Raw genomic sequence first — 137,545 nt, 5'->3', positions numbered from 1 at the left:
TAAAGGATGTTGCTCAGCAAACAGCAATACAAAAGCAGCCTATGAAATTCATCAAATTGCCTGTTGGATAAAGGCATACATTTACAATGCACTTGGAGCCCTTGTGAATTATCTGAATTCAGTCAGTTATTTCTTTTCCTTTAAAGTTCCTGTTTTTACAAGGAACCAAATAAAAAGGTTTGAAAATTGCTGTTAAAGAAGGGGTCTGGCATTCCCTTCCTCGGAGATGGCAGTGGTTTTCCGCTGTTGATTCTTGGCAGGGTTGTGCTTTAATGTAAGTCTCCATCACTTCATCTCACAGAGCCTCCCATCCCGGTTCCTGCTATTCTGATGACTGTTGGATGTCGTGGTGGCATTTCATGGGGCCATCTAATGTAGGTGATGGCAAAGGGAGAAACCAGCAGGTTAAACTGTGTGTGCCCAGGGAGCTGAGTGGTCTCTGTGTCCAGCCCCATGCCCAGCACCTTCATGGAGCCACCCCCTGCGATCTGCATCTCTGCCCTCCTCACTTAGAGCATCCTTTCATCCTTTCCTTCTCAGTAGCCAAAGGGAAGCTTCCTGGATTGAATGGAGAGTACTTGTTATTCTTTCCTGAGTATTTTTCTCTTCCCAAAACCTTTTCCACTCCTCCCTGAGCTTTCTGGCAAGAGTGAAGGCTTGGCTGTAGGACCACGGAGTCAGGCAGTAATGTTTCCCAGCCCTGCTGCCGGGTGGAAATAGGACTCGTGCAATTGAAATTCTGGAGGGAATAACAGGGCCACAGCAGAGAAGTAGCTAAAACACCCCTCTAATTGCTAATCAATAACCTAAAGAAATGTTGCCCTGGCTGAAACCTGCTCCTAGGGAAAAAGAAATCAAAATCCACGTGATTTGTTCCGTGATTGGAATGAGATTTTGGTTGTCTGGCTCCTGGTTTGGCTTTCCCCCTTCGCTGTTCTTCTGGGCCCTCCACCCCCATTGCTCTCAGCTCTATGAAGTTATCACCAGCTCCTCGGTTCAAAACCCCACTGAGAAACTTTTGGCTTCGCAGACAGACCAACACTAATCTTCTGTGTAATTGAATCATCATCGTGGATATTATTTGGCTGCTTCGAAACAGTTCTGTTTCTCAAGTAACATTTTATTAGCTTTCGGTACGGTTGCAGAGCGGTGTGTTTGTTGGTTTTTTTTTTCCAGTAGTAATATTATTTCCTTGCTTCCAAACGCTGTTTACAGCGTGGCTCTTTATTGATGTGCTACAAGGATTTGGGTCTGCCTTAGATAACTCTCTGCAGGCACGTGGAGCTGTGAACCCCGTGCTCTGGAACAGAACCTGTGTCTCTCCAAGGGCAAGCAATTAAGGGACATGACCAAGGAGGGTTTGCCTGCACACGGCTGCCTCTGATCTCCTCAGTCACCAGTTTGCAGCTTGATTCGGGCATGTTTGCAGCTCTGTGGGGTCATCACCATTCCCTGAGTGTTGGATGGATTTCCCGCATCCTTTGGGGATGGGGAGGCAGATGAATGGGGCTCCCCTAACCCCAAGGGCTCTCTGCAGCTCCCATCCAAAGGGAGGGATAATCAGACACCAGCCCTGACGCTCCTGCCACCAGGGATTGCTCCTGGGGAAGGAACACCCCTGGACCAATGCAGTATGGTTTGATGTGAGATGGTTCATGGGAGCTTGGAGAGAAGGACTGGGGCCAGGCAATGAGCTGGGGCTGGTGGGGACTTGTTCATCCTGCGGTTGCCTGGATTCATTTCAGTTACTGGCAGCACTTCTCTACACAACTAAATAAAGTGAAATAAATAAGGAAAGCAGAAGGCAGTATAAAGCAGTTAAAGAGGATCAGTGGTGAATTGAATAATTCATTCAGCAGAGAAAAGGAGCTGTTTGCAATGTCAGTCTTATCTTGATTGTATTTATAGACAGGAACTTTTGACAAGGAAATTACCTGTAAACTCTTCTTCTTAGCTTTTTTTTTTTCCTGCTTCATCCCAGAAAATAACAGCAGGAAGGTTTCCTGCAGGTTTGGTTTTTTTTTGGTTTTTCTGAGGCTGTTTGATGGATTTCTGGTGAAAAACATGAAATCCTGTGACCTCCCTGTGAGCCCAAGGGAAGCTGCTGCTTTGACGGAAACTGAGATAGCGGCTGCTGGGAACGCAGGAGGGAAAGGAGACAAAAATGATCCTTGCTGCCTCCAGAAAGGGATGGAGGCCACTGTGTGCTGGGTCACTGCTCTGAGTGTCCATCTCTTGGAGGTTTTGGGATAGGGTTTTGCAGGAGGGAGGCTCCCAGGGGAGAGCCCATGGTGTGGGAATGCCAGGGTGCGAGTAGAGGACTCCAGTTGTGGCCCTGGGGATGCTGGTGGGGAAGAGGGTGAAGGGCAGTGGAGCTGGTGCAGACTCCTCTATAAGCTCATCTTCTCCTCCTGCAAGGCTGCAGCCTGCCAGAAGTGTTGTTTCATTTCAGGAGACATGGTTTGGAATGAAGGACAACTTGGGGAAAATTAATCCTACCGAGTTCCTGTGGCAGAGAGCGACCCAGGGGCTTTAAACATTTATCTACAGCTCTTGTACTTTGTGTTCGCTCTTCCCTTTATGGAGAGGTGAGGGACTCTTGGGACCAAACTCTACTTTTTCACCCTAAAAAGTGGCCTTGGAGTGAGGTCCCTGAAATCCATCCCAGGACAGGCTCTGCCGATGCAGCAGCTTCAGCTCTGCCTCCGAGCAGGCGTGGTTGTAACCGGTTTTCGGAGCGGCGCTGGGGACACGCGCGTTGTTCTCCCAGCCTCCCATTTGCATTGAAGGGAGGTTACAGTCTGAGCGGAGCGTGAAATACTCGCGTCGAACTTCTTGTCTGTGCGAGCGCGCTGGAGCTCAGCCTTGTGTGTAATTGAGTTGTTGTAATGAAGTCTGGGTTTGGTTCTTCAAGAAGGCATTTGTTGCGCAAAGAGGCTCTCGACTTCATTTAGATCTCATGCCGTTTCCTAGCGCTTGCTGCCGGGGTTGTAGGTCTCACGGACCAGTTTCTCCCCCGGGGATACCCCACAGGGGTCAGGTGGTGCTGGGATGTGGCTGTCGGAGGACCTTAGGGATGTAATAACCAGCAAGTGGTCCCTTGGCAGTAATCGCAGCGCTGCCGAGGGTCTGAGCGCAGGCAGCACCATCCACCAACAGCGGTGTGCTGAGGTCTGACCCTGCAAAGCACTGCGAGGTTGACAGTGCCCATCAAAAGCAGTGTCCTGGGCTGCACCCCCAGAGCATGAGCACATCAGGGAGGGGATTCTCCCCCTCTGTTGTGCTCATGGGAGACCCCCCCCCCCCACTGCAGTCCTGATCCTGGTGCAACAGCACAAGAAGGACGTGGAGCTGTTGGAGTGAGGCCAGAGGAGGGCACGGAGATGCTGCAAGGGCTGGAGCAGCTCTGCTCTGGAGCCAGGCTGAGAGAGCTGGGCTGGGGCAGCCTGGAGAAGAGAAGGCTCCTGAAGGGGAGACCTGAGAGCAGCTCCAGTGCCTGGAGAGGGGCTTGGGATAAGGGATGTAGGGACAGGCCAAGGAGGGGTATGGCCTCCTTATGGCCTCCTTACCATCTCCATCGTACCAGGCTTTTTTGCTCTGCTGCTCTTCTGGGGAAGTTCCCGTCCTGCAGAGCTGGTGGTGATCGCTTTGCAGGCTCCATAACTCATTAGCATCCCTAAGCAAAGGCAAAAGCATCAAGCAAACAAGCTCTCTTTCCTTCATTTGTGCGTTTTGGTTTTAAATATTACGTTTCCAGGGATGAATGTTGGCAGCACTTGAAATAAGATGTATTAATTAATGAACGAAGCACTTAATTTAGGTTTAATAGGATAATCCTTTGCCGCATGTTACATAAATAGTAATTGAATATTAAGAATGCATTGAATGAGAATTAACTACTAGGAGAGAGATGCGTTTTACTGCGTTCTTATTAAACACATAGCCCCAGCCTGGGTCTCCAGTGTGGGAAAGCTGGATTCAAAGACTCTGAAAGTCAGTGCAGAAACTGGTCTAAAATACGTTGTGGAGCAAAGTGAGAAATTCAGGATTAGGCTTTGTTCTTTACCAATTGCTTCCTAACCCACCAACTCCAGCAACCATGGAAGTGCAGCCTTGCATCCCTGCTTGCTCTCAGAAGGAAATCTGCCACCTTCGTTTTATTCCGGGATTTATTTATTGCCATTTGCTCAATTACAGTATTGCAAAGCATGAGTGATAAGCCCCTTAAATTAGTTATAGCTTGCCCTTGTTCAAGGGAATAATCAGCGTGCTTCTGAACAGGGAGCAATGCTTCACAATGGAAAACTTAGCCTGTGAGGATGTAACCTGCGCTACTTCATTTAGCACTGATTACCTGAGGGTTTCATTCTTCTAGCCCTAAAACTTCCCCTCCTTCCCATGCCAGTTTACCTTGGCACTGCAGCGAGGGCCTTGTTTCAGTGACCCATAGCAGAGAACCACTCGCCTGGTCCCCTGAATCCCTGCAGTGGAGCAGCAAACCCTGAGATGCTGATCCTGGCCAGTGCCCATCCACAGCTCTCTGGAGCTCCACCAAAGCCCCAGATGCATCTTCCCTTGGCTGAACCCCAGCCTGGTGCTGGGGCTCAAATCAATCAGTTTCTCTAGCTCCTATTTTAATGGTTTTTATCCCTGGCCAGAAAAACTGCCTCAAACCTGAGCCGTTTGCTCGTGTCACTGCAGCCTGTCTGGGTGATTTATGCAGCCGAGGACAGGGAGGTTATTTTGCTGTTGTTTCAAAACCAGGGCCAGGGGAGCAGTGGGATGGAGACATATTTCATTTGTGATTTGGCTCCTGCCACCTGGGAGAGGGTGGGTGGCAGGTAGGGAGAGCCGGTGTAATTCCATCTCCTGGGTTGGGAGGAGCTGAAGCCTGAAAGCACATCTCATGGCAGGAGTTTGGAGCATCTCTGTTGTAGCTGGGGATGATGCTCAGCTCAAACAAAGGGGTTTGGGGTAGGTGGAGAGGTGAGACAGCCCCACAGTGGGGGGACCAAGCCTTGGTAACCTCTTCCCCAAGGTTCCTATGCTGAGACTGGGAGCAGGGAGCTCAACAAGCAGCTTTCTGCAGTGTGCAGAGCACAGCAATTCCCAGTGCAACCCAGTTCTCCTGCTACGTTAATGAAATGGGACAGGAACATGGACCTGGCTTCTCTGCGTAAGAAATCAACTGGAAGGTGGCTCTTTTCCAGAGCCCTGCTGCTTCAGCAACAGGACTGGGGGAGCGGTGGGAGGCGAATATCTCTGGATTAAATATAATGAAAATAAATCTATCAGGTCTATGGCAGCAGACGGGGCCCTGCTTAGGGAGCAGCAAGTCCAGCTCGATCTTCAGGAGCTGTAACTTCCCTGCTGGCTCGGAGCCCGCTGGTGGCTTTGCACAAAGTGTTTTGGGAGGTGCAGGAATGATGGGAGGTAGGTGAGACAGCCTGGGAAACAGTGATAGATGAAGCAACGCTTCATGAAGCTGGCATATGCTTGACGAGGAGCCTATTATGCTGGATGCTAAATACCAAATGGTGATTAAACAGTGCTGGGGGTGGAGAGTTTGAGCTGTCGGACAGGTCCTGGGGGCTTCCTCTTGAGCTGCACAGAGGGGTGAGGGCTTCGTGGATGTGGTGCTTGGCTTTGTTACACGTGTGTTTTCAACCAGCCTAAGCAAAGTGGGCATTTCTATAAGCAGTAAAAGTAAGGATGTTGTTCTCCTGTGGTGCTCTCCCATGGGTTTCTTTAGTGTCCCACAACAGGCAGAGGTTCCTGTTCATGGTAAGGGGACCTGCCTTTTCTTCCCCATCACTGTTCCTATACACACAAGGTGGAAGAGATGTCCAGGGCAGAAGCCAACTTGCCCAACCCCAGGCTGTGTGATCAAGCCCTGCCCCAGTGGCTCAGCGGTGAGGAGCTGAGGCCTCCCTGGGGCAGCCCCTTCCATGGGTCATTCATTAGAGGTTTGCTCCTGTCCTGTTATGATCTGCTGTTCTTTGCTTCGCTGCACCCCGCCAATGCTCCGGGGTGTTTACATGCAGGGATTCGATTTCAGGTCCATCTCTAAGCCTTGCAGTGTCTTGCAGTGACATTTCCCTTGCTAAATATCAGAATAAGGATGTTTGAAAGCCAGAGCGAGGAAGGACAGAGCGAGAGATGCAGGATGAAGGATGGGAAAGGGCTGGAGGAGAAGATTAGGGGAACAGTAACAAGAAGTGAAAGGAAAGCAAAGTCCAAATCAGGCCCCTTGCAGGAATAAATACCAGGATGGTTGTGTGGCCAGGCGAGGCTCCCTCAGACGCTGCAGGATCATACAAAAAGCAATTAAATGCTTTCCTGGGGGAATGGGTTTACGGGAAAGAATGAGCCACTTTGGGCCTCTTCCAGTCCCTGCTATGTTTAATAATTCCTAGCAACCTGAGCCAGCTGGTTGTTGAAGACAACAGCCAGGACTTCCTAGAGGAGCCGGGCAAAGTGGTACATTGTGGGGTTGCAGGAGGATTGTTCAGCATCACACAGCTCTGCAAGGATGGGGTGTTGCAGGGAAATGAATCTCTGCCTCGGTCCCTAAGTGTCCCAGGGATCCAGTGTCCTGGTGAAGGACAAAGCGATGGCTCTGCTCGAAGCCATGGTGAGTGGATGGAAGGGGTGCCACTGGGGCTGGAGACCCTCTGGTGCCTGTGCAGTGCTTGCTGCAGGATGCACATTAGGTGTTTGAAGCACTTGGTTACTCTTCCCATGGCTTCACTGACCTGCTTAGCACTGAGCCCTTTGAGTCTAGGGGCTCTTCCAGTGGTCGATTGTGTGCTTGGTGGCTCTGCCATACAGCAGAGTTAAACCCAGGGTCCTGGCCCTGAGGTGTTGCTGGGCACAGAGCAGCAACTTGCTATGAGATGCGAGTGTCTCTGCTTTCCCTGGCACCTCTCCTGGTCACCTTTTGGCATTTTCCACTTCTATAGGTATGAATCATCTCCAAAGATCTCGGGAAATGCAAAAGCAATAATTCCTCATGTCAAACAAGCAGGTCTGGGAGAGCCAATCTCCACATCTTGTAAAATGATGCTGGAGCAGATCCACAGCACAGAGCTGGGGGATGCTCTATTGGTGGGGCTGGACCTGCGCTGTGCTACCCGGTGCCACCGGTGACCACCCGGCCCCTGTGCCGAGGCACCGGGGGTCCCGGGGCTGTGGCTGCGGTGGCTGTGGAGCAGCCAGGAAGACGTGCAGGAGCTTGAAGTGCAATTTGCATTTTAATACAGAAAGTTGTATTTTTCTCAGTAATTTGCATTTAGATCAACCGTGTTTCATAACTGAGCATCCCTCTTAAAGGGCCACTCAGAGCTTTTCCCTACCCCAGGGGGAGAAGGTTAGAGCGGACTTGTGCTTATTCTGGTCAAACTGGGGGGTAATAATGTCACTGGGTAGGTGCAGACATGGCCAAACCTTGGTGAAACCAGGGAGAACGGCACTTTGGGGAAACGGTAGCAGAGGGAATCATTTGCAGCGCAGACAATGTAAGGAAATTATAAATTTTTAAACCTGTTTTGGATGAATAGAAGTATTCAGGTTTTAACAAATTGGAAGCGTTTCTCCTTTCAGCTCCTTTTTGTCCTAAAAGCACTCAAGCTCCAGCACAGAACCCAGGATCTTGAAAAGAGATGGCACTTGTGAAGGCAAACAAGAAGGACGCGTTGTGCTCCGAGTGTGCTGGAAAGCTTCTCCCGCTCCCAACGTAATGAATTTTTACTGCTGCTGAGGTTCCTATAAAAAGCCATTTTCCAATGCAGAAGCCATCGCATCAGAGCCCTGTTTCACCGGCTCTGGGTGATGCAGCTGAAGCGGCTTGGTGCTGCCTGTTCTGCCTCCTGTGCCCACCCTCAGCACTGTCCCCTTGGGGTGCCCCGAGCCCCCTGCACTGCGTGGAGCACCCGCATGGTGCTGTTTGCTTGTGGTCGCTTTGGTTTGCAGACAGGGAGTGTTCCATCAAATCTGCTGCTGCCTTTCATCCCCTCAGAGCTGCCTGTGGGCACAGCCTTTAAGCACCCCTGGTTTAGGGGATCTGGAGCCCTTCACAGTCCTTTTGTTTTGGGAATGGGCAGGTCTGCTTCTAGGGTGTGGATTTGAGTGCTTGGAGGGGGAGAGACTGATGGGGTGTGGGCTTGGATGCTCCAGCCCTTGGTACCATGAAGATGGGCTACAGCACATTCATGCTCTTTGTGCTGGAGCAAAACCTGCCTGCAGTGAGCTGCTGCTATTCATTCATTGAAGGGTAAAAAGCTCAAACGTCAATTTTAATGTTTAATGTATTTCAATGAGGTGAAAGCGCAGGGAGGAAGGGATTTGCTTCCTCTGTCAGATGCCAGGGTATTTTAGGTGGGAGGATCAAGGGCTAAATCCCACCCCAATTAACATCGCCGTGCTCCCCAAGGAGATGGGCTCAGAAGAGGGTTCTCAGCTCTGCTAGGCACAGACATCTCTTACAGCACAACCTGGATGAGGGAATACATCTCTATTGCTGGCCAAGGAGCTGCACAGTCTCTAAGAGGTGATGGCCACGAGGATGTGACCTGGCTGCTCCCTATGTCCTGCTGAGCTGAGGGATGCTGACATTCCACAGTGACGCTGTGTCCCTCTAAAGGATGGGAGAGGGGCGAAGGGGAGGTTGGGTAACAGTGGATTATAATTCAGGTTGATTTCCTCCCAGACTCTTCATTTGCTGAACATGTCAGCAGCTGTGTAGTATATGGGGTGTTTCGTATCAATTTTCTGCGATGCCAGGCCATAAATAAAGGAAATAAATGTTGTGACTGTTAATCAGCTCCTGCTCACCCAAATGAGCTCCCTATACATTTTCCTGTTCTATAATTACTTGTCACCTCGTGGTAGTTTGTAACTTTGCGGTCTGTGGTTCCGTTAGGGGCTGGCTTTCCCCCCTTCTTTCGACATGATTGATCTGTTAGCTGAGGTGTTGCGGAGCTGATGGATAACAACTTCCAATCAGAGCTGTGTTTTTAATGTCCAGAGCAAATACTCAGTGATACCTGGTGCTGGCACTGTGCGGTTCCTGCAAACAGACTTTTTACAAGCCTATATTGATTTAAGCCCAGCATCATTGCTGGAAGGTGGCTGCAGTGATTCTGGGAAAGCAAGAGCCGGTGCTGAGCGCTATCCCCTTTTCCTGCATGTTTTGTATCCTACAGCTTTCCAGTGCTCTGGAGATGCAGCACTCAGCTCCCTGGCTTGGTCTGCATTCACCCCACGCTGCCTCTCCTCTGGGATTTGGGTTGCTCGCCCCATTTTGCAGGTGGGAAGTGGAGGCAAGGAGCCTCCCAGCCAGGAATCCTGAATCCCCATACGGAAGCTGGGGCAGGAGGCAGAGGAAATTCCCTGGGAGTGGTGGCTTTTGATGAGGACTGCTTTAAAATAGGTGAGTCTAATGGGTGAGAAACAGTGGTGAAAGCACAGTGTAGTGTCTCAGCCAGGCCTTCCAAGCTGGAAACCAGAGGGAACTTCATCTCCCTTCCCCTTACAAAGAGAACAATTGTAATTCACACACCAAAGAGCCAGATAGGCTGGAACATCTTGCAGCAGGAAAGTATTAACTGCAGCTTGGAGTCACATGGAGCCGCTCAGGGATGGGTATATTAGAGGGGAGGCTGCCAGGATGGAGTTTTGGGGAGGAAGGCAGGGAAAACAAGTGTGGGTTGGTGGTGAAGGCATCCCTCGTGCCTCCCCTGGCTGCCTGGTGGAGCTGTGTGCCGCACGCGGATGCCTTGTGCCGTACATGCACTGAAACCTTCCCGTGCAGGCGTTTGAAGGCAGAATAAAAGATTAAATTTGTAATGCAGTAAAGGATAAAACACAATGGGGAAGTCGGGCTGCTCTACAGGAGGAATAATAGGTCTATTAGGTGAATACGTTTTCTGTGCACCCAGCCAAAACGTTTCATTAAAACAACGGGGCTCCTCCCTCCCCTGCTGGTAAATGAACCTCTGTGGAGGGGATGGAGCTGCTGAAAGCATTCATTTTCCAAAGCCTCTGGCAGGAAAAGCTGCCAGGTCCTCCCCTTTGGGCAGCATTGGGTCCTTGCCGGAGCCCCCAGTGCAGGGAGGTGGGCTCTGACCTCTGCTAATTCAGGTAGGGGCCTCATTTCACCTCTTTCCCACCAGCTCGTGTTCCAAGTTCCGTTTCAGGCGGTCGAGAACCAATTGTCTTTGCCCTGGGTCTATCCAGGAGGAGCCTGAGGGACTGCAGATCCCACCGGAGCCTCCAGCCTGTCCTTTGGCTTTCGAGTGGCAAGCCAGGACAGCATCCTCCTGCCAGCGACCTCTGACTTGCAGGGTCTGAGGGTGACAGATGTGAATGTGGGGCTTCTACAGTGGGATGTGGAAGGGCAGAGTCCAAACATCCATCTGGCTGTAAGCTCACCCAACCCTCGAATGCCTCCAGGCCCTGGCACCTCCAAAACCAGCATTTCTGTGCATGGCTCCTGAGATGGAAAAGTGTTGTTTGTGTTCACAGCAGCTGGAGGATCAGATGCTCTGAGCCATAAACCAGCCTCATGGCTCAGGGCATCACTGGCAGAGGGATTGCACAAGCATCTCTGAAAGGGTTTGGGTACCTTTCTCTGCAGGAGCAGCCGCTGCTGCAGGGGTTTGGTAGCTGTGCTTGATGGGATGCACAGCCCAGCCTTGGGGCCACCAACAGATCAACGAACCCCAAACCAACCAAACATCCCTAGTGTCAACATTGCTGAGGTCCCCATGTGCCAAGGGACAGCAACCAACCACCCACCCTTATGGGGACACCAGGGACCTAGTGGCTGTCAGTAAGGACCATGCTCTGCAGTGAGCAGGCTCAGTGCAGTCACTGGAAAGCTCTCACTGCAAGTCTAGTGCAGCCTTATGCTTCTCCACAAACTATTTATCAGGATAAATAATTCGATATTGGGACCATAGTGGATGCAAACGGTTTAATTAATAATACACGCTTCAAAAGGAATTTGCAATTTAAAGCACTATATAAAAGCCTGGTATTAGCAATACTTATTTTTATTAATTAATTACTGGCTCTCAAAATCTCCATGGTGAATAATTTCCCATCTTTTTCATTTTTAATTCATTTCTGTGGCTCTGGGGAGAGGAAAGGTGACCTTGCAGTGATCCATGTGGAAGGTGCCGGACCGGAAGACCCCTGGCTGGGCTGTGGCTTCGGTGTATAACCCCTGAGACTCAGGGATTAGGGTCTGTGATCTTATGGATAGGTTTTGTTCGCTGGGTTTGGTTTGTACCCCTCACCTGGGACTGCCTTCCTGCTCCTTTGAGCTGTGTGCTTGGCGGCTGTTGAGGGAAACTGCTTCCAAGCTAAGGGGTGATGTGCTTGTGCCAGTTCCCTGGGGGGGATTGATGACCCTTGAAAAGCCTCACGCTCTGCCTCGCAGCAAGCGTGGTGCCCCAAAAGCCTCTGCTTCCCCCTTCAGCTAACACCTAACACCTCCATGGAGACCAGGACTCCAAACTCTTGCTTTTCTGGTCAGGGAAATGCAGCCCTCCTGGTATTCCATCTTTTTCCCATAGAAAGGTGTCGAGCTTCAAGAGGGCCTTGACAAGGGGCAGGAACAGGCACCTTTCCCCTTCACAAGGCATCCTGGAAGCCGGTCCTGCTCCTGGCATCCCCCTTGGCTGCAGCATCCCACGGGATGGACCGCGGGCAGGATGCTGGAGGCGCGGGGCGCGGTGCCCTCGCTCTGCTATGGAAATGCTTCGTGTGCCATGTGAGTGCTGACACTTCGCTGCCTGCTTCTCCGAGCCGGCAGGACGTGGGTGCTCGGATCCACAGCATATGGTGCGAGTCACTCAGAGCGCGCCCAGCAGGAGCAGTCGCTGCAGAATGGGTCGGGAGCGGAGGAGGAGGGAAGCGGAGCCGGTGCTGCCGGCGCCATCCCGCGGGCACCCGGCTCTGGGAAGCGATGCCAGGCAGGAAGCGTGATGGGAGCTGCTCTGTGGGGTCCTCAGTGGGTCTGTCCAGTGCTGCTGCTGGGGTCTTATCTAGTCCATGGGGTGGGAACCCGCCTGGGCCACTGCAGTGACCGGAGGTGCCGGCAAGTGCTGGTGCTCTGGGATAAAGTGCTTTAGTGCAAGGAAACAATGGCACGTCCTTGTGTTTCCAAAGCTCCAGCGTGGATGCAGTTCTACCACGTGTGTCTTGTCAGGAGGCAAAACCCATCCTGTGCAGCTAAAGATTCTCACACTAGCACTGCTGTGGGTGTCCCAGAACAGGCTCTGACACATACTCAGTGCCTCAAGGAAACGCTGCGCGCAGCAACATCCCTGCTTGCTAGTGAGGATGTGGATTAGAGGTGGACCCGGGAGGCGAGCGCTGCTCCTGTCCCTGAAGTTACTGTGGAAGCTCAGTGAGGTTTCTGTGGGGATTTGTCTTCTGCAGCCTGTCTTCTAGGAGCTGCTACCTCTTGCAGTTCGTCATCACGAGTTATCATTTACCCCCCAAAGCCACATCTTGCTTTTAATCAGTCTTTACCATTCAGGCACGCTGCAAACTACTCCCTAGATGGCAAAGTGTTATCCTTCTTAATGAGTGGGACTTGGGGGACACGGGAGAGCGGAGCAGCCCATTCCTCTTCATCACCATCAGTAGATCAGAGCAAATCAGTTTTGCAACAGCTTTAATAAATTGATTCAATTTGGTGAGCCAAAAAAAAAAGGAGAGATTAAAAAGTGAAGGAGGAAATAACATGGGATGCTTCTAGCAATTGTGGTGGATGGTAAATCTCTTCTTTATTACTCCTTTATTATTTCTTGAAACTGGAGTTTAAATAATTAAACAGAATAAATGGTGGATGAATATTATTTTCAAGTTTTATTTATTGATTCTCAAAGGACAGATGTGCTGGGAGACCCAGGCACAGAGGAAACTAATTCCTCCAGTGGTGTAAATCAGGGCAGGATCATTAACATGAATGCCATTTAAAGGAGATTTACACCAGCGAGGCACCCAGCCTCCTAATTTAGGGAGGAAAATATGGAAGACTATGTAGATTTTAATAATTTTTCATTCTGTCTTCTGTGTGATTAATTTATTTTCCAATTTCAGAGAACATCAGGTTTGGGTTTGGCTTGTTGGGTTCTTCTTTGTAATTTAAATACATTTGTTGACAGTGTTGCTCACTCAAAAGGTCTTGTCAGGAGATTGAGACTGGAAAGGCTCCATGTGCCTGCAGGCTTTGCTCACAGCATCTGCCAGGCCGGGCTGGTACCTGGTACCCTGGCAGAGGAGATGCTGCATGGCAAACCTTGCTCTTGATGATCTCCACCTCAGCAGTGTGTTTATTCCTTTACAAGTACAGGTGAGACCCCAGCCTCTGGAGCACATCCCGGTGCGGTCCTGAGCCTGGTGCAGTGCCAGGCTCCAGAGGGACCAGGTTGTGTTTGGGGTAAACATCTTGTCTTGCCTTCGCTGTTCTCAATTACGGCTTCGATCTCAGGTCGCTGCTGACCCATCGCACGCATCATGGGGGGATCTCACCTTCCGCAGGATGTCTCTGGCACTGGGATGTATTTGGCACGCAAATGAGAAGGAGTTGGCAGCTCGGAGAAGCAGAAGAGTGTGAGCTGGTATTAACAGTGGGGCCAATTAAGGAGAGCAGGAATTAAGTCAATCTGACTCCTGTAAGTAAATTAACCCAAAGAAAACATGATGTTACATGAAATTTCTGCTACACGGGGAGTGTCATATGGATAGAGCAGCCCTGGGAGCAGCTAAAGAGATGGTTCCCTCTGTTATCCAACCTTGCCTGTGTGTTAAAACCAATTAGGGCATGTCACCAGTGCAGTTGTAGCTGATGATGGGCACTGGAGCTGGAAGCGCTGTTGGTTTCCAGGAGTCCCCAGCTTGGCTCAATCCAGGTGAGTCTCAGCATCATAGGAAGCAGTTTCTTGTGCTTGAGTCACTCCTGAAATACAAGCGCTGGGAACAGGAGGCTGGATGTGCGGGTCTGACTTTTATGGCTTCATTCTCCACTGATGAGCCTGGATGGGGTTGTGGGAAGTTATTATGTTCCAGCAAGATAGGGAGAGTCTCGGGCATCGGAAGCTTGGCTTGGGTCCCTTCTCATCTATTACCAGCCTGGAAATGACAAATCTGGCTGTGACTTGTAGCTGTTGCAGTGGAGCAGAAAAGCAGTTGGCACCTCTGATCCATTGCTGTTCATTTCTCTCCTGTGCTCCCTGATAAGACGGGCAATCGGTATTTGGGGAGCGGGAGAGCGGTGCTGTTTGTGGCTCTCCCAGCTTCCACCAGCAACACCTGCATTGCAGCGTGCTGTGAGGCTGGTTTAGGCAGAGATAAATCAGGGAGTTTATAAGACGTTCCGGAAAATTCCCACCTGGAATTTGGGAATTGCCATCGCAGGGCACATTTGCTACCAAATGAAGGAGGATTCACTGCTGTCCTCGGAGACGTGCGAGTCTCGTTATCTCCCTGCCTGGAGAGCAGGGTGGAAAGCAGGAGGCTGGGCTGTGTCCCTGCCTTTGCCAAAGCGTGTCACATTAATCCATCTTTGTGAGCACGGGTGCCCAGCTCTAAGAGGGGGACAGTCATCACCTGCCTTTTGGAGAGGAGGTTCGTGCCTTAGGAGGAGCTGTGCGTGGGATTGAGTTTTGCTCCCACGCTTGCAGCAGGGGTGAGATCTGCCCCTTCAAAATGTCTCTTGATAAACAACAAGTGATGATGAGCACTTATTGTTATTCCCCCTTTTTCCCTCTGTGGGAGCAGATGATATTGCTAAGTGACCGAATACCCATTTGACCCTTGAAAATGCAAGAGTCATGTTTAATTCATGGCTTTTATTTATAGATTTAGGCTCCTCTCATTTCTCTCCTGCAGCATGAGGCTGCAGAGGGGAGGGTGCTCAGCCAGAGCCACTCGAGGAGCAGCCTTTGGGCCTGTGCTGCAGCAGGGATGCTAGCGGGTGCTGTGTCAGCTCCCTGCATGCTGCCAGGGGCTTGTGAGGCAACAAACATGGGGTGTTTTGCAGCCAAACAGCACAGATGGTTTTTGGTGGAGCACTCGCATCTTGGTGCCCATCAAATCCAGGGGTTTCCAGTGGGATTGGCATCAAGCAGGTTCCTCCAAGAGACCAGCCCAGCAAGATGGGGAGGAAGGAGTCACATCTCCCTGTCCCTCATCCCGCTTGCCCCATGGTTGAGCCTAAGGGTTGAAGCAAACTGGGCTTGGGAAAAGCTCTGCCGCGTGCCCATGGTCCAGCAAAGCCATGCAAGGAGCCCAGTGCAGCACAGGGATGTGTGAAACCAGGAAGCAAGGACATCATCTAAAAGCCACATATCAGTGGCAAAAATGATTGTGAGGTGCTGGACAGAAGCAACGCGGGCAGAGCTGGCTCTGCCGTGGCCTCTGGGATGCACAGTTGTTAGCAGGGAAAGGCCATCCCGGGATGTGTGGCCAGGGGCACCTGAGCTGGAAGGCAGGGACATGATCCTTTCTCCAAGCACAGTGCTGGTTAAACCTGGTAATGCAGATAGCTGTGGGCAGAGCATCACAGAAAGGAAATGGAGAAGCAGCAAAGGGAGGGAATTGCAGCCTGGAGGAAGATAAAGGGTTTAGAGAGGATGGCTGCGAAGAAAGCGATTAGAGGGAATTAAACATGGACAGACTGGAGATGGAGGCAGGGGAAGGGGAATGTGGTCGTGCTGGTGCGAGGGCATGTTGCAGAGCAGGGGAATTGCTCTCGCTGCTGAACCGTGCAGGAGCTGGGAAGAAGGAATGGCATTAAATGGAGCAGGAGGCTTAGGCACGGCAAGGGCCAGGCAGGCACTCCAGTACTGGGACTAGTTCTGGGCTGAAACCAAGCAGCACAAGAGCAAAGGGGTCAGAGGAGGCAGGGAGATGTTTATTCCTGCTGGGTGAAGCCTCAATGTAGTATACACTTCATGAACCCAAAGGAGCTCTTAGTAGAGCTCTTCTGCCCCTGTTTTTTCAGCCTAACAATTCAACATCAGCATGGACATGCCTCTTACCTTGGAAAAACCTCTTGCAAGGGACAGGCAACCTGAGGCATCATCAGTTGCCTTGAACTTGGCAGCTTCTTCAGCCAGGGAGATGGAGAGTGCTTCCATGCACCGGCTTGAAGCTTACCTTGCCCTGGGATCTCTGAAGATGCTGGGTGACCGATCCCTGTAGTGCAAACGTTGAGGGCAGTACTGAAGTCTGTGGACAGATGAGGGTGCTCTCGCATGTCCCAGCAGTGCTGTCAAATGATGGGGGAGAGGATGAGAGGGGCCCTGACAGAGGCAGTGTTACAGCAGTGCTGTTGTGTTGATCAGAGGTAGCTGTGCCAGGTCTCAAGGAGGATGAAGAGTGAGCAGATGAGTTGCGAAGCTCAGCACAAGCCTTGTCTGAAAAGGATGCTGCTGGAGGAGACGGTGCCGGACCATGGTTTGACCCCTGCTGTTCCTCTCCCACTGCCCCTTCTTAAAGAACAGGGAAGAATTTAATCCCATAGGTGGCTTATAAAAGCCAACTGGAAATGTCCTTTATTAAATTACCACCCTATTGATCTAGCAGTCATCCAAAAGGGGATTGATTGAGGATTTAAACAGACTCACAGCCAGGTCAGACGTTCAATTAATGTGCATAAATGGGCAGTGGAGAAGCAATTTACAGAGTAAGCCAAGCAAAAGATCAATCCTGGTTTGCCTTCCATGCCATGACTGCTTCTGTATTTATTTTTACGTCATTTCATCTCTTTTTTTCCCCCGTCCCTCTTATGATAAGCATGTTATTGAGAGGCAGCACTCGAAGCACAGCTCCCTCCACTCACGGAGCCATCGCTGCCTTTGGACCTCGGCAAGGAAATGCTTGCAGAAGGGTCAGGGAAAGCCTCGTTGTCTTGAAGGACTCACACCTGAGGGTGGTTTTAGCAATGTAAATCCCGGGTTTCTGCTATAGAAGAGGCATTATGCAGCAGCAGGCTTCTTGTCTGCTTTGAGTATTCATGTGTCTGGTGAACCCTGAGTCTGGGGAAGATTTCTGGGGAAAACCCAAACGTTTTCTCTATTGATTGTTTCCTCCCACTCCCAGCTCCAGCTGGCTGCCAGCGGCAAGGCAACTGTGATGGATAAACAAATCCTGAGCTTCGCTCTGGCCCTTCTGAGGAATGCTCCAAAAAGCATTCATCCCACGGACACGGCTGGAGCGGGAGCTGGAGGAAGGCGTTTGAAGGCAAATCACTGCTGTGTGTGTGAGTAAACCACAGGAAATACTCACTAGCTTTTCTCTCTAGACTTAGCAAGAATCCTGATAAGAAACGTTGCTCCCCAAGGGCCAGCAGCCCAGCTCCACTGGCTCCAGGGCTTTGCTCCTGATCTCCCATAAGCCAGAGGTAGGTGGCACGGCCCCACGCATGTAAAGGGGGTCACCCGGGGTTTGAAGTGGTCTAAGGAGGGTCCTGAGCCCCAGTCCCTGGGGATGGCTGAGCTATGGTGTTCCATGGCTCCAGGCAGAGCTGAACCACAGACCTGGAGGTGCTGAGGCTTCCCTGTGCCTGATGCACCATCCATGCAGACCAGCCGGGTCCTTCCCTGGGGAGCCAGCCGGACCTCACAGCAGTGGCAGTGGGACCTTGACTCTGGGGCAGAACTGGAGCCCAGTCCCCTGTGCTGGTTTCTGCTCATTCAGCTTTTGTGAAGCAGTGGCTGAAACTCCTGCATCTTTGTCAAGCAGCAGAATGGACTCATTCTACTGCACTGGAGGGCTCAAAAACATCCATGCGAGCTCTTCTACCTTCCCTTCACTGTTGTCTTTGTCCTCTGCTGCTCCTGGTTGGGTGGATGTGGGGTCCCTGATAGCTCAAGTTTGGGCACACGAAGAAGGATGCTTTCCTCTCACTGACCCGAAGCTGAGCAGTCTCCTCCTGTCCTACCAGGCTCAGCCATTCCCTGTGCTGCTGCTCCGTGTGACAAGGCGACTTTGAGCATCTCCTCCGTGTCGACCTGGCATCACCGGTGAGTCACTGTGGCCTCTCCTTTCCTTTACCCTGGCACTCACAGCTCCTTCCCTAGTGCTGGCAGGGGGGAACATGCTCATGCTCGGAGCTAAAGCCATCATTAGGAGGATGTCATTGTAAAGGCTGGGAGAGCAGCCCCTCTCCCGGGTCTCAGGTTGTGGCAAAGAGAGGTGGAGCAGTGTGAGGGGGCTCAGGGGTCTCAGATCATTGCTCCTCACTGCCAGCAGTGCCTGCAATGAGCTGCTGGCTCCTCTCCCCGCTCCCATCCATGTGATACAGTCACTTTTGAGGGAGATAAATTATTGAATGGGTGAAATGTTCTGTGAAGAGTTAATAAAAATGTATCTCCAATGAGAACGTGCTGGGGCTTTTTACAGCACCTGAATGGAGCTGCCCCTGTGACAGACAAAGAGCTCTCATCTCCTTTTCCTTTTCTTTTCCTCCTTTCTTTCTCCCCAGGATCGCTGTTTCTTTCCTGCTCCAGAATAGCTGTGCAGGAATAGATCCGCACCCCAGCAGCAGGCGGGAGCTGAGCCAGCGGGGGAACAGGGAACCTGCTGTAAATCAAGGATGGGGCAGCAATGAAAAGGGTTTTTTTTAATTGTAATAGCTCTGCTCCTTGGGATTTGGGGAGCCAGGATGTTATTTTAGTGTGTTACTTTGTCCCTGGTAGCGTAGGCTGTGATTTAATGGGATTCTGTGTTAATAAAATAACATTCCTTCTTTCTCTCTCACTTGTCCTTCCTTTGGTAATAATCAAGTAAGTGGAGCATGTCATTAATGGGCTGTGAGCTCCTGGGTGCAATGGGGCCCGCATGGCACGCTTTTCCCAGTGCTTCCATTCCCTTTTCCTGTGTCTTTACAGCCGTTGTTGGGTGCTTTTAATCCCCCAGAGGTGATCCCTGCAGCATTCCTACCAATCCAGGGCAGAGACGCTGAACCCTTGCCTTTGCCGTCTGCCTCCTCAGGATGTGGTCTGGCTCCTTGGATTTATCCAGGACCTTCCAACCACCTTGGGCAGCCCGAGGTGTGGGACAGTGAGTGTTGGGGTGTGCATTGAGATGCTGCCCATCGCCTAGAGCCTGGCAAAGGTCCACAGCGCTGAGCAAAGTCACTGATAGGGGCAAATGCCTCTGCCTTGGGCTGCTGGGACCATCCCTGCTGCTCCTGTGATGGAAAACACCCAAACCTCTTCTCTCCGTAAGGGCAAACTCACCGAAGCGCACCCAGAGCAGCATCACAGCCCCTTAAGGACTACAAATTTTGGGGGGCAGGAGGAAAGAAGTGATTTTAACATTAAAGTTGGGATTTTATTTGCATTTTAAATCACACTCTCTGCTAAACTAATGGACCCCCTATTTATAGATGACTCCAACATAAAGTGACTGCTAATTACTACAATTAATATAGCGTTAAAGGCTTGCCAGCCAACTCCACTGCACTTGCATCGCCTACTCATTTTCAATTAAGGCACATTGACAAGTAAAATACGCAGTTATTAAGAGCAGAGCCCTGTTGTGTAATTACATTTTGCTAAGGTCATTCGTCTCCTGCAGTACCCAGTTTGCCCCACTCCGGCCATCGGGCGCAGGTTGGGTGGGACAGGGGTGGAATTTGGGGAAAACACCAAAAAGTGGGATGCTTTGTGTGTTCTCATTGTGCCCTCAGGGTATGGGTGCCCATCCTTGGGCCATCGTGGACCATGGGTGCTCTGGGTGCCTGCAAGATCTTTCTGCATCAAGGTAAGGCAGAAACGCCCCGTGTTTGTGGAGCTCTCAGGTGGGATCTATCCTACTTTAGTCAAGTTTCCATGGTTCGTCCCAACATTTATCAGTATTCCCTGAGCTCCTTGGAGACACCCAGGCTGAGCTGCCTATTGAATGAGGCTTCTTCCTCCTCTGTGACCAGGGAGCAGGAGGGGAAGGGCTCCAGGCTGTGCCCTGTGCACTTTTGGGGGCCAGAAGGAGAGCAGATCATAGAGGATGGAGATCCCCCTGTGCTCTCCTGCTGGGGAGCAGAGCAGCCTTTTCCTGCCCCACCAGCTCTTGCACACAGTGCTGGGAATGGGATTAGGGTGAATGCCAACAGCAAGGCTGAATCCTGAAGTTAAGTTTAACTCAGGACGGCAGGAGCACGGCGCTGAGCCTCTCCCTTGCTTGGTGCTGTCTGCGCTTTTGGGCTGTCAATAAAGGTGCTACCAGCAGTGGAGGGGGCAACTGCTCTGTAAAGCAGAAAGGGAAGGATAAATATAGAGAAGTTAGCATGAAAAAAGGCTTAACAACAAACAGGCAAAGCCCCAGAGCAGCGAAGGAGCATCAGCTCCCTACGGCCCCCAGCAGCAGCCGGTGAAACCATGTGCAAAGCATCGCAGCAGTAGGGCACAGGCGGTGACAAGGTGTAGTGCTGTGACTGTAATAAAGACAGACACGGGCCTTTAACACTTCCAGGCTGATGCTTTGATTGCCTGCCCAGGACTCGGTGCTGGTAAAGTGGCTGGAGTCTGCTGCAGGAGCAGGGAAGGAGGCTGGGAAGGGGTCAGCATCCCCATGGGCATCTATGTGCTGGGTGCCTGCTGGATGAGCTGCCCAGCACCATGAGAGGCTCAGGGTCTAACCCAGCATCCCATGGGTGTCCAACAGTGCTTCTCAGCCCCCTGCAATGAAGTCCTTGCTTTGCAGATCTGCTTTAAAAACAAGCCCTGTTTTACTGGTTGTTTGGGGGTTTCTTGGAGCTGAAGCTGTTTCTCTGAGCTCTGTCTCCTCCTTTTGGTCCATGGTTTGGGCTTTGTCTCTGGATGCTTGGAGGTTCTGCCTCTCCTTCAACTCCCTGGGCACTTCCTGAGCCAGGGCTATTCGTCACGGCTGCTGCTCATCTGTGTCTAGCCAGGTATTACAGCACTCCACTGATTCCCATAACTCCAGGGCTTAAGCACCCAGCATGGTCCATGGCGCTGAACAGCAGTAAATCTCCAGGTCCTTGTTTGCCTCTGGCTTTATTGACAGCACAGAGGGATGGCCGGGGCCACGTGTGAGGAATGAAGATGCCTGAGGAGCTCTGTCCCAAGGGGATGGCCAGCAGCACTCGCTGCTTGTCTGGGCTTTGGGACACCTCTCCGCAAGGGGATGGCTTCTGCTTGGGCTGCAAACATAGGAGCAGGACCTTATCCAAGCCCTGCTCATCCGATGGGGTTTATGATGTTGAGACCCTTGGAAAACGTGAACTTTTGCCTGCTAAATGACCAGCATCTCCCTCTGCTCTCCCTAGGGCTCAGCTCCTTGGCGTCACTGACACAAACACATCCCAGCACTGGAGACAGAGACACAAATGAGCAGTTTGCTAGGAAATTGCCCTTTGGGGGATTCCTCCTCTCTCCACTCTGTTTAATTGGCTGAGCTCAGGGTGGCTTCCATTGCTGTGTTCAATGTGCAGTTAACCCCCTTCCTCTGTCTTTGTAACCCCATCTCTCTCTTTCACCTCCCTCCTTCCTGGCACCATTTATTTTCTTCCTCCTCCAGCATCTCCCCTTCTTGTTCCCCCCCCCCCAGTATCCATTGGGAATGGTGACAGGCTGAAAGCTGGAATGCTCTTTGAGTCCCTTGTGGCTGACAGGTTGTTCTTTAAGTTGCTGGTGCTTCTCTGAGGACGATGAACTGGATGGGAGATTCCTTGGGTCCACCTGAGGGACTTGTGCTGGCAGTGAGTGGCAAAGCTGCTGTTGCTGGTTTGTGCTGGTTGGTGATGTCCGGTGGGACACGGCTGTGCTCTCCGAGTTGCTCTTAAAGGGGTTGGAGACCACGTGGGGTTCAGGGTGTCACGTTTGCATATGGCAATTCTGGTGCACAAACTGCACCCACTCAATTTGCCTCAGCTTTCGCTTGGTCTCAGCCTGCAATCACCTTCAGGGATATTATGGGTCTGATTCTCAGTGATGTGAATAGGGAGCATCCTGGAGTGCTCCCATAGTGGCACCGGGTGCTTGAGGATGGTACAGCAGAGCGCTTGCCTGAATGGCTCTGGGGAGAGCTGCAAGGACAGGGGAGATGGAGACATTCCCAGTCCATCTCCCCCTCTTTTCTGTGTGGTCTGGAGCCCTTCTACCTGTTACCAGCATCTCCCTCCTCTCCCATCCACCTTCACCATCAGACCAGCTCCTCCAGCCTGGCCTGGTTGTGGCTCTGCTCATTGCTGAGGAGTTTGATCTGTATCTTGTGTAGTGTTTGGAAGCAAGAAGGAATAAGGGAACCCCCTCCCTGGCCAGCACCTCCAGAGCCATGGCTCACTCGTGGTCCCCAGGGATGTAGCACAAGCATTCAAGCAGCACTGTGATGAATGAGGGATAATTTAAACTGGCAGCTGAAGTACAAAGTCTGTTTGTAATAAATACATAAACTAGTTAAAAATAAATTGATTAGCCAAGGATATCCTCTTAACACTCTTTAAACCCTAACATCTGTTTGCAATAAATAATTCAGGCGGTAGATACTAATGAGGAGGCTGGGCTCCGAGGGAATGGAGCTGCTCAGAGGCTCTGCAGAGACTCAGGGCTGCCAAGAAGTGCAGTGGTGGCTGCAGATGTGTCTGTGCTTGCTGGGCTCCCCGTGTGTGGGGCAGCAACAGGCGTGTCCAGCCGTGTCCTCATTGACATGTGTGACTGCATCACTGCAGGAGCCGTGTCACAACCTGATCCTTGCGCTGCATCCCTGCGGATTTGTCCACATTTGCGGTACGTTATGGAGCTTGTTGGATGCTGTATGCGCACAATGAGGACACAATCGGTATGGAAGTCATACACGTGTGTTCTCTGGCACATCCGTGTCCTGCTGTGGGATCACAGGGAGGAAGCAGGTACCAGCGCCCCCGTGGCGGGTCCCGTGCCTCACCTCCAGCAGCAGGAGGGGCTGTCACAGCCTGGTAACTGTGGGGTTTCTCCTTTTTCAATCAGTGCTAACAGCTGCTGAGCCCAATGCACGAGGGGCAGTGAGCTGTCAGGCCATGACCATCTCCCTGGTCCACTGGAGGACCCAGCTGGAGTCAGACCAAGGCTGAGAGTGAGTAACATTCCAGGAGGAGCAGGGGGTACCAGCACCCCAGATAGGGACAGGGATGGCCCCGCTGGTACCCAACCAGGCTGCCTGTGCTCCTCCAGCGCTGAGCCAGTGCTGATGGCATCACTCTGCCTCTAGGAAGTACAAATCCTTCTGTGTGGATACCCCAGGTGAGGCTGCCCAGTTCTGTACTGGTCTCTCAGGCAGAGACAGGGCTGGATGGGGCCGAAGGCAGGCAGGTGCTGGAGCCCTGAGCAGGGGGAAGGCGATGGGCACCCTGCAGCCTGTCCTGCTGCAGAGGCCAGGGCTGTGCTCCAATTCCAGCTCTGTAGATGGGTCCTGATGGGTAGGGATGTGCTGCAGGTTGCTGGTTGGAGCTGGCTGTAGGTGCCAGGGTGCGAATCGCTGCAGTGATTCACTGCTCAGTCTGATGCTTTTGCTGCTGTGCCTGGGCTGTGCTGCAGTGGCAAAGCCACATCCCAACAAGCTTCTCCTGGATCCCTCCTCCAGGGTCAAACCCAGTCTTGGTCTAAGTCCCTATTGCTCCCTACAGTCCCTGCTCCCATGGTCTCCAGCTACTGTTGGCATTCAGCTGAATTAGCAGGAACCAAGTTTGTTGCTCTAACAACTTGGTTCCAAACATTGTTCTTTCCCTCTCTAGGCTGGATGTGGTCCTATGCAGAGAGAACATCCAAGAGCTGAGTGCTCTGCCATGGGTTGTGGGGACAGGACTTCCCCAAAATACCCCTTGGGGATGCAGAGGTGTTGCACAGAGGTTTCCTTGTTGCTCACTTGGACCTACTCGTGCAAACCCAGCCATGGCTACAGTGTGAGGCCACCCAACAGCGCTGGTTTATTACTGCTGTGAAATAGTGGCTGATGATTGCAGTACTCATCAGGCTCTTTATGGCCCTCCCTACAGCTACCCACAGGAAACATGTTACCTCCCATATCTTCTGCTGCTCTTTCAGCTGCTCCCCTTCAGCCATAGGGCTGGCCAGCAATGGGAACAGGCCCTTCCCACAGTGTTGGGTGGCTTGGCCCCTGGCTGGCATCTCCCCTGAGAGCAGGAGAAAGCATGCACCAGCCCCAGGCATGTGATGGACTGAGAGGGAGAGGAGAAATGATTGAGGAGCCTTATCCTGCCTATGACCGAGACCTGGGAGATGGTCAGAGGGACAGTGTGAGCAGGAGGGAGATGGATTTTGTGCGTGGTTGTCATCAAATGTCCCCCATGTGTGAGGCTGGTCTCTAACTCAGTTCCCAGCCTGCTGCCTACAAGCATCGGTCCCTGCTGCTCCATCCTCTGGTCCCTGCTGCCCCATCCTCTGGTCCCTGCTGCTCCATCCTCTGCCAGAATTGCTCCCTGAGCTCCGGAGCCTGCGGTGAGGTGCTCCTCCCATTAATCACCCCCTCTCATCGGTGTCTGCCCAGGAATTAAACTCATTTGTCACTGCTGTCCTGTTCCCACCCACCCCTCTCCTGCCGTGCTCATCTCACGGGGCTGGCTGCTTGTGACAGCCGGGCAGCCTTCATCCCCCGATGTTCCCGGGTACCACAGGCCTTATTCTGCCTCTATCTGCTTAGAAATGCCCCAGGGCATGCTCAGAGCCGTTTCTTCTGGCCCCCACCTCTATAGGCCCATCACAAATTGGGACACCCTGGAAGTGGCTGCATTCAGAGGCAGCCCCTGAGCCCTACACTGATGCTGCTGCACCGGCACCAGCACTGAGATGGCACATTCGCTTCACCAAACCCCACTGGCAGACACAAGCCTCTCGTGTCCTCCCTTTCCCTTCCCTGCCCCAAGACCATCACTCACAGAGTAACAGGCTCATTCCTGGCCTGCTCCATGCCCAGTGCTCTGCTACCTCCGCACACTGCTTCATCCTGCTCTGCTGAGTGGCTCTGCACTTCCAGCACAGCCCCTGGGAACCGTCCCACAGCGAGCAAGAGCTGCTGGTTAATGAGCTCCCGTTGCTCCCGAGCATCCCTGCAATAACACACAGCTCCTGCCTTTTAACTACCTCCAAGTAATCACTCAGGCTCCAATAAAAAGCAAACGAACAAGCCCCTGGTTGTGTTGGTAGCAATCATTTTCCTGGCTGTTAACCTGCTCCCATACTTTAATTTTTCTCAGCAGAGCCCCAGATGTGGTGGGGAAGGACGGGAGCCAAGCGCCGCTCCGGCTTGCTGCCAGCTGCCTATAGCCCCACGATGAGCAGCCCCTATTCCTCCCTGCTCATCCCACAGGCTGGCTTTAAGGGCATGGAGGTGCATCCACGAGGGTCTCCGCAAGCAGCTTCCCATCGCCAGGCATTTAGCTCGGTTACAGCTTCCTATGAGAAAGGATGGAAAATGTGAATGACTGCGATTGGGATTTTTTGCATTAGTCCTAGAAAGCCCGTATTGGCCTCTGAAAGGCAGTTCCTGCCCTCAACCATCTTACAGCACAAAGCCAATACAGTCCTGTCTCTGGTGACAGCCTTGCTGGGCTATTCCCAAGGAACTGGCTGTTTTCTTCTCTTGCCTGTAAATCCCTGACACGCTTAAAGCCTCTCTCCTGATCGGGAGCCTAATGCCTGAGCCCTGAATAAACCTGCTCAAACTCCCCGGCTTAGCATGTTGAATGTAATGTTCTTAGCCAGCCTCGTCGTGGCAAATCTCCATATTTCTCAGGGATGAATACTCACCTCTCCTCCTTCTTTCTTCTGCTTTAGGATTGATTTTCCACCGCGAGGCTGTAATAGCTGGAGGGATGCTGAGGCCACTAAAAAGGTCTCTGTTTCGCTGTACCCTCTCTTGCAGGGAGGCTGCACACCCGGTGTGGTTTGCAAACTGCTTTAATGGGAGAGGGGTTTGCATAGTATGGATCTGGGGGAAATACCCCTGAGCACCTTCCAGCTGAGCTGGTCCAGCCCCATCTCAGTGCAGTGCATGGGTGGACAATGGGGAAAAGAGATGGTGGAAGGGGAGAGAGTGGGGAGCTGATGGGAAGAGGATAGAGACAGGCAGGGACTGTTCCTAAAGCACTGGGGAGGGAATGAGGACGTAGATCACCAGAATTGGCAAGGGACAGGCTATAATGCAAAAATAAAAAGGTATTATAATTTATGATGCACAGTAAAAATATCCCGGGAACTGGATTATGAAGAAGAATTCATTCTCTTGCCAACTCTGCGTATCTTTAAAGATGATAAATGACATTATGATCCTTCCTCATATAAGAGCTGGAAAATTCACTCCACCTTGGGGCTCTGTTCACATCCCCCCCGTGGTCCTCCTGCTCCCCAAAAAGGGCTGCAGAGCCCCAGCCTGGCACCATCACCCTGCAGGTCCCCAGTCCCGGGCTGGGGATGCCCATCTCGAGCGGCATTGTGCCCATCCTTTGCATTGTGCAGATGAATCCGAGTGTCTCTGGACGCCACGGCAGAGCTGGGTAGAAGAACCCCAGGATCACCATCACATGCAAGGTGCGTGTTTGGGGTGAGTGGGGGAAATTCCTTTGGTCTTTGAACCGAGACCCTGCTCCTAGGAGAGGAGGGCAAGGACCACTGCCAGGGGCACAGACCCCTTATGCTGGCCCTGGCTGCAGCAGGAGCTGGCCTCTGCCCCGCTGAGCGCTGCGGAGCGCTGCGTACAGGTGCATTAGCTGCTCGCAAGGTGGATTTAAAGAGTTAGGAGGGGAGAACGAAGCCAAAACTTTCTTTCAACCGGCACAGGCAGCTCTGGCATCTCTTCCCTCCCCCTGCACAAAGCCAGCCCCGCTGGATTTCTTCTTTGATAAGAGCCCTTGATGCCTCCGTGCCTCCAGGCACCGAATAAAAGGCTTTAATTACCCACTGCCAGGAGCCCGCGGCGCTGCTGACAGCGGGGAGGTGCCTCCTGCCCACACCTTGGGATGGAAAAGCTGCCTCCAAAAGGAGCCCTTCGCATGCTGTGCGCCCGCTGCTCTGCAGCTGGTGGGCAAATCCCTGCCCGCACCCCTAACACCCGTTTTCCAGGGAAGGGGTTTCCCTCTGCTCACTCCTTCACCTCTTGAGCACTTCCTTGTCCTCCCTAAAGGATGCGACTGCAGCACAGCGGCTTGTGCGAGCTCCTGGCATGGGCTCTGCAGGATTCTCTGCTGCCGGCGGCTCTTTATGGTGGGATTTGAAGGCACCATCCTTTGTAGGACCAAGTCCACCAGCGCTGATGCTCTCTGCACCGTGGTGGTCACTGGACCTTTCCCACTGGTGCTGTCTGCCCAGCACAGCGCTGCTGCACGGCACTCACAGGCTGGACGTGCTGCAAAGCCTCCTGCTAACCAGCGGGCATCCCCATGGGTGGGTTAGTGGCAGGATGAATGGGATGCGATGGAACCTGTGACTGCATCACCCCAAACTCTCATGGCCCCAGTGCAGGTAACGGCAGGTCGCATTGAACTGGGATGGGGGACTCCCATCTTTCACCAGGAATTCCTATTAGGAATGTGCTGTGTGATGAGGCAAAGGCAAATCCTCATAAGGACGGAGAGGCTGCGGTGCTGCTGCGCCTGGGGGTGCTCCTGGATCCCCTCCTCTGCTCATGCAAAACCTATTAAGCATAGAAGAGCCTCGAGTATTCCGCAAATGAGCCATTAACCAGGTCCTGGTAGCAGGAGTTCCTTTAAACAGGCCTTGGAAGCCTTTGGAAGCAAGGGGAGTGGGGGTACTTGGCTCTAATCACACACCAGGAGCAGAATCATGTCCACAGCGGGATGGACACGCTGCTTCACCCCATAAAGCACACGGTGCCATTGAGAGCAGCGGGCTCCATCCCGGTGTGCAGGACAGCGCTCTGCCTTCCCCGTGTGTCACTGCCTAATCCAGTCCTGGAATGTTTTATTACTCCCGGCTCTCGCCTGTTTTTGTTCCGTGTGGTGCTCCCATTAAATTACAAACTGCAGCCCATTGCTTTCAGCCGGGGCTGCTCCACCTTCTGCTCTAATGCTCTTCTCGTAGGCATTGAAAACATGAGGGTCCCGGTGCTATGCCTCCACCTCCTGCATCCCAAGCCCTGTTCCAATTGGCATCTTCACCCCCACTGCCTGCCTGTGCACTGGGGTGAGTTCAGCTCCACCAAGGGAGTTGCATGGGCTGTCTGGAAGCAGAATTAGTGTTTTCTAGGTTGTGCTAAAGAATCTGCTCCTTTCTCTGCAGTTCTCCCCTTAAAAAGGCTTTATTTCCACGCAAGTGATGGATATGACAGCAGGAATGGCCCTGCCGCCCCTCCTGCTGCCTGGCACTGCCTTCCCTGCCCCAAGCTTTTCATGTGCCTTCGTCCATCTGCCACAGTGAGGATGCTGTTGGGGACAGCAGTGATGCTGCTGTGGTGGCAAACCCAGCTGCTGAGCAAACCTGCACCATCTCCACAGCGGGACAGAGGAAGGGAGGGAAGAGCAGCATCACAAGGGAGGGGTGGAGGGGGGGACACCAGTCCCATGCAAGAGAGAGCAGGTGATAAACAGCGGCTGTGGGCATCTGGCAAGATAAATGGTGCACAGAAAATATGCTTCTTGCAAACTTTGTGGGGATAAAAATGATCTAAAGGGACGCCGTCAAGATAAAAATCATATCTATTCAAGAGCTCCTTCTTACAAGTGTTATTAATAGGGCCTGAGATTGTTATGCTGGGAAGGACTTTAAAATATTGAGTTTGCTTTCTGCTGCTGGTTTGATCTCTGCAGCGGGCTTGGCCGAGGAACACAGCGATGCCTGGAGGGAAGGCGAGAGGCAGGACCACACAAGCCCTGGCTCCCCTGAATTCAGCTCCTTGTCATCCCTGGGGACCTGGTTTTGGGGTGCAAATGCATTGATCACCCTGTGCTCCGGCCATGAGCATCTCCTGCATCCCGAGCTGGGTGTGAGGGCTGGGTAGGAGCAGCGTGTTCTTTGCTGCGTTAATCCTGATGCCACCAGACCCTTGCTCAGAGGCTCTCAGTGGAAGCCTCCAAGCACTGGCGCCTTCCTCGCATCCCTGGGGAAGCTGCGCTTTGACTGCTGGATGAAAGGCTTCTCTGGCTTCACAGACCTCCTCCCTGGGTGTTTAATTACAGACTGTGATCCACTCATCTCCTCATCTTCCCTTCAACATCAAGCGCTGCTCACGCGGGTACCGGCCCTGCTCACCAGCGCTAGCAACATCAGTGCTCCATCGCTGCAGTCCTTCCGACAGTGGCAGGGAAGGGGCAGAGCAGGGCAGGGGATAGGAGCTGCTCCCAGCACCCTTTGGAGATGTGGGTCTCTGCCCCAGGGTCAGCACAGACAGCAGCAGGCAGACACATGGATGCTGATGTGCCACTGGGCTCTGAGGACGGGCAGAGTTCCATGGAAACTTGGCAGTAGCAAAACCCAGGTCATCCCCATCTTCTTCTGCTTTCCCCCAGCCCAGGGCACAGGGATGGCCATCTCCATCCTCTAGTTTGCAACTCCAGGCTTGGATCAGCCCCTTCTTGGGGCTGGGAGAGAGCACGGGTGTTGGAGGGATGTGGTGAGGTTGAGCTTTGCTCCACGCTCGCTTCTCCTGCCTCTTCCCAAAGACCCCAACCTGCCTCCCTCTCTGCTGCTTAACTCCCCACGGAGCCCTCTCATCATTCCTGTTGCTCTCTCTGGACCCATTCCCAGCGCTTGACATCTTTCAGCTGCATGAAGATGCATTCTCGCTGCCCATGCGCCGGGGAGAGGGGGATCGCTGCTGTATTTTAAGCTGACTGGTGTGAAAGCTGTGAAAGCAGAGCTGAGGATGTAATGGCACGTTAAATATACGGCTGGTTGTTAGGTCCAATTCGGATTGCAACCCACATATGATATGGGCTCGGGAATTAAGGCTGACGATGACTTTCACTAAAAGGTAAATAAAAATTAACTGATGGGGATGTAAATGGAGCCGTGCATGGAAAGCAGGATGTGTTTGTGGAAACGCGCTCCATTAGGGAAGAGGGATTCTGGGGTTATTTTTAATAAAGGCTTCATAAACATGGCAAAATTTCGAGGCCTTACAAACAATAAAGATCCCCCCAGCTCCCATTTCGAACTCGGGATGTTTATGGCTCTTCAGTGCTCCTCGTATAAAAGAGAAGCACCATCACAAATTAAGCCGGTTGCTTTGCCTCCCTCTTGTCTGAAGGAGGCTCCTGGGAAGCAGGAGGTGGCCAGGGGACCCTCAGATGTCCCTGGGGTCGATGCTGCGGGGTGGAGAAGGGGCCCAAGCTGGGCAATGGGGTGGAAAGGGGTAATCGCAGGAATGAATTAGGCAGGGGCTTCCTGCAGCTCCCTTCAGTCCAGAGCAAAGCCCCTACAATGAGGCAGGAGGGAAAGAGCAAGAGAGCAAGGAAGCAGAGCTCCTGCTTCAGGGAATGGTGGCCTCTGGTTGTTACCAAACTTCCTGCAAACACGAAAACAACAAAGAAGTGAAAGGCGGAGATAATTAAGGACATAATTGTACACACACAACTGCTTAATTAAGCTTTTCCTCTTTAAACCTGACAGAATCTGCTTACAAGGTGCGAGCGCGAGGGGAGGCTGCCCATATGCTGGGCCATCTGCACTGCAGGCGGGGGAGGCGAGAGCCCCAGTGCTGCAGCCCGTGGGGATGAGGAGGAGGAGGATGAGGAGGATGCGGCTGCCCAGTGACAGGAAAGAACATCACGGTCCCAAATGTGCTGGAGGCTGCCCACTGCTGCCATGCTGGGTGGGACTGGCAGGTCACCCGCTCCTCTTTGCTGCTGAAACCCATGGAGCCATCCCAGCTTCGAGCTCCTCGCCCTATTTGAGCATCCTCCTTCATGGGATGTGGGGGATGAGGCCAGACAGACAGCGAAGATTAATAAATGAAAGAAGAAGGGAGGGGGACACCTGATGCAAGCTCCTTCTTCCTGAGATTCAAATTAAAGTCATAATGCTGTTAGGAACACGATTCAGAGTTTATGAACATGTTATTTATATTGATTTATCCCTGCAGCCCTCAAGACTTCTTGAAAATAATTAGGGTTGACATTGCCAACGCTAGAGCTAAATGTTGATATCATGTAATGAAAATTGCATGCCTGGGTTCTGCCTGGCAAACGCAGTGCGTCAAAGCAAACACCAACATCTGCACGCTGTGCCCTGCACGGCTCCTAAAGCAGGCTCTGCAGCTGATGGTGGCTCCCAGCAGGACACGTGGCCACGGGACAGGGTCCCTGGAGACCCCAACCTGTAGCTCCTGCTGCCCCCAGCCCCACTTAACCAGGGGCCAGGATACACAGCTCCAGACGGAGAGACTTGGCTTGAGCTGCTGTGGAAGCGGCTCCCTGGGGACAGCCCATCTCCTCCCGTGATGGAGAGGGGCCGAGCTGCATCAGCTCTTTCCCCTCACATGGAGGATGCTCCATTGAGCTGCTTGGTTAATTCTAGCTAAAACCCATCAGTTTTCCAGCTCAGGGATATCAGTTTCTTTCACCATTACTCTTAGCAATGGGTACTGTGCTGTAACTCAGCCCTTACTGAGAGGATGCCAGCACATGCTTTGTCCCTGTGTTTGGGGTGTCACATCTCAAAGTCCACCTTATCCTGGGCTGATGCTGGAGGTGAGAAGCCAGCACTGGGACCGCCAGAATGCCCATGCATGCAGGCAGCCTCCCAGAGAGCAGCACATGGGGAATGGAGATTCCAGCCTGGGCTTTGCAAGGCAAAGCCAGTGGGATCAGGGGAGCAATTCAATCAGGCACCTGATGAGGCAAGGAGGAATGAGACAGATCATGGGAGAGGCAGGAGCGATGGGAAAGGGCAAGGGCTGGATCCTGGGAATACACATCTTTAGCAGCAGCAAGCGGTAGCAGAGATAACAAGGCTGGCAGCCCTCCTTGCTTCCATGAACCCAAGGGATAACTGGTGTGAAGCTGCAGGAGGGCAGGGAGCGAGGACAATGGGGTGAGGAGGGGCTGCCAGCCCCAGCTGGGGTGAGTTGGGATCAGCATCAGTCAGAGCACACCCAGGCTGCCCCCATAAAGGTCTGGCTGCCTCAGGGGATGCTTTGCATGGAGAAGAGCTGTGCAGAGACCATGGTGCTCCTTTGGGCTTTGAGTAAAACCTATGTAGGACCTCAAAGGAGCATCTTGCTCATTCTACAGGCCGGGGTGGAGTGTTTCTGTGCGAGCTGTTCTGGGCTCCAGGGCTGGTTTTAATGCTGTGCCATGCTCGGTGCCATCCCCGCAGGAGGAGCAGGGCTGTCGGCAGAGCCATCGCTCATCTCACCCAGGTTGCTGCATCCCACTCGCGCCCGCTCTCAGCTGGCTGTTTATTGCTCTAAATTATTGAAGGCAGAAGGGCTGACTCAGCACCGGAGCCTGCAGGAAATTTCTACCCATCCATCAAAGTGACATGTCCCACTCCTGTCTGGGCTTGTGCCTGGGTCACCTTGCGGTGGGCTCGCCTCCGGGCTGACACCACTGGTGCTGAGGGGCTTGTGCCTCTCTGGGGATGCCCAAAGCAGGGCAGAAATGGGTGCACGGATCCAGCTCCGAAGCAGGCTCATGCTGTGCCTTGTTGGATGTGGGGTGGGATGGGTGCAGAGCAGCTCTGCCAGCCTGCTGAGCGTGGATGGGTGAGCTGGGAGTGGGTAACTCGGGTGCCCCAAGAGGTCAGGCCTCAGTGTGTCAGAAATCAATCGTGATGATTTGGAGCTGTCGGCTCCAAACCAGCATCCCCCATTGTCCTGGGGAAATGCAGCTTGTCCCCAGCACCACGGTGCTGCCCTGTGCTGGGCCAGTCCTGGCACCCCCCCAGACCTCCTCAGGGATGTGATGCCGGACTCTCCCGGGGAGTCCCAGGGAGGGCAAGGTTTTGTTTGTGTGTTTGGTCCACTTTAATTCATGGAAGCGGTGCGGGTGCCCGCTAATGAAGTGTTGAAGATGGATTGTGGCTGGGTTATGTTACACGGGGCTCATAGGACAGTTAATTACCCTGGGAAGCTTGAAGGCAATGAATACTTCATGAAGTAAAAGCCAACAGTGAATTATTCATTATCCATTTATCAGGGGCAGCTGTGAGAAACCCTCTGGGACAGGGACTGAGCGTGGGCTCCTCTTGCCAGCCTTTGGCAATAATGGACTTGCCCATCTTCCCCTCATGGCAGGGACCCCATGGAGTTCCTCTTGGGGGAACTTGTCCCCTAAAGCATTGCTCAGCCAAGCTCTGACACCTGAAGAATCCAATGAAGAGCTGGGAAGGGGATTTGGAGACAGTGAGTGAGCGGCATCGGTCATCCCCCTGCAAGGGGCAGAGCAGGACAAGCTGTCTGCAGTGAGATGCTGCATGTGCCCTGGAAGCACTGGCAATGTCCCCAACAACTTGACTCCAAGGCAGCAGCTTGGCTGCTGCTGTGGGGGTATCCTGCTCCAGGGATGAGGGGAAAGGAAGAGAGGCAGGCAAGGAGCCAAGCCCCAGGCACAGAAGCATTTAAATACACCTGGCTCGCTGATTTGTTTGACACCAGGGAGGAATTAAGCTCCATCCTGGGCTCTGAATCATGCTTAAGGATTGAAACCAGGGGAAAAGGAGCTGCGGTGGAAAACTCAGACCGTGGATACAGCGAAGGGCTGGATGCTCTGTGAGTACCGGCTCGGTGCGGTGGCCTGTGTGGCTGATGGTGCCGGAGCAGGGACCGGGATGTCGCATCCTGGCTCCGCAAGAAATAGGCTTTGCTGCCATCTACCTCTGCACCCTGCAGTGGCCCCGGTGTGTGTGTGTGTGGGGGGGTTTATAGGTGCCATGGGCTGCTGGAGGGGCTAGGGGCTGCCCTCGCGTCCCCAAACATCCCAATCTGAAGCTCAAATGGCACTGGGGGACTTGCAGAGGGGGTGCTTTGATCTCCTCTTTCCATCCCTCTGCTTCAGTCAGTGGTGGCTCTTGCTCTGTGGTCTTCCCCCAGCACCAGCCCCTGCAGAGCAGGGTGCAAGTGCCCCCTGACACCTTGGGGGGGTTTCATGCAGAGAAAGAGCAAGAGAGTGAGAACCCCCCCGTCCCTTGGCATCCTGGTCCTTTCCCTCCTATGGCAGCAGCACTGAGCTGATGGCAGCGCCCAGCTCGGGCTGACCCTGCTGCTTGGGCTCAGTTTGGTGGTGGTGGGGAGGATAATACGGAACGACATCTGTGCTCCTGCTGGTGTTCTCTAGACCTTAAAGAACATTTAACCACCTGGTAAATTATTGATCCCTCTGAGGTCTGGTGTGCTCGGGGCAGCTCGCAGCCCTCCTGGAGAATTAACTGGAGCCATAAATCAAAGGGACACTTGAGAAATTTCCCACTGCTTGTGCTGACGGCAGCCTGGCCCCTGAAATGCCACTCGCAGCTTGGGAGCCAGGAGCTGCCACTTGCTGCTATTACTTGTTTAGGACCTTGTTAAGTTCAGAAGTTCAATAGACCCCAGGAAATGGCTGACACCCCAAGTGCTGGCTGCGGGGGAAATGGGGTGGCTGCCAGCCCTTAATGCTCCTCTTTAAGTGGGTTTTCCAGGCTGCCATCAATCCTAGCTACAGGGGATGGAGAGAGCAGGGCTGGCTGCTGCCAGGGCTGCTGGTGGGTGGCAGAGGGGCCGGGGGCACTTCAGCAGCTCCACTTGCATAAAGCACAGGGGATGTGCCCCGTGCGCATGGGGATAGCGTGATCTCCGAGGGGCTGTTGGTGAGGATGGAGTGTAAAAAGCTGATGGCTTTTACCTGTTCTCTTACAGAGTGGGGATGGAGCAAGGTCTCTGCCATCACAGTGATGCTCAAGCCATTCGGGAAGGCTTTTGGTGTTTCCAATGGGTCCAGTGGCCTGTGTACAGAGGCACTTCCTTCACTGGACAAGTGAGCTTTGTCCTGGGTATCCCTAACAGCTGCAGGAAAGGGCTGGGACCAAACGGAGGGACAAGGAGGAGAAACACAGCAAGGGTCAGGCTGCAGCCTCCTGGCTTGTTTTCACCTAGGGGATTGGAACTGGATGATCCTGCCCATTCCATGCACCAGAGCTGAGCTGAGGATGGGAATTGAGGGGGTCTCAGTGGGTGTTGTGTTTGTCTTATTTGCATGGGACATCTTTGACACGTGCTGCAGCAGCAGCCCTGCTCAGGCGTGCATGCAAGTGCTATTCAGCAAGGCAGGGGACAAATCCCTGCCCTCAGGTGATGCTCTGCAGCATCAAATGGAGTGAAATGTGTATAGGAGTCACCTCTGGGCAGGGCCTCTGAGTAAACAAGCTGCCCTGCGGCATGGTCATGTCCTGGGCAGGGAGCTGTGGGCAGCAGAGCTGCAATGGAGCCCCCAGAGCTGTGCTGATGCCAAGTGACACCCATGGGGTTCCCATTGCAAGGATGCTCCCATCTTGCTGACAGTCACACAGACTGCCCTGCGCCCCGAGGTCTGCAGCTCGCTTCATGGGGCTTCCATGGTTTGAGGGCTTCTTTGTGCGCCTGCACCATCAGGTTTGATTTTAGCATCCTTTGTCCTTATTCCCTTCCTGCATTAAACCTCAGGCCCACCCCAAGGTGCACAGTGGTGCATGGGACAAACCCGGCTACACCTGGGCTTTGGGAATACTCTTCCCACTGGGGACCAGGGCAGGGTGTCCAAGGAGCACACAAGGTGCTGCAGAGCAGTCAGACAAGCCCCAACCCTAATAAATGAGTACGTTTGGCTCCCCATACCATGATGTAAAGCTGCAGGCAGGCCCCTGGGAGGGGGTTCCTCCCCTCTGCCCCTGCCTGGCTCAGTCCTGCCGTTTATTCCCTATAGAAATGAGAGGTTTGGTTCATCACGTCTGCCTGGAGGCAGCAAAACCACCGGGCGAGCAGGAGAGAGCAGTAGGTAATAGAGGTATTTATTAAAGGAGGGAGGAAATTTATATGCTATTCCTGCTTCTTCAGCTCTCAGTCATTGCCAAAGGGAGAGGAGGAGTGGGCAGCTCGCACAGGAAATAGCCAGGAGTCTGTTTTCTGCCCATTTTGTCAGTCTGATGAGCAAGACAAATACAGGCGGCCTTGATGAAGGAGGAGGCTGGTGCGTGCCTCTGACACCGCTCACAGCCCCCCAGGGCTGGGGGGATCCCGGGCTCCTGTGTTGGTAGTGGTGAGCTGAGAATGGGAGAGCAGGGAGGGGATGGATGGGGTGAGAGGGGAGGAGAAAAGGGGCTCTGGAGGGGGCAGACTGGAGGAGAGCCCTCAGTGGGATGGGGATGGTGCCCCCCACGTGTGAGAGGTCCAGATCCATCACCAGGATCCAAGCATTCTCCCCTTAGCAAACCCCTCCCTATCTGTTAATTTATTTAAAGTGCTTGGCATCTACCAGAGAAGAGCACTAGGGAGTAAAAAACACCAAGTATTAAGTGCTAATAATTCCCTACTTTTATTTGCAGTTATCCACCTACATGAAAGAGGCTGGGTTTTTGCTGACACTTTCTTGCTGGGAATTGAATGCTGCCTGAATCATCCATCCAGGGCCATTTGTTCATAAAAGTAAGGAATTGCTGTTTGAATCCTTTTATTGCTGCTAACGTGACACAGGCGGCAGTGATGGATTTGGAACCTCTGCGCAGGCTGGGGATGTCCATGCTGGGAGGTGGCACAAATGTGGGTGATCTGCATCCTCCTGGGGGGGGGGTGCAAGCACTTGCCTGGGTCCCCCTGGGTTCAACCTGGGTGAAGGAGAAGCTGCTGGGGCTGTGCAATGTGCCCCTGGGAGCACATTGGCCTTTCCCAAGCTGTGATCCATGTGGGACAACTTCTCCCCATGGTGCCAGGCTCTGCGCACCCTGGAGAGGGGCTGGGCTGGGATTTGGATGTGTGATGGCACAGGGGGAGTTTTTTAATCTTCTTGTTTCCAGAGCTGCTGGCACGGCTGGACTTGGAGGTGCTTTTCCTTTGGCAGAGACAAATAGACAGAGCCAGACCCTCCAGCATCCTGGCTGCGCTTCCACGCTCAGAGATGATGAATGTCCCATTGCAGACAGTAGCATCCCAGCCTGAAGGGGATGAGCCCAGGGGCAGGAGGAGTGCTGAACATCACAGCATCATCCCAGGAGCCGTCTCACACCCTGAGCCCCTACCCTGCACCCATCCCTGTGTTCCAGGGGAGGACCAAGGACCGGCCCTTTGCTGAGATCTCCCTCCTCACCCCTGCGGATGTCTCCAAATCAGGATGTTATTAACTACAAGCTGCTTCTCCCCTGACTGCTGCTTGCACAAACGATAACTGATTTAAAATGAATTGAGCCAATTACTGCAGTTTCCCTAAAACAGATGATGGCAATACTTGGGTAAAGGAGCAGCAATCCCAGCTGCAGCAGGAGGAAGAGTTAGACACTGAAATGCCCTTTGGGCCTGAATTTCCATCCAGCTGTCTCCTTATCCTGGCTAAGTCTGGCTGCTTTCCTCAATTGCATGTGAATTCAGGTGGCAGCAGCCAGGGGCTGCTGAGAGAAGGTGATGGTACCTGCTATGAAGGTGCAGTTACCCGTTATGAATGAGCGACTCTGGAATGATCCTTGCTGATTGCAAGCAGGCAGTGCCTGAAATACCAATGCATTTATGGAAAAGAGGATAGAAATGACTCCTGGATTGTTTCTTTTCCAGGGTTGGGACCTCAGGGGGGATTTGGGGATCTCAGTTCCTTAGGGCTAGCGCACACAGGGGTTGTGCAAGGGCTCCTGAAGGCAGTTCTTGCCCCAGGCTGTTTAACCAAGTGGCTCTTTCATAGCTGTTCCAAGCTGCTCTGCTGTGCCCGTATCCAACCTGTATCTCAAGTTCATCAAATATAAAGAACAAATAATTGTCACTGGATGTCTTGTAATAAAAATAGCTTTAGTGAAAAGGAAACGGGATGAAGATGGATTAAACCTTAACTGTGGGGAAACGAGGTAAGGAATCTCGCAATCAGGTTCCCATTTGTTTGCCTTTCCAAACCATGGTTTACCTGTGCCAGCAGCCATGGTCCCAGGTGAGGAGGGACACACGTGCCACCGGTCACATCCTGCACTGCTCCTCACTGCCTCACTCTGCACAAGGTCCAGGCCCTTGGCTGCTTTGCCTGTGAACACTGTGGCTGGGCATGACCCTCACACCAGGCTGGCGAGGGGATGGTACCCACATTCTGCAGCCCCCAGCCTCATGTTCCCCGCTGCCAGGAGATGCCCCGGGCAGGACAGTCCCTTTCAATGCAGCCCACACAAAAGCCTTTAGAACTGAGGTTAGATGAGCTGTTGTGAAATCAATTAGTGATAAAAACCCTGTAGGCGAAGAGCACAAATGTGTCATTTTATTGTGTTGCCATCTGAGCAGTAAAAATACATAGATATGAACCAATCTGAAACACGGGGTCAGAAATGGAAGGTCCTGCTGCTTCCCTCTTAATCTCTTATTAAGCCATATTGCTTTTGCTTTTGTCAGCTTTCTAAATTTAATAACTGAACTAACCATCTTCTCCTGTTGCTTGCTTATAAATAAGTGTTACATCAATAAAGAGCATCTTTAAAAGCCCCTGGATTTGAAGAACAAGAGGAGCTTGGCCTGGTGGGCAGCTGCAAGGAAACTGTGGCTTCACACCTCCAAAACCAGCCTTTAAAACAAGGAAGGGAGGGCAACAAAAAGAAAAAGCCTTCAATGAGATGCTTTCTGCCCTGGCAAGGTTGAATCAATGCGGGCTAGATGAGGTTTAGCTGTGATTACAGACTGCCTGGCTGCTGCACTCCCTCTTGGTCTTGGAGAAACCGCTGCTGCAACTTGGATGCTGGAATTCTTTGCAGGGATTTGGTCCAGGAGAGATGAGCAGCAGCAGCAGCAGCTGCTAGAGAGGGGCTGAGGGCAGAACATGGGTTTATCTTTATTTATTTTATATATTTTCTTAATATTTATGTATATATATTTATATATATAATTTATTTATCTTTTTATTCCCACCTGCAGCCTCCACCCCAAATAAAGCAGCTCCTCCTCTGCATCACGGATGACTTCAAGCTGCACCTCTGTGAGCATCGCCAGCCTGCTGCCCTGGGGACATCACACAGAGCCAGCATCCAGCTTGAGAAGGCTCCTTGCAGAGGAGGTAAAGCTTCTGGTCCGCTGCGGTGCTGTGGGTAGTGACACATCTGGCAAGGCAGCTGGATGCTGAGTGCAGATGGGGGTGGCCAGAAGGCACCACTGCAGCATTGCTGCCAGCATCTGCCAATGCCCCTGAGCTGCAGTTCCATGGGACCCTGCTCTATTGCTCTCCCATCCATAGGAAATTCAGCTGCAAAGCCTCAGCTCACCCTATGGTGGTCCCTGGCTCTCCACAGCTCCCTGTTAGGAGTCCTGGGATGCTGTTATCCCCCTCTGGGATCTGCTACATCACTGTGAATTCCTCCAGCATCGCAGCAAAAGGCGAGCAGCCTTCAGCTATAACTGCAGCATTTAAAACAAGAAGAAGAAAGGGGTTTGGGATGCAGAGCTCAGGATGTGTGGTTCGGGAGGGCTGTGTTCCCATGATGTCCCATTGTGCTCAGAAGTCGAGGGGTGAGACAGGCGATGCTGAGGTTGCTGCCTTCCCTTGCACACAGTGCGTTCAACTGCTCACTGTAAAGAGCCGCGGTGCCTCCGCTCCTCTGCTGCTCCCTCGTTTCAAGCAGCAAAGGGAAACGGGTTTGTTGCTTTGTAGGTGAAGGAAAGGAGGCTCCCGAGACCCGGGAGAGCAGGCCATGAATTATTCAGTGTAGCTGCTGGTGCAGGAGTGGTGCCAGACCCACAGCATCAATCCAAGAGCCCCCAGCTCAGGTGGATGGGGCAATGCAGAGGCAGGGGGAGCCCAGGGAGCTGGGGTTGGGAGCAGCATCTTTCCCCCCCTCCCCGCTCCACAGGGCTGCGCTGGTGGCTTGCTGCAAATGGTGGTTTCTATTCCTGCATTCCCATCCCAGGCATGCACCTTGGGCTTCCCATGGGTTTTGGTTGCTTTGGCCCAAAAGGAAGGAAGGGGAAAAGGAAGGGAAATGCCTGCCAGAGGGCCCGTGTGCTGAGCAGGGAGGCCAGAGCCCCAGCAGCCCCTGTGCTCGGGATCATTCTGCAGTGGCTCCATAACGAATTCACTGGCACAGGGAACAGTTTTTCCCTGACTCTGCCAATTCCTGAACACCACTGCCTCGAAGGGCCCCGTGGGGAGGGGAGCTTGAACTCTGCAAAAGCTCTGCTTTATTTAAGGCTACGTGGGGGATGCTTAAATGTTAAAGGACAGAAAAATAATGGCTGGTGATAGCTTGGGTTGTGAGGGCCATGGTACAGGCGGCAGCACTTCCTGCTCTGTGCCCTGTCTGTGTCTTTTTGTGCCTCTAAACCCCTCTGGTGCTCACGGGGATGTCACCTTGCTGGGGACAGTCACTGCTCTCCCCTCTGTGATCAGGGCTGGTCTAACTCACAGATCCCCCTTCCCGTGGGTATCGAGACAGCTCTGGGCTCACATCTCCAAAAGCAGCATTACATTCGCATCAGCATCTCGTCGGTGCAGCCCCACAGAAAGGAGCAGGACGGAGCATCTCGATTCGTGTCTCTGCTGCTTCTGTTTATTTCTTACTTTTTAATCCCTATTCCTTGACTGTAGAAGTCCTTGTGCTGACATCTTATTTATAAAATATGTACAGGAACGTGCTCAGGGGCCGGTCCCACCCTCCAAGGTTGGCTGTGGGTGTCCGGCCAGCAGGAGTGGAGCTGAAAGACCCTTTCTGTGCCTTGGAGTCGGGAGAAGGAAGAGAAAGGAAAGGGCTGAGAGAGAGAGACTTCAAAGTACGTGAGCAAATATTTACAGGTTCCAAGATGAAAACCCCTGTATCTACAGAGTTGTCTTGGGGCTACAGGGAGTCAGGCTTGAAGCAAAGCCCGCTCACGGCTCCATTTGTCCTATTGATTTATGAAGACTGCGGGTATCGATTCCCATCAGCCGCGCCGGCAGAGGAGGCAGCTCCGAGAGCCCCAGGCTTGGGCAAAGGGCAGCTCCAGCCGCAGGGCTGTGCTCAGGGGTGTGCGGTGTGCTCTGTCTGTAGGCTTAGCTTTCGCACTAAGTGAGGGCTCAATGCTTCTGCAACACTCCCTTGAGCACCGGGGAAGGGGATGCTGCAGGGACATCGTTCGGGGCAGGGAGGGAAATACCAGGGTTTGGGGTGTCCCACTGGCTGCTGCTATGGTGTGAATTAAGCCAGAGGGCAGGCAGAGACAGTTCCCAGAAGCTGACCAGCTCCTGGGAGCTGGGGAAGGGACCTGGGCTGCCCTGCAAGGGGCTGTGTCAGTGGGAAGAGCTCTGTGTGTTCGCACCAGGGGTGTCCGGTGCCTGGGGGATGCTACTGCAGTAGGTGCACAGCTAAAGGTTGGGTGTTGGCGCACAAGGGAGGGACTGCATGAAGGGAGACTGTGGGAGAGGGATGTCTGTATTGGTCCCTGAGCTCGGGGGGTCACCCCAGTTCAAACTGTCCATGGTCTATGCAGGTGATACTTGGCTGGAGGAGATGGAGGAGACCTCGGTCTTGCTCTGGGATACAGCGGAAGAGGTGTCTTCATCCCCAAAGGGGTTCTTGCCGCAGCAGATTGTGGTGATCATGCAATTACGGAACTGAAGAGGGGAGAGAAATGGAGAACGATAGCACTGGGGGACAGTGGGGATGTGCTACAAGGACCAAGAGCCCCCAACAGCCCCTGAGATTCAGGGCTGAGATTCAGCCCCTTCTGGGAAAGAGTGAGGTGCCTGCAATGACCCCAGATGTGTTGGTAAGCCCAGGGCAGAGGCTCACCCTGCATGCCATGGGGGTCTCACCTGCTTGTTCATGAGGACGTAGATGATGGGGTTGTAGAGGGAGGAGCTCTTGGAGAAGAAGGCAGGCACTGACATGAGAGTGGCAGTGAAGTCCGCTCCCTTGTTGGTGAAGATCCAGAACGCCACCACGGCATAGGGCGTCCAAGCCAGCATGAATCCCAGCACCATGAGGATCACCATCCGCGTCACCTCCCTCTCGGCCTTCTGGGTTGTGGCTGATTCCTGCTGCTGGGCAGCTGCCTGCAAGCAGGAGGGTGTTGAGGAGCACCCAGCAGCTTCCCACCCCACACCACCTCCTGCTGCCCACCCTGGCCCCATCCATCCCCTCCCAGTGTTACCTCTCGGACTTTGCAAATGAGGCGCCCGTAGGAGAAGAAAATGACCACGACTGGGATGATGAAGTGGATGATGAACATGTAGAGGACGTAGGACTCATTGTGATAGTCAGGGTTGTGGGTATAGTAGTCGGGACCACAGGAACACTGCATCCCCTCCGGCATGTATCTGCCAGAGAGAAAGGTTAGGATCTTCACCAGGACCCTCCCTGGGGGCCACAGGAGAAGCTCAACCTAGGGATTGAATTGCCTGCTGGCCTGGCTGTCCAAACGCTCTTTCCAGTCTGCAGAGAAGAATGGGCTCTTCACAGCACGAGACAAGCTGTGCCTGTTAAAGCTCCTCTTTCTCTGCAGAGCACGAAGGGCTATTGCAGCAGGAGATGCTGAGCCTGTGCCTGCCTTTGGTTAGGGGACACCAAGCTGTCGTGAGACTGACAGCTCAGGTCTCATTTACATTCTGACTTGCCCTATTGCCTCTATTGCAGGAGCCCAGAGGGTTTCACGTCCTGTCCCAGTGGGGTGTCTGCACAGCAGCAGGGGCTGCCGCATGCTTGGACTCACCTGGACCAGCCAAAGAGGGGTGGAGCAGCACAGGAGAAGGCCATAACCCAGGTAAAAGCGATGCCCATCATGGCGTGGCTCGAGGAGAAGCGGAAGTTCCCCATGGGTTTGCAGACGACGATGTAGCGCTCGATGGCCAGGACCACCAGGGACCACAGGGCGACTTGGCCTGCGGGAGGGAGAGAAACAGCACATGGGGGTGGTAAGAGCAACTCTGGGCTTGATCTTCCCTTCACGGCCTTGTGGCTGCAGCAAAGAGCAGAGGGAACTGAGGAGTCGGGGATCAGCAAGGGAAAACCAGCATCCTACTAAATAACTGAGGATCTCCCGACGGCAGCATGCTGAGGGGAACGGCTGTGCCGCGGTGAGGTGCTGGTGATGGAGGATGCTGGTGATCATCATGGGTTTGTAGGACTTTAAAAATGAAGCTGGGCACAGAGAAGCACATTCCTGGCAAAGATACCAGAGGTGTCCAAACCTGTTGATGCCTTTAAATGTGCATTTCATGAGCCTTCCACCAGTGCTGGTGTGGGGAGGCTGTGTGTGTGTGGGCATGCCTGCACATGTGTTTATAAGGGATAATTAAACTTCAGGGGATTGGAAGAGTTTAGTCGGTGCCATAAGCCTGCTAATGCCCCCAGCTGTGATAATCTGCTGATAACTACACCCTGTGCTTGCATTCGCTGGAGACCTGCTGCTAGCACTGCGACTGCTTCCCATCAAACATTCCTCCCTCTGAACAGAAGCCTCCTTGCTCTTTACTAGCCACAAACGGCAGAAGAGCAAATAATGCTGCCTGAAGCTCGCTTGGTCAGAAATGACGCAGACCCATACGATGTTCTGACCCCAAGATCAAGCCCTTCCTGAGTCCTTGGCTTGGCTCAGGACATTTAACTTTGCTTTAGCCTGGCAGAATAGCCTTCCCCCCAATCAGCATCATTGCAGGAAATTGCCCCATTTAGGGGAAAACAAGTGAAGCCCTTGCAGTGGTTATAGATGTCTACAGCGAGGATTAGTGGTTGTCAGATCCATCACGAGGTGTCATGTGGGCCCAGTGGCTGCGTGGGCATTGGGTGCAAAGTGAATTTTCCCTGTTTTGCAGGGGGGGTTCTGTAGGGCGAAGCGTTAACAGCTCTCATGTCCCTGAGAAATGAAATAAGGAAGCTCCCGAGGGCACTCAAATTGGGAGCAATTGGGACAGAGCTGAGCAATTGCTGCAGAGACAGGGCCTGGCTTCACTAGCTCTGAATCCTCCTTCCCCTCACACTGCTGCTCTTCTCCTCTGGTTAAGAGCTGCTTCATCTTTCTTTTTTCCCTAAAGAAGCTGTGACCCCCTTTTTTTTTGTCTTGAACTCCTTTCCATGCCCACACCTCTTCTGTGGGGCCCGTCTCCCAAGGGATCTCTCTTCCCCCTCTGAACCCTCCCCAGTGCTCCATCTTTTCACAGAAAGGGAAGCCTTTTGCCAGAGATGCTTGACATTGACTTAAGGACATGATGTGGTCCCTGTCTTTAAGCCGCAGGGAAGCAGTGCCTTGCACGGCAAGCTCTGCCCCTTGCAACAAGCCGTGACACTGCAGCAGCATGCGAGATGGCTTTCTGCATGGGAGGGATGCTGCGTGCATCACGGCTGCCCTGATGGCATGATGAAGGAGAGGAACTGGGCTCCCAAAGCCCTGAAGAAGGAAGACCCAAGCTCCCCCAGCCCTTACCTCCCAGCGTAGCGAAGAAGCCTTCCACAGCACAGCCAATGGGGCCAAAGACGAAGTAGCCATTCCAGGCCGTGTAGAAGGTGACTGTGAAGCCAAAGCAGGCCATGAAGAGATCAGCCACCGCCAAGTTGACCAAGATGTAGTTGAGCGGCTGCCGGAGCTTCTTGTGTTTGAAGGTCACCAAGAGGGTGAGCAGGTTGATGGGCAAACCGGTGGAGATGAGGAAGAAGATGTAGCAGCACACGACACGGTATTTCCAGGGCTCAGCTAGGTAGTACTGGGGGTACTCAAAGGGGCTTCGCACCACCCCTGTCTTGTTGGACATAGGCACGTAAAAATTGACGCCTTCCGTCCCGTTCATCCTCCCAACGTGAGGGCAGCTGCTTTGCTTCTAAGGGCTTTCTAAAAATCAGATATTCTGAGTCTGTATTCAATTCTGCTTCAACCCCAATTTAAAACAAAAAAAGGAAGCACCACCCCCTAATGCAGCAAAATATCCGAGTTTTGGATACTGGGATCCCCCCCCAATCCGAAGAAGAACTTAATAAGCACAACAGTAGATCCGAGGGGACGGGAGGTGGTGCCTGCCCCTGCTCTGCGGGGAGGGCTGGGCTGGCGGTGCCCATGTGCCAGGAGGTTTTATACCCTCTGGCCTCCTTGGGAGTGCGGGGGGAGCTTGGATTAGGGTCTCGGCTGACTTTGTATGACAAGGGCAACGGGATTGAGAGGGGTTGATGGTTTAAGCACCCTCTAAGCAGCCGGTTGGCCCCAAAACCTGCATTAAAGCGTATTAATTGCCATTAAGTGTTTAATATTGTTTAAGGAGTTTGGGGGAAGGAAGGGATATGGTGGGGAGCCCTTTGGAAGAGGGGCACAGGTAGGAGGAGCAGTGGCGAGTTGGGAAGCGGCTGCTTTGGGCAACTGATGGGGAAATGGGTCCATGCTCAGGCCCACAGAGGGTCAGTGCCTTTGTCAGTCCCTGCATGGCTGAGGGACCTCCTCCTTGAGGAGGTTGCTGAGGGAAGACTGGATCCAGCTCTGTGGGTCTGAGCCATTGGCTTGGCTCTGGCTGTTTGGTTGCTCTTTGCTCCAAGTGCTGCCTGACACGGACACGTGTCCCCATCACAGAGCAAAACCAGGCTTTATGAACGTGACTCAGGGCTACCTCTGTGCATGGGGCAAAGGCACGAGGGGGAAACAGCTTCACATACCAAAGGCTGCAATCTCGGTAAACCCAGCATTCTCGGGAAGGTCTTTTGGTTCTATTAGACCCTGAATCATGGACCCTGCTTGTGCTGGAGGGCAAAGCACTGAATTTCCTCCTCTGTCTTGCCTCCTTGTGAGGATACACGTTATTCAGCTGATCCTCCAAGGATCTCTGGCAAGACAGAGGGAGTGCACCATCTGGCAGGGATGGAGGTGGCACCATCCCTGTCTCCCAGGGAGCTACTGGTGAGGGTTTCCCACCTGAGCCTCCTCCTCATCCCAGCAAGCGGGACACTGATCTGGGCTTCAGCTTTGCATGGATTGGCAGGGTTTAGAGGTAGCTCTAAAACCAGCCTGACAAAGTCACTGGAGAAGCAGCGCCTGAGTACACTGGGGGAGGGAAGGTAAAGCCTTGGCGATGCTGAGGGACCAGAACCAGCCTCTACCACACTGGGAGAGCAAGCAGGAGGGAAAGAAGTGTCTCCCAGTCTATTAGCACTCAGTATGGGGTGTGGGTTCCCCATTCCTGCACACATGAGGCTGTGAAACCTCCTCCGCAGGGTTGGTGCCAGCTTGGAGCACCAGTGCTTCACCTCATCCAAGGTTTTTCCCCATTTCTTCCTTCTGGGTCATTGATGCTGCTCCTCCAGGAGACCTGCTTAAGGAGCCTTAGTGAAGCTCTTCATTAATCTCTGACATCTGGTGGCGTTAATGGCCCTGATCTGTTAATGCGGTAAGCTGCAGCCTCCCCACCGCTGCCCTCCGCCAAGACAAGGTCCAAGAGCAGGACCAATGCTGCAGGAACGAGGTGTTCTGCAGGACTGGGATGCCTGGGAGCTGGAGGACAGGAGCAGAAGGCTAAAGGGAAGGCTGGGATGAATGATGTCCTAATCGCTGACCCACTAATCCATTAGCAGAGATCCAAGAGGAACAGAACACGGATGTGGTGAGAGGAAGTGGGTCACATCAGCCTCAGCTGCCCTGGGATAAGGATTCCCTGTGGGATATCTGTGCCTCTCTTGTTGTATGTCCTGTGAAACCACCAGTTGTGAAACTCCCAGTCAAGGCCTTCTTTGAGGAGGAGGGTTTCTTGTGGAGAAGTCCCATAGCCTTACTTCTCATAAAGCTTTCCCTGGACATATTTCATGCCTCTCCATGACATAGTCTCTCCATATGGTCATGCGTTTCCATACAGCCATAGTCAGGCTTCTGGACATGCAAAAGTCGGGCACATTTCCCCAGAATTAGTTGAATATTCAAGCAGAAGCCAGAAATGCTAATACACAGAGATGTGCATCTCCATTCCATGCCCCTCCTAACCTCCATGGTAGAGAGCAGCTCTTTCCAGCTAAGAGATAACACAGTGATGGTCCACCTTTAAAGGACTTGGACCTTGCTGCCAGTGCCAGCAGCATCTGAAAGCTCTGGTGCTTCTCCCAGGTTTTGTACATGAACACAGTTATGGGAGAGTCAATTTCCATCTCCCATCTGAGGCTTTCTACCACATCTTTGTGCTGTCCCATCTTTGAGTGGAGCTGTGCAAATGAAGCCCAGCTACGTGGAGAAGAGGTGAAATGAGTCTGCTTTGGGTGGTGGGGGAAAGGATCCGATGCTGTCATTGATCTGTGGACCCTCTCCACTTGCTCTTCCAGCTAAGGTGGGGTGCAGATTTGGTTTCATGTGTGAAACCTTTCATACAGATGACTATGGACCATGAGGTCTTTCTGGATCACGAGGACTTTCACCTGACCTTCAACAAGATCTGGACCAGGACCTTTCCCCTCTTTGGGAGCTGAATATGGAGCAGGTAAGCCTGAGCCCCCCTCTGTAGTGCTGACAGGGGCTGTCCTACCCTGTCCTCACAGACTTGGCTTCCTCTCCTGTGAGCTGGGGCTGGTGTTTTGGTGGATTTAGAGCTCTCTGCAGGTCAGGAGCAATCAGAGCAATGCCGGAGGCCTCAAATAAGCTCAGCGTAGGGAAACGACCCTGGAGACGAGAGCTGGTTCCTCCAGGACATGTCCTGAATACAACCTTGGTTCCCTCTGTGTCTCTGTCACAGAAATGGAAAGCGATGGCTTTAATTTGGTGTCTCTTAGCAGGGAAACTTTATGGGCTGTCTCCCAGAGAGCTCTCAATTGTTTTCTATGCTGACTCCATGGCAAAGAAGGCAAGAGCAAAATTCAGGCCCTGTTTAATGTGAGAGAAGAGGCTGCTTCCTTTGTGGTTTTCCTTAAGAAAAGGAAGGGTTTTCTTCCCCTTTGCAAGGTTGGGGTTTTTTTCCTGCTTTGCTAAGCTCTATGAGATGAGATTGCCTCGTTGTCATTGTTTGTCCGCACATTGCGTGACACAGCCCTGAGCTGCTCTGGGCTTTTACGTCCTGTGTAAAGCATGAAATGATAATTATAATCAAATAACTAACGTGCACTGAGCTGATACGGTTGGTTCACTGGGCACAGTCAACAGGCAGAGCAAAGCATGGGCTCTGCTGCGGGAGGTGAGTGTCTGGAACAGCGGAACCGGGAGCTCTTTGCTGTGTCTCTCCCGGTCCAAGCACAGGGCTCTTCATTGCTGCTTGCCCAGGGACACGCCAGGAATGACCTGCAGAGCAAGACATAGTGAAACACAAAAGAAACGAGTCATGAAGCAAACATCTGTGCTTACATTCTGGTGATGGGCAGGACCTTGAACCTCGGCCATGAGCACCGATGCTGAATGAAAACTGGTGCTGAGCGTGCTTTTGTGCTTCTGGTTAGCCCTGAATTTCCAGAGGGGCCCGTTCCTCCCTGGTGGCAGAAGAGGGAGGAAGGTGCAAACCTCCTGGTACCCCAGCTGCCCTCGTTTTCCCATATCAGATAGCAGCCACGCGTGGCCACTGCGCTGAGCCGCTTACGCTGGGCTTGTGAGCTCCCTCACCAGGAAAGGGGTTAAAGAAAGATAAAGCCGGAGCGTTACAGAGACCAGATGGAGGGGAAGAAAACCCTTTATCCTGTAATTGGATTCGTTCCCCGGTGGAGGTGAGCCTGAGTGGAGCTGACAGGTCGTGATGGGCGAGGCGCTGCCAGCAGCCCTGTCCAAAGCAGGATGTGTGTGCACAAACTTGTAGATCAATCCATTAGAGTGGATCAAATAGATTTAAACGCGTGGCAGGGAGAAGGAGGACACGGATGTATTTACAATTTGGTTTGGGGTGGCTGTTTCTCGCCCTGCAGGGATTAACTGGGCTCTGAGGAGGCAGCCGTGCCCTCTGCCAGCATCCACAGCACTCCTGGGCGCTCCCCTGGGCTTGTTCATCTGCATCCATCCAGGACAAGGATCTGGAGGTACACAGGGAGGTTCTTCACCCCATGCCCTCATTTCTGTCCCCCAAAATAAGGGTGCACGGAAGCCTCTCTCCTGCCTTGCTCACAGTCCCCAAAGGGCTTGGGCAGGAGGAACCCCAGCTCCTGTTTCCCCCCATCACAGCTCCTTCCCCAGGCTCTCCCCACCACACGGGATTGGGTATTCCAGAGCCAGAAGGCAGCTGGGAAGCGGGGAGAGCTCCATCACTGCCAACCTTGCCTCATGTGCATGGTATTTGCACGCAGGCAGGCCCCTGCCACCTCCTAGGCTTTTCCTCCTGCTGCTGATCCAGGTAACATCTCTACAAGCACCGTAGGATTGCCTTGGAGAGACAGCGAGTCTTTGGGACCTGTCATTCCCCTGCCAAGGAGCTGAGCAATCCGGCTCAGCTGTGAACCTGCACCGCTCCGTGTGGTGCTGTCAACACTTCCCTAAGTGACAAGCGGGGCTGTGCAGAGTAGGCAGGTTTGCAAGACAGCCCCAGCGGCCATGGAGCGCCGCGGGATGAGCAGCACAGGCACTGCTCTCTGTATGGAAGCAAGGGAGAAAGCCATCCTCTGGGAGGGCAGTGTGGCCAAGGCAAAGGAGAAGATGCTGTCTGCTCCTGTGGGAGCTTCCAGTCAATCCCTTGCTTGAGTTTGTTCTGCTTTATGGGCTATTTGAGCTACATAGGTGTTGGGCAGGAGCCAACAGGGAGATCTGGGAGTCAGGGATCTGTGTCCAGCTTGTCTCTCCAAGCTCTGCTTTGCCCAACTAGTGGCAAGTGCTTAATGGCAAAGTCAGAGAGGCAAAAGAAAGGCTTTCATTTAATACCAGAGGGATGGAGCAGTGCAGCACCACCACTTGGATCTGCAGAGTCCAGCAGTGCCTGCTCTGGCCCAGCCCTGGGAGCAGCTGAGCAAGGGGTGGCAAACAGAGATAATCCAGCTCTTTTATTTGTAAATCTCATTTGAAGTCGAGCCCTGTTATTCCTGAGGAGCTCACTGTGGATGTTCATAGTCCTCTGCAGCAACGCTTTATATGAGCTGGTTTGTGTGGTCATAACTGGGTCATGTTTTCTCTTCATTCCTACTGCAGAGCCCTTGGTGTCCTCGGTGGAAGCTGGACCCTGCAGTGATGCCAGCAGCACTGTGATCTTTGGGGACACGGTACAGATGGGGTTGCTTGCTTGTTCCCTGCTTTGCAGCAGGACTGATGCCTGGCTGGGCTGGCTCCTTTGTCCCAGTGTCCTCATATTCCAGCTCCCAGAAGAGCCCTGTCCCGGTGGTACTGTGGGTGTCCTGGGATGATTCCCTCACATCACTGCCCTGGCCATACTCTCAGCCACCTGAGGAGCCTCATCCTGTGCCTTTTGCCCTGTTCTGAGGCCCCTGTTCCTCTTGGTGGTGGCAGGGTGTCCTACACTGCAATTCATTTCTGGCCTCTTCTTGCTGTCCCTGCTTTCAAGCCTTCTAGGGATTTGCTCCAAACCAAACAAGTGCCTTCTCTCCCTTTGCCCTTCATCCTGTAATTGGATTCATTTCCTCCATCCAGCCCACCCTGGGATTCTCCCCATCCCTTTACGTAACGGTGCTGGCTCTGGGCTGTGTTGCTCAGGGCTTGACCTGCAAACACTGAAACCTGTGGAGGGGTTTGCACCAATTTCAGTGCACGTCAAATCCCACATGGATGCAAACCCCTTTTCTTTGGCAGTTTCTGCTCCCATCCTGTTTTCTGCCTCTCTTCCTTCTCCACGTGTCATGGGTGCTCCCTCCAGCTGCTGCACTGCTTGTGCAGCAGTTGCATCTCTGCACAAACCCGCTCGGTATTGTGGTCCACGAGCTCCTACATCCCACATGGCACAAGAGAAGAGGGAAACGCAGCAGCCCGGCACAGATGAGCAAAGCAATGGAGGATTGCCTGGAAAAGATGATTGATTCTTTTTTTTCAACTCCTTTCCTTAATATTTATTCTCCTTAATTCCCAGTCTTTACTATTTAGCTCTCTAAAGCCCTCGTGGCTGAGAGACACACTGAGATTGCTATTCAACACTTAGGAAAATATCCATGGATTAAACAGGCATTCTATCAAATTTGAGTCCTGTGCTGGAGCTGGAATTGGCTGGACAGGCCCAAATGTCTCTGCAGATCTTTCTTGCTCTTATTAGAGTTTTCCATTTGTTTTTCCCAGCCCCATGTCCCAGCTGGGATGGATGTGCCACTGTTTAGCTGATCTCCAGGTTTCCTCCATGAGGAACACTCACCGCTGAGCACATCGACTTGAATGTGCACTGTCTCTTTTTCACCCTGAAGCATCTGACCCTGATTCCTCGTTGCCTGGCAGAATGAAATGTTGCCTTGAAAGCCTGAAAGGAGATAAAGCAGCAGCAAACTCTTCTCCCGTGTTGCAGATAAACTGCTATTAACTGCTGAGGGTTTCTGGGATGAGAAGGGTGACTCTCCATTGAAAGCACTGATATAAATCCTGAGCATCCAGCATAATCCAGTCCACTGTATCAGGAAATCTCCTGGGAGCTGGCATCATTGAGCACAGCGATGCCTTTTCACGCTACACTTCAACCATGGAAGGATGATCCCCATGGACAACCACTGCAAATGCTGGTGGTTGGATCCTGACTGCTCTTACCTCCCCGTCTGCAATGAGACGGGGCTCCCTGCAACCTTCATCTGCCACAGTGACCACAGCAAGGAACACAGCACTGAACACAGCATCTGTGTGTGAGCAGGAATATCCCACATCGTTCTCCTGCCGATGGGGCAGTGCAATCCAGCCCTTTAATGCACTTCTTGGGGCCTTAGTCCTTTGTCTTCCTGTGCTTAACCTGATCTATTGTTGTTTGATATGGGAACAGTGTGTGTGTGTGGGGGGGTGCATGTAAAAGGAGGTAATAAGAAAATGAAAGGTCAGCAGGTGTAAAGGCTAAATGGCTCTTCCATCAAATCTAATACATAATCCCTGTGAAGGGAGCAGGGAGCTGCTGCTTTCCTTGCCTCAGAGCCTCAGCCCCTGACTGAGCTGCATCAGCTGCAGGCAGCATCTCCCATCCCTGCTGTGGCCTCTCGCCTGCCCTGCTCACCCCCAGCCATGCACAGGGACTGCATCTTCTGCCATTCCTAAAAATACTCCTGAGCCTTCCAGTGAAAACCCGGGGGTTTGGATTTGAAAACCAAAATGGGAACAGATGAGATGCATCCCATCTTGTTTTCTCACCTCCTCTCCTTTCTCTCTTCACTTGTTCCAGACTGGGGAACGAATGGCAAAGGAGTGACCAAAAAATGAACAAAAACAAAGCAAGGGAGCATTTTTCTCTTGTTTGTATTTTTTTTTTCCACTTGTTTGAGAGACCAGAATGATTTTATAAGCACAGAAATGTGGTTTAATAAGAAAGGGGCTAGGTTGGCTTGGTTTCTTTAAATTCTGATAGAAGATGATTGTCATGGGATAGGGCACTTTGGCCAGCGCCTGTCTCCTCCACCACTGGTAGAGAAGCTAAATCCATCCCAGCTATGTCCAGAAACACGTTTTCCTCTTTCTTTTGTCCTTCCATTAAGGCAGGAGGCAGAGTTTCCAGCTCTCCCCGATTTTGGGGTGTGCCTTTGGGGTCACCTCAGATGTGGTTTCCAGAGAGGCTTTGGCATTCTGGGGTGCAGCATTCCTTTTCCAGGCTTCTAATACCCATGGGAAGCTCTTGGAAGCACGTTGCAGACCCAGAGGAGTTCAGTGAATTGCTGAGGATATAAATTGGTGCAATCCTGCTGGAGATGGGTCTGCTGCAAAGATGCTGCTCCATCCAGGGTCTATTGGAGATGTTGGTCCTGAAGAGCTACACAGCATTGCATCTGCAGGTAAAACAGATCACTGCCTTGGAAGGGCAAGTGGTGGGATGCTCCCTACCCTCTGCTGCACATCCAAACCTTCATGTCTTCCCCGTGGCTGACCTGCACCTTGCCAACTGCTCTCTGCCATCAGCAAGAGCAGCCTCAAGGTCTCTGGGTTGCCCGCAGGAACCAGGCAGAGTGGGAGGAGACAGACATAATGGGAGACAAAATTCCCTGTTGATCTAAGAGATCCTTATCTGCTCGAGCAGGGGGTGAACTGGTTTGGGGAGTCAGCAGGAGCTAAATCCTTGCTATTGATGTTTGCCCAGCCCTTGAATTGCACCACTAGGCAGTGGGGAGAGACTGAGGTGGGTGCCAGGCAAGCGTGGGGAGGAGGGGAGGAGGAACTCTGCACCCTTACAATATTTATGCTGCAAATTCCCCTGTGTTTTAAGCTCGTGAGTCTCCAAATATTTACCTAGTGTTAATATTTTGCAAACTGCATTAAAATTTGCCACTGGTGCTTTATTCATTAGGAGGTTCAGCAGCGCCTGCTGAATCTGTAACGCGTTCATGCAGAGACAGCAGCTGGAGGATGCTGCCTGCGTTGTGAGAAGGAGCTTTCTGCTCCCACTTCCAGAGCAGGGAGCCGAAAATGAACTCCTTTACCCACATCGACCTGGGCTGTGTGACTGCAGACATTCAGCTCAGCAGCCAGGTTTTTGGTTCATCTGACTCCGAGCAAGAACAACTTGATGCGAGTGGGGTGAGGTAAATGTTCCTGTGAGCATTGGGAAAGGGAACTGGGGCTGGGGCCATGGATTGTCCAAGCCTGATGCTGCTGTGGGTATGGGGGGGCCGTGAGAGCAAACCGGGATGCACAAAGCTCTGTCCTTCCTTCTCATACGTGCCAGCTCCATCCAAGGAGCTTTGTGGGTATGAAGGGGAGAGATTTAGCCCGTGGTAGTGCCAGGGCTGGTGCTGTGGCTCTGCTGTTCACCCCAGAATCAGCAGCGTTGCTGGGGATACCCCAATGCCTGACCCAGCGCCAGTGCAGGGTTTTGGTCCTTCACACTCTCCCCCCACGTGCTCTCCACCCGCTACCTTAGCCTGGGGCTTAATTTCAGTTTCAGACTCACATTGGCTTCTATCTGCTGTTTTTTATGCAATCCACTTGCCAAAATACCCCGAGCACAGGGCGGCGTGGAGGACATGGAGACAAATGCTCAGTGTTGCTGGCACAGGGAGCTCATTTCCCCCTGATTCCTTGACACTGCAATTGATACACGGCTTAATGGACTTTACTACTACTGCCGGTTTCCTGTTAAAATGACTCCCAATTATGGCAAACGTTTAACTTTAGGTACAAGCAGAACTGCGAGCAGCTCCATTTTGCACGTCGTATTTCTGCTAAGCTTCTAAATTCTCCTGCAATTTTGCTTCATAAAGCAAGGAGAGTTCCAGGGGGGCTGCAGATTGCGAATTGTGAGAGGGACTGCAGCAGGGCAGGGTTTTTGCAGTATAATGCTGGGGAATGAAGCTTCTAGCTGTGATTTTTATTTTCATTTATCCTCATTTTGCATTGGCAACAGGGACGTGCCAAAAGTTGCTTTCATGGACTGGGCAAACCTAGAGTAAAAAGCCGCCTGTTGCTCCCAGCCATTCCAGTGCTTCCACTGAAGAAGTCTCAGCCAGGTCCTTGTTTTCAGCTCTGTTTCCTTTCCTTTTTGAGTCCTCTTGCATAATTAAGACATGAACCTGGCAGACACCATGCAGCTAACACAGATATGATTAATTTTCATCCCTTCTAATTGTAAAGGTTGTCCTTTCCAGTGCAGAAAGCTCCATTGTGGATGAATGGGAGACGGGCCAGCCAGCAGCGGGTATGAGGTAAAAGGGGACAAGACATGGGAAAGTTTAATGCTTTGAAAAAGTGACCTTTCGTGGTAACTAATTTGTCACTTCCCAACACCATCTGCTGACTCGTCAGCTGCATCCATCATAACCATGAAAAGATACTGGGAAAGTCAATTAAAATGAGAACCGGTGTCAAATGGGCTTTGTGCAGACTCTTTAGCAAAGGGAGGGGAAATAAACCCCCTGTTGTATAATGTCCTTTTCACGAACACACGTGCATGTGGGCCTAGGGAGAGCAGATCTGCTGACCTCTCTGGAAGTTTTACAGGGAGAATTGCTAAGCTGCAGTAAATACAGAGGGACCACAATGCAGGTGAGTGAGTGTGCACAGGTGCCTGTACCGTAGATAAAGGGTGGGAAAGGCATCCAGGGGTGACCAGGAGCATGCAGAGATCTGGTCTCCAGCATCCCGTGGCTGCACTCACCACGTAGCTACTTGGTCTCTGTTCCCACTTCAAGCTGCGTGGGTACTTCATAAGTGCTCAGATAAATGTGTTACCAGCGTGTGCTGGCTTCAGTGGAGAGAGCCCTGACAAGCTGGAGGGAGCAAAACCGATGCTTAAAGAAGGGGAAAGATGCTCTCTGCTCATCCCCCAGCACGGGAGCATCGATTTCACCAGCTCCTGCCCCCCACTTGCTGTGAGAACCCAGCAGACACCGGAGCGTGCTGCAGCAGCGCTGGAGCTGGGTGCCCTCTGCTTTGGGCAGACAGACCATGAGTCTCAGACAGTCCCTATCGACAGGGAGGATTCGATTGCTTTGGAAGACAGCTAGGTAGATAAATGCTCTGACTTGTCACTGTGCTCACACCAATACCCGGTGGATGTTCACCCCTCCTGCCCCCAAACTGGCATTTCACCCCATTTTATACAGGCACAAACAGAGCTGGGCAATGCCCCACAAGGGCGCAGTACTTTGTTGTGCTGATGCTGAACTTGGGATCTTCCTGCATTGTGCCTTCTCTTTTGTAGCTGGGAAGCATATTCACTAACAGCAGAGTACATGTCTGCCTGGAGAGGCATTGAGCTGGACATCTCAGGTGCAAAAGACACATCCTGCTTACAAATTGAGGAAGAGACAATCAGAAATTACAGGTTTTGACTGGAGCAGTGTGTGGGGGTGTTCCTCTGGGGGAAGAGGAAGCGAATCAGTTCACAAAGGGATAGTCAGGAAGAAATAAAGGAGGTGCCCAGGTTTATTTCTTTCAATATGGCAGTATTTTATTGTGGTGATAAATGAAAAGATTGGCACTGTTGAGATAACACCACATAATCAACACATCTGCATATCAACACATTGTATTGGGAAGGGAAAGCCTGAGCAATCCTCTTATGATCACTGCAGCAAACAACGGATCTGGCTGGGTCACCCAGAGCCAGGTCTCAGTGCAGTGACAGCTCTGATGTCCCAGCAAGGGTGGACAAGGGGGAGATGGCCCCAGTGCTGCCCTGAGCAGGGTGCAGGGAGAAGAGCGGGATGTGACAGAAAGGGAATCTTTATTAACTTCAAATCCAGCTGATATTTATGGGAAAGCTAACATAGGGGTGAAACGTGGCCTCACAATGTCTTTCAGTACGTCCAAGAGGTTTCGGACACTAACTCAGGACCAGGCTCAGATCAGGTAGCGCGCTGAAGCAGTGGGACCAGGCTTCATTAAATTCATCCCGAGAGAATATTTTAATATTTAAAGAGAGCATTTAATGTTTATGTAAGTCCTCTTCTGACGTGAAGCTGCTGTTAAATCACTTCAGAAGGTACTTTCTAAAGCACTTTATACTAGGCTGTTACGGAGCTGTGCTGGCAAATGCAGTTCCCGCTCTCCTGGACCCAGCGAGGCTTATTAAAAGATTCAGCCCATCAAGGAGGGTTTGCAAGGGTGAGGAATATGAAGATAAAATTTAACAAAACAGCTGTCTCCAGGTCTGTCTCTCTCGCAGCATCACTCTGTCTCCCTCGCTGCCAGTGGGACTGATGGGAGTGTGTGTGTGGGTCTTAAACTAGAAGAGCTGGAGGGCTAAAGCTTGCAGAACAGAGAGAGTCTTTAACAGTGCTCAAGGGCTGGGCTTGAAGTCCCTGGAGATATTGCTAAAGAACAAATCTGTTTACAGAAAAAGATTTGAGAGGAGAATTGTCAGTCAAGACACTTCTATTCTCAGCTCAGGAGCAACTGGGAGAGTAAATATACCTCTGGTTAGCTGGTGGATAAATTAGATTGCAGCTGGTCAAAAGCCAGAGGGATTTGTTGTCAGATGGCCCTTTCCACTGTTACCCTGGTATCTTCTTTCCTGTGTCATTTAGATTCTCATGATGGTTTCAAAGGAGGCAGTGGCCAGTTCACTTGTGTTATATGCGGTGTCTCTGCTGGCTGAACAGACTGAGGACTTCATGCCCTTTTCATGCAGAGCAAACCCCATAAAATGCAGGTAACCCCTAAGAAACTGCAGGGGCTGGAGCCATGAATAACTCAGGAAAGGTTTCCTCCTCCCTCATTCCCCAAGCTTTCATCTCCGTCATCTGCCCCTCCTGTTCAACAGGAGATACCCTGATACTGGCAGTCCCTCACTCACCCCAAAGTGAAGGGCTATGGGAGAGGGCAGAGACAACCTTTAGGCTGTAAGACTAGAAAGGAAGAGCCTAGATCCTTTGCATAAGAACCAGAAGACCTGTGGGGGGGATCATCTGCAGCTAGTGGGGCTCGTTTTTCTTTCCTCCATGCTAGTGGCTGTGATTTTGACAGAGAAGCTGCAGCCTCCCATCACCACAGTGATGGGTCTTTTTGTTGTAATAAATAATTAACCATCCTCCAGATGGTTGTCACCTCTGGGATGCGCAGAGAGGAGAACGTTCTCTCTTTTGATGTGAAACTAATACTGTTGAAAGGTGTCAGGCAGCCTCAGAGACTGCAGCTCCTTAAACACAGCCGAATTGAGTTCTCCTTGCACAGCACTACCCATTGATACTGGGGAGAAATCTTATTTCCAGCACCTATCCACTTGCTGTGGGTAGCAATTGCTTTTTGGGGGGGGCACAGTCATCCTTCAGCCTGCTTGAGGAAGATGATAAGGACCCACGCATGGTCCCCAGATCGATGGTTCATACATCACAGCCCTTGTAGCTATGCGTCTGCCAGTGATTGAGGCTCTTCTAGACATCTGTTCAAACCCAAGCAAGTGCACAGCAGGCAGTTTGACACCGAGCACAGCCTTCAATCCACTTTACATGTCCTGTCACGTTTGTCATATCCCAAAGCAACTTTGGCTTTTCTCTTTGGGCTGGGAAGAAGGGTCCTGAAGCCGAGTTTAGTCCCATAAATGGGAAAGGAGCAGAAAATTGCTGGGTTTAGGGATTTAAGTGCCAGTCTAAGCCCTCAAAGGCATGCTTACCTGGTTAGCCAAGTCTGAAAACTGTGCTTTTCCACCTGAATCCAGGTTGTTCTTTGCCCTGCCCATGCAGCCGCTCCTGCAGGGAGCTCAGCAGTGCTCTCCACCAGCAGCAGTGTGGAGGTCCACCCCAAACCAGCTACACTGGAATCTGGCCAAGACTTTGCAGGTTAATGTGCAGCTATTACAGCCATGGTGCACCAAGAAGCAGTAATAGGATTTAAACAGCAAGGATTCACACTTCAAAGCATTAAATAATTGGCACATCCCAGTGTGCACACCCTTCCCTGCTGCAACCACAAGCCCTCCTGTGCCTCCAGAACAACTCTATTTACTTCAGGCACATCTGAGCCACAGCTGGCTCAAAGTCAGTCAGGCTGGAGGCAGGATGATGCTTCATCCTCAGCCTTTATTAAGGCAGGGTGCTTCACCAGCACCAGTGAAGCTGAGGGCTTGAAGGGTCAGGGTGTGAGATAGTGGAGGATCATAATCAATGATTTTCATCTTTACAGTCTCTGTGGCCAGGAGGAGCTTTCATCTGTGTTTCCGAGTCAGCCCATAGCTGATCCAACGCATGAAAACTCTGGCCCTCTGAACAGCACAGGACTGCATTGACTTCAAAACGTTGCTTTTTTCCCTACACGAGGATCATCCTTGTCCCTTCAAATCAGCCCCAGACCCTCTTCCAACTTGACCAAAGCGGGGTCTGAGCTCCACAACCTGCCTCTGTCTGCTCTCCTCAGCTTTTCTTTCTGATGTTTCTGCCTTCCCCCCCCTCAGCGGGCAGTTCCTGGCAGAGCTGGGATGTGCCTCATCCCAAGGCAGCTGGAAAAGCACCAAGCTGTCCTGAAGAAACTGCTAGCAGAGATGTTACAGGACACCCCAGACGGTTCTGTCAGCAGGTTGATTTCTGCCTTGGGAGTTCTGCCTTTCCCTCCTTTCACCAGCTCATCATCACGGAGATATTTATATTCCTCAGAAGGGCTTTTGTGTCGTGTTTGCTCCCTTTACAGAGTCCTCACCCGCTCCCGTGCACTCTTCTTCTGGGAAGGTTATTCTCTGTTTTAGGGTGCTGTTTGGGCCCTAGAGCTGATACTGACTGTTAGCAGCATTGCAACACTTCCCAGCAGATCCCAACACTTTCCTACTCCTTCTCGGTCTTCAGGGTGCAATTTCCAATAGTTTGCAAGGCAGGCTACACCTGCGAGCAGCTCAGCCCCTGCAGAGCTGAACCCTGCTCAACACTCCATTACAGCTGGAATGAGCTGCAATCCGAGGTGTTCAGTGCTAACAAATCCCACCCTAGGCTTTGTTTTTAGCTCATAGTAATTGCTACAGAAAACATGCAGGGGCAGCGTCATGCAGCTCACTCCTGCCTGCAGGTTTGAGGGGTGGTGCAATGGGTTTCACTAGTGTTACCTCCAGACTTCAGTCGTATTTGGGCTTAAATGTCCCAAACGAGGGTCCCTACTGGTCCTGTGGAAGTTGTTCTTCTGCTTTGGCTTGCTGATTTCAGCTTGCATTCCAGCTTTTGAGCTAGGGAGCAGAATAGAAGGATACAATATATAAAGCCTAGGAAAGACTGACTGAAAACTTAAGGACAATTGCTCTTTTGTCTCTCTTCTTTCTGGCTGACTGATATCTGCAGAATCAGAAGGGAAAGCGATGTAGCCTGCTAAAGCTAAAAGGCTCCATGTGTAAATGCAACCTGTAAAAGAGATGAACAACAAAATCTGAGGTGAGACAATAAATCACACAGTATAATTAAATGGAGGATTTGGGTCTTCTTTTCTGCATGCCTCTCAGCCAGATGGCAAGCAGCAAGTGTGGGAAGGAGAAGGAGGGTTTCCAGTTCTGGAGAACATCGCTGTCCTTCTGAGCAGTGCAAAGCACACTGCAAAGCCTGAGTTATTAATCTTTGTGGACTAATGAGTTTCATCCCTCCCTTTCAGCAATGAAGGAAACTGAGGCAAATCCTTCCCGGATCTCCTAGCCAAGGCAAGGATACAAGTGCAGGATGAGGAGTGCTGCGGCCTCTGGGCACACGCTCCCACCCTGCTGGGAGAACACGGGAGCGCTGGTTTGCGGTTTCTACCTGTGCTCCTAACGCCCCCCCCCTTCCTCACCCAGGCGATTTACATCTCAATAACGTGGTGAGGAGCACCTCTCCCATAGCTATGATGTGAACAGGCACCGTGTGTGTGAACCAACACAGAGCTCTGGCCTTATTTCTGCTTCTCAGACAAATCTAGAGGTGAAATTGTAATTCCACTTGAACATACTGCTCTCCATTTACATACCTTTGGCTTATTTTAGAGCTGCTCCTTTATACTGGCAGCAGGAAATCCAACATATGTAAAGTAAGGACGGATGAGATCAATGGTATACCCAATTTCAATCCAATTTTATCCTCCCAACCTAACACAAATTCTGTTCTCACTGGCTCATTTAAATAGCTGTGTTTGTGCTAGAACAACACTTCTCGGTACACTCTCTGCTGCAAGCCATCCCTTAGGAGACAAGAAATCTCCCAATGTATAATGTAACATCCAGCATGGAGTGGATTCCAGCTTTCACATCGATTCAAAGGCATGCTCCTAGTCCATGGACTGATGAGCTCAGTGTAACTCGGTGTTTGCAGGGATTATTGCTGAGGCAGGTTGAGCTATGAAATCACTATAAATGAGTCTGAGCGGGAGGAAGAGAGAAAGTAATGCATTCTATTAGAGTGAAAGTGGAAGCAACTGCATGTATTGCCGGGCGCCAGGAGCTCAGCCTGTGCAAGTCAGTCTGCAGTGGAGCAATACACACAGTATCTGGCATGGAAATCACTGGAGGAGCTGCATCACATTTACACCAGTGCTCAGGAAGATCAGAGACAAGGCTGTTGAGTTCTTAGTTCTGAAAGACCCAAACCTTTATCCCAGGTTTAATTTTGCCCTGCCACAGGGAAACATCTCCTCTTGAGGGACAAACTGCTCCTAACAACCCACACAAGCTCTCTGGCATGTCCCTTTGCCCAGCTCTTCTGTTCCCGTCGTTTTCCAGGCTGACAGCTCCCCTGTGCCATCTGGGAAGGAAAGTTTCCCAGCAACAGCAAGCAAGAAAGCGAACATGAGCCTCTTGGATTTGCTTCCTGGACCATTTCCCACCAGGGTGACGGTGGGGCTGATGCTGTGGAGATTTCCATGAGGAGATCCATCAATGTGACTTTGCAGGGATACCTGCCTCTATGCTTACGTTTTGCCCCAGCCAAGCAGCAGCAGCAGCAAAGGCCTGCTTTTACCCTGCCATCTGTTCTGCCAAAGGCTCTTCCCAGTTGACCCAGCTCAGGGATGTATGTGAGAGTAACCATATGAGCCTTCTGTCTTGTCCTGCAGCAACAACTGTGCTGTCCAAATACACACCAAAGTACAGGGGGCCTTCAGCTTTTGGAATTAAATTCCTTCTACCCTCAGGGGACTAAGGGAAAAGAACAGGTACCCTTGTGCTGGAAGGAGATGAGGTAAGGACCTCAACCATCCTCCCAGGCATGACTCCCACTGTCAAGGAGAAGTCATATCTTAAAGAGCAAACTGGTCCCTGTGTTGCACAGCAGAGCTGTATCCCCAGTGTCCTGGAAGGCTGCTTTGGCAGCCAAGCAGCACCAAAGTCCATGCCTGCAAGCGGGTGGGAAGATGCTGCTGCTCCAGCAGCCGAACAACAGTGTGGTGGCAGGATGAGCCGCCAAGCAGTTGGGAGAAGGAGGCAGGGAAAAGAGGAGAGGAAAGCCTCGGGGGGCTGAGGACACGGCATGCGATGGGGCGGCTGAGGAGCGGTGTTCTCGGGTCGTGCCTGTGCGCGGCTCCGAGTGACAGGGTGCTAAATCGGCACAGCCGGCTTCCAAGTCAGAGCTGACACCTCTCTGGTGACATATGCAGGACTGTCACCCAAATGCCATGGGATAAGAAGACCGGGTGGGATGGCGGGGTTTTAAAGCAGCTGCTCAGTGGAGGCGGAGGGGTTCATCTGCTGCCCGTGCTTTTTGGGGTGCAGCACTCTCCCCTCTTCGAGCACCTTATGGAGAGGGTGCAGATCTATTTCTACCCCTCTGCTTACACCAGTCCGGTCTCAATACTTCCAGAGGAGAAGCAGATGGCACGGCACGCCTGCTCTTCCCATTCGGCATCTGAGTCACTGCCAGCAGGCCTAAGGCAGCTTCTGGGCTAGCAGGGAAGGTGGAGGCTGTCCCCTCCTTGCTGTCCCATCTTCCCACATCCAGCTCAGGATATTTACAGCCAAGACATTCGAGAGCTACACCGTGGGCTGGGAAAGTGGCTTTTCACAGCTGAGCATCCCTGAGCATCGCAGCCCATCTGCAGCATCAGCAGCCTGTGCTCGTCCTGGCAGCCCCTGCTGCTGCCCAGAGCTGTGGGGATGGCTGATAGGTGGCAAATAGGTGACTGCCCATGCGGAATGCGCTCTGTCACATCTGAGAGACAGAGGCTTCTCTTCTACTGCCTTCTCCACGGTGTTCAGGTACTTTCCAGGGAAGCGGGGATGCTCCCAGGGTTTGTCTTGCTAGGGAGGAAGGGAGCACAGCTGTGGATTTCTCTCCACAAAGAAGAGGCATCTGTTCCTGCTGAGTAACGGTGCTGCCAACATCCCTTCTGCAGAGGAATCACAGCTCTTCTGCAGGCCTCCGGTTCTCTAACATCATTCCCATGTCCTGCAGGCTAAGGTTCATGCAATGGCAAAACTCTGCCCTGGTGGAACTTAGAATCATAGAATGGTTTGGGTTGGAAAGGACCTTAAGATCATCCAGTTCCAACTCCCCTGCCATGGGCAGGGGCACCTCACACTAAACCATGGCACCCAAGGCTTCATCCAGCTTGGCCTTGAGCACTGCCAGGGATGGAGCATTCACAGCTTCCCTGGGCAACCCATTCCAGTGCCTCAGCACCCTCACAGGAAAGAACTCCTTCCTTAGATCCAATCTAAACTTCCCCTGTTTCAGTTTTAACCCATTACCCCTTATCCTGTCAGTGCAGTCCCTAATGAAGAGTCCCTCCCAGGCATCCCTATAGGCCCCCTTCAGACACTGGAAGCTGCTCTGAGGTCTCCACTCAGCTTCTCTTCTCCAGGCTGAACAGCCCCAACTTCCTCAGCCTGGCTCCATACAGGAGGTGCTCCAGTCCCTGCTCATCCTCGTGGCCTCCTCTGGACTTGTTCCAACAGCTCCATGTCCTTTTTACATTGATGACACCAGAACTGCACACAATGCTCCAGGGGAGGTCTCACAAGAGCAGAGCAGAGGGGCAGGATCTTGTGAGACCTGACTCTTCCCTGACCTCCAGAAGCAGAAGCGGAAAGGACGGGTTTGGGGTGTTTTTTTGTTTTTTTTTTTGGCTGTATTTTTTCTTTTCCTCTAAAATGAGAGGTGTTCATTTAATTCCTGGCCTTCTATCAGCTCCGGCTCAGACACCAGCAGGTGCCTGCATGTCTGGGCAGAGCTGCTCCAGACTGGAAGCCGGGAGCTCACGGGAGCCACGTACTTCAGCGCATGTTCTCCTTCTGTATTTACATTAGACACTGCTCCAAATTATTAGCTGTCAGTCGTGCTTCCCAAGCTAGCGAGCAGGGGAGGCTTGGCTCCGCACGTTCACACTTCCCATCGGCACTGAGGATTGCTCTTTTAACGGGCTCCCTGGCCTCCTCTGCTAGCGGTTGCTCACCGGACGAGCACCGCTCAGCATCTCCTGGCTGCTTGCTTGCGTGAATGAGGAAGAGCGAGGGGAGGTTTGCCCGGTGCCTCGGCAAGAAGGGCACAGCAGCAAAGGGAGGCTGAAAGGAGGGGTGTCCCTAAGGATGCCGTGACAGCACAGTTCGTGCTGGTAAGTGTGGGGGGACTTTGTACTTCCCAGCACGCTGGTACCACACAATCAGTCATACAGAGATGCACAGGCAGCCCGCACGCAGCCATCACTGCTTTCTCATTTTCTTTAATTAAACCCCGAAATTAGGGGATTTCACGGTGTTTCAGCCACTTTCAGTGCCTGCTTTTACAGGCGGCGGCAGGAAAACGCAATGACTGTACATGGCTGCCCCACACCAAAATCCATCTGCAAGTCGCTGCTTGGTTTTAGGCTGCAAAGGACGCAAGGAACTTCCTTCCCCAGCAAATATCCCAAGGACCCAGATCCTGATCCTGCCTGGAGCGGTGGCAAAGCTCCAGCCTGCTTGATGAGTGCCAGGGAGACGACTGTAACTTGGCAACGATGAGGGGGGTGAGGAAAACGTGTGTGTAGGTGGCAGGGGGCTGGGAAAGCCACTTCTTTCTCCTCATCAATGCCCCTAATGGTGTCAATACACCGGCGTAGCTCGAAGTGAGGCGAGAGGCGCACAACCTCCCCGCTTGCTCGTGAGCAGGGTCCCAGGGTGGTGGGGCAGCGACACAGTGCCACAGACTTCTTTTGCCCTCCGCTTTCGCCATTTTCCTCCTGCCTGTGAGGTGAACAGCTCCCGCCGGACGCCAGCCCGGTTCGGCGAGGACACCGCGACCTCCCCAACATGGCGGAACCAGCGACCCTGCCCTCACAAGATGGCTGCGCTTTCCCTCCACCTTCTCAATATGGCGCTCAGTCCCGTCCCCCCTCTCCCACCTCCTTCCTCCTCAACATGGCGCCCGCGGGAGCCCCGCGTCTGCCCTTCCCCAAATGGCCGCCGGAGCGGGTGCGCCGGGCCCCTCCCAAGATGGCGGCCGCGCTTCCCCGCTCGCAGAGCGCTTCCGGTGCGGCCTGGTGTCAGCGCCGCGGCCATGGCGGAGCTGACAGACGCGGAGCTCCGGAAGGAGCTGGTGGCGCTCGGTTACCGGCCGGGGCCCATCACCGCCACCACCCGCAAGGTCTACTTGAAGAAGCTGGGCTGCCTGCGGGCTGAGGTGGCGGCGGCCCGGCGCAGGGGCCGCGGAGCTCCGCACAGCCCGGCCCGCACCCCCGCCAGGCCGCAGCAGGCCTCGCCCTCGCGGCAGCGCTCCGGCTTCAACCTCAGCTCCACCGGGGCCGCCCGCGACAGTGAGGAGGAGGAGGAGGAAGAGGAGGAGGAGGAGGAAGGGGGGCGGCTGCCAGCGTCCCGCTGGGGGACGTCTGGGGAGGGCGGCGGGGTGGCCTGGGGGGACTCCCGGGGGTCTCCGCCGGGCCGCGGCGGAGGATTCGGCTCCAGGGCTGAGGGCGGCCCGTCCCGGGATGGCTTTGGGGGGCTGAGCCCCTCGGCGCAGTGGGGGGCGTCTGTGGAGAGAAGCGGGGCTGCCGGGGCCGGGCTGGGGCTGTCCCTGGGCGGGCTCGGGGGGCTGAGCTCCTCCTCACAGTGGGACGCGTCCATAGAGAGAAGCGGGGGCCTGAGCCCCACGTCCCAGTGGGACGCGGTTGCAGAGAGAAGCAGGGGGCTCGGCACCGGGCTGGGCACGTCCCTGGATGGGTTTCGGAGCTCAGGCTCCACGTCCCATTGGAGTACGCTTACGGAGAGGAGTGAGGAGCTCAGTGCTGGGTCAGAGCCGTCCCTGGATGGGTTTCGGGGCTCAGGCTCCTCAGCACAGTGGGGCACGTCCACAGAGAGAAGTGGGGGGCTCAGCAGTGGGTTGAGGCCATCCCTGGACAGGTTTCGGGAGCTGGATTCCACATCCCAGTGGAGCCCATCCGCAGAGAGAAGTGGGGGGCTTGGCATCAGGGCTGGGTCAGGGTCATCCCTGGATGGGGTTGGGGGGCTGAGCTCCACGTCCTCCTGGGGCTCCTTCACAGGCAGGAGCGGGGGGCTCGGCTCCAAGCCCCTTTCCAGCGATGAGGGCCTGAAATCCAGGAGCCATTGGAGCACGGTGGGAGGAGGAATTGGGGGGCAGAGCTCCCGAGCTCAGTGGGAGACGGCAGGGGAAAGGAAGGGGCTCTCTAATAGCTGGTGGAGAAGGGAAAGCGAGGTGACCCCCAGCACCCATTGGGGCACCTCGTCGGGAAGCTTGAGTCACCGGGTTGGGAGAGGGAAAGAGGACTTAGCTTCTGGAGTGGAGAAAGAGGCAGGCAGCTGGGGAGGGGGGTTGATGCGGCGGCTCCCATGGAGGGCTACCACTGATGCGGGGCTGGCCTCGGGGAGCTGGTGGGACAGGTCGGGAGCAGGACAAGGAGTAACCCCCCGGACTCGCTTGTTGCGGTCAGCCCCGAGGCAGCAGACAGAGGGAAAGGGCAAAGGCCTCGAGTACTACCTCTCCCAGTTCCTTTGCTTCGCCAGCGTCGTGCTGCTGCTCATTTTTGTGGGCATCCTCGTGGTGAAGATGATGGGGTCAGGCTGGCTTGACAAGAGAGAGGAGAACTGTACGTGCACTGGTTGCATCCTGGGTTTGAACTTCATTCTTCACCTTTCTTTTCTGCTTGCTTTTTATGACTTCCATCACCATCGCATTTATCATTCTCATTGCCATAACCTGACAGCTCTGCTCTTGTCCCCATTTCCATCTCCCTTTGCCCGTGGGAAATGTTGTTACTTATGGAAAGTAAGTCAAGTGTGTGCTTTTTTCCAAATGAATTTGGCCTTTGGTCCTTCAAAACCATGGGTTTTATGGAGAGTGACATTTCTGCTTGGCCAAGGATGTGTTTTATGGTTGTCCATTGTGTAACATAATGTCTGTGTAATTGCCCGTTGTGTGTTTTTAATGTTGGCCTCATCACAGCACAGCCTTTCGTGGCCTTTATCCTGGCACTACAGAGGTGGAATTGATTCTTCAGCACTTCGGGGGTGGCAGAGCTTTGAAATGAAAAGGAGCTTCCCTGTCTCCCAGTTTTTAAAGCAGAATTCCCCAGCTGGAACAGTATTGGAATGGAAGTGGTGCCATTCCATGGCTTTGAACTGAAAGAAGGAGTTTGGGTGCAGTTAGGAAGGTGCAAGTCCTTAAACTCAGCCTGCTGTAGGTGTTTGTGTGCTTTGCATGGGTATGGGTTGGGAAAGCTCTCCTGCTTTCTCCAAGTCACAATGAAACTCTCCAACGTCACTGTATTTCTAATGCAGCTTTTCCACCTTTGCTGGGTATTTTGAAACCAATGATATTTTGAAGCAAGGAATCTTGCAGCACAGCAGCAAATTCTGAAGTTCTCGAGTGGTTCAGATTGCTAGAAAGTGCTGCATGGTGGACCAGTGGCCAAGTTGTTGGGGCAGGAGGGAGCTGTTTAAACCAGAGGCCATAACTGCAGAGCTAACAGCTCCAGCTAAAATAAGCCCTCTGCTTTTGCCTTGAGGAGGCTTGATTTAAATCCCTGTTATCACCGTGATATTTCAGGTGACCGTGGCATGCAGCGAGTGGCATTACTAGATGGTAGAAGATCAGCGTGAAGGTGTGGGATAGTAAAGGAACATGAAATGTCTTGAACAGGAGCTGTTAAAACATTCAGAGCCCAGTTTTTAATTTCCAGCTGCACGGAATTCATCACTTGCACCCGTTTTATTTGTTTTGCTGCCTGCCAAAGCTGTGCTTTGAATGTGCTATTTGCATAGCAAGGTACTGTAGGGTGAGAGTCAGAACAGCAGAATCAGGCTTTAAAGTAGAGCCTTCTTATAAAAAGATAATTACTTTCTTGATCAAAGCTCTTGTTTTGCAGCCAACTAACTCACCCTCCCCTTCTCTCTCGTAGTTAATCTCTTGCCTGTGGATTGTGACAAAAGAACAGATGATGTAAGCATCTATTTATTTATCTTCAAGTACTGTGGCTTGGGGATTCTCACACAAGAGTAATTACTGTAGGTAACTTCCACTGATACCAGTAGCACAGCAAAATGATTAGTTCTGTTGGTTTACAGAAAAACTGTGGCTCGATGAGTTGGAATTAATGGGGCAGATTAAATTAGGGCTGTGTCTGAGACCCTGAAAGATAAAAATTTAAATTCCCAGTTACATGAATCAATTTCTTTAATATTGTAACAGAAGCGGTATTGGTTTGCAATAAAGCTGTGGTCAGCCTTAGCAGTACAAGATTTAATCCAACTAATTCCCTGAACTCCATCATGAAGGGTTTGTAGAGCCCTGTTTTTTTTTATCCTAATGTATTATTTGGAGAGAGAAAATTTTGCATTGGATTCAGAGTTATGGTTATGGGATGTTTTGGAGGCAAAGAATCCATGAGTGATCGGGCAGCTGTCTGGTGGTACAGCCTGGGCTGGGGATGCGCTCGCTTGATTTGACTCATGAACTGTGACTCTTTGCTGCAGGTGTGTTTAGTTTGAACTAGTGATGCATGACTGAGCCAAACACACTGCTGGTGTGTTGCTCTGGTATTTTTAGCTTTGTCTGACCATTGTCCTGTTGCTGCCAGCCTGTTCATGTTTGTTACCTGTTTCTGACTTTCAGTTCTGTCAAGCTAAACAGAAGGATGTAGTAATGAACGTGCTGCACGAGTTGTACAACTACTTATCCGTTCAAGCTGGTAAGTTCCAATTGGCATTCTAGCACGCTTGCGAGCATACAGCAAACTGCCTCTCCCAGCTGCCTGGACATTTTAAACCTCAGTTTGAAGAGTGGGGTTTCTGGAACTGTCAGTTCCACCTGAAGAGCTCTGAGAAAGTCAGGTAACAGAAAAATAGAGAAAGATGTGTGTATTCTGAATCGTGCTTAGCTAATGCCCTCATGTTAGTGTGCTCTTGTGGAGTGGTCCTTATTTGCACTTGATACGTTTGGAATGTGGGGTAGAAATACTCCGGTTTATGGTTTTCTTCTACCAGCATCATGAAATTGTCTTCAAGGCACTCAGAGCCAGTAAGTGTAAGCTGATGTGTTCTTACAAATAAAGCTAAAGCAACTTAAGGGATTCAGCTCTGCTGAAACACAGCAGCTGATGATGTGAGTGCCTCTTTTATTCTCAGTGCAGACTAAAACAGGCTGTCTTGGCTGAGGAGCTGACGGAGCACACCAGTTCCTCCAGTCTCTACTATGTTCGAGCAAATCTGGCCTATAACTAGTATTTTGTGATGGAGAAGGCTGCTAGATATGCAGTGTGTGAGTAGTAACTTGTTTAGCAAGATATGTAGTGTTAATCAGTAAAAGTCCTTAAGTTCCATTTACTAGATTTCAGACCTCAACAAGGCTGAAGTCTTTAGATACTTAAGCTTCATAGAATTTCTAAATCTCTTCAGATCAGACCAGACTGCAGAATTTCCATCAGTTTTACACAGTCTCTCAGCATATTTGCTTGGTCAGCTTTGTGAAGCAAGATTTAGATGTTCCTCACCAGCGTTCTTCTGCCTGGGTAGAAAGTAGAGCTGTGATTTAGGCTCCTTGAAAGCATTTTGAATGCTGATCGTTGACTCCAACACTGCAGTCTTTGATACCTCATGGAAGGAGCCCTTCTGCAGGGTGTTAGGTCAGAGAGGTGGTTATGTACTCCAACAGTATTTTTCCCCTCATTCTGTGTGGAGGAGCTCACACATTGAAGCATGAGGTTTGATTGCCCTTATCCAACCTATATGCAGTGGCTGAGCATTTTATCAAGAGTCATAATCTTACCTGCCAACAGTATAAATCTTATCTTGTAATCATTTTGCTTGGAGGTATAGCCAACTTTGAAGGATAGCATTCCTGGACACTTCAGTGTGTTTCTGAAGTGTTGAAAGGCTTTTTTTTCATAACATTATTTTTCTTTGACTTTTTTACCAGGTAATTTTGAATGTGGAAACCCTGAGAATCTAAAAAGCAAATGCATTTGGGTTAGTGAAGCAAAGGATCATGTGGTGGTGAGTAGGCTGTGAACAGCTATTGTTATAACATAGTGCTTTGTCTCTTATAAGGCAATAAATAATAGATACTGAAGTGATTCACCATCTGTTTTACTTCCTTATCCTGTTCTGATTCTTTCCTCTATCTCTAGCTTCCCCTTTGGCCAGGCCTGTTCTCAGCAGTTCTTTTGAATAATCTCCTACATCTCTGGTTCAGCCCCTGTAAATCTAACTTAATGGTTTGTTGTTTCACCATAGTCATCAGTCTTCTGAAACCAGAATTTTCCTTGGATTGAGGGCTGGGCAGAAGAAGGATTTTTCTATACCCCAGAGTGTCAGAAGATAGACTGCTTTGATCTAGTATTCCATTTCTTTCATGGTAAACTGTCAGCAAGATTATGTTGTATTTAGTGGTTAGTCTTAACGGTCTGGGCTAGTGTTATTTCACAGAGTGCTTCATGCATCACCTACTGTAGTCAGAAGACTTTAGTCCGGGCAGACCTTCAGATTTGGTTTTCCTTCCTTCAGTTTGCAGAATTATGATAAGAATTAACCCAGGGACAGACCCTATAGAATGAAACTACTGTAATGAAGTAATGTCACTTGGTATTTTAAATGAATGGAGAACTAATCTTTTTATGGGTTCTTCTGTCCAGAACATAACTGGTAGTTCCCCACAGAAGTTTGAAGCTGCCCTGCACTGGATACTAAACAGTAACAAGGATTTAGGAATATGGTAAGTAGAAGCCCACTAAATTACGTTTCTGGGTATCGGCTGAGAGATAATTTGACATCCTCTTTGGTTGTGCCCTAAAAGCTGCCATACCTCGTTAGATTTCAGAAGACAGTCTGGGTCTGGCTTTGTCACTGATTGCTGGGCAAGCTTCCAAGTGAAAAGTACAGCCCCGCAGCAAAAACTGGCAACTGAGCTCACTCCTGGGGAGCCTGTTGCCCAGGCTTGCACTGCGGGACATTGCATTCATGGACATGCTGTCTTCCAGATGAGCTGTACCTCTGAGGTCGGGGCTATCAAAGGTTGTGTTGTGCTTCCTGCAGGGTTTAGATGTGGTGGTCCTGGTGTCCTGCCCATGGTCCTGGGACATCAACATGCTGCTTCAGTTTGCCCGTGGAGCCACTTTCCTCAAGAAAACTTTTCTTTAGCACAGTTACTGGAGACAGAGCTTCAGTATTGTCTGAAACTGCGTCCTTTGACCAAAGGGTTTATTAGACAGCAAAGCACTTTCATCAGTAGGTAACATCACTCATGCTTTGAAATGCTTTGGAGCAAGTCCTGATGAGAAGGAGAGGAAAATGGATTGTTGCATGGTATCTTCAGTGTCAGTTGTCTTTCTGGCAGAACACACAGTACATGTTGAAATGACTGCTCTGACTGATTACGTAGGCTGTTGGTCAGTCATCAGTGGGGTTTTTTTTCTCTTTAGTTTCTCAGCTAGCAGTCTTCTTCAGTACATGAGAAATCAAGAGAAATACAATTTTTTTCAGGTAAAGAAATACAACATTTGGGCCATTCCTTAATGGAGGGCTGTTATCCAGAGTCTGCAGACATCATTATCTTCCTCTGGGAAGTGTGGGCTGCCTCCAGACTGTGTTAACTCTGAAGCCTAACATTTGTCTGCATTTTTAACATTGCTAAACGTATCTCTGATTAAATGAATTGTAACAGTAGTAATGCTGGAGTTGGTGGGTATACCTTGTATGAATTCCCACTGCTTGATGTTAGCTGAAAAGCTGCAGTGATCTAAGGATCAGACAGTGTCTACTGCTTTGATTATTGCTGTGTGGCAGATTCCCAGGACAGGACGTAGTTTCCTTAGTGACAGGCTTGGATTTGCAGGTGGGCTGGGATCCAGAGTTTTGGAGTTCCTATTTTTACAGAGGAACAGTGCTCATGTTAGGAGCTGTGTGGTACAAAATCCTCCCATTTTCTGGTTTTCATAATTAGCTCTCCACATGGATTCACTTCCAGGCCGTCTGCGCAGCATCAGAGGGAGTTCAGCACGCTTCAAAACCTGCTTGTAGCAAATGCTATGTGAGATTATTTGTCTAGGTGCTAGTCTGAGAGGCAGAACTGAAAATGAGCTCTCACTGGGTTCTTCTGCTGCATATTTAAAGTATTTTCATGGAATTTGGGTTGTAAATAAAACAAGGGGGTGGGAAACAGCAGCGTGTCTCCAGCTACTGTAGAATCCAGTAACCAGAGACAGCACTTTGTGAGCTGTGCAGTAGTAAATTGAGAAAACGCCTTCAACTAATAGGTTATTCATGGCAAACACAGAATGAATTAGTAGCTTAAAAAATAAAATCCCCTTTAGTCCAGTTCCTCTGATGGCTCTCACTTGGGTTTCTTGCTGCCTGTTGGCTAAGAGTATCTAAGAGGGAAACGGCATCAGTGTAGATCTGTGTATAAAGAAGCAAGTTAAAGCATCTCGGGCAGCACAGCAGGTGTGTGGAAGGGATTTTGCAGGAGGATGTTATGGCTTTTGCCAGGAATTCTATCCAAAGGTGTGTCTGTTCTCAGTGCAGATGCACTTGATGCGTTGTCACCTTTTTAGCTAAACTGTTTATGCTCATCTGTGCCGAGGAAAACAGTGTAACCTCCCTGGACACTGACAGCCTCCCTCAACCGCTCTCTCTGCAATTGCTGCTGAGTGACTCAGTAAACATTTCCATTTCTTCGTGCTGGGAGGTGGGAATCCAATTTAAAGTTTAATCTTGTGCACGCTGAGAGGTGCTGTCAGAGAGGCTGCAGAGGGAGACTTCAGTTTACCAGTGGGAGTTCCAGCCCTGCTGCCTTTTCTAAAGCCATATCCCTGCCTTGCTATGCAGCCAGTCCCAAAATGTTCTGGAAAGAGTTGCTGCAAGGATGTTGGTGTATTTTCTGTGTGGTGTACAGAACGAATTACTGCATCTGCAGTCTGTTTGTTCTTCCTGTCTTGATTAAAGACTGCAGTTGGAGTGCCTGTTCTGTTCAGTGAAGATTTTCTGCCTCTTCTCATCAGGTTGAAAGGCAAAGACCTTTCAGAACAAGTGACCAAAGTGGAGGAAGTGTTCTGTCTTGAATCAGCCCATCCTCAGATGGGCCTTGGCTGCCGTTTCCGTCGGGCAGTGGTCACTGCTATCATGAACCTCTTCCTGTTCTTCTGGTGTAAGTCATTGATGCTGGTAATCAGCTTCTCCCCTTGCTAGCTGTAGAGATGAACCTGTGTGCACACATTCTCCCAGCTATATGAAGGTACAGACAGAGGTGAAGTGAATCTGCTGATGAGTTAATTTCTAATTAACCTTTGTTCTGGCAGCAGAGAGAGACCTGTAGACCTGCTCTTGTGCTGTGAGTGCTTAATGCTTACTTTAAATCAGAAAGCTGATTAGCTCTCTGGGTATTCCTCGAGTACCCATTACTGTGGTCTGCAAGATAACTCTGCTAACCTATCTAAAAAATGAGTTTTTTCTTTCTTTACTCGCACTAAGCTGCAAAGTCTTCTGGCCTCTTTAATAGTGACTTGTAGCATTTCAGTGTAAGAGGTTTTATTGGAATAGTCCATCATGCCCCAGCTGTGACAGAGGTCTTACTGAGCGCAGTGATAACGAGAGATGAGTGTTGACTAGGAGAGTTTAGAATCTAGCCAGACAAGGTGGGGTGAAAGGGGATAGTTATGTTTATTGCAGAGACTGAGGTACTAAAGTTAGCTCATGTTGTAACGGGGGCATTTGTCAGTGCTAAACCTTCAATATAGATCTCCTGAATTTCAGGCTGGCACTGGAGCCTCAGGCTTTATTTCCTTATCAAGCAGCTATCTTCGGAGCACTGAAGCTTGACAGTCTTCCTAAGTGGTTATTGTGGGGGAGGCCTCTTGCAAAGAGATAGCTCTGGGACTTAAGAGAATTGAAGCCCTGTGGTTGTGCTGAGATTTCTGATGGGGGCAAAAAGACCTCCATGATGAGGCCTTCTGACCACCTCTTCCACATCCACACGTGCTCTTCTGCTGCAGGTGGTGTCAGCACCAAGGGTTTTGCAGGGTGCCGCTGTGCTGGTGAACAAAATGAACTGCTTGGATTCAGCTCCAAGCAGGCTGGGGTAGCAGGGAGCGAAAACTGCCTCTGGGGAGAGGCAGTGTCAGAAATAAACCTGCTAGCATCCAGCAAGTACATGTCTGTCGGTAACTGAATTCCATTTCTTTTTATTCTCCTAGGTCTGATAACTCTTTGGGGGATCCTGCTCTTCCTTCGGTATCGCTGGCGGAAGATGGAGGAAGAGGAACAAGCCATGTATGAAATGGTGAAGAAGATCATAGGTAGAATCGAGTAGCTCTGTAAATGCAAATAGCCCCTTTTTCCTCTGTGCAATGTTGAGGTCTCTCACTGTCCTGTCCTCTTGCCCTCCAGCTGTTGTCCAGGACCACTATAAGGAATGGGAACGGAATTTGGAGCGTTACCCCTATGTTGGAATTTTCCATGTTCGGGACAGCCTCATCCCTCCTCAGAGCAGGTGAGCTGAATTCTGTTCATTAAGGAGGGCTGTCAGCATGATGTTATTCAGCTCAGCTGAAAAATGCAGTTACAGGGCAGCAGACCATGCGCAGGCAATTGATGGGAAGCTGGGCTGCAAGGAGTCTGTCTGGCTTTTCAGTTTATAAGGGATTTTGACATAACTCAGGCTATGTCTTAACCTGCTGCAGATTAATGTGACAGTCCTGGGGCTGATATTTTGTGCAGTCACACAGGTGTACTGTCAATGTGCTATCAAACAGTAATTGGATTTTGTTCTGCTTGGGCATGGAGCATCTGATTTTCTCCCCTTCATCTCATGTATGTAAGATGCTATCTTCTTTCTCAGCCGTACCTTATTCTCCCAACAGGTGCTGTGCTTTTCAGAACAAACCTTCCCATGAATTGAATAGGGGACTGGGAGGATCTCCTGAAGTGGTTGCGTATGTTGCTGCCTAGAAAGTTACCAGTTCAAGTTGGGCAGCTTGAAAGGGAGATACAGTGAGATGGCTGGTTTTGGTGCTTTGTGGTCGAGATAGTTGCTCCAGGGGCCAGAGGGTGCAGCCTGGTTCTCAGTGGTTTATGTGGTGCTTGCTCCATCTCTTCATGAGTGTTGTGTTTTAGTTAAATGGAGCTACTTTGTTCTGATGACACAGCACGCTGTGTGTGCTGCAGAGTCTTAAACATCCTCAGTCTCCATCAGCCACAAAACTCCTTTTCCTCCTAGTGGTAATTCCAGCTGGTTTGAGCTGGTCTGTATGTGTGTGACACCCAGAATTACTAGACATCGATTCAAAACTGGGGTGAAGTTCAGTTTGTCCTCCCTGGGCCGAGCTATCTCTGCACATAGAATGGGTGAGGGCGGTTTGCTAATAGAGTCCCTTCACAACGCAAATTGAGCTTGAAATTCAGGGCAGTCATCAAGTGCTGGTACTGAGATAGGGGCTCATCTTCTCCCCCAGGCAGGACCTGTGTTTTCATGTCCTGGCCTGAAATTGCCTCTACGCCAGAGTTCTGGTTTAATCCCCTTTACTGTCTGCGCAGGGAAGGGGAGGCAGCTAACGGTAGCTTGATGAGCAAGCACAGTTGCTGTAAGCAGGAAAGCACAATGGGGAGATGATTCTCATCTGTTTTCCTTTTCTTGCTGTTTCTTGCAGAAAAAAAATGAAGCGGGTGTGGGAGAGAGCTGTGGACTTCCTGGCTTCCAATGAGTCACGGATTCAGACAGAGTCACACAGGGTAGCGGGAGAGGATATGCTGGTGTGGAGATGGACTCAGCCTTCTTACGTCTCGGATTCAGAGCACTGAAGAGGAGCAGGAGTTGAGCAACTGTTGATACGGACCTCGGCAAGGGGACAGTCCCCTCTCTGGTGGTGGGAAAGAGCAGGTCATGGTCCTGATCTCCTGGGGTGGGGGATTGCACGTAGCTGTTTGCTCTTCTTTCTGAAAATCTTCACACACACAAATTCAGGGCAATAATGTTGGCTTGGAGAGAAGATGGGCTTGAGATGAGAAGCTAGAATTGCACCAAAGTTAGCCTTCCAGCAGATGTCTGGCTTCCAGGAGCAAGCAAACCTAGACCAACTTGAAAACAATATTAAAAAGGCCTATCTGATGTTGAGGGACTTGGGATCTCTCTGACAAAGCCTTGCAAATTTGACCTCAGTTCTGCAAAGGCCAACTGGTGGCAACGTCCATCAGGGAATGTGTTAAAGAAGGTTAACATTTCCCATGGAAACACTAGGGTGGGAGTTCAGCTGCATTTGTTTTTATCAATACAAAAGAGTGAGGAAAGCACTTAGTGAGGAAAATGTGTTGGCTTCACCCTTTAACAAATGGGGAAAAGGGGGCAAAATTAGGTGAAGGTAGTCCTAGAGGGAGGGCAGTCTGACGTGCCTTGGGGGTTTGGGCTGGGTTGGGTGGGCTGGAAGAGTGCTTGTGACCCTGTTACACTTCTTAAGTCTGCAGTCTGTGTGCTTTATGATTTCTGGGAGGGGTGGGGGGAATTTGGGTGGAAAATAAAGGATATAGGAAGCTTCCAAAAGCGCTTTCTTGTGGCTACAGCCAAAGGGGCTGCTTCGTGGGCTATTAAAGAGCAGCTTTAGAAAGGCTATTAGGGCTGAATGTACATGTTTATCCTGGGCAGCTGCAATGTGTGTGCTGTGTGTCAGAGCAGAGACGTACCAGGCGTGCAGCATGGGGGTGGGATTGCTGAGTCAGTGTTCCTGCAGCCTCACAGTGGGTACAAGGAGCACTGATCAATCCTCTGTTCATGCTGCAGGCGTCGTATTTTGTAATCTATAATAATTTCTTTACTTAAGTTTCTCTTTATGTCCAGCAAAAGTGTTTGTTTCAAAGAAAATAGCACCAGTGTGTGGCAGTTTAGGCTATAGGCAGAGATACTGCTGATCTGCTCTTCCCAATAACTGTAAAAGAGCTCGCCAAGACAGCAGGGACCAGTTTAATTTCTGGCATAAGGTGGCAAAACCTGCAGGGAAGCCAGCTCTCATTTGAGCCTGTGTCACCGTGGATGTGGTTCTCCTCAGCACACGGGCACTGTGTGAATGCCCATGTTCATCTCTGGCCCTGGATGTGTGCTCAGCTTCCTCCCCAGGCTCTGGGTTGGCTTAGAACGGCTGCCAAAGCCCTGCTCTAGCGTTGCGGGCTGCTGGTGCCACACACAAGGTGGGTTCCTGGTGCCAGTCCCTGCTCACCTCTGGGTATGAGGTCTGCTTGGGTGCGTTTCCCACCTGCACACCCCACAGGCTGCTGCTGCAGGGCTGCAGAGACCCCTCGGGTACCACCAAAGCGAGTGGAGGGAGCGGATCTCTCCAGGAACAAAGCACGGGGAGGTCTTTCCCATGAAATAGGAAATGATCTGCGTGGAGTTGACTCTGACCCCGTATTTTTGTTACGGTCACAAAGGGAAGGTGTTTGAATGGAAGAGGAGATTCCCACTTGTCTTTGAGACAGCGACCAGCGTCTTCCACTGTTAATAAAATAGGGACTAAAGCGAAGGCAGTCTTGGTTCTGCTGAAGTGCTGTAACGAGTTCCTCGCTGCCGCCATGGAATCCTTGCAAACACCGGTGCCTACGTTCTTAAGCCTTTTTAAAATGAATTTGTGGGGTTTGGCTTAGCTTTTTTTTACCCGTCCAAATCCAGAAGTGAAGAGTCAGGCATTGCAGTCATCTTTTTGTATTCAACTTGGTTTTGTAGAATAAATGTCACTGGCTTGGTGCTGTTCGTATGTTCAGTTTAGCTCTGTAAATCAATACATACAATAAATTTATAACGAATGCTTTGTTACCTTTATTTTGATGGAGGAGTCACACATTGTTCCAAGTGTTCTGCTCGGGCAGAGCAAATAAATCCTGCTCCAGGGAGCTCAGGGTTTCTAAGAATAAGACTGAAGATGGCACGGGGCTGGCGTGACAGCCTAAGGAGACCGTGGCTCCTGTGATGCCGGAGATCACGGTGGTGGCAGCAGCCTCAGGTGTTTGCCTGCACGTTCAATCTGTGTTTTGGGAGCACTTGGCATTAAGCAGAGATGTGGATGGAAGCTGTTCCGCTGTGTTTTGTGGAGGTTCACAGCTGGGAGGGTTGTGAGATTAAATAGTGCTTGAGCAGGTTGAGCAGTACTCCTGTAGCCCAAAGCAAGCAGTTATTTCTGGAGAGGATGGGATGGTGCAATAGGCTGTGGCAGCTGAGTGGGGGTGTCCCAAGCTCCATGTGTTTTGTGCTCATTCTGTGCAAGGCAGATCCCTCACACGTTGGGTGGCTGAAGTGAACAGCTGCTCCCAACAATCCTGACTCTGGGCTGAGTGACTGATCCTATTATTGCATCATCCTCAGGCCATGGCTTTTGGGATGTGATGTGAAGTGCCAGGTGATGCTGCAGGGAGACTGGGAAGTACTGAGGGAAGTGTTTGGTTCGGTGCTGGAGTGGGATGGACTCTAAGGGCCCTTCACTGCCCATGCTCACAGTCTGCTGCTCATCACTGGACACGTCACTTCCCTCCTTTTGTCCCAGGGCTTCATAGGCTTTAAGCAGGGTGGTTACAAAGCACTGTAAAAGGATGGGAGCTCAGGTGGGTATTGGATGGTCGTGGATACTTAAGGAAAAAGGCAAGAAGCCAAGTCTTGGACTGTGTTTCAGATCCCTGGTGAGCAGAAGACACGCAAGTGCAGCTTGTCTACAGGACCTGTTTCCTTGTGTGTTTTCAGTTCCTCTCCCATCCATGTCAGTGACTCGACTCCTGCCACCACGAGCTCCAGGTTCCCCCGAGCCTGCTCCTGAAGCAGCACGAGCAGTCCGTGAGTCAGCGCTGCGTAACTCCTGTGGACACGGTTGATTCACCCGTGGTTGGTTCGAGAAGCGCTTCCTTAACCTCCTACTGCAGGTCTGGGTGACAAAGGGGGAGATCTCCACCGGTGCAGGAGGAGGTTGGCTCCGTGGCTGCTATGGAAGTTGGTGGGAGCTGGTTACCTCCTCCCTGCTGTGGAGCTGTTGCTAAGGTATGGGAACAAAAGGCAATGCAAGGCTAAATCTCTCCGCTGAACCTGCGCTCCTGTTCAGATGCTTTTACTCAGCGTGGGTTGCTAAGTTACAGCTGAAATACATTCAAGGTTAGGAAATAGTCTTCAGCTTGGTGTAATTACACGTGCCAGAGGATGTTTGCTTTCAGCCAAGCTGCCGTGATGTTTTCTGCAATAGTCTTCTCCCCGTGTCCCTTCCTTGATGAGCTGTCATGACAGCCGAGAAGAGGAGTTTTGTGCCAAGCTCCTGCCGTTCCATACAAGCAGTGCTGATGGTTTCTGCGGTACCAGCAGTTTTCCCAGAACCCCAGGTCCGTTCAAAGGAAAGGCAGTAGCTGGGTGCTTCATCCCTGCCCTGCTCTCCTTCCAGCTCACACCCAGCCAGAGCCAAACTTCCCCCTCTTAGTTTCTTGCAGTGTTAAGTCCCTATAAATAAACTCTCCAGCGGTGGAGCTGATAAAGCCGTGGCATCCCTTACTGTCAGAGAGGAAATCTGTACCAACCAGGCATCTAAAATGAAATTGCCCCTTTATCTTTTCATTTCCTGCTTCCATTTAAAGCCTTTCCCGTTGCATGTTTCGTCTCCTGCTGACACGACAGCTCATGCTGTGCCTTGTTTATGGGGCGCTGTGCCAGTTCTCCTGGAAAGATCAGCGTGAACCGGAGAGGAAACAGCACAATCCCGGCACTGCCAGTGGGTCCTGCCCCAAGGCACCTCCCTCGGGCACAGCCCCATCGCTCCCCAGTGCCCACCTTGGGATTTGACTTCAGTGAAGCTCCAAGAACAGCCTCCAGGTAGGTGCTGGAATGGTTTCTGTGCACGTTACTGAACGAACCCTCACTACAGCAGAGCACAAGGCCCAAGTCCTGGCCTCACCTCCCACCTGTGCCCTAACAGAGCAGTTCTTCCTGTAGGAAACATGGGTGTTTTGAATTGGCTCTAATCAGTGAGGAGGCCCCAGTGGGCTTTGGAAACCTCACCTGGCTTCGGGCTCACCCCAGGGCAGAGCGTTGGCTCCGTGCTCTTGCATGGCAGGACACTGGAGCTGCTGCTGATGGAGGTGACTGCCTGCTGCAGGACCACATCCGGTGTTTAAACACCCTTAGGGTGGTGAGGAGCTGCTGGCTGGGGCAGGAGCTGGGCTGGGCTCATAGGATGCTCCTGAGCCACTTCCATGTCAAACCAGTTGGAAGCAGGTCCTTGTGGAGGTCCCTGAGCATCCTCTGCGAGAGCTTTGGGATGGGGGCTGCAGTCTGCAGTGCCAACCAAGGGTAATCATAGCTGCACGTCTGTAATTAGCTCCTAATTAGCACAGTTTTAATGTGAGGCAGGGCTGCTCCAACACGAGATTGCTTCAGGTAACACTTGCATTAAAAATACACAGGGTACCCAGCAGGATGGACCTTGGCCAAGGACAAAGGTGTGTGCTGGCAAAGGGGCCTCAGGGGACTTTCTGACACTATTGCCTTCTGCTGGGCTGGGCTGTGAAGCTGTTGGTGGGGATGCACCACGGTGGCCTTGCACAGTGCCCAGCTCAGCGATTTTTCCTTCAGAAACCAAGCTTATTGAGGAGAAAAAGGCATTTTCCTGAGCTAAAACAACTCAGCATAAAGCAGAGGGGAGTCAGGGCTCAGGAATCTTTGTTTCATCCCTGTCTTTGATCTCAGCCTCTGCTCCTGACCATCAGTTCGATCCCTCTGCTCCCCATGAGCTTGTTTTCTCTCCTCCAGTTAGTGAGAATTACCACATCCATCAATCCCTATCCCACCAGCGAGGTTTTCCCCCCCCAACCTCCTGCTGTTTGGCTGTGAAGCCCAAACCCACCACAGCTCGTGGGGCCCAGCATGGGCACTGCTTTGCTGATGTCCTCGAGTTACTGATGGGGACTGGGATGGGGTGATGAGAGCGGAAACCCCCTCCTTATCCTATGGGATGCCTGGACTGGGTGTGCTGTGCAATCTGCTACGTAACACACAGCTCCTGCGTGATTGGGATGCGTGGGGACGTCCAGAACCCTCGGCATGCACTGGATCGGACCCAGCAGTGGGTGCTTGGAGGGGGACAAGGGACACGGGCTGTCCTAGGGAGCTCCCTGGAAGCCAGCATCCATCCGGTCCTGCTGGGACGGGATCAACAGCAGGGGAGGGCTTGTCCGGGCAGGAAAGTGGAAAACAGCCCGGGAAAGAGCAGCAGTTGTTTTCCTGGAGAGCCGATTGCACAAGAGATCCACGGTGCGGGACGCCAGCCCCTCGCCTCCATCCCGGCCCCTCTCATGCGCTGCTTCCCTTTAACACCCGAGGCTGCTTCTCCCCCCTTGAGCTCAGCTGTCAGCGGGACATAGCATGCGCCTGCCAGCCCCACTGCGGTCAGGTGATGGCCCCAACGTCCTGGCTCTCCCCATGCCCTCGTCTCTCAAACCTGAGGAGCAGGCACAAGTTCATCGCTGAGCCCGGAGCGGCCGCGCACGGCACCCAGGTGAGGTCCTGCATCAGCACCGGCCGCACGCGTGGTGCTGGGTGGTGGGGAAGCCTTAGGAAGGTTCCAGCTTGTGGGAAGGGACCGGAGCAGGGGGCAGCCGGTACCGGGAGGACACGGAGGAAAGCTCTGGAGCAACCCGGATCTGCAGCTAATGAGCCTGGCTCTGCATTGCGCTCATGGCATTGCCAGAGAGAGCGCTGGGCAGCAGAGGGGTGAAGGGGGTTTAGTGTGAAAGGCACAAAACAGGCAGGGGGATAAGGAAGCTTGTGCCTTTTCCCATGGGACGTGGTAGCACCGTCCTGCCGTCCAAAGGCACGTTCCCATATCCTGCCGCTGCCCCACTCCGTAGCCCAATGCCCGTGCCAGCCCCAGGGATGGGCAGGGGGCTGCCAGCACAAGACCCGGCAGCTCCTGTCCCTTCCCATTGATCCTGCTGCTTCCCACAAAGCAGCCAAATAAATCCTTCAGTGCAGCAGCTTTGCTTGCTTCTGCATGAGGGATGTGGGGACCAGACATCCATTTTATGACCATCATCTTCCGTCAGGAAAGGAAACGTAAGATAAAGGAGCTGAGGGTTTCTGCCGGCAAGGATTTATGGCAGGATGGTTGCAGCTGGGTTCCTTGCCAAGAGCGGAGCTTTCTGCTGCCACCATGGTGCTGCCCTGCAACTATTTCTGACTGGCTGTAGCCAAGGGAAGAGCAGGAAAGGCAGGTTTGAAGGTTCACTGAAGGTTGCAGCGTGTTTGCCTGCCCCTGCAATCAGCCCAAGTCTGCCTTGAGCCCTGTGGGGATGGGCGCTGAGCTGGAACCAGAGGGATTTTCCTTATGGCCAAGGAGTTTGGAGGGATAAGGTGAAAGATTGAAGGGAAATGAGCGACTGGGCTTTGGCTTTGCAATGGGCACTGGCACCCTGCTCTTGGGCTGGGCTGGTGCTCGGTGCAGGGGCTGGGTGTGATTCCGGATGAGCTCCAGTACCAAGAGCTATGGATGCAGGAGAGCTCTTCAGATTAACAGCTATGTGCTTTTCTTGCCTTTTAATGGGATATAAAGAATAATTAGCAACCAACTTGAGATCCAACTTCACAGCAGGGTCCCTCGGGATGCTCCAGAAAGCCAGGTCCTCAGGGGAAAGGTTCTGACCATGACATGTGAGACCAAGAACATGGTCCTGTGCTGACAGAGCGCTTGGTTTTCAAGTGATTTCGCTTTTAATATCCCAAAGTATTCCTGCTAAGCTCCTCACACACCATTGTTGGTGATGCAGGTTGGGCTCGGGCCTGTGATGTACTGGAAGGGAATCTGTGCAATCTGACAGTGACCACAGGGATGCCTGTTGAGGTATCTCAGGCTGTCTGGATATAGAAGGGAGTTCTCCACATAGGGACGTATTCTTCTTCCCCAGTATTTCCTGAGTCCTCTTTATCTGCAGCGCCTTGGGTTGCTTTCTGCTTTTGCTTTTATTTCTTTTAGCTGGGGGGAAATATTCAGGTTTTCATGGTTTTTTTTTTGGTGAGGATTCGGGTTTATTTGCAATTCTGTGTATTTTTAGTGGTGTAAATATCCCGCGGCCCACGCGATAACCTGAGCCGGCAGCAGGGATTTACTGCAGGGTGTCTCGTTTCGGAGGGGCTCGGGAAGCGTTTGCAGTAACATTTACCTGCTCTGAACGGGCAGGAGGCTTTGGCCCACGAACTAAACGTAAAGAGCCCCTTTCTCTTACTGCAGAGGGCAGATGCTCTGAGTTTTGCTTATGGGAAACCAGTAAAAGACAGCTCAAATGGTGGGCTTTTAACCCCAACTCATCTGTGGGTGATGTCAGCTGAGTTCCAGCCTTGGACTCTCTCTGGTGCAGTAAATAGCGGACTGAATCCTGCTGCGCTCCAAAGAGCTGTTATAATAAATCCTCTTGCTTTTTGCTTTTTCTTCCTTCTTTTTAAGGGGTGGGGGGGTGGGGAGGAACCACCTAAAGCTCAACAAAGCTGCAGCTTTCAAGGGAGAAATCCTCTTTCCAAGTTGCCACAACTCCTCCAAATGCTAAATGCTTTGATTCACTTCCAGCGAGGCTCTGAAGAGCTGCTTTCTTCCCCGGCTCAAAAGCACTCATCGAAGGGGCCAGGCTTTCTTCCCGTCCACGCTGGTAATTGTGGAGTAGCAATTCCTCTCCAGCGTGTTTGGTGATGGAAGAATAGAAAACTGGGGGGAGAAGGGGAATAAAAGACCACCTTGGGGAAGGTAAAGGAGCTGCTCTGCGCGGTTTGAAGGTAGGAGGGTTTCTTCCTCCCCTTCTCTGCCTTCAACCCACTCCATCCCACTCCTGCAGGTGGAAACAAAGCAGGGCCCAGGGCCGGGTGCTGGTGTGCTCGGTGCTTTAATTGAGCTTGAAGGGGAAATTGAAGCAGCAGAGCTTTGGCTCTTTGCTGCAGGAGGAGGAATACGCTGCGTGGCAATGGTTAAAGCTGGCTCCGGAGTACAGCCTGAGCTCCCCATTGCTGCAGGGATCTGGGAGCACCCCGATGGCACGAAACAGCCACCCAGTTACACCTGGGGTGAGCAGAGAGGTGCCGTCACCCACTGCTGTTCGGTGCCTCTTGGTTGAGGCAGGGTGAATGTGCTGCCCTGGCCCCAGCTAGGCTTAGGGTTGGCAGAGCTGGTGTTGCTCTTTGCTTTGCTACACAGAAATGGATCTTACAGAGACATTACTATCTACTGCACTGGGGTTTTGCTAGCAAAGACAGGATGCGAAGCTCCCCAAAAGGCAAACCAGGCTCTGCGCACCCCTTTTTGAGGGCTGCAGGAACAGGGACATCCTCGGAAGGGTGATTTGAGTGGGGTTTTTACCAGTCCCTTTCAGTTGGGGTCTGGAGTGTCTACCTCTGATTTTATTGCCTCGATGGTACAAAGCCAGTCTGGCTCCTCCTGCCTGACGTCCACCAGAGCAAGAGCCATCCATGGGCTTCCTGTAAAGCATGAAGTGAAGGAGTTGGCGTTGCAGGGTGCTTGCAAGAGAAACGCGGGTGCTGCTGCTGAGGCAGCTGGCACAGATTTGGCACATGCTTTTCTTACCTGACTGGTTTAGAGCCAGGACTCGCTGAGGTCAAAATCAAGCAGGAATTGCTGGAAGCAGGAACGGAGCCGTTGCTGGATGCTCCTTTGGGCTCTAACAGAGAGCAGGGCTGGAGAGCCCGGGGGGAGCCAGCGCTTGGGTGCTGGTTTAACACATCCTCATGTATTAACAGGGTGCAGGAGATGCTCCTGCTAACGCACGGGTGTTAAATGGCAGGGATTGTCCCAGACTGAGGTTTCTTTAGAAGGTGCAGAAAATGCTGCTAACCCCCCCCGCCCCAAGCAGTGTTAAGGTGCAAGGGACTGCCCAGGGCCATGGGCTTTATTAATAAACCTCCTTCACAAGGAATGTTCTAGCCTGGGGAAGACTGAGACCATCATTAACACTATCTCGTAAGGCAAACTGGGGCTGTTTCACAGCAAGGGGTGTCATTAATACAGCGTATTAATAACCTGACATTACCAGGCCAAGGAATGCCCTGCTCCAGCTGCTTTGACAAGGCCACCTCATTAACTTGATAGCTCCTCTTGTCATTCCCCTCTGTTTCTTTTTCTCCCAGGAGATCTAAATCGGATCTTTTCCAGACTTCCAGGCTGCGGCTCCCTGCCAGCCTCTGGGCACCTAAAGCCCTCAGACCCCGGCTGTGCACCCAGTGCAGCACAAACCCAGGCTCAGCTCCATGGACAGAGGCTTCAGGGTCGCTTATCCCCTTCCTCACGCTCCCCAATACCCTCTATTGCAGACACCATCAGGGAGAACCCGGAGCGGGAGTGAAGTGATCCAGTGCTGTGTGCCCCAGACCCAGCTCCTGACCCCGCTTTGGTGCTAGCCCCCCACTGCCTTTCAGCCCGCACCATGGTGGGGCAGAGCCCCCCCTGTGAGAGCAGCAGCGCCGTGCTCCTGGAGCCCTTCGTCCATCAGGTCGGCGGCCACATGAGCATGATGAAGTACGACGAGCACACGATCTGCAAGCCCTTGGTCTCGCAGGAGCTGAGCTTCTACGAGTCGCTGCCCTTGGCCATGAGGCAGTTCACCCCCCAGTACAAAGGTAAGGGGAGATGGGGACCGGCAGCATCCTCACTAGGGTCAGTCCTGATGCTGGGACGAGGGGCTGGTGGTACCGGCTGGCTCAGTTTGAGCTGTGGAGCCCCATCACTTGTGAAGGGTTTGCTGAGCAAGGATGCTTCTGCATGGAAATGTGCACAGGGGCAGGTCTGTGAGACCAGGAGGGTATCCTGCATCTCTGTGGCTGGAGGGGGACTCTCTGATGTCTAATAAGGGTTGTGTGCTGGCTGATGGAGATCCCCCGCCTCTGCCCATCCGCTTGCTGCCATGCTCAGCCTTGGTAACACAGGAGACTCCTGTTACGTCAAATCAGGCTGAAATGGGTCTGTCCTTAGGGGCACAGGTGTGAAAAGGTGGATGCAGAAAGGGTGAACGTGATCCCCTCTGGAGCCGAGAGTCTGGGCAGTGCAGGAGCAGGACAGAGAGAGTGAACACAGAACAAAGGGGTAGGAATAGATGAGGATTTTGCATGTCGTGGCCCCTGATACATCGGTCTGATGGGATGTGAACGGTGGCACTGGATGGGTGCAGGAAAGTACGTTCCCAGGATGTGACACATTATGTGCTCTGTTCAGCAGGGCTTGAAATCAGCATCCCTGGATGAACCCGAGGTACAGACCACTTCAGATCCCAAAAATCAGACCTGGGCACTTGGCCACGAGTGAGACCTTCCCAGGACAGGGAAGAGCCTCCTGGGCTTTGTGCCCCCATCACTTCCTGGGGTCCTCTTCAAACACCTCCTCCTTGCCCTGCACCACTCTTCCAGCTGTACTGAGCAGCAGCACTTGCGGTGTCCTCCTCCTTCCCTGCCTTGTTCCCTCTCTTAGTCCTGCTTCTACTGTGCTGCTCATAAAGCTCTGACCCTGGGGTTTTGTGAGCTCAGCTCACACGTAAAAACTTCAAATACATCTCTTGGTCCTTCAGTGCTACAGAGAAGAGCCCCGAGCATCAGTTGCGGTTTTGATGCGCTTCCAATTCCACCTCTGCCTTTCCCACAAAGTCCAGGGCCTTTGCAGGTTTATGGGACAACGTTAAAAAGATGCTCGAGAAAACAAGCCTTCCCCTAAGCCATTTGCTTTGGCAGGGGCAGGGTTCTGTGCTGCAGAGCTGGGCCCTGCTCTGTCTCACTAATAAAGACGTTGAGCAGTCCCAGCTTACCGGTTCAGGTGGCTTTTAATCCTTTTCAGTCTTCTTTTCCTCTTCTGTTGCAAGTCCCAGTGAGTTTTGTGACGAGGGATAATTAAATAGCAATTCCTTTCCAATTTGCCACTGGGCCCATGCTTTGTTTCACTCTTTTCTGCTTATAACAGTCCTGGCCTGAATGCCACTCATTCAGAGGTGGTAATGGGGGGAAGGATGAGCACTGGGGGGAACAATCCGGAGGTCCTCACGAGCGTGGCTCACACGTGTCCATGTTGCTCACCTCTATTCTTAGGCTGCAGGGCCAGGACCATTATGCAATGCCGACAGTATGCGCAGTGTTGATCAAATGTCACCATTCAAATCTAACACCGAGTCAGCTGCTTAAAGAATGCTTAACCGCTTGCTTAACCACTTCAGGCACTTTGGTGACCTTGGGACCAACTTTTCCCCCACCAGACCCTTGCAAAGCTCTGCCTGCCCCGAGCTGAGCTCGCAGGGGGATGCTCAGGGTTCTGCTCAGGGTCCTGCTGCACGTGGCACTAAATCAATGCGCTTGTGCAGCCAAAGAACAAAGCAGTGCGGGTAGAGCTCCACAGCAACGTGCTCCTGAGGATCCCTTGGATGCCATGGGCACGGTGACAGCACCCGTAAATACCCGCTGGGCGCCTCACTGGGGCTGCACAGGAGCAGGTCTGAGGTTCTGGTGACACTAAAAGGCCAGCAAAGGCAAGCACATGAATACACCTTTCCTTCCAGATAGGTGTTTTATCATCGCAGTGAAAGTCAGCAGCCATGCGTTACAGGCTTGGGTTGCACTCACTTGCAGGACACATGCAAATCCCATATGGAAGCACACCAGGAAACAGTAGTATTTTTCAGGCTGGAACACAGGTATTTGAAGACTGGCTGGAAGGAGGGAGAGGATCCCATTCCCTTGCCATTGAACTGCTCATGTCTGCCTTTGAAAATCTCCCCATTAACTTTCGTATTAATGTAAGATACTCCAGAACTCTTGGCTTCATGCTATTTATAATGGGTTTAGGGCCAGACTGTCAGCACTATGTAAATCAGCACAGCTCCATTGACTTGCAGGTCTGTAACTGGGACAGTTGTGAAGGTTCCAGGCTGCTATCGCGCCGTAGCAGAGGCACAGAGCTAGATTTGGAACCGAGGGCTTCATTTGCCTTGCTTTGATTTAAGAGGCTTTTTTCCCTGCCTCCCTCCCCTGGAAATCCGAAGCAGGCATCCGAGCTGGTAGGAGTTGCACTTGCTCTCAGTTATCTGTAATATGGATCTTTTACAAGTGGGACTCAGAGGAAGGGCTGGTGGGTAAAAGGTTTGAGCCTTAAGGACAACAGAGCTCTGTCAGATGGGCTGATACAGCTAAAATACCCTAGCTAAGGTTTCCAGCCCCCCTGTTCCCTTGGCAGAGCAGCCTGTGGATATTCCTGCCCCATTTTAGTGCTGAATTAGGCAATGTAACCAAGCCTGCCGTGGCACGCATTCAGATTGATGCTGATTTTAGGGCAAAAGGGAACAGAAACGGTCGTGGTACCCAAACAGAGGTATGGAGGGCATGAGCATCCCAACACAGCCGGAGCTGCAGGGTTATGGGGTGCAGGACCAGGCAGGGATGAGGCCCCCAAGCCTATCAGTGCTGGTGGCTGAAAGCAGCAGAGGGCAAACCCTTCTGTCTGTGTTTGCTTCCTGTAATCTCGCTTTGAATGGGGAGAAAGGACTTTGCATATTGATTTGCTTCAGCAACTTAGCTCGGGAGACTGAGCTCCTGTGTTTGCTCAGCTGCTGAAACGCATCTCCCCGCAGTGCCTGGCAGCCCAAGCGAGGATGCCCTGGGGACGGCTGGCTAAAACCCAGCTCCATGCATTGATAACAGGGCTCTTTCCAGCCATGAGCTTTGCTGGTCCGACTGCCCTGCCTGTCCTCTTTTGGATCTACCTTCCTGCAGCGAGACTTGGAAGCAGCAGGGTACGACTCATGAGCTGGCATCCCCCCGAGTCCTAAAAGGGCTGCTCTAAAAGCACCTCTGCTGCCTTGAGAGGCTCAGACAGCCCTGGCAGAGGAGCAGCAGGAGCTGGGCTGCAGTTATCAGCCTTTCCCAGAAAGGTCAGAGCTCCTGGTGCGAGCCACGGCCATTCCTGCTCTGTCATCCGAGATGTGGAGCTGTCCCCATGCCAGGGCTGGGCTAAATATGCTGGATGGCATTTGAGCCCTGTGATTCCTGTTAGAGTCAGGGAAAAGTACACTGCTAAAACACACCGCGGGGTTTTAAGCACTTAGGATGGAAAGTAGTCATCCCCAATCACGTCATGCTCCCCTCGTGCATGAATGAACATCGGGCATGTAAGGGTCTGGTCCCCATCGCTGGCTGTTGGGGTGCTGGTCCTTGGTGCCTGGGGAAGGACAGGGCCATGACAATGTACGGGCATCACGTATGCAGGCAGTGCTGCCAGCCCAGGCACATGCCTCTGCCTTTGCTCCCGAGGGGCTCTCCAATTAAAGGAAGCAGTTGGCATGGTGTTTGTGTTTGGAAAATTCCTTCTCCCCTACCCTCCCTTTGCTACCTGCCAATGAGAAGCATTTCCAACCTTGCCCTGTCTTAAAAAGTGAGACTTAAATCCCTTGTCATAAATAAGCCAGGAGCTCCCGGTCCAACGGGAGGCGGGGGCAGGTCAGGGCTGTCTTTGCTGGGCCACTTGTGACATAGCAGAGCCTGGAGGGACGGAGGACAAAAGAACATGATGTTCAGAGGAGACAGGTTTCAAGCCAAGCCTTGTGAGGAGGGAACATTAGAAAAGCCTGTGGCTGTTTTCCAGGGTCTTGGACTAATGGTGTTTATTGGGCCTCAAATCAGAGTGGGATCGGTGTGAGAGGCTGCTAAAGTACATCCCGTTACACACCAGGAAGGCTGGACCCCTGGGGCTGGTGCAGGTGATGCATGAGCCTCTATGGTAACCCCATTCCCGTTTGTTTTCCTCCTTTTTGGCCAGGCATTGTCTCCGTGCACCTCAAGAAGGACAGCCTGGGGAACGTGACCCTCATCGCCAGCCCCAGCCTGGACAATGCCACCGCTGACCCTGCCGTGACGCTGTGGCACAAATGCAAGTGGGCTGCCAGCAGCGGCCCGGGCGGCGAGCGCGCCTTCGGCACGTGGAGCCACACGCAGGTCACCAAGACCTTCAAAGACAGGTGAGGCTCTGCCATGGGTGGGATGCTCCCTGCAGACCTCCTCTGGGCCTTGCCTGGGATGGTTTTGGTGGCACGAGTCCTGCTTGAAGGCAAAGGGAGCAAAAGCAATGCCCAGCCTGATGGCTTCATGGTTCCTCTCTCCCCTGCTCGTGGACAGAGCGGGGCAGATGTGGCTATCACTTGGATGCTGTTGCTCAAAGATGTGCCTCGAACTCTGCTTTAAACCTGTTTCCTTGGAGCACAGCGTGCTCCAGAAGGAAGAGAGGCCCCAGGAGAAGAGCCACCAAGCATGCAGCACATCGTATAACACCCTTCTGCTGGTAACAGCCACATAGCGACTGCACACTTACGGGTGGCATCATGGTGCCTGCACACATGCCGCTTGCACAGGCTTTGTGCAAGGCATCTTTCACCCCAAACAGGTTCAGAGAAGACGTGGGTCAGCTGTGTCTGCAGGGTGCAATATTGCTACCGTGAACCCCCTGCCCGCACTGTGATGGGTTTTGGATGATGAGACAGAGGAATGACCCTCCAGGGAGAACAGAACTCATTGTTCCCTCCCTGCCCGCCTCAAAGCCAGCCCCTCTAAACTGGGAATCATTCCTAGTGTGGGATACCCTGCCTGTGTAATGCCCATTAGGTAGATCAACAGAGCTATGCATGGTACTGCTCACAGGAGCCAAGCACACTGAGATTATAATGAAAGGAAATACTGGCACCCAGCAATAACCACATCTCTGAAGATCACTTCTATGCAGTAACAAAGGCTCTCTGCAGGCTGGACGTGATCAATGTGTTTCCTTTGAGAGTCCCTGAAAATTCCCCTTATCAAGTTTGATGCTCTACAAAAGAGGAAGGGAAGAAATACTCCCCTCTGGAGCTTACAAACCCAACGTGCTCTTTTGTGTGTTTTGTCTAGCTGCCCAGGGAAGAGGCTGTTGAGGACAGACCTTCAGTACTGCACAGATTCGCTTCTGGAAGATGCAAATGGAAACCAGCCAGAAAGAAAGAGCTACAACCCCTGGGGACTGCACTGTCACCGGCAGCACCTGAACCGCTTGTCCTCCAAGCACAATGAGAACAAACTGCATCGTATCCTTTCTCTTCTCTCCCCTCCAGCATGGTCTTGGCAATAAGATGTTTTATCAGGGGTCTGAATCCCTCCTCGGCCCAGTCTCTGGGAGAATACAGAAGAGAGTTGCTGGAAGTTATGATAAGAATAAACCCCCCCCTTGCCATGAAGGGTATTCAGCGTAAGTGAAGGATCCCCTTGGCATACATTGAAAACCACGACTATATAAGAATTAGCAGCTGCCTCACCTTTTATTTTCCTATTACACTTCATTACCCAGCAGTCATGTGAATAATAGAGTTTAACAACTCCCCCCACACCCACAGGGGGGAGCACAGCACTGAGGCGAGGTGTCAGATCGACAGCCCAGGGCTATGGTGTCACTAGAGAATGGAGCTGTTGGGGCTTTAATTGGTAGCACTGTACTACAGTAAATTAACTACAATTGGCAGCAAGGGGCCTATAGCAATGACATGCTGGTAAAATGGGCTCAGAAAGTCTCCTTGCAGTTGTGAGCTATTATGGAGAGCGTCAGCAGTTGCTCTGATTTAAAACCTCTTTCAATTAGAAAGTATTTGGTTTCCCTTAAGTCATGCTCAGAGTTTCTGTTGCTTGAAAACGTGGTATCAAAATACAGCTATCCCTGCATCCTGGACTTAAAGATGGGAACACGGCAGCATGGCGATGATGCCTCAGAGGAGAAGAAAGCCCGGCACATCAAGAAGTGTGAACAAAGCACCTCTGCATCTCTGGGTGTTCGCATCTGTGGGATGCAGGTAAGGCCTTTTTGGTGTTTGCTTGACACACGGCTTGAAACCAAGCTGGGAACCTAAAGGGACTCTTTGTTGGTGTAAAGTGAAGCAGTTTAATTCTTGCCCTACACCAAACACAGGCTGTGAGAACCGGCCACTCGTTGTGTGTCCTGTCCTCAAACGGGAGGGGATGCTTAGGGAAGAGAATAGAACATGGTACACGCAGGGTAACCCTTTCCCCATTCCTTTGACTACTGGAGACTTCACAAGCAGCAGATGGATAAGCACCACCCCGCACCACTGCCACCAGTAGGAGCAGCTGGAACCAGTGTACCCCAGCTGCGAATCTGCCTGTACATGCACAGATTCCCCTCTCATGCTGCTCCCTCGGCTGCTGCACAAAGAACAAAAACAAAAGAGCATTCCATTGCCCCGCTCCTGCCTTGGCAGAGCTGCCTCCTGCTGCTGCAAGAGCCACGGTTTGTTTTGTGCTAAATCCTACAGCTCCTCACACTCAGAATCACCACCCTGCCTCTAGAAACCCAAACCACGCGTTCGTTTCACCCGTGCTTCTCAAGCACTGTTCTGCTGTGCCTGAAGGGTAATTATGAGGTTGGTGATTATAAAGCACACACACAGCAGGGAAAACACTGGGTGGCAAAACCCATGTCCCCTCCTGGTCTGTGACATGCTTCTGTTGAGCAGATTACCCTTCAAATTACAACTGGCGTGTGAACTCATTGGGTATTCACTGCCTCGCTTCTTACTCAGTGTTACCAGAGCCTCACATACAAATTTCTGCCTACATCTTGTCTCTCTGTGTTTTAGAAAGCAAGATTATTGCTACCCAGGCAGTGCATACTGTGGAAGGCACAAAGCTGAGGTATCCCCGTACTGCTGCAAACTCCTACCAGAGCCAGGGGGAAATGCCATAAATCACTAGTGACACGGCTCTGATTTAGAGCTATTGGGGTTTCACAAAGGGGTAATTTATAGCAGTGCAACAAGAATCTGCACTAGTGGTTTAAATGGAATAGTTTAAATCTCCAGAAAAGACAGGAGGCGGGATGCAGTGAGGAGCCTGCTGGTACATTGCCAGCATCGCTACACACTGCCAGGCTGCAGAGCAGCTACGAACTGTTCTTCTGCTTGGGGCTGAGCTTTTTAGAGATAGACAAAATCTAGAGCTTTGGGAAAACTGAACAACTCAATTTGGGCTTTTGTTCCCCTTCCTCAAGGTTTACCAAGCGGACACTGGCCACTTTCTCTGCAAAGACAAGTATTATGGGAGGAAACTCTCTCCGGAGGGATTCAGGCAAACCCTGCACCAGTTCCTGTGCAACGGCAACCACCTCCGGATGGATCTCCTGGAGCCCATCATCCTGCGGCTCAAAGCTCTGCTCTCCGTCATCAGGAAGCAAAGCTCTTACAGGTTCTACTCCAGCTCACTTCTCATCATTTACGATGGACAGGAGCCCAAGGAGAACACGGCACCCTTGGATAACCACCTTCACTTCCAAAGAACAAACTGCACCGCCTCACACGGCACTCATCACTCCAGAGTTGACGTGCGGATGATAGACTTTGCCCACACCACATTTAAAGGCTCCAAGTGCAATCACACCACTTACGATGGGCCAGACCACGGCTATATTTTTGGCTTGGAGAATCTCATCAAGATCCTTCAGAACATCTCAGAAGGAAAATGAGAAATTCCCATGTGAAATAGCCTGGACTGCCGAGTGACCGAGAGCCCTGAGAAGTTCTGCGCTGGGTCAGTTGTATGGGACCCTCTGCTGCTGGACCTCATGTGCACGTTTGGAATGAGGGCACGGGCAGCTTGCTAGGGAAGTGCAAAAAGCTCTTAGGTGCCATGAGTGAACTGAAGCGTAAAAAAGCAAAGAGCTGAAAGAACGCTCTGCCTGCAATCAATCACAAGATTTATTTTCCCTTCTTGTTTTACTGCTGTCCTTGATTTATTTGTGAGCCAAAAGCAAGCATTACTTGAAAGAGTCTTAATGATAAAAGAGGACCTGCTCACCTCTACACTCAAGAAGCCAAACGGGGTGAGGACATGCTGTGGGCTTGAGTGAGATTATTAGAATGAGCTGGGGGGTGTGAGCAGGCTGCAGCATCACCTCCAGCTCCTGCTCAACACACAAGGGAGACAAAACCAGCCCCCAGCACTTACACTGCATGTACCCAGTGGGTGCTCTGCCTACAGCCTGGGGGCTGAAACACAGACCTATGAGATGCTGCAGAGGTTCTGAGCTGGGGACCTTGACCAAGAACTGGACCTCACAAAGGTTTAATATCCCTGTGGGATTCTATCAGAGCACGTTTCAGGAACCTTCTAAGCAAGGGGCTGGAATGCGATTCTGTCACAAAAAACATTCACATCGAGGTATTTCTGCTTAAAACAAGTGTGAGATTGAGTCAGGGACTAGCCATTAAAGGTCACCTAGAACTTCTTTGATACAAGGATTGTGTGTGTTTGAAGGAGACAATAGCAAGACTGAAAATCATGTTTACAGCTTTTGCGGACAGATTTTATTATTACGGAACAAACAGAATTCCTTCCTGCATGGTGTGGGAGACCTGCAAGAGAAATCCTTCCACAAGGAACAGCGCTGCAGAAGCCCCTTACTGGGGAGTGGGGATATAAGTAAAACATGAATAAAATCGTCAAAGGAACTCCCATTTGTTGTCCATCTCTTTCACTTCCACAGCATCCTTACGTTACGTGACCTTTGTTTTTTAGGGCTGCATGTTTTGACCCCAGGTCTTAAGGGGACCCCTTCCCTTGTATTTTACTGCATACAGCTGAATTGCTACACTTTATAGCTGGAAAATCTACATCATCTGGCCCCGTTGTGTGTTTTATTTGGTCTCAGGTCCACCCGGGAAGACCTTGTGCACACTGTTCACACTGCTGCCTGTTTCTTGCTCACAGAGATGACTATAATAAAACCCCACATTTGGGTTCTGCTTCAGCAGCAAAAGGGTTGAGTTGTCAATGTGGGCTGCGATCAGTGCTAACTGAGGCTGGTCACAGCTTTGCTGATGGCGTTTAGCCAGACCCACCTCAGCATCTGCATGCTCTGAGCCTCTTGCTGGATGCACGCACCGGGACATCAAGTCTGGGAGTGGGGAAGGACGAAGCAGGGTCCAAGCATGACACCAGCAGCCAGACCTGGTGTCAGTGGGGCAAAACCCCTGCTTTGGCTCCTGGAAAGAACACAGCAATTGAGGTAGGACAAGGGGTAATGAGGTAAAACTTCAACAGGGGAGATTTAGGTTGGAGATAAGAAAGCTCTTCCCTGTGAGGGTGCTGAGGCGCTGGCACAGGGTGCCCAGAGAAGCTGTGGCTGCCCCATCCCTGGCAGTGTTCAAGGCCAGGTTGGACACAGGGGCTTGGAGCAAGCTGCTCCAGTGGAAGGGGTCCCTGCATGGAGCTGCATGAGCTTTAAGCTCCCTTCAACCCAAACCAGTCCGGGATCCTATGATCCCACCTGCTGCTCCAGCAGCGACAGGAGGCCTCCCGCTCCCACCCTTACATCACCAAGCGCCGTCCCGGCCTGCGCCCTACGGCTGGAGCGGGGTCCCTCCTCCTCCGCCGCCGCCCCCGAGGGCCAGCCCGAAGCCAGGCTGCGCTCGGTGCCTCCGGACACGCTGAGCTGCGGGCCCGGGAAGCAGCGCAATGGGCACCCCGAGCCCGCCGCTGTCCCCGTCCCGTTCCCCCCCGTAGTTATCACCCGTCCTGATCCGCGCCCGTTCTCACCGCCGCGCTGCGCCTGCGCGCCCGCCGCCGGGCCGCTCTCGGCCGCCGTAGGCCACGTGAGGCGCGATGGCCGCCAGCCGGTACCGGCGGTTCCTGAGGCTGTGCGAGGAGTGGCCGGTGGAGGACACGAAGCGGCAGCGGGACCTGGGCGCGTTCCTGCGGCAGCGCGTGGCGCAGGCCTTCCGCGAGGGCGAGAACACGCACGTGAGGGCGGCGGCGGCGGAGGAGGCCTCCTCCGGGGTGGGGGGGGGGCGAGGCGGGGCCTGGGCCGCGCAGGCGCTTCTGGCCCGCGCGGTTGAACGGGAGCTGGGAGGCGCGGGGAGGGTGAAGGGAGCTCAAAGCTGCTCCAGCTCCATGCAGGGACCCCTTCCATAGAGCAGCTTGCTCCGAGCCTCTGTGTCCAACCTGGCCTTGAACACTGCCAGGGATGGGGCAGCCACAGCTTCTCTGGGCACCCTGTGCCAGCGCCTCAGCACCCTCACAGGGAAGAGCTTCTGCCTAAGAGCTCATCTCAGTCTCCCCTCGGGCAGGTTCAGGCCATTCCCCTTGGCCTGTCCCTACATCCCTTGTCCCAAGCCCCTCTCCAGGTTTCCTGCAGCCCCTTCAGGCACTGGAGCTGCTCTCAGGTCTCCCCTTCAGGAGCCTTCTCTTCTCCAGGCTGCCCCAGCCCAGCTCTCTCAGCCTGGCTCCAGAGCAGAGCTGCTCCAGCCCTTGCAGCAGCTCCGTGGCCTCCTCTGCGCTCGCTCCAACAGGCCCCTCGCTTAGGGGAAGCTGTGATCTATACCCAGTTCTTGCCCTATGTGCACTGAGTGCTTTGGGGAACCCTTTTCCTGTGCTTGTGGCACTGGGGAAAAAAGCACTGTGCCTTTGTGCTGGAATTGAGTTGTGTGTTCTGCTCACCGTGATGCTAGTGCGGTGCGGTGTGAGTACATGGTGAACTGCGGCGCTGCCTGGCATTGTTAGGATGCAGGAGTTGTAAAATTGGATTCCAGCTACAGTGTAATTGTATTGGAGTTTAGGCTTTGGTGCTGAAATAAATCAGACAAGTCGATGCTTGACTTGGGCTGCAGACCTTTAGAGGCATGCAGGTGTTGCTGTGGAGTGTAAAAGTGCCTTTTCTCAGCATAAAGACATTCCAGATACGTGTTTTCTACTTCAAGGGACCATTATAGGTACCTAATTCTCTCTCGGTCACCAGAATAGTCTGCAGCAGACATTTCGGAGAGTGCTTATTGCTTTCCTATGTGCTCAGGACAGCTGAATGTGCTGCACCAATTGGCTAAAAGGTTCCAAAGCTGCCACTCATCTTGAAAATCTAAATTGATGCCTGCAGCACTGATGTCTATTTGTATGTATAAAGGCTTAATATAGCTAAGGAAATGTGCTGGCAGACAGCAGGAGGAATGTCTGAGAGAAGAACTGAAACCATAAAGGATACTTAATCAGGGTAATGTCTGGTTTATTCATGTGGAATAAGATTTGCTGATTGTACAGGGTGGGGGAATGCTGTTTCTGCTGCTCATTTAATAGCTGTTGCTGCTATCATTACTAAAACATTAGCAGGGTCATTTGAGATGTAAGTGCAAGATAGGTTAAGCTGAGGATGATCTGCATTGTGATGGTGCTTACTCTTGCCTGTCTGTCCATGTATCCTCTCTCCTGCAGCAGCCTTTCCCTACTGAATAAGGAAAGCCTTGCTTTAGTCCCATAGCTTGTGCAGAGAAGGCCCTGAGCTGAACCTGAGTCAGTGTCTCAAGGACAGACGAGCCTTGTCATTTTATCCTGACGTGCTTCTGTCGATGCTATTCCTGCTCATGTATCTGCTTGAATCATTTATGTTTGATGTCACTGGGCAGCAGTGCAGCGTTCTGGTCAAGTTGGCCCCCACTGTAAAGCAGAAAACCAAGCTGACGTGCCAGCCATACTGCTAATTCGATGGCTCTGCAAGGCAGAGGCACCTGGCAGAGGCACCTGGCAGAGGTTTAGTTATTAGCAAGATCTTTCCAACCTACTAGACCAAAATAGAAATCCATTTACCCTTCACAAGCTGTGCAGTGTCTTTCATGCTGCTTTTTCCTAATCAGTTATAAGTAGTTTTAGCCTGCGCCGGGATTTTCTACCTTCCATCCTGGAACATGATTCTAGTTGATGCTTTAGAATCAAACAGGAGGCAAAACTGGCCTTTGAGCAAGAAGTCTTGCAGATTTCACAGCACTATAGATGTGAGAAAGCTGCCCAGCAGTATTCTCATTAACTGTGTATTCAGGGTTGATCTGTCAAACCTTTTTGAGCAGAGTTTGAGGTTCATTCTGGAAATCACACGCCTCTTTATTCACCAACCTGGTGAGAAGTAGAGGGGAAAGGAAATGGTCTGCATTCTGGGGCAGCAGAGTAGGGGTTGCCAGCATCCTACATTGCACTGGGAAGCCACCAAAGGCGCTCCTTGACTGTCCTTCTCACAAGTCTTGAAACGAGGTGGGTTTTGCTATGGAGGTTTAAAGTAACACTCATGTAATACTTTTATGCCTTTCCAGATTGCTGACCCTGAGAACTGTGACCAAATGTATGAGAGCTTAGTCAGAATCCACACCAACTACTACAAAAATAAGGTGAGCTTTGGCATTAGCCATCATTCCTCTCTTAGGGGATGAATCACCACACTCCTCTGGCATTGGCTGCCTCATCCCAGCAGGATTTCTGGGAATGTCAGACAAATGAGCAGTTGGGTGGATGCAGCACGACCTGGTGCCTTCGGTCACTCCAGGAAGGCTGCAGACATCTTGGCCTCTGTGGCATGTATGGACCATTCTTGGTATGGATGAACAGAATTCCTAGAGCTCAACTAACACTGAGCTCAGATTGTACCCTGTGGTGACTTTTTTTACCTCTTTTAATGCACTACAAGTAACATCCTTTTCTTTCTCTCTCCTTCTCTCACCTACTTGCTCCTTGTGCAGTATCCACGCCTGAAAGACACAAACTTCACAGGAGTGACAGTAGAAGATTGCAAGATGATACTAGCAACAGGTACTGACACTATGCTTGATCTGAGAGTAAGTCAGTGCAGGAGATAAAGTGCATTCTAGTCTTTGTAGTGCTCACTCCTACTGAACACCTGTGACTAAAGGGCAGAATGGGACTGTATGCAAGTATATTAGGATGTTTCATGAGGAGTAAGTTCAGGAGTAATTGAGGAGATCTTCAGTAATCTGTCAGGGTGAAAAGTCAGTTGTAGTTTTTACTGGGCAGGAACAACAAAGAGTTTGCAAGGGCTCTTTGACATCAGATTGCAGGAACTGTGTGAAAGGTAGGCATGTTCACTGTGTCATTCCAAAATGTAGCTTGGCTTCTGTTTCACCATGTTCAAGTTCCCTTCAGTGGTTTTTTGTATTAGACTTTGAGAGAAAACAGGGTACCATGAGGCAGAAATACTCTCAGCCAGATCACTTATTAAGTAAGTGCAGTGCAGGAAGCTAGTGCAGCTTTGTTCTGCTCCAGTTCCTAACTTTGCAGTGTGTAGAAACTGAATATTAGTTGTTAGTGATAAGAGACTCCCTGCACAATGGGTTGGAAGAGAAAACAACCTTGCTTCAGGCCCTGAAATAGAAATTCATTAAGATGAAAGTCAAGGAAAGGAAAATACATGTAAAGCAGAGCTGTTACAAGAGGGCTTTCATTCCTTTGCTTTTCTGCTTTTCTTCCTCTTTCCCCAGCTCTCTCTTTTCTCCTTTTGCAGACGTTCTGCAACAGATGGAAGACATGAAAAAAGGGATGTGGAAAAAACTGCGAGAAAAGTTTTATGCCAAGAAACCTGAGGAGGACTCCAAGTGATAGGCCAGCTCCAATTCTCCACTGTATATATTCCTGAACACTGTACGTTGCCATGATGAATAAAACCATTTATTCCTCTTAGCAACAGCATTTTTGTTCAGCCCTACACCCTTCATATCTAGTGCCCCCTCTTTACTGAAAATCTAGGCCATGCTTAACACATTGTGCTGAAACCTTATTGGAGCAGTGTAGTTCAGAGGAAAGATCTTGGCGGTGTTAGAGGTGATCCTTTGTATTACGAGAAGTGGAACAACCAGGAGATGCACAGAGGCAGTAGGTGCAACCATGTTGGCTTTAAATGTGCTTGTGAAGATAACAGTAGAGATGTGAAAACGTAGCTATGCTTGTGTTTCTGTGTGTTAGCTCTGGTAATAGTGAAACTGAGGGAGGGATACTTTAACCATCACATTTCTTTTCCTTTTGAGAAGACACAGGAGAGGCCCAAGGGTGATTGTTTACCATGGTGACAGTGGAATGGTGCAAGAGCTTAACTGAGATTTCAATCAGATGCTGCTGGGGTGTGTTGCAAGTCAAGGTAGCTGTGTGCAGCTTTCTGTCAGCATGACAAGAAGGTTCTGTGGGTTACTGCATATCTGAGGGTTCAAGATAGGTTTTAATGACAATGTTGGTATATAGGGCCATAAACAAATTTCAGCTGTGATTAATTAGTCCATTGCTGTGGCCTATTTTAATTCCTTTTTAAAGCTTTCATGCTTGCATCAGTGTCTATTCTCGGGAGGCAGAGGCTGGAGCTGGGATGCCTGCAGCACTGCTTGGCTTGGGCAGGATGAGTGTCTAGAACACAGCTCTGCCAGGACGCTGCTTGGCTCCAGGCAGCACCAGCAGCTGCTCCTTTTTATGTGCTTTTTATGTATTTGAACAGTGTTTTCCTGGCAAGTACTGAAAGAATTTGAAACTTTGCAGCAGGCTCCAGTCCAAAGCTTCAGAAAACAGGGCTGGTGTTCAAGGTAGGATTCTTCTTCTGACTGGAGCATCGTACTACATGTTAATGTTTAACAGCTGGAGCTGAGAGCACTGGGTTGTGGAGCACCTTGGCTAATACAGCTTGGGTTTGGCTTCAGGTCCTTGGCCTGTTCTGCATCTCTGTACGTAACAAGCCAATTACATAGCAGAGTGCACAGGAAGGGAGTTTTCTTGACCATGTTTAAGTTTTTATTATAACATGATTTTGTATTTAATTTAGTTAAGGCAACTTACACTTCAGTTCTTAAGTAACAACAGTAACAACAAAAAAAAGGTAAAACATTACACCAGAGATGAAACTAAAACACAGGACACCCCTTCACAGTGAACTCCTGTAAACCTGCACTCTCCTACTACTACTGCCCAGATACTCTTGGTCCACAGAAGGAAAAAAAGGACTAGTTCACACTAGTACAAGCTTGGGTACTCATCTGGTGAGTTAAATTAACAAAATCCATCTCCTTGAGTTCAGCTTCTCTTTACTGCACCCCAGTGATGAACAGAATTCTTTAAATGGAGAGGGATGAGCATGGAGCAGGTACAGCAAATACGATGGCTGGTTTGCAAAGATCCACGTGTACTAGTGCCACTCTTGGAATAAGTTAAATATCGCAGCCCTACAGCTACTTGCACTACACCCGAGGTGGAGGCCCTCAGAATGCAGTGCATGGAGATAAAGATACAACCCTCCACATTTGCAAAATAAAGAGTTATTGCAATGAGGGATAAAAGTCCTGTATAATTTATCCTCCTACAAGGGCATTAGAGTAACGTGTGGGTCCAGGTATTGTGAGGAATCCTGGTCAGTCCCTGGCTCCTGAATTGCTTACAAGCACTCTATGGGAAACGGCATGGTCCATCCCTCCCTGACAGCAACAGCCAGACATGGAAGCCAGGAATAAGCAGCCTCGTAGCTGATGCATAGCGCAGTCCCTCGGTGGGTGAAGCCAGTGCTTCGGCTGTGGCTTAGTGGTTCATGGTATTCTGGACATCCACAAATCCCATCCTTTGTCTGCGCTTCCGTTGCTCTGTCATCTGGAGTTCAAACAAGGACACAGGTGAGGTAGGGAACCAGGCTGCCTTTCTGGTCACTGACACAGCTCAAGTGTGGGACTGCCTAGGCTGCTTTAAGCCTCTGCCAAAAATCCCTGAGTTGGACTCCAGCTGATGAGGAAGTTAAGGATCAGAAAGCCCCAAGTGTCCCTGACCCCCCCACCAAAAGGGTTGCAGGAACCCTTTGCTTTGTCTCTGAAGTTGTACTGGTGCTTGCCTGTTCCACGCTGTCAGTGACTATTTTAGTAAGGGCAGCAGGTTTTTAGTCAGATGTTCCTCAAGTGTTCCTCTTTTGAAAGTGTTTCATACCTGTTCCTTCAGCTCGTTCAGCTGGGAGGTGAGATGGGACACCAGCTTCATCGTGGTATTGAGTTTGTCTTGAAGATTCCGGATCTCATTCTGTTCCCCTTCCCCTTCATTGCTGACCAGAGATATGGCTCGCATCCGGGGGAACCAGTCAAGGTTCTTGTTCTGGAAAGGTGAGAATGGGAGTGGGAGGGGAAGAAGGAAGAGACCTGATAGCAGGTCACAGGAAGCTTGCCTGTGCTAAAGGATTAAAGAAGTTCTCAAAGGCTCATCTGGTCTCTATCTGCACATTCTCCATGAACGGCGCACTTCAAGGTGTTTTTTCTCTTACAGCCTTCTGAGCTTAAGTTCAGAAGTTGTTTTTTCCCCTAGATTTCCTTTCCCTCTCTTCTTGCCTTGAAATCACCTTGAAGTCACACTCCCTACTGCTTGGTTCTGCCCTTGGTTCAATCCTCCAATACACAGTACAAAACATCAAACAGACAGCGTGTTGTTGGCTGAGATAGCAAAGTGGAAATAACCAGCTAAGAAAGAACGAAGGCACAAGAGTGTTACTAAATACTTTCCAAAAGCTCCTTCTCAAACTGCTTTTCTCTGGCAAGCCCCTTGTTCCCAAGTACTCCCCACGGTAGGCAGGTTGCAGCAGGGAAAGAGCTGCCCTGAGAGGAGCCGTACCTTTATCATCTGCGCCACGTAACTCTCTGGCCCTGTGTAGTCTGTCTTGTTCTTCACTCGCACCAGCACTATGAAGTATAAGTAGTTCCACATGTTGTGCTCATATTTAATATGCTCCTCAAAGGACACGGTCTTGTTGTCGAACTTGTCCCTTTCGAGCCCTGGGAAAGGCAGGTGAGATGGGAGGAGAGAAGGTAAGAAGTGAGCAAGCAAACGCATGTGAAAGGAAGCCAGATGGTTGCATCCTCTCCCAGGTGTGACTTTCAAGAAGTGCTTTTAATAATTAGTTGGCATTTAGCACACAACAAGCACTCAAAATGGGGGAAATAACCCAGTTGAGTATTCAGGAGGCTGCTACTTAAAGTAATAGCAGCGCTGTGTTCTGCCTATATATCTAAGAGCATAAAATGCACCCAGTGGATCTTTAAAAAAAAGGCAGCCAGACTTAATGGGGTATTCTTTTTTTTTGGATGCCTTCCCATGACTGAAGGATTCCAGAACATTTTCTGTATCTTATTTCTTCAGGAATAGGGCACTTTTTTCTTTCCCACTGGCTAAATGATGGTCTCAGGAGTCACAGATACACAGCGACAAGAACTCCACAATGTGGTGTTTCAGTTTACTAGCTCATTAACAGAAGGGGAGGAACAAGACAGATAATTTCCCCTCTCTGTGTCCTTGCTTAAGCCTCCTCACACTGCAGTGACCCGTCACTGAAGGTTTGCTGTGAACCAAATGGAAACCAGAAACCAGCTGAAACTTCTCCCCTTTGCTCAGCCTTAGAAGGGAGGAAGAGCTTTGGGGCAGTTTCTATACCCTGAGGTCCCAGCACTCACCACATATGAAGCAGGTTGTCTTCAGTATCTCTTCCTTCTTTTGCTTCTCACTCCTCAGATCAGCAAAGGTGTCAATAATGACCCCAAAGATGAGGTTAAGGACAATGATAATGACAATAAAGAAGAAGAGGAGGTCGTAGACAACCCGAGCAGGAAACAAGGACTCCTGTAATAGATGAAAGGGATAAATATGTCATTGCACATCTCCTCCAGCTACTCCAACCGTGCTGCCTTGTTACACAGGCCATGTGCTTCAGGGTACCCCGCTGACAAGGAATGAAGGTGTGATGGGGAAGAGGAGGGAGCCCTGGAGGACTGCGTGGGGATGGAGCTGGAAGCATCCCAGGTTCCATGGGGGTGTGCAGGGCACAGATGCAGCCAGAGGCCGGGCTCCCACGTGCTGCCCAAACTCACATCCTTGGATGGCTTCCTCAGGATGTCCCCGACGCCGCCGCCGTTCCGCAGCCCATGGTTCAGCACCGTGACGATGCACATGAGCAGCGTGTCGCAGGCGCGTTCCCACTGCTCCGCCTCTGCTTCTGGGACAGCGGGGAGGGAAACGAGAGCAAAGACTCAGAGCACACAGAGGGCTGAAGTGCCAGAGCATGGCAAAGAACCCAGAGCTGCTGCATGACTCCTGCTGCAGGGATGCAGGGGAGCCGTGGATCTCCCACCAGCCGAGCCTCCAGCTTGCTCCTTGCTATGGAGGTGTTTGGCCGAGCGCTCCCGAAGCTCCCACTTTCTTTATGACTAAATTGGTTCTGCTTCAACATCTTTTGTGCCAGGGTCAGTGCAAAACTCGTGGGCCTCTTGCTTAATACATGCCAGAAGTGGGTTGCTTGTTTCCACTTTGGGAAAGCTGGGAATTTTCTGAGCTTGCTGACACAACCTACTTTGCCACTAACAGAGCCAACCTTCCTAATGAGCTCACTTACCCTCCAAGGCAGTGGGCACAGCAGAGCAGCTAACTTGGTCACTGCTGCATGACTCCATGAAGGTCTCCATATTCCTTTGCATCCCCAAGGGGTCATCTGCAAGTAAAAGAGGCCACAGCCTTTGTCAGAGCATCAGCTTGCCTTGGTAAAGCTCCTCACTCCATATTTTCCAAGTCTTTTCCAGGCTTCGAATCTTTTGCCCAAGTTTCAGTAAGATCTGAGATGTCATTTGTAGCTGTCCCTCCCCTTCTCTGCAATCACTCCCAACCCCAAATCCCTGCTCTCTGCAGCACAAGGTCCCCAGCTCAGCACAGGCAAGCCCAGACCCATGTGCTACCCATGACCCAGGCACACAAACACGTGTGTGCTGTGCACTGGGGAGGATGCTGCAGAAGGGGGAACCCATGCTCTGCTTGGCCCCTCTCAAGCTCGAGCACCGCAGCCAGCGAGGGCAGGGGGTGAACCACCTTTGGCTTTGCTGTCCGGCAGCCGGTCCACCTCCAGGATGAAGTCATCCTTCAGGAACAGGAAGCCGACGATGGAGAAGAGGTAGACGAGGATGAGAGCCAGGAGGGCCGTCAGCAGGATGGAGCGCCCGTTCCGCGTCACGCTTTTGATGACATTAAACAAGGTCTCCTCGCGGTAGATCAAGTCAAAGAGCTGAAAGGAGCCAGGAGCAAAGAGTTGCCATGGGGGGCTTCCTTGGGAATGCCTGGCCTACCTACGGCCCTTTCATCCCGAGCTCTCGGATGCCTTAGCAGACCTGGACAAACTCTCATAGAAAGCATTGAAGTTTCCCAGCTTACTGAAGGGAAGTGGAGAAGAATGAAGTGACTTGGGCACAGCACGGGAGCCAAGAATAGGACGCATGCACCCTGCCTCTGCCCTCACCAGCTCACGTTGTCTCCCAGCTGACCCAGATAAAGTGCACAGCAGAGATTAGAAAGCAAAAGACCAGAGGGGAGACAGTAATAGATACTGTCAGAAGGCAGAACATGAGCTTACGCATAGATTAGAGCACAGCGAACTCATTGCTGCTACCTATCACCCCCACAGGAACCGTCTAGATTCTAATGGGGCAGACAGGCTACCTCCATGCCCCAGACATCTGCATTTATTGTACCAGGATGCTGTAGAAGAGTTCGTGCACAAAGAGTCCCAGGACGCTCGTCACGATGTAGCCAACGTGGTAAAGGAATTCCACATCCATGATCATGGCCTTGTAGCCGCGGATGAAGGTCCCACGATTGCCCACGAAGCTCACCACGAACACAATCTTGTTGGTCAGCTGGGGGACAACCAGAAATGGGATGGAATGGGGTTTGCTGCACGTTCCGAATGCAGAACAGCTTCCTGTGGTCCTCTGCTGGGTTTCCAGTGCATGGAGGACTTACATTGAGAGCTCCCAGGATGTTCAGGGTGAGTCCAATCCCCAAGTAATAGATGGACCGCAAGATCAGTGCCACGAGGAGCGGCCTGACCCCATAGCGCTTGGTGAACAAGGCCATGATGGAGAAGCAGATCAGGATCCAGAAGAGCAGTGAGATCAGGGGGGAATCCAGCACTCCTGGGAAGAGAAGACCGACAGCAATTAAATGGCATGAGATTAGATGCTGCCAATGAGACACTGCTGCTGTCCAAACTGTCAGGAAAACCAATGTGCTGATGCTCAGAGGGGTGAAAGATAAATGATGCTTGACTGCAAGGACCGCTATTGATTAAGATTTTCTTACTGATAACGTTTTTCTAACATCTTTTATGTGAGATCTCAACACCGCTGTAAATGAGGGAGGCTTTGCCTGGCAGCAGGCACATCTCTGTCATTGCTTCCCCATTTTACAAATGGGACAGCACAGCCCAGGGAAAAGACTTTTCCCTAAGAAGGAAGCAGTGGGAGGGCTGGGAACTGGAATCTTGACTCAATCCCTTCCAGCAGAAAGAACTCAGGGCTTTAGGAGTCAAAAGGAGACGGAGGGTATGGAAGTACAGGTAAGGGGGCCGGTCTTCTGCATATGCAGGTCCTCTTTCTCTTCCTCCTTGAGGAGCAGCATTTGCTGGGGCACTTACCCATGGAAGTGGCTTCAACATAGGGGTAGAAGAAAGCAATGATTATGTTGATGAAGACAGCCAGGTTGAAGGAAATGCTCCCCCAGAGCGTCATTCTGCGGGAGAACCAGTACATCAGCGGCATGCCTGGAGGGAGAGGAGGCAGACACCAATCTCAGCCAGCCTCGTGCCAGGCTTCGTGCTCCCAGCCATCCCAAAGGCTTTGCCGCAGGGACCCTGGCCCCCCCACATCCTTCCAAACATGAACATAACCTCCCTCGTGTGCTGGAATAGGAGCTTCACAGAGGTACTGCTCATGGTTCTTGCCTTCTCAGCCCTTTGACCTGCTCTGGCACCTTGGAATCAACTCAGCTCCATCCTCCTCCTCTCCCTCCTCCCCATCTCCCACCCCTGACGTCCTGCACAACAACAGTGCCTTTGTGTTTTCAATGCTGGTGCTCGCTCCCAGGAGACCCAGCCAACAATTTCCCATCCAAGCTGGGAACTTGTTTCCTGCTGAATTCCTGAGATAGTTTTGACTGGACCTGCGAGTGTTTTCGGAGCTGCTACGCTCCTCCTTAGCGGCATCACAGGATTTATAGTGTGACTCCATTGAGCTCCTGTTATTTTAATCCCGGATTTCCGTCTCCATGCGGCCCTGAAAGCACCTAACCAGGCCTGCAGGGTGCAGAAAACCAGGTTTCATTTCCCATATGCAGCCACTAGATCCTGGCTTAGGAGAAGGCAACTGAACACAAATGAAGAGAGGGTTTTCCAGGGGGAAATCCCAGGGAATGTGCTCCAAGATGCATTTCACACTACCAAGGAACTGCGCTAACAGGCATGGAGGGAATCCACCCCTGGGATCTCAGTGAACCTCCACTCCCTGCACACTGCCACGTGGGTTGTGCTCTACAGAGCACGTGGAGCTCCGAGATGTGATTTCCAGCCCTTCCAAAGGTGGGGCTGGCCCCCGGTTCCACAGCAGGGGCTATTGGAAGCGCCGCGCTGGCTGGGGAGCCGCAGGGCAAGCTCTGCTTTGCTCTTACTGCGCAGTTTCTTCTGCCATTCCATCTCGTTGTGCAGGAAGGACGACTGGTCGAAGAAGTCACTGACTTTGCTGCCCTGCTCGTCCTGCTCCGTGGTGGTGAAGAGCCGGTACTTGGTCTCCTTGGTGAGGAACTCGCAGATGCCAGGCACCGGGAAGATTATCTGCTCCATGCTGCGGTCCAGGCGCACGATCTGCAGGAAGCAGGCAAGGGGGGGGCTGCGTCAGGTCCTGCTCCTGCCATGCTTCAGTTTCCTCTTTCCTAGACCCTGCTGTGCCGTCTCCTCTTCCCTCCCACTGCATCAGGATCCAAATGCTACCGGCCACCCCTCCATAACACTACACATGGACCCAGCAGAGGCAGCCCTGGCTGTGCTGGAGGGAAGCTGGGATACCATAACCCTACATATAACACTACAATATGGACCCCTATTGTCCATAACACTACAATATGGATCCCTATTGTCCATAACACTACACATGGACCCAGCAGACGAAGTCCTGGCTGTGCTGGAGGGAAGCTGGGACACCATAACACTACATATAACACTACAATATGGACCCATCGTGTCCATAACACAACAAATGGACCCAGTAGAGGCAGCCCAGGCTGTGCTGGAGGGAAGCTGGGACACCATAACACTACATATAACACTACAATATGGACCCATCGTGTCCATAACGCTACACATGAGCCCAGCAGAGGCAGCCCTGGCTGTGCTGGAGGGAAGCTGGGACACCGTGAACCCTTCCTGGCCCATCTGCGAGGGGATCCACGCCAACACGCAAGGATGGGGCTGCTGCATTGGCTGCATCCTGCTGCTGCTGGGGGCAGAAGGAAGGATCCAGGCACAGTTTGTTCCCTCAGCTCCTCACAGCCTCTGCTTCGCCTTCAGCTCTGCAGAGCAAAGACCCCGTCTGCTGCTTTGCTGGCACAGGGATGGGAAGGCTCCCAGTGCAAAGCAACTGGCACAAGGCAGCCAGAGCACACATGGGGCTCACCAGCCACACGCACATCGATAACCCAACAGCCAAAGGGCCTTGCCTCAATCTGGGATGTGTGTTTCTCATAATAGGCCAGTGGATCCTCCTCTTCCTCCTGCACAGGGGCCGACGACTTCAGCATCTGCGTCAGCTGCTTGTTATTTAGGCTGAGCTGGGATGTGGGAGAGGAGAGAGGATGAGCGTGGCCCCAGCCGAGGAGCCAGCTCCAGCTCCGATGCTGTGTTCCTCGGAATCTACCAAAGCTGATGAGGTTTCAGGGGAAAGCAAATGAATTAAAGCTTCTCTAAAGGGGCACAAGCCCTCCCCGAGGTGACAGACATTCAATTCCCTGCAGTAATTACATCCAAACTCTGCTAACCCACAAATTACAAACCAATGCCCATAAAACCCCAGGGAAATCATATTACTGCTGAATCTCATTTGGGATCTAAGGTAGATAGGCAAGAAACGACAGCAAAGGACTCAGCCTTTCCTCTTCTGAAGGGAAGGGGAGAAAGTGGGTGCCAGCAGGACCCCACCAGTGCCACCAGCAAGCTGGATATCACCCCGTGGCTGAGCCCCATAGACAGGGCTTAGTGCACTGCCTTTAGACTTGCAGCTTCAGCTGCAAGGGCACTGCTAAGTTTGTGTGCCTTTAGTCCTGCTGGGGGATACCAAACTCCATCAGATCTTAACCAACACAACCCAGGGTGGCTCAGCAGGGGTGGGAGGCTCTTGGCAGTCTCCTGTCAGGGTAGCTCAGAGGGGCTCTGCCTCCATTCCCGAGGCTTTTCCATACCATGGATGAGATGCCCTCCTCCTCTTCCTCCTGGATTCGCTTCACCGGCTTCAGGAGCTGCTGCAGGGACTTGTTGTGCCGGGACAGCTGGAAGAGGGACAGCGATAGCTGGGTGAGCAGGGGCTGGCTGTGAACACGGGCACGGGACATGGGATGCGCAGGGGAGCGGGCAGCCGGTGAGCCCAGGGCTTCCCATAGGAGCCAAAGTTCATCTCCCAGCCACGGCTCCCCAAGGAGCCAGCATGGCCAGAGGAGGTGTCAACAGACAGAAACGTGCAGTCAGTGAGTGGGAGCCCAGAGCCCCATGGGGAGCCCCATGGGCCCTGCTGTCACAGCTCGGTACCTGCAGCGCCAGGATATAAATGTTGTGGCCAACTTCCCGGGGGGAAACCTCGGCGTTCTCACACTCCTCCTCCTGCAGATAGGCCTTCTTAATGACATCCACCTGGAAGGCAGCACAGGCACAACGGGCTTGCCTCGTTTTCCTCCCCTGGCACCAAAGGGCTCTGGGAAGACCATTAGGCAAGGATGCTTGTGCAGCTGGCAGTGAGCAGCAGCATGGCAGAGGAGATGCTTACTGGCTTCAAACCAGAAACTGCACCAGGACCTGCAAGGGAGAAGAGCTCCAGCAATGGGGGGGCAGCCTGGGGGTGTTTCATTGTCAGCCCTTACCAGTTCCTGCGGGCGGAGGCTGATGAGGATCCGCTCGGCGTTCTCGCTGTCGTGTCTGCTCTCCATGAGGGCCAGGAGGAGCTTGGAGGCGTTGTCCTGCCGAGGAGAAGCCCCTGCTGAAGGGTGCCCACACAGGGATGCACGTGCATGTACCCCGAGGCTCTGCCTACCTTCAGCTGCAGGACCAGGTCCATGCGGTACTTGCAAAGGGGGCTGATGTCATTTAGGATGAGGGCTGTGATGATATCGATCCCATTGGACTCGTGGGTCACGATGCAGCTCTGCAGGAGCAATGCAATGTGGAAGCCCATGGATGCTGTCAATCTGCCCAGGTCTGAGATGGTGCCGTGCCTACAGCACTGACCCTGCCCCGTTTCCCTCCCTGGAAAAGGCCCTGTTTGCACCACTAAATTATTTAACCCCCATTTGCATCACTATTATCTGGCCAAGCAGTAGCCCATAAACCCGCATCATCACCATGCACCCCGGCATCCTCTGCTGCCCATGTCCTGCTCCTGTTCACATCCTGAAACCAAAACCTGCCCCTGTCCCTGCTGCTTTCCCACCCGTTCACCCCAAATCCTCCCTAAGGAATCCCAGATCAGGGGTGAAACACCCCAGGCATGCCGGGAATGACCCGGAGCTGCAGGGATACCCACAGACCTGGTTCTCATGGCAGGGCCCTTGGCAGTACTCGGTCAGGGTCTCCAGGGTCTGGGTGATGAGGGCCACGTTGTACTCGTTGATGTAGAGGCCCAGCAGCCCCAGCCCGCCCGTGGTGCTGCCACACATGATGTCCAGGAACTGCAGGGTCTCACACACCAGGTTGTAGTTGGTTTTGTTGTTCTGGCACCGGAGGAAGTTCTGCCGAGCAAAGCCTGTCGTTATGGGACTGAGCAGCACCAATCTGGGGGGGGTCCAGTCCTGCTCCCTCCCCTGACACCCCCTCCAGCTGCAGCTCAATGGGTTGGGGCTGCCCCTGTTAACATCCAGACCTCTGAGAGCAGCACTCGGCCCTACAGACACAGCTGTGCCATGCACAGCGCCTTCCACACCACCAGAAGTCATCCATTAGGGATGGAGCCTTTGCAGATGGGGAAACTGAGGCACGGAGTGGCTGGTGCCGCCCTGGACCAAAGTGGGGCAGAGCCCAGACCCCAGTCCCATGTCCTGATCCCCAGCACCCCATAACCAACCTGCAGGTCCCGGTTGTGGTTCTCACAGAGCAGTTGCAGGAATCGCAGGATGGGCTCCATGATCAGGACTGTCACCCCCATCTCGTTGTTCTGGCCTTGCTCCCCAGTGTCATGGCCCTTCCGAAACCCCATGGCCATCGGGTAGCGGGATGGGGTGCCGGGCATCAGGAACGTGTCTCCTCGTCCTAGAGGGCAACCCAAGCTCGTTTGCATCAGGCTATCCAATGAGACAGACACTGGCTCTCCAAGGGGATGTGGCCCCATCCATACCTTTGGTGCCAGGGTCAGGCTCATCTTTGTCCTCACGGGGCTTGTTCCCGATGTCACTCATGTTCACAGACACCGTAGACTTGGTCTCCTGCTGTGCCTTCTTCATCCGGTCATGCAAGACCTTGAAGAACTTCTCAGACTTCTTGTCACTGGTCATGAGGTTGTAAAAGGATTTCTGGAGGAGGGAGGGCACTCATTCACGTCTCCATCATGGGCTCCAAACTGCCCCTGCCTGCCCCTCTGCTTTGGTGGTCTCCAGCACTGAAGACCTCATCCAAGATAAGGTTTATTTCCATGCAACAGCCCTGGACATCACAGTCCTCTTGGATTGTGATGGTTCCCTGCTGCTGTGCTCCCCTTATACCCTATGGACAGAGCAAGCAGCAATCACAGCAGCTCCAGCATTGGAACCCCACTGCTTCTCTGCATGGCCAATTTCTCAGCTTCCCTGTGATAAATCAATCCGACCAACCCACAAGTCATCACCCAGAGCTGCAGCCCGGAGCCATTGCAGCAGTACCCGGCAGAGGGCATCAGCACCGCTCCAGAAACACCCTGCAACAACCTGCCCCTTCTCCCCAGCCAGTCACGGAGCCGGAAAACTCAAAACCAGGCCCATCTCCGCAGTTCCTCCTCTGCACGGCCACCAAACACATGCAAAGCACAGGGGCCAGCACAGAGCCGTGGCTGCCCCGTGCGCGCATCTTCCAAGCGCTGCGATCCTCCTACATCAATCCATGGTGCTCACCGCTGGGACCGGTACCCACCGCGCCACCCAGGGCTCGGTACCTGGATCTCGGTGTTGCCTCCGTCCAGCAGCCGGATGGCAAGCAGGATGCTCTCCTGGAAGATCTTCTCGTTCTTGGTGTTCATGATGAGGTCAGCCACCAACTTGGTGGCCCCTTCTCGGTCCAGGCGGCACTGGACGGCAGCGATAGCGGACCAGTCCTGGTCTCCTCCTGCATGAGAGGACACGGATGGATGTGATGCTGTGGAAGCGCAGGAGAACAAGCACAGCTAAATCACTGCCAGGGGCATCGCAGCCCCATCCCTTCATCATCTTCTACTCCCATGGAGGTGGGGGCATGGCAACCTGCTACAGACCTGATCCCACCCTGGCTCGGGAGCGGGGGATTCAAGGTGTGTGCGAGCAGCACAGAGAGGCAGGGAATGCACAGGAGAGGGGCACTCACCTGCCCCAGCAGCATCCATGATTTCCCCTTTGGAGCTGGATTTCTTGTTCTGCAGGTAGTTGTTAAGCAGCATTTTCCGCAGCAGGTTGCCCTGCCAAGATAAACGCACATCCCAAGTGTCCCAGCGGCAGGGCCAGCACCAGAGCAGGAGGTGGCTGAGCACCCTGGAAGCTGCACTGACAGGGAGCATGGCTGAGGACGTGCCACGGGACCACAGTGCTCACCCTCTCGCCGTACTTGTTCCTCTTCACCAGCATCTGCTGCAGTGTCCTCAGCACCTTGATACACAGCTTCTCCTCCGTCTCCATGAGGTCCTTGGTGTGCTGCACCAGCCTGGCACAACAGAGCCACCATCACACAGCTGAGAAGGACATGGGGGTCCCCACCACCCCTCCAGGCTGCAGGCACACACCGGGATGGACACCCCCGAAAGGATGAAGGTCTCCAGCCCTCCCCAGTACCCCCAGCAATTCCAAAGCATCCTCACTTGGACAGGAACCCTCCGCTCTCGCACCGCTGAAACGCCTCCGTCCCCTCCATGAAAAGCAGCTCTGGCCGATGGAGCACATCCACCAGGACAGAGAGCTCGGCCTCCACCAGCGGCTTCAAGCGATCCTCCAGGGCGTTGATGATGTCCTACAAGTCACAGCACACACCTTTAGGGCCAATGCGTGCCTAGGAGACACGAGCACGGGAGAGGGACCCCTGCAACGCCAGCACCATGCACTGAGCCACGCGACCTGCTCCGGCAGTCCCATACCTGCAGCTTCTCTATGATGTTCTTGTAGTCCCACTGGTTGGGGGTGGTGGAGACGCGGGGGAAGCTCCGTGTGGCCGCCTTGTAGCTGGACGTGTTCCTCTGCACGGTGCTGGTGGAGCTGCTGTTGAGCAGGGAGCTGACGTGGGCATCCAGGTCCATGGGCAGAGCGATGGAGCGGCTCTTGGCTGCGGGAGACAGAGCCAGGGTTGGGGATAGCCATGACCCATCTCGCCCTCACACGCTGCCTTGGGCCAGACACCTCTTCACCAGCTCTTCACTTGCAGCAGAGATTTGGGTTCAGTGCAAGAGTGAACTCCTCCAGCCTAGCGAGGGGTGGGGTGTTTCCATCCATCCATCCCTCCCCGCTGCAGCACCACAGTGCCCGCAGGTCAGATGTAGGATGGAGAGAGGCACCACCTCCACTTTTTGGTTGGGAAAGCCCAGCATGGAGATGCTGTAAGCGCCCGGCCTCAGATTACAGAGGGAAATCCCCACCCAGCGCTAACCACGAGCAATCCTTTCCACAGGGTGACTCAGTGCTGACAGCCCTGCTCCTGAGTCAGGCTGAGGGCAAAGTCCTGGTGAGGAAAACCATAAACGCTGGGTTTATTTCCAGGCCCTTCATCAGCAGGGATCTCCCAGCCAAGCCCAGGCTCCAGCTATCCCCAAGCCACCCTGCTCAGGCCTGGAGATGTAGCACATTCCTGGAGCCAAACCTCCCCATTCCCGGCTGGCAGCCTCCCACTGCTGTCCCTGCCAAGACCCACGGGAGGGATGCTGGCTCTTGCTCGCTGCTGGAGCTGAGGCAGCCGAGGGTGCTGCATCCTCCTGCTCGGTGGATGGGGAACGCAGGACCACTCTGGCTCCTTACCGACCATGGCCAGTGTGCGGATGCAGGCCTCCACCGAGCTCTTGTGCTGCTGCTGCAGCCAGGGGCACTCCAGCAGCCTCATGGTGGACTGGAGAAGCTGCACCACAATGGTCTGGTGGGTCTGAAGGAGAGAGCAGGCAGGTATCTATCAGTGCAGTGTGTGGCCAGACCTTGTTTCAAGGGCCTCAATGAGCTGCTTTCCTCCCCCACCCATGTCCTACCCATGCAGCACCTTATTACCTGCAGTGAGGTGCTGTTCTCCGAGAAGGGGGAGCTGAAGAAGGCATTGATGGTGTCCAGCACCACCGTCAGCACGTACTTCTCCAGGGTAGGGTCTGGCAGGCGTTTCTCTCGCTTCTTGCACATCTGTAAGGAGAAGGGAGGATGATGATGGCACCAGGGTGAGCAAAGTGTCCTGGCTGGGTGCTGCTGGCATAGAGCACTGCTGGGACCTTGCTGATGGATGTGGCTGGTGACACAGCTCCTGGGTCTATACCAGAGAGCCCTGGCTGCTCCCCATCCCCTCATGTGGCAGGTACAGGAGTCCCCCTGGTGCCCATGCCCCAGCGGCATCAACCTCTCCCCATCCACCCAATACAGCAGCCACTGTGTCCCTCCCACCCAACGCTCCCCACGCACCCGGGCCATGTCCAGGGTGAAGTTCTCAAAGAGAGTCCAGATGTGGTTGCTGGTGTAGATCTCCTTCATCTCCACCTCCGTGTCCACATAGCAGTGATTGACGAAGTTCACATAGGCCATCTTCACCTGCGAGGAGGGAGGGAGGGAGCAGGGACACCATCAGGAGAAGCCAACCAGTGCAAAGCCACTGGCACCTCCTCCCTGGGCGCCCTGTACCTCCGTGATGCAGTCCTCGTGGGTCACCACCCGCACCACGTCCTCCAAGGGCAGCAGGGACGTGCACTTGATCTCTGTGTAGACGTTCTTGCCCTCGGCGCAGGCAGCCAGCAGGTCCACCAGTGAGATGTGGTACATGAGCGGGCTGTTCTCCTCCACGCCATCCCTGGCTGCTGTCATCATCTCCAGCAGGGTAGCCAGCGAAGCCTTGTCGTTGTAGAAGACCACCACATCGTCCCCAGCGTTGGTAAGCTGCAGGGAAGGGTCAGTGGTCACCGCTCCAGAGAAGGAGGGTCACAAACCTCACGAGGCCAAAACAGGGTGATGAGAAGCAGCAGTGGGGAAGGGCAAAAGGATGGGTGCATTTATAAGGAAAAGCAGGCATTTGTAGCGAAACCCAAAATCACAGCTTCTGAGACCCCAGACTGGTTACTGGCTCTCAGACCATGCATTAAGCTCCTGGAGATGTTTCCTACTCCAGGAAGAAGCCAACCGTGCACCTCCCAGCACCCAGACCCTGCTCCACCCCATGCTGATGCCCCACAGGCTGGGGGGAGAGGTGCTCACCTCGGTCATGATCATGTCCTGGCACTTCTTAACGTACTTGCCCTCAGCCTTGATGATGGTGTGCAGGAAGTCGAGGTACTGCACGTGGCGGCCGTGCGTGGCCACGCAGTGGATGAAGTGCTGCGGCACCGTCTCGTTGATCTCCGAGCAGAGCTGGTAGTTGTTGAGGAAGATGTGCTGCATCGTCTCAGCCTCCAGGAGCTGTGGGACAAGGGAGCAGGGTGAGGACAAGGGGTTGTGAGGAACAACCTCCATCTTCTCCCACCACCTCCTCTTGGCTTTGGTATCTCGTGCTCCCAGCCCCAGGAGCGATGCTGAATTTGCTGCCTGCGACCACCCTTTGGTCCCTCTCCTTACCCCTGGGGTCAGGAACAGGTTGAGGTGTTTGTGCAGCAGGGCCTGGTTTTCCTGATTGCCAGCACAAAACTTCTGCAGGAACTGGTGGGTGAACTTGAGGATCTCCATCATCTTGGCATCACCCTGAGGGAGGGCAGAGAACAGACATAGCCAGAGCCATTGAGGGATGGAGAGCATCAGCATCAGGCTGACCAGCAGGACACAACTCCTTGTCCTGGGCACTTCAGGACCAGCCAGCTTGTGCCCCCACCCACCTTCTCATAAGGGATCTGCAGCAGATCCAGCATCACTTTGTGGGCATCCATGTTCTTCAGAAGGCGCTGCTGCTTCTTGCGCACTTGCTCTCCGACCCCGCACATCTTATTCAGCCTCTCCAGGATCTGAGGAGAGAAGGACCAAGGCAGAGGGGAATTGAGCCTGGGAGCCCATCCAGATGGCCACCAGCACTGAGCTTGGAATCTCCTTCCCTTTGTGTCCATGCACTCCTGCCAGCCCATGCAGATGCCACTGGCCATGCCTCCAGGACAGCCCTGGGGACATGCCTTGGGCTCACTCACCCCTTTGACTATCTGATAGTTCTCACTGCTCTTCTCTCCTGGAGCAATGACCTCTTCATCAGCAGCAAGCTGCAAGGGGACAGAAACAGCATCAGGGTCCCGCTGCACCTCTCCAAAGCCTGGGGCAAACCTACGCCCCATGGGACCCTCCATGACCCTCCTCTGCCATGGCCCATTGAGAGGAGTTAGGACTTGGGCTGATGTGAGCAGCACTTCCACCTCCCAGTCCTCTCCCCTCCAGTTCCCAGGGTCTGGCTCAGGGCTCTCACCTCCTTCTTCTCCTTCTTGTTCCCCTCCACCGTGCTGTCCCCTTTGCTGCTGCCCTTCTTGTCCACCCAGAGCTCCGATTTCTCCACCATCGTGCGGAGTTTGTCCAGCTCTGACTTGATCACTTTGTAGTTCTCAACATCCTGGGCTGAGATCAGGAGCTGAACCTGCAGCGACATTCCCAGGGCATGAACCCCATTCCCCTCCTCCCCAGAGGAAAGGGGCCAGGACCCATCCCATGCCCTGTACCCCCAGCCACATGTATGGCCTTAGCGGTGCTCCAGAGCAGCATCCCATAAGGGTTACCTGTTTGAAGGTGTGCAAGACCTCCTGCCTCTGGCTGAAGTGCTTGAAGAGGAGCTGCAGGGAGCCGGAGATGAGCGGTGGGTAGTCATGCATCGTCAGGTGGATCAGCACTCGCAGAAACATCCTCCCTCCCTCGTCATCCACCTCTAACATGCTGCTTGTCTTCCTGAAGCCAGGACGAGAGTGCTTGGTGTTAGCAGCCACATGGGAGCTTGCAAGCACGCAGTCACCCCTTGGGGCTGATGGGCAGAGCTGCATGAGCCTTTAGAGCCTCATCTTCCTCATCACCTGCAGCCTTCAGCCTCGGCAGTATGGACAGGAGAGGAAGAGCCCTATGGCCAGGCTAACTATGCACCGGAGGGGCAGGGACTCACCCCACACCGAACATGGCTTCTGCGTGCTCGCCGATCCGCTCCAGGTTCATGGCTGCGGCTGAAGGGAGAGGAAAGGGAGGTGAAAGGGGTGGCCAGCATGATCCCTGTGCAATGGCAGAGTCCTGCAGGAACCAACCCGGCTCCCTGGGCCCTGCTCCGAGCATCCATAAAGGACACGGGACACCTCATCCCATCTGCAGGAGCGGTGGAGAGCTGCTGGAGCCATCACCTCCACCGCCTGCATCCCCCGAGCCTGCGGGGTTTGCAGAGCTGAAGGTGCACCGGGAGCAAAGTGGAAGAGTTACTTGTGGAGTCAAAGGCTGGAGCCGTCCCATCGGCTGCGCTGTCCTGCATGGGGTAGACCTCCACAAACTCCTTCTTGAAGACAGAGAGCAGGTAGGAAATCCTGTAGTCCAGCCGCACATTCAGGATGAACTGGCAGCAGCAAAGGAGAAGATGAAAGCAAAAGTGAGTGCCCTGCTCATGCGAGCTGTCCTCTGCATCAGAAAACCATGTCTTCCCCACACCACCCCATCCCTCAGGTCCACAAAGCTTCTCCCTCCCCACCGGCTCCAACCTGCAAGATCTCCAGGATCTTCAGCTTGGTCTCCATCACCACAATGTTCTCGTTCTCAATGCTCCTCCCTCTGTCCACTTGCTCTGGGGCAGACCCAGCACTGAGGCTTGGGGGGCTGAAGATGGACTGTTTTCTGCTCAGCACCATGGTGGACATCATCTGCCCAACACCCTGGATCGACCTCCGCACATTCTTCCCTGCAGAGGCAGCCGCAATGGGCAGAATTAATGCAGACGGAAAGGGATCAACAAAAGGACCCATTTAGACTGGAAAATGCTGCAGATGTTAATCAGAGCATGAGTAGGAGGGACTGGCCGAGGGCTCAACACCTCCTGTCTCCCAGGTCAGACCCAGGCAGAGCTTCCATGGCAGCCAAAACTGGAAAGCACTGGGCAAGCCATGGAAAACACCTTCCTGCAGGACCATGGCTGGTTATGGAGCAGGGACTCACCCGTCACCTCGTCATTGTAGACCGCCTGCATCATCAGCTGGGGGTTTTGGACACAGTCAATGATGCCCAGCAGCGTCCGCGTCAGGCGCAGCAGCTCACTGAAGCTGTAGAAGCCGAAGTAGATGAGGTTGTGGGCAAGGCTGACGACCTGGGGAAGGACAAGGCAACTCCAGCCCTCGCCGCGCTCGGGGCTGAGCAGAAGACACAAACCCGAGGAGAGGGATGCCAGCACGGCCACCCCGTCAAGAGGCAGTCATTGCCAAACCCTGTTGCATCCCGCAACGTGCCAGTGACACCGTCGGGACTCGCACCTCGAAGGTGAGCTTGTTCTTCTCCTCGTTGGCGAAGGGCACGGCCTCGCTCACCACATTGTTGAGGTAGTCCTCCACAAACTCCATGGTGCTGGCAAACTTGTTCTTCTTGTCGTCACGTGAGACGTTGAGGTTGGAGTCATAGCTGTGAATGGAGACGATGGGGATAAGCTGGGTGAGATCCTTACAGCCTGCCTGGAAGGAACACTGTGCAGGCAGAGGTGATGCTCACAACTGTGATGGAGCCCACTTCCTTCCAAGGGCTGAGATCTACCAAAGCCACCCCACAAATGCCCTCCTCCCAGTCCCTGCTAAAGCCAAGCCAGTCCCTACACTGGATGGCCTCTGCCCTGTCCCTCAAAGCTGCTGTGAGCCCCACTCGTGTCTCACTCTTTGATGGTGATGGCTGTGGGGATCTCCGTCCAGAGCCGTGCAAACTTCACAGGCATCACCAGCTCCTGGGGGTCCCTGTCCACGTGCACGTGCAACATGAGGTGGCAGAAGGATGCCCGGAGATCGAAGGGCAGCATCTCATCTGCCATGCAGAGGAAGATCAGGTCCACACCCAGCTGCTGGGAGATCTCCTTGATGGCCAGGTACTGGCGATCCAGGCACATACGGGCAAAGAGCTTCAGCTGGTACCTGTGCAGGGATGAGGGGGAGAGGGTGTGAGGCCATGCAAGCCTTGCACCTTCACGTGGAGAGAAGATGCCACGGGATCATCACCTGTAGTAGCTGAGGACGTTCTCATCATGGGCATTTCCAGCCCGGGCCTCCTGTGCCAGCTGCCGGATGCTTTTCTCATGGTGGTCATTGTTCTTGTCTGTCCAGGTGAGCCAGACCTCCTCCTCCGAGTACTCGATGCTCAGGTACTCATGGGTCTGGGACATCTCCTTCACTGGCCTCAGCCTGGGACGGAAAAGAGGTAAAACTAGAGATGCTCCCGTGGACAGGGAGGTGATGGGGTTTTACCAGGGCACTGGTGCAAGGCAGGGACAGGCACCAGACCCAGAAAGTGGGAAACCTCTGCCCTTGGCTACTCACTCTGTTTTGATGAGGATGTCACTGTTCTTTGAGTCCAGCACGCACTTGCAGATCAGCTCCTGGGTGACGGGGATGGCGATGTGGTTGGACACACACAGGTCCGAGAGGTAGTCCAGAAACCTGCAGAGCAGAAGGCTCGATGTGAAATCGGCTCCCTGGGGGCTCTCTCCACCTCTGGCCATGGCACATCCCACCCATTAGGCAGCACACAGCCCCCTGGGACACGCACCGTGGCTCGCGGTTCTTGCGCACCAGGCTGACGAAGGTCTCCACCTCCGTCTTGGTGATGTGCTTCTCCAGCAGCTTGCGGTTGTTGTGCAGCAGGGCCGTGATGGTGTCCTCGGCGAGGATGTCGTAGCCGATCTGGGACTGCATCATGCCAAACTGCTTGGCAATGTGCTCCTGGAGAGGTGGTGAGCGCACAGGGCTCAGTGTTGGAGCTTGGCAATGTCCCCATGCCCCACCACCAAGACCTCAGCAGCCCCTGGGGTCTCCCCCCATAACCCCCCATGTACCTGGTTCTTGCGATAGTCCTCCTGGGAATGCCGGAGCACGCGGTAGCACAGCCGGAACATGTACTGGTAGGGAGCGTTCTTCTGGTCCGACAGCTCCTCCAGCCGCACCAGGGGTCCTTCCCCACCCTTGTCCTTGAAAGGAGCTTTCAGGATCCCAAAGATCTGCCCAAAAGCAGAGATGATGAGAGCTGTGTCCCCTCCACACCATCACCCCTATGGATGGATGGGCACCACTGAGGTTCGAGCTGGAGACCTCCTCCATGGGGTCTTCCAAGCCCCTGGCCTCCAGCATGGCCCTGGGCATCTCCACAGGACCCCAGCCTTGCTCAGATGCAGGACCCCAGCACCACTCACCTGCTTCAGGATGTTCTGCTCCCGCATCAGCTTCTGCCGCTCCCGGTTGGGTTTGGTGACCACGATGTCCAGCACATTCTGGCCATTGTTGGGGACGTCGCTGACGAAAAACACCAAGTCCTCCAGCAGCTGGATCACAAACCTGCACAGGGACACGGTGCAAGCGGGCTGAGGGGGCTGCACCCAGACTTGGGTCCCTCCAATAATGCCAGCGCATTTTGGAGGACCAAAGAGCTGGTCCTCCCCTCCCTGGTAGAGGTTAATGGTGCCCTGCAACAAGAGGGATTACAGCCCCTATGGTTCCTAAGGAAACTAAGATATGCCAGGGTGAATGCCAGGGCCTGAGCTTGTGATTCGTGCTAGGAATTTTGCATGTAACGCCTCTGCCCCCTTAGTCACCCCTGGGGGACCCACAGGGGCGGGCTGGCAGGGCGGAAGCGGCTCACTCTGTCCCATGAAGGATCTGTGCTTGCTCAGGAAGCACCAAGGAGCGGGTGCTCCTATAAATAATGCTGTGAGTAACCCACGGCCCCTATCGCGGGGCCAGCTCTCAGCCCCTCTGATGTTTTCCTAGCAGCAAAGGAGGGGCTGAGCAGGGCTGTGCCGTTATCTGGTTTCCTCACCAGGCTCCGGGGAGAAGCAGGCGTGGATTCAGGTTGCAAGCAGGAAAGCAAGACAGCGCTGGCACCAAGAGCCAGGCAGAGGCCGCATCCTGCAGCGATGCTGGAGAGCCCCTGGAGGAGCCCAGCACGGCCCCATCCTGCAGGGGAATGGCTTCTTACCTCCTGTCATTCTGGCTGAGGAAACCTTCGTTCATCTTCTCCACCACGTTGGCCAGCATCGAGCTGGCGTCGTTGGCAAAGTCCAGGTCCCGGATCTCAGACACCGGCACAGAGACGATGGCAAAAGCTTCTTTGTCTTCTTTGGTGGGGCATGTGCCCAGCTGGGGAGCAACAGGGAAGCAGCATCACAGGAACAGGGCAATGCCAGGCACGTCCCCACCATCTGCCACCAACCCGGGTGAGACAATGACCCTGCTTGTCCCCATCAGAAGGACCGGGCTGGGCTGTGGGATACTGGGATGGATGCTAGGCTGGTGTCCAGCCATCCCCTTGGATCATGAGGGTATTACAGTCCCTAGGTAAAGCCTGCGTGGGAAGGAGCATGCCAAGAGCTACTGGGGCCCAGCAAGGAGGGAGCCAGGCCGTACCATGAGGCGAATGGGCCTCTCCTCATCGATGTCAATGGGCACGTTGGTGCTCTGGATCCAGGTGTTGGTGCAGAGGTGGCGCAGCCTCACGTAGGAGTTCCTGCGAAGGGCACAGTGTCCTGGTGAGCGATCCCCACCCAGACACCAGCACCCAGCAAAGACCCCATAAGAGCACGCTTGCTTACATACCTCGGGACGAAGGAGTCCGTCTTCTGCAGCGTGGTAGGGTCCAGCTCGAAGAGGGAGGCGATGTCGTTGCCATGGGGCACGGCCACCAGCCGGTATTTGATCTTCTCTCCCGTGTTCCTGCGGCTGGCCCGGCCACTGCCCCCCTGCACCGGGAAAGCGGCTCTGAGCACGGTGTGAGCACAGCCCCGGGGCACACACAGCACAGGACACACACGGCACAGGACACACGCTCACAGCAGAAGCGCTGGCTTGGACACTGGGCTGAGCCTCGCAGCACGGAGGGGCTATGAGAGCAGAAGCATGGCAGGAGGCACCTGAGCTACGAGGCCACCCCTTGTCCAAACCTCTCCATCAGCAAAGAGAAAATAAACCCTGAAAGTCCAAATCTCTCTTCTACCAGCACTTCCCCACAGGCCGGGGATCCAACATGCGCTGAGAGCCCTCCAATGGGTTTCAGCGGGGTCCTCTCACAAACGGGACACGGGGATGCTATCCTGGGGAGTGGGATGCTCGGCTGGACAGCGGGACAGGCTCCGGCTGCAGCCTCAGCACCACGCAGGACGTGGTGGCACAGCGTGGGCACTGGCCCCCGCAGCAGGCTCAGTTTTGGGGGCATTTCCCTGCTTTCAGGCAGAGTCTAAAGAGACGGCGTGATTTCAGGCAGCGGCAGCGTTTCTGCTAGCGAGGCTGCACACAGCTCACCGTGGGCGCTGCTTTGGGCTCAGCCACGTCTCCTTTATAACTTGGGTTTTCCTGAAAAGTTAAAGAGGGAGATGAAAGAGAGCTATCAGTCCTCCCACTCGGTCCCTCCACCCTGAGCACGGGGTGTTAGCTCTGTTCCTACCTCCCTCGACAAAGGAAACCTGCCCAGATGGGGCTGGAGGCCAGGACCCATTCCCAATGCTCAGCACTGCCATCCCCAAGGAGCGGGACAAGCAGACCTTGGCTCTGCGCTGCAGCAAGATGAGCTCTTGCTGTAAATCACTCCTGAGGTCTCAGTGACCAACCCAGCATGGGGATGAATCTGGGATCTTCTTTCCTCTGCAGATGTCACCTGAGTGTCTTTTAGTTTAAAGCAGCTATTTCAGAGCCCCAGTATCTGCTGTTTTCCACCCTGCAGTGGTGGAAGGGGCCCTTGGGCTGCCTTTGGTTGCCTTCTCCAGATAGGGAGCACCTCTTGCACATGAAGCTCTGAGATACCCCTCAGTACATCCCTGCTCCCCTGCAGCAGGGGGTAGCCCTTGGTCATGGCAGCTCATTAGAGTCAAACCAACAACATTATTGAAGTGCAGAAACTTCCTTGTGCTTCTATCAGGAACTTAAAAAGGAGCAAAAAAACCTGGCAAATAGTGTTACTGGGCCAGATTTTGCCCATGCTTTCCCTAGGCAAGGACAGCAGGATGAGTATCCCCTGCTTCCATTGCACAGGAGGTGGTATTAGAGCAAGGAAATAGAGGAAAGCCCCGTCCACCCCTCCTGCCCCTGGGCCAGAAGAGGAGGGAGCCAGGAACAGCAGTTTTGTCAAGCAAACTCCTTCACCACCGAGTGGGGGTTCAGTGGGAAAGCCTAGTCCTGCAAACAGGTCCATGTCGATGATGCTCACAGCCCCGGTGCCAATGCCTCCTGGAAGGCAACTGGAGCGGGACCAGAATCAACCCTGGGTGGGCACTGCCTCTGCCAGGGACGTGCCAGCCTCCTGAGGACAGGTTTCTGCACCCCTCTGCTCCCCCACCCTTACCTCTGCTGCCAGGTAGTTGCCTGTGGCGAGGTGCTTGAAGCGGTACAAGCCATTCCAGTGCCCGGCTCCCCCTCGGCACGGGTCGTGGTGGACAACCTGGGAGAAGCAGAGGAGAGCTCAGCTGGGATGCTGGTGATGCCTCCGCTGACCCAGGGCAAACACAGCAACGATCAGAGCCCTGTCCTATTGCAAAGGTGGCAGTGAGCAAACACGTTTGGGGTGCAGAGCTCAGACAGACACCAGCGCCCATCCATCAGCTGCAGTTCCCAGTAATCTCAGAGCTCGAGCCTGCTATAGAAATAACCATTGCTTCTAGCAACACCCCCAGTGAAAGCACCACAGCCCACAGAGGCACCCCAAAAGCTCATAGACGCACACTCCATCCCCTCCGTGCTCACCTCCACCTCCCACAGGGCGTTGGAGCTGGTGGCCGAGGTGGCCGACTGCCTCAGGGTGGTGCGGAGGAAGACGTGCAGCTTGCCTTTGTACTCGTCACAGGTGAGAAACTTCTCCTGCTCGGCGTGGAAGAGCCTCACCACATCCCCCTGGACCGGGACATGGTGGTGAGACCCAGGGACATGGCTCTCCGACAAGCCAAAGTATCTCCTCCCATGACCCCCAAAGCAATGGGATCCCTCCTGTACATGGTCCACAGCAGAGCTCCGTGGCATGGCAGGACCACAGCAGCCTGGGCATCAAACCCATCACTTTACACCCCCGGAGCAGCGCTGCTCATCAGTGTGTTTAAGGCATTAACGCCCCGAGAGGGAGGATGCAGGGGATGCGGGAAGCTGGGGCTAAGTGTGGCGCCTGGGGACGGGGGTCTGTAAGATCATAACAATCAATATCCATCCAGCTGCTTCCTGGAGGACCTTAGCCCTTAACAATAGCTCCACAGGGAAAGTTCCTTTCCCAGGCAGCAGGCAGCCCTGCTGCACGGCTCCACAGCTGAAAATTGTCCTCACAGCCGGGAGCCACTGCTGGCGCTGTGTGTGCCTTGCGTTGTCCTCAGGAGCCAGTTCAATACAATAAGGCAGAGAGTAATTTCATGCCCCCCTGGGTACCTGCTGCCAGGAGACACTAAACTACCCACTGAACTTGCTGTTCAGTTCTGCAGGTGATGAGGACCTTGAGTTCTGGGAGAATCCAAGGCCGGATCTCCTTCCTCTGCCCCTGTTCACACGTCCTGCTCTCGTGGGGCTGAACCTCCTTCCTTACCCCTTTCAGCACTTCCTCCATGTGGTCACAGAACTGCATGAAGAGGTTGATTTTCCAGCTGGTGTTACAATTGACCGAGTTCACCTGGGGAGCAAGAGAACGCGGTCGGGATCGCTGGGGTGGGAAAAAAGGGGAAGGAAACAAGGCAAGCCATAAAAGCCCGACCCCGCAGCGGCAGCCCAGCCTCCCTGTACCTCCTTGCAGCCAGCGTTGTCAGCAAGCTCATAGTTGCTGGCGTGCAGCGGCTGCCCGGCGTTGACAGGGTTCAGGATGACTTTGTCTCCCACAACTACCTGGGGAGGGAAATGGGAAAGGAAGGATCGAGGATGAGACGGGGCGCACGGCAGGGAGGAGAACACACATGGTGCCTTCTGCGCCTCTTCACTGAGGACTTTCCATCCCCGCACTCACGTTATCTCCGTTGCTCCTCAGCTTCCAGAAGGGCTGGATGAAGAGCCAGGATCCCTCGTTGCCGGTGGCATCCAGGGTCACCCGCATGGCGTTCTTCTCAAGCAGGGCTGGCAACCGCTTGTTCACCGTCAGGTACTTGTTGCTCTTCATGTGGAGGAGCTGGAGGGGCACACGCTGGGGTGAGCTGTGAGGCCCCAGGTGGGTCATACCCAGGGGTGCCCCCACAAGCCATTTCCCGAGCCAAATTGCATGTGCTGGATCCACGCATCCCCCCCAAGTCTGCTCATCCAAGCATAGAGGAGGGAGGATGAGCGCCCGTACCTGTATGACACTGCCGTATTTCACTACATCCCCGTGCACCTTCTTGTTCTCCGTATCGTTCTGCTTCTGCTCCATCTGGGCTGCGTGCTGAATGCCGAAAGGAGAAGAGCTGAGTGCACAGGCCAGAGCTACAATATGGTCCTCAGCGTCCAAAAGCTCAGCCCTGGGCAGCTGTATGAACCATAGAATCATGGAATGGTTTGGGTAGGAAGGGACCTTAAAGCTCATCCAGTTCCATGCAGGGACACCTCCCACTAGAGCAGCTTGCTCCATGCCCCATCCAACCTGGCCTTGAACACTGCCAGGGATGGGGCAGCCACAGCTTCTCTGGGCACCCTGTGCCAGCGCCTCAGCACCTTCACGGGGAAGAGCTTCTTCCCTATATAAGGTCCATGTGAGCTTTACACTGAGGGCTTAAAACTTAGGACAGGGATAAAATGGCACCAAAATTCCATCACAACCCCAGCAGGTTCTAGAGGGCAGCTGTGCACAGGCCAGAGACCAAGGCACCCATCTCAGCCCCACTGCAGATGCGGCAGGATTGGTCCCCACCAGCCAAGATGCCCCAAGGTTGAATTGCTCAGCACCGCTTGCAGCCCCTCTCTCCAAAACCACAGAGATTTTCCCTGTGCTGGCTCTGGCAGCTGGAGGAGCGATGCTGACGTGCACGGAGCAAGGCAGGATCTGTCTGGGAAGGGCGAGGGTGCGCTGACAGCCTTGGCGCCAGCCTGGGCACAGCCCAGTGACTGGGATGGGAAATGGTGGTGAGGGATGGAGCTGGGAGAGCATCAACCCTTTCCCATCCTCCCTGAGCAGGGGATGCTGAAGGCTCTTGGCGCCATTGTGGCGGTCCAAAGCCTTTGCTCTTTTGAATGTTGCCACCACTACAGCTAACCATCCCCATGCAGCTCTGGGGGATGTGAGCCCCATGGCAGTGGCTGCTGCCATCAGGAAACAAACCTGCTGCCAAGAAATCCCGCACTGATGCAGAGCTGGGAGTTTAACAACAACCCCATAGAGCAACACAGCCCCAGTGGGAGATCCGGCACCGTGGCGGGCCCTAAATGCGTGTCCAGATCTGAGCTGAAACCCAGCGGAGCTGGGAATGGGACTGTTTGCCCTGAGTCCATGGGGGCTGATGTTCCCAGCCTATCCCTTGGTGGGACTGGGCTCCCCAGGCTCTGGTGTGATGGGGTGCAGGGGACATGGGGTGAGTGGCCTGGAACAGTGCAGGGAGGAATCGGAGGCATCAGTAGGGTTCCGGCACACGGCTCCGGATGCGAGGGAGCATTTGCCAAAAGGGCAACACCGGGAGCAGCGGAAAGGAAGAAGGAAATGACAGAATCTCTTTAAGAGAAATCCGAACCAAGGTGCAATCAATCAGGCTCAGAAATGAGCCTCTCTATCCAGTCATGGCCAGTACAGCTGTCCACATTATGGGTTACAAGTTATGGTCTAACCGGAGCAGGAAAATCACATTTCCATAGACCATGTATGGCTGGACATGGCAGGAGGCCCAGACCCTGCCCCTCATCTCCAGGATGCTCCGGGACGCTCTGTCCTGATGCTCCATCAGACCTTGCTCCCCAAGGGCAAAACTGGGGGCTGCTGGGGCTGGGGCTGGGCTTGGAGCCTGATGAGATGATTTAATGAGTCTCTCCTGAGCTTCGGTTTCATGAATCACGCTCGGGGCCTCGCCAGCTGTCTGAGGCGATTGTGCAATGTTTAACATGGGCCTTTTCCAAACCTCGTGGAAGTCAACAGGAGCCTTTCTCTTCCACAGCCCTTCGGAGCCAGTCCTGGCTGCAGCGGCTCCCTCCTCCATGCCAGGCACCCCTGGGTGCTGCAGCACCTCTGCCTTCTGTGCCATGGGCTCCTCTGCACAGGAGCATCATGGAGGGCTGAGACAGCAAGTGCTGGGCACGGCAGCAAGGGTGGAAAGGCAGGTGGACATCACCTCTCATCCCAAAAGCAGCACCACTGCCCTCCCTTCCTCTCCCTGCCTGCTCAGTCCCCTGGATCCTTCTCTGTTGCTCCTCCCTGGGACATCTCCCTTGCAGTGGGAGCAACAGAATCGTGTGGCTCGTTGGTCACTGCTGTGTCCACCCTGGGCTGTCACAGCATGGATCGAGCATGGCTGTGCTGCACTGCCCAGAGCTCCCCCACCACCAAGGGCACACGTGCAGGGATTGCAGGAAAGCCAAAGAGCTGCTCACCTGGAGCTTCTGCAGCAGCACCACGTCCGCGATCTTCTCCTTGTCCTGCTTGGTTTGCTTGGCCTTCCAGTACTGCTTCTGAGCAGAGTAGCGGTTCATGGGACACACTTTGAAGAGGCAATCTGGGAGGAGAAGAAGGCCAGCATGAGGCTGCAGCAGCCTCCAGTGTGTCCCTAGTGTGGCCAACGTCACTAAGGGGCAGGAGCAAGTGCACCCCAGGACACTGCTCCTGTCCCAGCAGCATCCCTGGGAGATGGTCCTCCTAAGACACAGCAACCCCATCCACTGCTGGGGGTCGAAGGGACTGGTGCAGGATCACACCGCCTTGTATTAGCTGTGGGGTTAGTTTCAAACCAGGGTAAATGAGGCCAGGAGTGACTCCACTTCTTGGACTAGTGATCAGAAGCATTCCCATTGGAAATGGCCGTGCAATGTGGGAAGGAAAACTTCAGGGCGAGAAAAGCACTGATGAAGCCCAGCTGTACCAAAGGAGGAGAGGATCCCACTGGGAGGCAGGGAAGGAGGAGGGAAGCCGGCAGGACACAGGGCGTGAGCAGAGGTCTCCACATCTCCCTTGTTACCCTACCCATCGGACACCCGGAGCCAGCAGGACCCCAGGCTGCTGCCCTGTGGTGGCCATGCCATGGGGATGCAAACACTGCTCCTCCTGGGCTGCTCACAGGGAGCCTCAATCACCCGTGCTGGAAACCAGCAACCTCTCCTACAATCTGTACATCCACAGCTGCATTTCGGGGCCTAAAATCAACACTCTGGGGCCCTGAAGGGCACAGGTTTGCATCCCAGCTCCTCCAAACACTCGCACTGATTCCATGCTCTGCAGATCGCCCCACTTTGCCTGCTTTTCCCCAGGCTGCTGCGGCCGGATGGGGGTGCTGAAAGCGCAGACACCCAGGTCCAGCCTTTGGAATTGAAGCGCAAGAGCAGATGTCTGGAGACAAGGAGGCACTGACATCTCCCAAACCCTGGCTGAGGGCTGGAAGCTGTATGGGGGCGAGGGCAGGAAGGGGTTTGCTGCCTGGATCAACCGAATTCCGCCTGGAACAGCAGCCCAGAAACTTCAGACGCAAAAAGAAAAAGGCATCGCTTCCATCTCTGGCGCGGTCCCGAGGCGCTGGCAGGCTCCTGTTTATTTACCTGGGAGTGACGAGCAAACAACACGGAGCACAGTTCTCACCGCTCGGGCTGCTGGGGCCGGGCCAAGTTTCACATTGCGTGGTACAGGTCTGTTTGCTAAGGGCACATCCCGTGCCAGGGCAGCACGGAGCGGAGCTGCTGCTGCGGCAGCGCCCGGCTGCCTGCTCCCACCGCCTCCAAACGGCTACGGGAACACGGGGGCCACCTGCAGCACCTTGAATCGTTCTCATTCAAGTGCTAATTGCGGTGCAGGAGAACATGGCAGAAAGTAGAAACCAACAGAGTTATGGAGAGACGGGGGCTGCGAGCACCCCCTGCCCAGAGGTGCTGCCTGACATCCCTGTCTCAGGACTAAGCCATTTGGACCTAACACCAGGGGAATCCCAGCCTGGTTTGGGTTGAAGGGAGCTTAAAGCTCATGCAGCTCCATGCAGGGACCGCTTCCACTAGAGCAGCTTGCTCCAAGCCCCTGTGTCCAACCTGGCCTTGAACACTGCCAGGGATGGGGCAGCCACAGCTTCTCTGGGCACCCTGTGCCAGCGCCTCAGCACCCTCACAGGGAAGAGCTTCTGCCTAAGAGCTCATCTCAGTCTCCCCTCTGGAGGTTAAAGCCATTCCCCTTGGCCCGTCCCTACAGGCCCTTGTCCCAAGCCCCTCTCCAGGTTTCCTGCAGCCCCTTTAGGCACTGGAGCTGCTCTGAGGTCTCCCACGAGCACAGCAGAGATGCAGAATCCCCTCCTTAAGCTGCTGCTCATGCTCTGGGGGTGAGCCCAGCACACGGGGGGGGGGGGGGTCTGGGCTCTGAGCTCGCTGCTGGGTCCCATTTTCCCACCGGGAAGCGGAGCAGGGCGCTGGCACGACCCATGTGCATCCCACCGCAGCGCAGGATAGGGCCGGGTCCGGCCACAGGATATGGGGACGGCAACAGCACATGAAAATCCTCTTAAGGCTCTCGCTGGTGCCGCAGGGGAACAGCAGCAGCCCGTTGTTTTTACCTCCCAGCAGTGATTGCTATCGAGAAGGCAGACCGCTGCTTTTCCGGCCATTACAACAAGGGGCTGGATATCCTGATAGGGTTTGCATGGAGCAGGGTGAGTCTAGACCAGACCTGCGCCTGGAAAAGAGATTCAACACCCACCCATGTCTCGGCAGGGAGATGGCGTGGCTACCGGGACAAGGCTCGCACCGGCTGCTTCCAGCTCTTCCCATCCAGCCCCAGGTGGAAATCAACTGATGTCTGGGAATGGGGATGGATGCCCGGGCAGTGCAGGGCTGCGGGACACTGGGGAGCTCATTAATCAGCCCCATGTACAAGTTAATGGCAGCAGCTCGCATGGAAGCACATCACTGCTTGGTGGGACCCTATGGGAAGGGTGCTGGGAGGGGAAGGGGTCCTGCATGGCACCTTGCTGTGGGATGGTGAAGCCACCCTGGGAAAAAGGCAGAGGCACAAAGCAGAGCAGGAAACCCTCATTTTAAAAGGGGGGGGGGCTGAAGTGCCAGCAGCTGGGATGAGAGGAACGGCTGCCCTGATCCAACCCCTCAGCCACTGCTTTGGGCTCGCTGCACCCGGGCAGCCCCTCACCTAAATGGGAACCAACAGGCACAGCCCCAAGTGCCCGAGGAGCCGACGCAGCCCAGAACATGATGGCTGAGGAGAGATGGGGATTTACCAGCCCTCTCTAAGCCCTGCGTGCCTCGTAAATGGGAGGCTTAATCCCCAGCTCCCTCTGAGGTGCAGCCAAGCACCGCAGGTGTAATTAGGGCTGAGTGCTAACAGGCTCGCCTGGAAATGCTCTGCCTGTTGCAAGTGCCCCTCTGAATGTCCCCTCCAGTCCCTGGCTCCTGGTGGGTAAACACCCAGGGATGCATTTGGGGATGGTGAGACCCACCTTTGCAGAGGATGGTTCCCAGCCACCTCTGTTCCTTAGGGCTGGGCTAAGGGGTCCCAAGGACCATCCCACCATGGCGGTGGTGCCAATAAATGCGTAAAAGCCCCCAGAGTCAAACAGAGGAGGGCAGATGGTTTCGCCAAGCCATGGAAACAAAGCTATGGAGGCTGTCCAAGAACCCTCCATGCTCCTCAGCAAAGGACAAGCAGCACCTCCCAGCCCCAGGACAGCTGACATAGATGGGACCCTGGTCCCCAGCCATGGGTGCCGGGGGCCGGCATCATCCCCAAGGCTGCTCCATCAGCGATGGAGCTGCCCCAGTCTCACCTCGGAACTTCTTGGGTGGGTTGTCCAGGTCGCCAGCAGCCGGCTCCACCACGCATCGGTCGTCCACCAGCCTGTGTGGGACAGAGAGCAGGAGCAGGGTCAGCACTGGCAAAGGGAGCGGCTTCACCACAGCCCACAGCTCTGTGCCACCAGCACCAAACCCGTGTCTCCTGCTTGCCACCCGCTCGCACTCTGTAAATATTTAGCACAACAACACGGCTCCTGCAGCAGGCAGCTGCTTTGGGGCCCTTGCTCCGAGCACAGCACTCCTTGTTCCCCATCACCCACCATCTCTTTCACGTGTGTTTTTCATCCCGGTCCCTTAGAGCAAACGGTGCAGACACAAAACAGCGATGAACACGATGCCTTGTATCAACCCTTTGCTCAGTGGCTCACGCGGGAGGCTCTGATGCCCAGGTCCTGCTGCAGCAAACCCTTGCCCAGCTCCCGGCTGAGCCAAACCCCTTCCCCACACAGAACGCTGCCTGCGGTGTTATTTCACTGGTAATCCGGCACAAGAGGGATGAGTTCCACTTCCATGCAGCAGTTTTCCTTCTCTGGCCAGGAGCTCACCCCACCTGGACATGGAGGGTGTAGCTGCTGCGGATGGAGGTGGCAGGGCCCCCCCAAACCAGTCATTAACTAATATCTGATCAGAGGAGCTGGCTCTGCCCCTCAGATGCAAAGGGCTGTGTCTCCTCCCTGCCCTCCTCTGCTTTCCCAGCATTGAGCAAAACCCTGTGGGCTTGGCCTTGGGTGCTGAGGACCGATGTGGGGACAGACGGGACGTTGCTTTTCAAGGGTCCCAAGAACAGCAGAGCACATGAAGCACATGGGCATCACTTCAGTTTCTATAGCCCTGCACGAGGCTCTGCTCAGCACCCAAAGCACAGCGGGACGAGTGGTGCCCCAGGGGCTGGTGGCGCCGGGGGCCACCGGAGCTGTCTGAGGCTCCAGCAGGACAGGCTGTACCCGCTCGCCCGCTTTCTCCCAGCGCCTGGGAAGTGATGCAGCCAGAGAAACTCTGCTCCCGCCGCAGGCGAGGAAGTGAGAAGCGTGTCCCCACCTGCGGAGGCTCAATTCAGGCAGCAGCTGAGCGTGCGAGTGGATACAGGAATGCACCCATGACGCCATCCCGGGAGGGAGCATCCCATCCAGCTCTGTCTGTCCCTGGGATGGGAGCGACGATGCAGAATGACAAAGTGAAGTCCATGCATGTGGCACAGCGGAGCCAAGGTCCCCAAGGGACACTCAAACACCCTCCCCCAGGAGCAAACCAAATAGCCAAAGCAGTGCTGGAGATGAACATGCAGCACTGCAGAGGGTTGGCAAAAGAGACAATAGATCCCATTTGCAGATCCAGCCTCTTCCCCTAGCCCAGCCAGTGTCCAGAAGAAGGGAAAATTCCTTTCAATAGCTCGTCAGAGAGGAATTTGGCCTCTGCATTGATGGATTGGGACCCCGGGACCCCAGCGCTGCTGTGGGCTGGCAGCAGCAAACACTCATGGTCAGCAGTGCAGGGGCTCAGGCCCCCAGCCAGGGGCTGCCTGAACACGATGCCTTTTCCATGGGCCACGACAGCAGGGAAGTAGTCGAGCACGTTCCCAAACTCCTGCGGGGCACGGAGCCTTGGGAGGGCAGGGAAAGAGGTGAAGAGTGGAGCAGAGGCAGCTTTGGGCAGGGGCTGTCCCACATCCCACCCCACCGGGCACATGCAGAGCTTCAACCCAGCCCCACTGCCCCTTGTAGGCTGTTTTGATTTCTATTACTATTATTCTGGGGAGGGAACAGGCAGAAACGAACGTGTTCAATGCTCCTCGGAGCAAAGACCACCATGGGCCGAGCCCAACCAACCCCAGGTCAGGCTCAGAGAGCAAAGCACTTTGAAGACTAGAACCCATCCATGGTCATGGCCGGGGGTCTCCAAGGAAGCTCCTGCCCTGTGTGGCCTATTCCCAGTGCCGGAGTTAAACAGCACAGGAGCCTCCCACCCTCACCAGCTCTGCTCAGCGGCTGCTTCCCTGTAGTTACCACTTCACTGGGCAGCATTAGAGACCCAGTGACTGCCAGGCAGTTTCAGCATCTTTAAGCCCACGATTACTGCAAGGATGCAAGTGCTGTTTCTATTAAACTCATGCTCCAGACTAACATTCTGCAGTCAAAAATAGCTGAAAATAATAGGATTCTGACAGGGTGGACATGAATCACCTGGGACACTGCTGGGGCCAGGATACGCTTCCACTAAGAACCAGCATCACCGCAGTGGGACGGGGCCGGTCGGCGCTCCCTCTGCTATTAGAGCAGCAGGGACACGCGGGCACTCGCTGCTGCACCGAGCAGCGGGGAGGACACTGAGAATAAAGAGAGCAGCTTCCATTGCTCAGGTGTTAATGAGAAAACAGGCCGAGCACCTGGAGGGAGATCCCGAACAAAGCAGGAGGCTGAAGGCACTGATGAACACGGTGGAAACTGAACTTTACCTTTTCCAATTCACCTCCAGGGGCCAGGTCCTCGCCCCGCTGAGCCTGCTGCCCGCAGCCCAGCAAAGCATGGGCGAGCATCTGGTTCGCTTTAAGCCACGCAAGTCATGGCCGTGGCTCCAGTGGGGCTTTAAATTATCAAGCACAAAGTGGTTCCATGGCCGGGGGCCAGCGCGCTTGGCCTCGTGCGAGGTCAGGGTCCAGCACAGCGATGTGCAGCGGTTGGACACCTCGAGCAGCCCCAGGGATGGGGGCCAGCGGGGCTGACGTGGAACAACGTGAAGCCAGGCTGAGGAAGAGGAGGGAGGGAGCCTTCCCCAGCTGTGCTGGTCCAGCAGTGCTCTGGGAGAAGGGGAGCCCCCAGGAGCACCCTGCTACAACGCAACCATCCCCTGGAGGTGAGGAGGAGGGTGATGAGGAGGAAAGCTCGCCTTTGGGCACGGGGTCAGGTCAGCCTCTCTGCCTGGGGGGCAGGACAGGCGCTGAGCCTCCCATTGGCAGCAGTAAAGTGAATGAACACCGGGCTTTGCCCTGTTGCAGTGACTGGAGGAGGAACCGCTCCTGGCCTCGCTTGTGCTTCTCCTCCCCACAGACGGGTTCGTCCTGACCCGGCAGGGCTGGAGTTACCCTTTGAACAGCCACTGCGTTTCCCTGAGCTGCTCCACCCTGCAAGGGCTCCTACAGCTACCGAAGGGGGTATTCCTCCTTAAACAGCCGTGGCGGCAGGTTTGCCACTGGTCCTTCCCCTCCCTGAGCCCCAGGGATGGCAGGAGCAGGGCAGCACATCCCCAGCACAGGCACCAGCGCTGCGCTGCTTCTCCTCTCTGGCTCTGGCCGTGTGGTGCTGGCTTCTCAGGGACACACGATAAGATGGGGACACTCATGGCAGCGGCATCTCCCAGGGTCGCAGCATCGCCCCATCCATCACGCTGGAGCAGGAACCACATCAAGGTCCCTGAGCTCCTTTCCCTGCTTGCCATGGGTTTGCTCCTCACAGGGCACCCACATCAGTGGCTGTTCCTCCCCATCCCAGACCCAGTCCCGGTCACAAAAGTTCCTTCTCCTCAAGCACAGATCCCTCTGGAGTTACCAGTGACAGTCCCTGAGCAGCACCCACACCCAGGCTCCCTGCAGTGGGTGCCATGTCCTGGGGAAGCTGCTGCTCACACCAGGTACAAAAGGAGGAAAGGGATGGGAGAAAGGCAGAGGGACAGGGAGAGGGAAAAGGAGAAGGAAACTGCCCAGCTGGGGCACAGTCACAGGGACATCACTGCACCCACACGCTGGGGTACATCCCTTAACGTGACACTGGCGACCAGCACTGGAGATGCTCCACATCATCCCATCTCAACAGAGGATCCCACTGCACACCCCAGCGATCCCACAGCCAAACCCAGTCCCTCTGCAAGGGAGGATGGAGGGAGAGCTTCCGCAGGGTGCTCAGCCAGCACACAGCACCCAGCGTGGGGCTGGCAGGGCCATTTGCCTTGCAAACGAGGCAAATAAGGTCTGGAGCTGCGGCAGGAGGGCCAGGGAGAAGCACTGCCCCTGCGTCACCCAGTTCCTTATCGCAGGAGTGATTTAAGGTGTGGTTGTGGCTCCCAGGTCGAGGGCCACAAGGGAAAACCATTTCAGAGGGCGAGAAGCATCCCGGAGATAGGAGAACCCTGGGAAAGTGGGGCTACCCCATGATGGGGCCTGGGAGAAGAGGCTCTCAGAGCAAGCCCTGCCTTTCAGATCCTTCTAAGTCTAGAGAAGCACCCGGCAAAAGCAATGTGAGCTCCAAAGGGTCTAAACACCTCTTCACTCAGCGCCTGGTGAGCCACTGGGATGTGCTACATGGGCTCATCACCAGTGTCGGGCCCCAGGGAGCCTGCTCCAGCCCCAGGTTCACAGACAGGCTGGAGGGGTGCTCAGCACCGAGCTGCCAAGGGATGGCTCTGGCACCGGGAATGGGCAGCTAATGGACCTCTCACCCATCAGTGAGGGCTGGCACCGACAGGCTGCATCCTGCACATGCAGGACCTTCCACCCAACACCATCTAGAGCTGGAGGAAGGCTCCAGTGGGCATGAACCCAGGGGCTGCATGTGCCCAGCGGTGGCGAAGGTGTAGGCGAAGGTACGTACGTCTCCGGTTATACATAGGCATGTGGGAGCAAGTGCATTCAGCACAGATTATAGAGCCAGGCAGCTCCTGCCCCAGGAATCCCATCCAAGTCAGCATTCCTGGCTGAGCTCAGCCTCTCCTACACGCAGCGTGGGGCAGGCACGCTGGCACAGACACGCGTCCACCTGCCTGGGGCAGTGGGCAAGGTTTGGGTCTCTGCTTGGGGTAAGGAAAAGACCCACCCGTGCCCCAGCAGCCCTGGCAGAGCCCTCAGCACTGCAGGGAAGCGTTCCCAGTGGGAGCAGTGGATGAAGAAGGGCATCACTGAAGGTCTTGGCCTGGCTTTGTCTTTGGCTTAGCCAGAAGAAGGAGGGACAAGGGACAGGTCCCCAAGCTCTGAGCTCATCTCCCCACATCAGAGATGATCCCTTTGCCCAGGCTATGTCCAGGAGGCTGCAAGGAGTCAGCTCAGCCTGGACCTGGCAGTGCCCTGGTCCCTGCAGCCCAAAGCAGCACTTGGTGGCCATGGGTACCTGCGGGTTGAGGACCCTGCGGTGACTCTCACTGGCCACCAGCAGTGTGGGGATGTGAGGGGGGACAGCGAGAGCCATCACTGCCTGGAACACCCAGCCTCCAGCCGCACCGGGCAGCACTGGGAGCACTTAATGCCCAGCAGGGATCCCAGCTGCTGGAGCCGTCCCGTTCAGCCACACACACACACCCCCTTCCTAACCCCACAAACCCCTCCTGCTGCTTAAACCCGTTTCATCTCCCCCAGCCCCTAATGGGGGGGCGAGGGTGTCCCGCAGGGTCCCTCCAGGGCCACCTCCTGCCCCTGGCAGCGACTGGATCCCAGGAGAGCCTGGAGGGACACGGCTTCTCTTGTGCCCGCTCTCGCTGCAGCTCCCAGAGCCCCCCTTTTCCCTTCGGTCCCAGGCTCAAGCACCACCTTGTTCCACCTCGTCCCATCCCACCCTGGGACCCAGCTCGCTGCGGGGCAGCGGCGGGAGCGCCCCACTCACCCCAGGGTGCTGATGAAGCCATTGACGGAGCCCTCGGCGTACAGGGAGACGATGTCCCCGATGTGCAGGAAACTTGACATCTCATTCATGGTTGCCCTCGCCCCGGCGCGGCGCCGCTTCTTCCCCGAGTCACCTTCCCGAGCCGATATCCAGCATGGGGCGAGCAGAGGGGTCCCTGCTCGGGGCGGGGAGGGGGGGTAAACCCCAGCCCGGCTCCCTGCCAGCCGCAACGGGCGCGGGGCGGCAGCCGGAGCCCCCGAACAACTTCTACATGTGCGGGAGAGGAGGAGGAAGAGGAGGAGGAGGATGAAGGAGGAGGGAGGGGGTGAGGCTCAGCTCCAGGGCTGCGGGAGGTCTGTCCGGCTGCCTCCGTCCGTGCTCCGCGTTCTACCTGCAGCCAATGGAGAGCGATCAGGAAGTCCTGCTCGAAAAAGCATGCAAATGTTTTTGGCCTGGGAGGAGAAGCGGAGCCGCGGGGGGGGGAACCCAAAATGAGGCCCCACCCTCCCCTCCCCGCCTCCCGCCTAGGGCGAGCGTGCGGGGCGAGGGGCACCGGGGATGGGGACGCGGCTCCCGGCCCCGCGGCTTCTCCCCCTCCTCGGCCGGGGCTCGCAAAGGCGCCTTTGAGGGGTTCTGGGGTGCTCCGACGGCGTCCAACGGGAGCAGCACCGGATGCGGTTGGGGTGCCCCAGCTCCCCCCCCCCGGCCCCTTCCCCCGCGTGGCCGCGGCTCCTGCAGCCACCCCTGTCCCACACAGCCCCGCTCCTCTCCTGCTCTC

The 137,545-nt window shown here is 53.3% G+C and overlaps 5 protein-coding genes and 2 long non-coding RNA genes across 9 annotated transcripts; 4 read left to right on the top strand and 3 right to left on the bottom strand.

Annotated features, from left to right (window-relative positions):
- The first annotated feature begins 36,493 nt into the window (after positions 1–36,493).
- On the top strand, positions 36,494–41,236 carry LOC130606932 (uncharacterized). Its single transcript, XR_008974110.1, has 3 exons — positions 36,494–36,579; positions 39,025–39,163; positions 40,728–41,236. It is a non-coding gene; the product is annotated as an uncharacterized LOC130606932 (long non-coding RNA).
- A 184-nt stretch (positions 41,237–41,420) lies between these two features.
- LOC130606931 (green-sensitive opsin) lies at positions 41,421–44,929 on the bottom strand. Its single transcript, XM_057423568.1, has 5 exons — positions 44,497–44,929; positions 42,787–42,955; positions 42,229–42,394; positions 41,891–42,130; positions 41,421–41,689 (listed from the first exon to the last, which is right to left on the bottom strand). Exons 1-5 carry the CDS (start codon positions 44,855–44,857, stop codon positions 41,558–41,560), a joined length of 1,068 nt encoding a protein of 355 aa, XP_057279551.1. The 5' UTR covers positions 44,858–44,929; the 3' UTR covers positions 41,421–41,557.
- Positions 44,930–56,434: 11,505 nt separating this feature from the next.
- Positions 56,435–58,710, bottom strand: LOC130606916 (uncharacterized). Its single transcript, XR_008974106.1, has 2 exons — positions 58,160–58,710; positions 56,435–56,874 (listed from the first exon to the last, which is right to left on the bottom strand). It is a non-coding gene; the product is annotated as an uncharacterized LOC130606916 (long non-coding RNA).
- Positions 58,711–64,882: 6,172 nt separating this feature from the next.
- LEMD2 (LEM domain nuclear envelope protein 2) lies at positions 64,883–76,150 on the top strand. Of its 2 annotated transcripts, XM_057423552.1 has the most exons (9): positions 64,883–66,495; positions 67,807–67,847; positions 68,520–68,595; positions 69,822–69,898; positions 70,537–70,616; positions 72,901–73,046; positions 74,092–74,193; positions 74,285–74,387; positions 75,544–76,150. In XM_057423552.1, the coding sequence occupies exons 1-9, from the start codon at positions 64,953–64,955 to the stop codon at positions 75,692–75,694; spliced, it is 2,319 nt and encodes a 772-aa protein (XP_057279535.1). In that variant the 5' UTR covers positions 64,883–64,952; the 3' UTR covers positions 75,695–76,150. The 2 variants fall into 2 exon arrangements, with proteins under 2 accessions (XP_057279535.1, XP_057279536.1); XM_057423553.1 differs by lacking the exons at positions 72,901–73,046; positions 75,544–76,150.
- An 8,978-nt stretch (positions 76,151–85,128) lies between these two features.
- Positions 85,129–93,841, top strand: IP6K3 (inositol hexakisphosphate kinase 3). Its single transcript, XM_057423554.1, has 5 exons — positions 85,129–85,514; positions 89,683–89,881; positions 90,801–90,973; positions 91,554–91,729; positions 92,944–93,841. Exons 1-5 carry the CDS (start codon positions 85,322–85,324, stop codon positions 93,412–93,414), a joined length of 1,212 nt encoding a protein of 403 aa, XP_057279537.1. The 5' UTR covers positions 85,129–85,321; the 3' UTR covers positions 93,415–93,841.
- Positions 93,842–95,518: 1,677 nt separating this feature from the next.
- Positions 95,519–99,398, top strand: LOC130606910 (ubiquinol-cytochrome-c reductase complex assembly factor 2). 2 transcript variants are annotated; one of them, XM_057423548.1, is made up of 4 exons: positions 95,519–95,690; positions 98,021–98,095; positions 98,444–98,513; positions 99,223–99,398. In XM_057423548.1, the coding sequence occupies exons 1-4, from the start codon at positions 95,553–95,555 to the stop codon at positions 99,315–99,317; spliced, it is 378 nt and encodes a 125-aa protein (XP_057279531.1). In that variant the 5' UTR covers positions 95,519–95,552; the 3' UTR covers positions 99,318–99,398. The 2 variants fall into 2 exon arrangements, with proteins under 2 accessions (XP_057279531.1, XP_057279532.1); XM_057423549.1 differs by having other exon boundaries at positions 99,200–99,398.
- Positions 99,399–100,465: 1,067 nt separating this feature from the next.
- ITPR3 (inositol 1,4,5-trisphosphate receptor type 3) lies at positions 100,466–136,955 on the bottom strand. The gene is made up of 58 exons (XM_057423550.1): positions 136,768–136,955; positions 131,158–131,228; positions 127,784–127,905; positions 125,568–125,654; positions 125,247–125,405; positions 125,030–125,128; positions 124,836–124,919; positions 124,016–124,162; positions 123,618–123,713; positions 122,582–122,632; positions 121,880–122,022; positions 121,691–121,790; positions 121,263–121,423; positions 120,481–120,622; positions 120,127–120,288; positions 119,841–120,013; positions 119,612–119,731; positions 119,294–119,476; positions 118,958–119,209; positions 118,568–118,712; positions 118,257–118,404; positions 117,806–118,002; positions 117,534–117,663; positions 117,229–117,286; positions 116,855–117,020; positions 116,551–116,715; positions 116,282–116,350; positions 115,979–116,104; positions 115,725–115,847; positions 115,368–115,568; positions 114,801–115,052; positions 114,585–114,710; positions 114,186–114,311; positions 113,946–114,066; positions 113,075–113,259; positions 112,802–112,950; positions 112,539–112,647; positions 112,315–112,405; positions 111,911–112,080; positions 111,122–111,296; positions 110,852–111,036; positions 110,319–110,519; positions 109,826–109,936; positions 109,656–109,751; positions 109,327–109,428; positions 108,984–109,070; positions 108,246–108,356; positions 107,202–107,394; positions 106,174–106,299; positions 105,501–105,673; positions 105,230–105,394; positions 104,574–104,766; positions 104,107–104,202; positions 103,586–103,710; positions 103,172–103,337; positions 102,336–102,496; positions 101,664–101,825; positions 100,466–101,336 (listed from the first exon to the last, which is right to left on the bottom strand). The coding sequence occupies exons 1-58, from the start codon at positions 136,854–136,856 to the stop codon at positions 101,268–101,270; spliced, it is 7,995 nt and encodes a 2,664-aa protein (XP_057279533.1). The 5' UTR covers positions 136,857–136,955; the 3' UTR covers positions 100,466–101,267.
- Between the last annotated feature and the right edge of the window lie 590 nt (positions 136,956–137,545).

Source organism: Pezoporus wallicus, unplaced genomic scaffold, assembly GCF_028554395.1.
Source record: "Pezoporus wallicus isolate ANWC-B61680 ecotype Strahan unplaced genomic scaffold, APGP_CSIRO_Pwel_v1 contig_13071, whole genome shotgun sequence".
Classification (NCBI taxonomy): Eukaryota; Metazoa; Chordata; class Aves; order Psittaciformes; family Psittacidae; genus Pezoporus; species Pezoporus wallicus.
Note: the sequence above shows the minus strand (reverse complement) of the source record. Positions and strands in the feature narration are given on the sequence as shown.

What these genes read in the sequence shown, in the direction of transcription:
- IP6K3 (XM_057423554.1), top strand. Translation starts at nt 85,322, where the DNA reads ATGGTGGGGCAGAGCCCCCCCTGTGAGAGCAGCAGCGCCGTGCTCCTG. An exon ending in CAATGAGAACAAACTGCATC is followed by an intron (nt 90,974 to 91,553) that starts GTATCCTTTCTC and finishes AGTCATGCTCAG; the next exon opens with AGTTTCTGTTGCTTGAAAAC. An exon ending in TTCGCATCTGTGGGATGCAG is followed by an intron (nt 91,730 to 92,943) that starts GTAAGGCCTTTT and finishes CCCTTCCTCAAG; the next exon opens with GTTTACCAAGCGGACACTGG.
- LEMD2 (XM_057423552.1), top strand. Translation starts at nt 64,953, where the DNA reads ATGGCGGAGCTGACAGACGCGGAGCTCCGGAAGGAGCTGGTGGCGCTC. An exon ending in GTGACAAAAGAACAGATGAT is followed by an intron (nt 67,848 to 68,519) that starts GTAAGCATCTAT and finishes TCTGACTTTCAG; the next exon opens with TTCTGTCAAGCTAAACAGAA. An exon ending in CCTCTTCCTGTTCTTCTGGT is followed by an intron (nt 73,047 to 74,091) that starts GTAAGTCATTGA and finishes TTATTCTCCTAG; the next exon opens with GTCTGATAACTCTTTGGGGG.
- ITPR3 (XM_057423550.1), bottom strand. Translation starts at nt 136,856, where the DNA reads ATGAATGAGATGTCAAGTTTCCTGCACATCGGGGACATCGTCTCCCTG. An exon ending in TCTTGCACACCTTCAAACAG is followed by an intron (nt 116,716 to 116,854) that starts GTAACCCTTATG and finishes ATGTCGCTGCAG; the next exon opens with GTTCAGCTCCTGATCTCAGC. An exon ending in AGGACATGATCATGACCGAG is followed by an intron (nt 115,053 to 115,367) that starts GTGAGCACCTCT and finishes CCTTCCCTGCAG; the next exon opens with CTTACCAACGCTGGGGACGA.
- LOC130606910 (XM_057423548.1), top strand. Translation starts at nt 95,553, where the DNA reads ATGGCCGCCAGCCGGTACCGGCGGTTCCTGAGGCTGTGCGAGGAGTGG. An exon ending in GCGAGGGCGAGAACACGCAC is followed by an intron (nt 95,691 to 98,020) that starts GTGAGGGCGGCG and finishes ATGCCTTTCCAG; the next exon opens with ATTGCTGACCCTGAGAACTG. An exon ending in CCAACTACTACAAAAATAAG is followed by an intron (nt 98,096 to 98,443) that starts GTGAGCTTTGGC and finishes CTCCTTGTGCAG; the next exon opens with TATCCACGCCTGAAAGACAC.
- LOC130606931 (XM_057423568.1), bottom strand. Translation starts at nt 44,857, where the DNA reads ATGAACGGGACGGAAGGCGTCAATTTTTACGTGCCTATGTCCAACAAG. An exon ending in CTTCTTCGCTACGCTGGGAG is followed by an intron (nt 42,956 to 44,496) that starts GTAAGGGCTGGG and finishes TCCCTCCCGCAG; the next exon opens with GCCAAGTCGCCCTGTGGTCC. An exon ending in ACGTCCTCATGAACAAGCAG is followed by an intron (nt 41,690 to 41,890) that starts GTGAGACCCCCA and finishes TCCCCTCTTCAG; the next exon opens with TTCCGTAATTGCATGATCAC.